Genomic DNA, 144179 nt, shown 5'->3' with positions numbered 1-144179 from the left:
CTTAACCTGCTTATGGACAAAAAAAGACTCTGTGCAAAGTTTCAGCTCAATATCTTCATTTTTAAAGACTGTAGCGTGATTTCAACAGACAGACGGACAGACAGACAGACAGACGTACAGACGGACAGACGGACATGTCTAGATCGTCTTAGATTTTTACGCTGATCAAGTATATATATACTTTATAGGGTCGGAAATGGATATTTCGATGTGTTGCAAACGGAATGACAAAATGAATATACCCCCATCCGTCGGTGGTGGGTATAATAATGCTTTCATGGGCTTCAGAACCTTTATCGGGAGATCGGTCTATATGGCCGCTATATGTAAATATAGTCCGATCCAAATCATATTTGGGGCGGATGTCGGGATACCTAAAACTACCCGCTGTTTCAAATTTCAGCAAAAATCGGGTAATAAATAGGGCTTTCAGGGGCTTCAGATCCTTTATCTGGAGATCGGTCTATATGGCAGCTATATCTAAATATAGTCCGATCTTATCCATACTTAGGTAAAATGACTGGAGGATTAAAATATCCCACCCGTTTCAGCGAAATCGGGTAATAAATAAAGTTTTTAACGGCTTCAGACCCTTTATCGGCAGATCGGTCTATATGACAGCTGTATCTAAATATAGTCCGATCAGGGCCATATTTAGATTCGAAGTTGAGAGGCCCGAAACTAGTCATTGTTTCAAGTTTTAAAGAAATCGGTTAAAAAATAAAGCTTTTATGGGCTTTAGACCCTTTATTGGCAGATTGGTCAATATGGCAGCTTTATCTAAATAAAGTCCGATGAACAATACTTAGGTCAGATGTCGGGAGGCTTATAATAACCCACTTTTTTCAAATTTCAGCGAAATCGGGTAATAAATAAAGCTTTTATGGGCTTCATACCCTTTATCAGGAGATTGGTCTACACTTTGCACAAATACTTCTTATTATCGAGGTCAGTTGGGATTGTAAATGGGCCATATCGGTCCATGTTTTGATATATCTGCCATATAAACCGATCTTGGGTCTTGATTTCTTAAGCCTCTAGAGGGCGCAATTTTTATACGGGGTAGAATGAAATTTTGCACTACGTGTTTCGCTATGACTTTGAACAACTGTGCAAAGTATGGTTCAAATCGGTTCATAACCTGATATAGCTGCCATATAAACCGATCTTGGGTCTTGACTTCTTGAGCCTCTAGAGGGCGCAAATCTAATCCGATTGGAATGAAATTTTGCACTACTTGTTTTGTTATGATATCCAACAACTGTGCCAAGTATGGATCAAATCGGATGATAACCTATATATAGCTGCCATATAAACCGATCTTGGGACTTGACTTCTTGTTTATACTAAAATCGGCACGGCCGAACTTAGCATGATTTTCCTTGTTCATACTTACCATTTCACTTCTTACAGCAACCATAGCGCAGAGGTTAGCATGTTCGCCTATGACGCTGCATGACTGGTTTCGAATCCAGGTGAGACCATCAGATAAAATTTTTAGCGGTGGTTTTCCCCTCCTAATGCTGGGAACGTTTGTGAGGTACTATGCCAAGTAAAAACTTCTCTCCAAAGAGGTGTCGCACGTCGTTGGACTCGGCTTTAAAAAGAAGGCCCCCTTATCATTGAGTTTAAAACTTGAATCGGACTGCACTCATTGATTGTGAGAAGTTGGCCCCCAACATTGCTTTGTGGAATGTTGGGGGCCAAATTTTTTTTTTTTTTTTTTACTTCTAACAACCCCAGCATGAATCGTGCAGCAGACATTTTCAACAACAACAGCAGACTTTTTAGCAGTTTGTCTGCTGTTCTGAAATTGCAGACATGCAGCTATAACAGCACAACAACTGCTGTAGTAGCAGCAAAACTAACAACTAACAGTCAGCAGACAGTACTTGTCGGTCAAGAAGTCAAGATCGGTCTATATGGCAGCTATATCAGATTATTGACCGATTTAAACTATACTTGGCACAATCGTTGGAAATCATTACAAAACACCTCATGCAAAATGGCTCTAATGGCTCAAGAAGTCAAGATCCCATATCGGCAGCTATATCAAAACATGGATCGATATGGCCCATTTACAATCCCAACCGACCTACACTAATAGGAAGTATTTGTGCAAAATTTCAAGCGGATAGCTTTACTCCTTCGAAAGTTAGCTTGCTTTCGACAGACAGACGGACGGACGGACGGACATGGCTAGATCGACTTAAAATGTCATGACGATCAAGAATATATATATACATTGTGGGGTCTTAGACGAGTATTGCGAGGAGTTACAAACGGTATGACAAAATGAGTTTACCCCCATCCTATGGTGGAGGGTATAGCAAGTAGAAGCGTGCTAAGTTCGGCCGGGCCGAATCATGGGAACCCACCATGGATGGATTCTGCTAAAATCTGGGAGCAGTTGTTGAGTCATAACAGAACACGATATGCAAAATTTCCGCCAAATCGGATAAAAATCGCTGGTTGTAAGGGCTCAAGAAGTCAGATCGGGAGATCGATTTATATGGGAGCTATATCATGTTCTTGACCGATTTGAACCGTACTTGGCACAGTTGTTGGAAGTCATAACTGAACGCCATGTACAAATGTTTCAGCCAAATCGGACAAAAATTGCAGCTTCCAGGGGCTCTGGAAGTCAAATGGGGAGATCGGTTTATATGGGAGCTTTATCAGGTTCTTTACCGATTGGGCCCGTACTTGGCACAATTTTTGGAAATCATAACAGAACACTATGTGCAACATGTTAGCCAAATCGGACAAAAAAAAAAAAATGTGGCTTCCATGGGCTCAATAAGTCAAATCGGGAGATCGGTTTATATGGGAGCTATATCCAAATCTGAGCCGATTGAGGCCCATTTGCAATCCCTACATCAATATAAATTATCTATGCAAAATGTAAAGCGGTGAGCTCTACGCGTTCGACCGCTATCGTGATTTCGACAGACGGACGGACGGATGGACATGGCTAGTTCGAATCAGAATTTCAAGACGATCAATAACATATATACCTTATGGGGTGCAAGTTCAATATTTCGAAGTATTACAAACGGAATGACTAGATACGTATACCCCCATCCTATGGTGGTGGGTAGAACAAGTTATCCCCTCAGTGATGTTGTACGCTTCATCTTCAATTGTGGCCTCTAGCATATTTAACAAGCATGATCCAAATTGGTAAATAACCTGATGTGGCTCCCATATAAACCGATCTCTCGATAAGTCTTCTACGCCCGTAGATGCTTTTCAAAGATTGCAACTGATCTAGTTGTTACGTGCACATTTCGAAAATCACAGTTCACTTACCCACAGTGAAACAGCAAATGTCCATAGTTTTGATGGCCTTGGGAAACTTTGGATGATTTATTAACCGCTTTAAGAAACTTTCCATATCATGGGGTGCAAATTTACAACAAATCAACGATAGCTGGTCATTCGCCTTTAACAAATCCAACCAAAAATCCAAGGCTTCATCCAACAAATCCAAAGGCAACTGCAGGCGTTTAATGTGAATAGCAAAGCCTTGCTGCGGTACTTCGAGTTTAGCCTTTTTCTCGCTGCTGGCACCTAAAGGAGTTTGTATTGTCAACTCGAGCAGGGACGAATGTTTAAGTAACTCCACAATATAAGGCCACTGAAGCAACGGAAAGGGATGCGGCATGAAGAGTTTTCTTAGGGCTTTCATTTCCCTTAAAATACGCAAGGCAATTTGGCCTTCCTTTACATTAAGTGTGTGTAAGTGCTGTTGCAAGGTTAGCGTTAAGGGACTCAGAATATCTCTATGATCTTTGAAATAGCTCTGACGATACCAGGTGAGTTCCCTTAAACTTCCATGCGGCTGTTCGGGCATTGAGAATTTTTCAGTAGCCACACCTTCAACATCAAGCGCTTCGAGCGAGTTTAAAATAGGTAGGCACTTTTCCATGGGACCTACATAGTCCGCATCATGACAGCTGAATTTTTTCAATTCTGTTTTGGAGTTTAAAATCATTTCGATTATGTTGAGAGTTAAACCACGACAATGCTTCAAATGTAATTCTCTCAACGAATGCGCCAAGGGAAATTGGCTAATATTCTCAAAAGACGAATGGTGAATATGGAATATCTCCAGCTGTTGGCAAGTCTCGGCGATTTTATTCAAAATCTCCTCAGTTATATTGTGGGGGGTTATTTTGATTTTCAGACTATGGAGGTTCCTTAGATTGCTGAGAAACCAAGGGAAATTCTGTGACCATTGACAGGCATCAAACGAAGCCGCTATATCCAACTCCTTGAGCTGCAAGGGCCTGGTGACCTTATTGTCCGCCTTTATGATGCTCCCATCGGGCTGTATGTAGGCCTTTAGCTGTAAACATTCCACATTCAATTTTGTAACCAATCTGCGAAAGTGGCGATATTTCAAAGGCACATAGTCCTCATGGTCTAGGCGTAACCTTTTCAACGGCCTCAACTGCAACACGCGCTTTATGCTCCAATTTTTGCCTATCTCTATGAATTCGCACTCCTCCTCGGTAAGACAACTCAAGTGGAGTTCCTCCAACTGGGGAAAGTACTGTTTGTCGATCTCCCTAAGTTGGGCATATGAAAGCCGCATATCCACCAAAGAAAGCTTCTTGAGATTGGTAAAATGCTTGAAGTGTGGGGACGACATGCGATTCACCATCAGATGTTTTACCCTCTTGCCATAAGCTTGCAGAAATTCCTGCAGCATTTCGAAACTCAGGCATACACGATTGACGCCACTGCCATTGGCAACTACGAAATCATTTGCGTCCGTATTACATTTAATTTGCAAAACTTCATAGTTTTCCCTCCATATTCGAGACTCAAAGATTGTTTGGAGTTTCGCGCTTACCCTAGACAGACGCAGTTGATCTTCGAAATTCAATAATTTAAAGACGTAAATCCATGTTTCTTCACTTTCCATGGCATTGACCAAGACCATCTTTTATGATGCCTAATGACAATGACGTCACCGCCTTTTATTATTGCCGGTAGTTGTTATGGTCGCGTGAACGTTCCCCACCGTCGAAATTGATGATGATGTTGTCGCGCTCATAAACACACGAACACTGAAACAATGTCGTAGTGAGAACCAAAGAGCGTAAGAAAGAATAAGAGCTGTTTGAATCAAAGAGTGTAAGATAAGACAAGAGAGGGTTTCTGCTTTTTCTTTGAATTGCTTACGACATTTCGTTTTTCCTATATTCCAGCCTTCGGTTGCAAAGAATCAAAGCAAAATATGAAAAAATGTTCGACCAAATGCCCGAATCAAAACAGAAAAACCCGAAAATGTTGCAACCCTCAATGTGATTCCAATTCGAATACATGGAAAATGTTGTGTGTCTTTAACATGAGTTATTTTACGGTACGGGGAAGACAAAGCAGAAACCCTCTCTTGTCTTATCTTACGCTCTTTGGTGAGAACTTGGGCTACAAGCCATAAACATGCCAAAGATTATTTGAATGAATAAGCAAGAGAGCAAGAGTGCGCAAGAGAACAATAGTTCCACATCAGGGCTGCCAGATTTGCCTTTTTCTTGCTTCAAAAATTTGCGGATGTTTACTCCAAAGAGGGTGAGATAAGACAAGAGAGGGTTTCTGCTTTGTCTTCCCCGTACCGTAAAATAACATGCGTTAAAGACAGAACATTTTCCATGTATTCCAATTGGAATCACATTGAGGGTTGCAACCAAAGAGGGTGAGATAATACAAGAGAGGGTTTCTGCTTTGTCTTCCCCGTACCGTAAAATAACATGCGTTAAAGACACAACATTTTCCATGAATTCCAATTGGAATCACATTGAGGGTTGCAACATTTTGGGGTTATTCTGTTTTGATTCGGGCATTCGTTCGAACATTTTTCGTATTTTGCTTTGTTTCTTTGCAACCGAAAGTTGGAATAAAAGGAAAAACGAATTATCGTAAGCAACTCAATCATGTTGTGTCTTTAACTTTTGTCACTGGCCATGCCGTATTTCGCTCTAATGCCAACTCTTTTCCTTTCTCACCCTCTTTGGTTTACTCAACATATAAAAATTTTCCAAATTGCGAAAATGAACAAATGGGTATGGCATTGGGATGCCTAACACTTAGAGATGGGCAAAGGGTGTATACCCCAAAAGGTATATGGGGTATTCAATGGGTAAATACCCGGGTATTTACCCGATTCGGCCGGGCTGTATCTTGGGAACAAAATAATATACAAAATAATTTTAATTGTAAGGGCTCAAGAAGTCAAATCGGACGATCGGTTTTATGGGTGCTGTATTCGGTTGCAGTCCGAACCGGACCACAGTTGTTGGCTGTTATAACGGAATGCCACATGCAAAATGTCAACCAAATCGGAGAAAAATTATGGCTTCCAGAGGCTCAAGAAGTCAAATATGGAGATCGGTTTGTATGGGAGACTAGCCGAACCGGGTCCGCCCCGCTGAACCTTCTTTAACTCCCTTATATCTTTAAAGGATGGGGACACTTTGCCCTACACTAGCCTATGTCCGCCTATGACGCTGAACGCCTGCGTTCGAATCCTGGCAAGAAGATAGGACAACATTTAAAGCGGTGTTTATCCCCTCTTAATACTGGCGAAATTTGCGATGTATGTCATTCTATGCATGGTCATTTACAAAATTCATCTCAAAAATGTGTGGCACTGTGGCACTCCCTTCGGATTTGGTCCCTTATCATTGAGTTTATACTTCAATCGGAAAGCACTCATTGGTGGTGTGAGAGTTTGCCCCTTCTCGGTTCCTGGGCATATTTTCACTCTATTCCCAAATACCTTTCTTTTGAGTCCTATAATACCGTATTGGTAAATATTTCCGGTTTAGGGGGTATTTCGGGGGTGATGCCCCATAATGGCATGATCGGAAAATAAGTTGTGTTTGAGGGTGGGGTGGACCCCAGAGTCTTTGTCCCGAAAATGAGTATCAATTTCACGAAAATCAATAAATTTCCACCCCCAAATAGCTTTTAAATAATTGGGAGGTATTATGGGATGGGGCGGCTCCACAAACACATGGCTCTTCAATTGGATATCAAATTCGTTTTTTTTTTACTCAGGCACCTTTTGTTCGAGCTCTATATTGTCGTGATTGGTATATACATATATCCATTTGGCGTGTTTTGGGTGACCCCCGAGGCACTCGACCCCAAATATAGAAACCAAGTCTTGTTTTTGGTGACTGTGAGAATGAAAAAAGATTTCGAACGAATCACATTATCAACCTGCGAGATCTGGTGTTTTGGAAAATTTGGTTAATGAAAAGTGTTTTTAGAGGACGGATGACACCTCAGACATTTTGGACTCAAGTATGAATATTAAATTCGTGCTCCACTCCAAAATCAATATAATTTCTGCCCCATATTGCCGTGGTCGGTAAATATGAACCGTTTGGAGGGTGTTTTGGGGCTGGGGCGGTCATCGGCACTTTCCCCTCAAAATAAATATCAAATTCGTTCTTTACTCCCAAACACCGTTGATTTGAGCTCCATATTGCTTAAAGGTGCTGTAGGGCGTACCCACATAGCCTTGTCTCCAAAATTGGATATCAAAGTCGTTTTCTACTCTCAAATACCTTTCATTTGAGTCACATATTGTCAAAATGGGTCAATTAAACTATTTGGCGTATTTTTAGCGGGAAAAGCGCCACCTAGACTTGAACGCAAATGTTAATGTCTTATTCGTAATCCACTCCCGAATACCTCTCGTTTGAGTCCCATATAGCCATGGTCGGCTAATATGCCAATTTGGGGGTATTTGGGGGTGGGGAAACCTCCCATTACTTGGTCCTAATTTTTATAACCTCCACCATAGGATGGGGGGTATACTAATTTCGTCATTCTGTTTGTAACTACTCGAAATATTCGTCTGAGACCCCATAAAGTATATATATTCTTGATCGTCGCGACATTTTATGCCGATCAAGCCATGTCCGTCCGTCTGTCCGTCAGTCCGTCCGTCTGTCTGTCGAAAGTACGCTAACTTCCGAAGGAGTAAAGCTAGCCGCTTGATATTTTGCACAAATTTGACACGACGTGTTTTGTTGTGATATCCAATAACTGTGACAAGTATGGTTCTAATCGGTCCATAACCTGATATAGCTGTCATATAAACCGATCTTGGGTCTTGACTTTTTGAGCCTCTAGAGTGCGCAATTCTTATCCGATTAGAATGAAATTTTGCACGATGTGTTCTGTTATGATATCCAACAACTGTGCCAAGTATGGTTAAAATCCGGCCATAACTCGATATAGCTGCCATATAATCCGATCTTGGGTCTTGATTTCTTGAGCCTCTAGAGGGCGCAATTCTTATTCGATTTGAATGAATTTTTGCACGATGTGTTCTGTTATGATATCCAACAACTGCGCCAAGTATGGTTCTAATCGGTGCATAACCCGATATAGCTGTCATATAAGCCGATCTTAAGTCTTGACTTCTTGAGCTTCTAGAGGGCGCAATTCCTATTCGCTTTGGCTGAAATTTTGCGTGACGTATTTGGGCGGCCCTCCTAGGCACCCCACCCCAGTTTTTGATACCAAATTTTTGGGTATTAGATTGCTCAAAATGTGCAAACAAAATCGCCCTCCATTGGATGTAGGGTGTACTCCATTCTTAAAATATTTTATTTCAGCCAGATATTCTCTTGATATCTGATTTAGGGGGATTTTCGGGGGGCAGATGGTCCCCCAGGCACTTGGCCCTGAAAAAATATCAGCATCGTGCACTTCTTTCAAAAACCATTTATTTAAATCCCATATTGCCATTGGTTTAGGGGAGTTTACACGATGCGGCGTCCCCCAAACACATGGCCCCAAAATAGGTTATCAAATTCGTTTTCTAATCTTAAATACCACATATTGGCATGGTCGAAAAATTCTTACCCTTTGAGACGTGTTTTGGGGAAGGGGTGATGCCCTAAATTTGGATATCAAATCGGTATTCTATTTCCAAATACCTTTATTTGAGCCCCATATTACGATGGTCACTAAAAAGTTGCTGCTTGTGGGTTATTTTGGGAAGGGGTATATTGGTTCCGAAAGTGGGTATCAATTCTTGCTCTACCCCCAATACCTTTCATTTAATCTCCACATTGACATGGTTGGTAAATATGGCTGATTTAGGGGTGTTTTGGGGATTGGGATGGTCCCCCGAACACTTAGCCCGGAAAACATATCAGCAACGTGCTCTATTCTCATAAATCTATATGCCATTTATTTGAACCCCATATTTTGGGAAAGGGGTTAACCCGCAGAAAGTTGGTCCCGAAAGTGGGTATCAATTCTTGCTCTACCCCCAAAAACCTTTAATTTAAGCTCCACCTTGACATGGTCGGTAAATATGGCCCGGAAAAATCAGCAACGTGCTGTATTCTCATTCATTTATTTGAACCCCATATTGCCATTGGCCTCAAAATTAGATATCAAATCAAATCTCATTTAAACTCCTTATTGCAAAAGTCAGCAAATACGTCCTACACTCAAATACCTTTTATTTAAGCCGCATATTCCCATGGTCAGTAGACCAGTCCTGTTTGGGGGGAGTTTTGGGGAAGGAGTGGATCCCCAGAAACTTGGTCCCACATTTGGATATCAGATTCGTATTCTATACGCAAATACCTTTCATTTGAGTCCCATATTGCCATGATCGGTAAACAAGTCCGATTTAGGGGTGTTTTGAGGGTTGTGTGGTGTTGTGGGGGTGGGTTGGCCCCATAGACACTTTTCCCAAATTTTGATATCAGATTCGTGCTCTACTCCCAAAAACCTTTCATTTGAGCCCCATATGGCTATGAGCGTAAATTTGTCCCCTTTGGGGGATGTTTTTGGTGAGAGGTGGCCCCCCAACACCTGGTCCTATATTTGGATATGAGTTTCTAATTCTACACTCAAATACCTTTTATTTAAGCCCCATATTCCCATGGTCAGTAAATAAGTCCTGTTTGGGGGGTGTTTTAGGGAAGGGGTGGACTCCCAGAAACGTGGTCCCACATTTCGAAATCAGATTCGTATTCTACTCGTAAATACTTTTCATTTCAGTCCCATATTGCCATAATCGGTAAATAAGTCCCATTTAGGGGTGTTTTGGGGGTTGGGTGGTGTTGTGGGGGTGGAGTGGGGGTGGAGTGACCTCACAGACACTCTTCCCGAATATTGATATCAGATTCGTGCTTTACTCCCAAAGACCTTTCATTTGAGCCCCATGTAGCTATGGTTGTAAATGTGTCGCTTTTGGGGGAGGTTTTTGGGGAGAGGCGGCCCCCCAAACACTTGGTCTCATATTTTGATATCAGATTCTAATTCTACACTCAAATACATCTTATTTAAGCCCCATGTTCCCATGGTCAGTAAACTAGTCCTGTTTGGGGAAGGGGTGGCTCCCCAGAAACGTGGTCCCACATTTGGATATCAGATTCGTATTCTACTCGCAAATACTTTTCATTTGAGTCCCATATTGCCAAGGTCGGTAAATATGTCCGATTTAGGGGTGGTTTGGCACTTGGTTCGACAATTGGGTATTATCAGATACGTTTTCTTATCCTAAATACCTTTGAGAGGCCCCCTAGGTACTTCATCCGAAATTTGGATACCAAATTTTTATTTTTAGGGTACTATATGAGAGCACACAAATCGCACCACCCATCTCCGAGATCTGGCGTTTCTGAAAATTAGGGTAAGGGGCAGGTGCGGGTGCGGCGATCTGCAAATACTTAGACATAATTTTTTATGTCATATTTGTAATCAACTCCCGCATGCATTTCATTTGAGTCCCATATTTATATGTACGATCAATATGTTTGTTTGGGGAACTTTTGGGGTTGGAGTGGCCTCTGGGTTCCTTGGACCCAAATTTTAACTACTCCCCAATACCTTTCATTTGATACCCATATTGTCCCCATCGGTCCACTTTTAATTCTAAGTGGTGTTTTTGGGGTAACGGGGGAGGGTCCGCCCCCTTCCAATATCAACAAACTAAAAAGCCTTTTCCTCCTTCCTGACCATATTCATAATCTACCCCCAAATACCTTTAATTCGAATCCCATATTGTCATTATCGTCCAAAAAACCTATTTAGGGGGTTTTATTATGAAATTCGTAGTCTACTCCTGAATACCATCATTTGAATCCCGTGTTGTTCCGATCGCTTTTCTTTTTGCGGCCATGTTTTTGTAGAAGTTTTAGACTATTGTGGAAACTTGTAAAAATATTAATAATACTGAAAACAGTCAAAGGTTAGTTGCTTTATTTTATTTATTCGAAGGAGAGACAACTTGTCAAAACAGTAGTGAGAAGCATATGATCAACTTTGAACGCACTCTCCGGTACCTCTATTGTTGTCTTTCTTTGTTTTATGTTTGCTTGACTATTCAAATAATTTCTATCTCCCAATAGATGGCGCTGAATTTGTTGTTGGTGATGCTTGCTGTTGATTCCCATCACATTGTGATCATTTTGTCTATTTTTGAATTCAATCCAATTTCCACTTATGTCGGCCTATCTAATGTCACCGTTGCTCATGGGTGAGCATCTTTGGCTCACCCATGCCAAAAATATCAGAAAAAATTTTGAGCACTGGATATTCCTTCAATAAGAGTTGCGACAATAATCATTAACCATTTAAGACTTCAGTCCAAAAACTTTCGGCCTAGACCACTAAAATTTGTTCTTTCTTTTTATACCCCCCCATAATAAACTAATTTCGTCATTTCGTTTGTAAAGCATCGATATATTCATCTGAGACCCAACAAAGTATATATGTGCATATTTTTGATCGTCTTGACATTCGATTTAGTCGATTTAACCATGTCGGTCCGTCCATCTGTCGAAAGTATGCTAAAGCTAGGCGCATGCAATTTTGCACAAATACTTCCTATAAGTGTAGGTCAGTTGGGATTTTAAATGGGTCATATTGGTCTATGTTTTGATATAGCTGCCATATAAACCGATTTTGGATCTTGACCTCTAGAGCCCCTAAACGCCTCAATTCTTATTCGATTTGTCTCAAATTTTGTATTAGAGTTTTTGTTATGACTTCCAACATCTGTGCTTAGTATGCTTCAAACCGGTTAAAACTTGATATAGCTCCCATATAAACCAATCTCCTAATTTGACTCTCTGAGTCTCTAGAGGGCGCAATTATTATGCTATTTGGCTAAACATTATTTTAACGACTTCTTCTATGACCTTCCACATACGTGCCAAATATGGTGTGAATGGGTCCATAACCTAATTTAACTCCCATTTAAACCGATCTCCCGATTTGAATTCTTAAGCCACTATAGGACTCAATTCTTATCCAATTTTGGCTGACATTTTGCACAATGACTCCAACAGCCAAACCAAGCATGTTCCCAATTGCTTGATAACCTGAAATAGCTCCAATGGCTTTGAAATTTTTATCCATTATCCTTTGTTTGCTTATAAAAAGATATTGGCCAAAAGAATGGCGAATGAGATCTATGGTATGGAGGGTATGTAAGATTCGGCCCGGCCAAACTTTCCACGCTTTTACTTGTTGTCACTCGATTCGTTGTCTAAGTCATAGAAAACAGCTACATTCCCTTTATAAAATCAGCTGTTTTCAATGACCTGGCGAACGAATCAAATGACAAAGCGAAAAAAAATTTGTGCTTATCGGCACGCCACTTGGGCTCGAATTTAAAAAGGAGGCATCTTATCGTTGAGCTTAATTTTCAATCAAACCCGATCCACTGAGCTTTCGCTTTCAAGACGTAAAAAAATTTCACCTCTGTAACGTAACCTACTCTCCAACAGCTCTCATTCTATGTACGTTCGTTGAGCCTTCCCCTCAAACAGTTTAACACAAACTTGGATATTCGCACTCTACAAAATAAATTTTTTATCTATGGCTAAGATAGCCACTTAAATTACCTAAAACACCTATCGTTAAGGCCCGTCTTAGGGTGGAAAATTATACAGCAAACAACCGCAACGAAATTCCTGTACTTTATTTTTCTTTTTTTTACGGACCGATAGGTTGCCATAACACAGATAAATGCTGCATGATCAATTTTTACCACTCTGCCCCCACTATGTTCGTGGTGGCGTCACCATTCAGTGGATTCATTTGCAAAGACAATAGATGGCGATTATTTAAATGTCAGTGCTGCCATCAATAAGGCATAACTATTGGAGGCGACTTTAGGAGGTATAGCACCACCTAGATCATTGGACACAAAGTTTAATATCATATTCGTAATCTGTTGCCAAATACCTTTTATTTGAGGCTCATCTGGCTAGGATCGAATTATATTCCCCTTTGAGGGTGGGGCGACCCCCAATTACTTGGACCTCATTTTGTATGTCATATTCGTAGTGTAGTCCCGAATACCTTTCATTTGAGTCCCATATTGATATTTACGTCCAAAATGTTCTCGCTACTTGATTTACAATTTTCATTCCATATTCGTATTCTACTCCTTTTCATTTGATACCCATATTGTCGTTATCGTCCAATAAACCTATTTTAGGGGGTTTTGGAGTCGGGGCGGTCCCCCAATTACTTGGATCCAATTTTGAATATGAAATTAGTAGTCAACTCCGGAATACCTTTCATTTGAATCCCATATTGTCCCGATCGGTTCACTTTTTTTGCGTCGTACGCGGGAGGGTCCGCCCCCTACCAATACCTCTTTGGAGAGAAGTTTTACATGGCATAGTACCTCGCAAATGTTGCCAGCATTAGGAGGGGAAAACCACCGCTGAAAATTTTTTCTGATGTTTTCGCCAGGATTCGAACCCAGGCGTTTAGCGTCATAGGCGGACATACTAACCTCTGCGCTACGATGGCCTCCATAATAGCCACATTTATTATCCGAGTTTTGCTGAAATTTGGGACAGGGAGTTGTGTTAGGCCCTTCGATTTCCTACGTCAATTTGGTTCAGTTCGGTTCAGATTTGGATATAGCTGCCATATAGACCGGTCCTCCGATTTAGGGCCTTGGGCCATTAAAGCCACATTTATTAAGCGATTTTGATGAAATTTGGAACAGTGAGTTGTCTTAGGCCCTTCAACATCCTCCGTCAATTTGGCTCAGATCGGTCCAGATTTGGATATAGCTGCTATATAGACCGATCCTCCGATTTAGGGTCTTGGGCCATTAAAGCCACATTTATTAACCGGTTTTGATGAAATTTGGGACTGTGAGTTGTCTTAGGCCCTTCGACAACTTTCTTCGATTTGGCGTTGATCGGTTCAGATTTGCATATAGCTGCCATATAGAACGATTTATCGATTTAAGGTTTTCACATAAAACGTCCGTCTTCAATTTGGCCCAGATCAGTCCAGATTAGAATATAGCTGCCATATAGATTGATCTCTGGATTTAAGGTTTTGGGCCCATAAACGGCGCATTTGTTGTCCGATTTCGCCGAAATTTGGGACAGTGCTTTGTGTTAGGTTTTTCGACATTTTTCTGCAGCTTGGCCTAAACCGGTTCAGATTTGGATATACCTGCCATGTAGACCGATATCTCGATTTAAAGTCTTGGCCTCATAAAAGGCGCATTTATAATCCGATTTCACTGAAATTTGGGACAGTGACTTATGTTAGGCTTTTCGACATCCGTGTCGTATATGGTTCAGATCGGTTTAGTTTTTAGATAAAGCTAATAAAATGATCACCATTTTGTTATGCACAATTGAACAATTGAATTGTACTTATTAGTATTTGGTCCAAATCGGAACATATTTCGGTCTAACTGCTATGGGACATCAGGTATGAAATTTTGACCGAATTTTGATGAAAGATGGTTTACATATATACCCGAGGTGGTGGGCCGGGCCGAACTTAACACTTTTTTACTTGTTTTTAAATTGTCATATTAAACAATTTACTGTGGTAAATAACTAATTTGCCAGTCTATATATTTGGTGCGGTGGCGATATTTCTTACCGTGTAGAAATCTTGAACAAAAAACTGTTGCCCAGCAACATGTCGTTTGGTCGCGTCTATCGGTGAGCTAAAAATGGTGGCAACCTTATCGTTAAGGTTTGCAACTCCTGCTTTTACGCTGAATGTTTTTTTATTTCGGGGCTATGGTGGCCTACACATTAATTAAATCACACAGTGTCCCGTTAGGTCATTATAATTGATCGACTGTTTTGGGGTGAGGTGGTCGGTCCACTAGATATATGAGCAGAATAATGATATCAGATTCGCAGTACACAACCTTATACCTTTAATTAAACCTTATATTGTCATGATTGGTGCAGGGCGTCTATATAAGCGGTTGTGCGCCACACCCCATCTGCCACTTGAGCACAAATTTGAATGACGTACTCAACTCAAAAATATCTGTCACTTGATTCCCCATTGCTTTGATAGGTCAAATAACCTATTGGAGGTGATTTTTGGAGGTAAAACAGCACCTAGGTTCTTGGACACAAGGTTTAATGTCAAATGCCTATCATTTGAGTTTCATCAAGCTATGATTGAGTAGTATTCCCATTTGGGGAGCTTATTGGGTTGATGGGATGGGTTGACTATCAATTACTTGGACCTCGTTTTTTAATGTCATATTCGTAGTCTACTCCCGAATACCTGTCATTTGAGTCCTGTATTGATATATACGTCTAATATGCCTATTTGGAGCAGTTTTCGGGCTTGGGCTACCCCTTGGATAATTGAACTCATGTGTTTATACCACATTCGTTTTCTACTCTCCAATATCTTTCATTTGATACCCATATTGTCCCTATGGGTCAACTTTTGATTTTGGATGGCGTTTTTGTGGTAACGGGGGAGGATTCGCCCCCTTCCAACAAATTACGTAGCCTATACCACCTTCCTGACCATATTCGTAATCTACTCCCGAATACCTTTCATTCGAGCCCCATTATGTCATTATCGTCCAATAAACCTATTTTGGGGGGTTTTTGGAGTCGGAGCGGTCCCCCAATTACTTGGGGACTCAATTTTTAATATGGAAATCGTACTCTACTCTTGAATATCTTTAATTTAAGTCTCATATTGTCCCAATCGGTCCACTTTTATTTTTGGCTGGTACTTTTGGGGTAAGGGGGAGGGTCCGCCCCCAATGCGATATCAAAAAGATATATAGCCTATTGCTCCTACCGGACCACTCCGCACTAACTGTGAAAATCTCAAAGAAATCGGTTTAGCCGTTTTTGAGTCAATACGGAACAAACAAATTTATAAACCCACAAACAAACAAACAAACATACAAACAAACAAACAAACGCAAATTCATTTTTATACCCTCCACCATAAGATGGGGGTATACTAATTTCGTCATTCTGATTGTAACTACTCGAAATATTCGTCTGAGACCCCATAAAGTATATATATTCTTGATCGTCGTGAAATTTTATGTCGATCCAGCCATGTCCGTCCGTCTGTCCGCCCGTCCGTCCGTCCGTCTGTCGAAAGCACGCTAACTTCCGAAGGAGTAAAGCTAGCCGCTTGAAATTTTGCACAAATACTTCTTATCAGTGTAGGTCGGTTGGTATTGTAAATGGGCCATATTGGTCCATGTTTTGATATAGCTGCCATATATACCGATCTTGGGTCTTGACTTCTTGAGCTTCTAGAGGGCGCAATTCTTATCCGATTGGAATGAAATTTTGCACGACGTGATTTGTTATGATATCCAATAAATGTGCCAAGTATTGTTCAAATCGGTCCATAAGCTTATATAGCTGTCATATAAACCGATCTGGGGTCTTGACTTCTTGAGCCTCTAGAGTGCGCAATTCTTATCCGATTGGAATGAAATTTTGCACGACGTGTTTTGTCATGATATCCAACAACTTTGCCAAGTATGGTTTAAATCGGTCCATAACCTGATATAGCTGTCATATAAACCGATCTTAGGTCTTGACTTCTTGAGCCTCTAGAGGGCGCAATTCTTATCCGATTGGAATGAAATTTTGCACGACGTGTTTTGTTATGATATCCCATAAATATGCCAAGTATGGTTCAAATCGGTCCATAACCTTATATAGCTGCCATATAAACCGATCTTGGGTTTTGACTTCTTGAGCCTCTAGAGGGCGCAATTCTTATCCGATTGGAATGAAATTTTGCACGACGTGTTTTGTTATGATATCCAATAAATGTGCCAAATATGTTTCAAATCGGTTTATAACCTGATATAGCTGTCATATAAACAGATGTGGGGACTTGACTTCTTGAGCTTCTAGAGGGCGCAATTCCTATCCGATTTGGCTGAAATTTCGCAAGACGTTTTTTATTGTTACTTTCAACAACTATGTCAAATAAAGTACAAGTCGGTTCATAACCTGATATAGCTGACATATAAACCGATCTTGGGTCTTGACTTCTTGAGCCTCTAGAGGTCGCAATTATTATCCGATTTGCCTGAAATTTTGTACGACGGATTCTCTCATGACCATTAACATACGTGTTTATTATGGTCTGAATCGGTATATAGCGCGATACAGCTCCTATATAAATCGATCTCTCTATTTTACTTCTTGAGCCCACAAAGGGCGCAATTCTTATTCGAATTGGCTGACATCTCCTGAGGTCTTCAACATATAATTTAATTGTGGTCCAAACCGGACCATATCTTGATATCGCTCTAATAACAGAGCAAATCTTTTCTTATATCCTTTTTTTTTGCCTAAGAAGAGATGCCGGGAGAAGAACTCGGCAAATGCGATCCATGGTGTATGTAAGATTCGGCCCGGCCGAACTTAGCACGCTTTTACTTGTTATATATATATATATAGATAGATAGAAAGATATATCAGATTATAGAACATATTGATCCGTTGGAAGTCATAACAGAACACTACATGCTCAATTTCAGCCAAATAGTAAAAAAATTGCGGCCATACCAGCTCAAGAAGTCAAATCTGGAGATCGGTTTATATGGGAGCTATATCAGATTATAGACCGTTCAGGTTATATGACTTCTTGGAAGTCATACTAGAGCACCATTTGCAAAATTTTAGCCAAATCGGACATGAATTTTGGCTTTTAAGGGCTCGAGAAGTCAAATTGGCAGATCGGTTTATATGGCAGCTATATCCAATTACGAACTGATATAACCTATTTGCAATCTCCAACCACCTATATCAATAATTAGAATCTGTGCAAAATTTCAAGCGGCTAGCTTTACGCGTTCGAGCGCTACCGTGATTTTGACAGACAGACAGACAAGGCTAGATAAACTCAGAATGTCGAGACGATCCAGAAATTATATACTTTAAAGGGTCTTAGATCAATATTTCGAGGAGTTACAAACGGAATGACTAGATTAGAATACCCCCAACCTATGGTGGTGGCTAGAACAAAAGTTATTGCCCATATACACAAAAGTTAATGTGGCGTTAATGAAGGCTTGTTTGACAGGTTTCCTATATACAATAGAACTGTCAAATAAACCTGCTATAGAGCTATATTAAGTTTTGTGAATTCCGGTGTATGTGCCCAAAAAGTAATTGCGGATTTTTCATATAGTATAGTTTTTTCACAGCTTGTGACTCTGTAATTGCATTCTTTCTTCTGTCAGTTATCAGCTGTTACTTTTAGCTTGCTTTACAAAAAAAAAGTGTAAAAAAAGTATTTATGATTAAAGTTCATTCTAAGTTTTATCGAAAATGCATTTACTTTCTTTTAAAAAATCCGCAATTACTTTTTGGGCAACCCAATACATTACACAAAACTAAATTTTCCATACAAATTCAAATGTCTCATTAAAATGTTTAGCTATGGCAACACTGTATGGATGGCGCTTGCATTGAGAGCTGTGTCTGCTCAGTATTCGTTTTGCCATCAGAGCGTAAACAAGCCTATCGGTTGTCGGCCAAAAACGAGTGATTCATCATTTGCCCAAAAACAAAAAAACAAAAAAAAAAAAAAACGACCCACTGTACAATGGAGGGTGTGCTAAATAATGTCGATGTTTTAATTCAAATCTACCGCAAGTTGGATTTGGATGATCAAATCAGGTTGTCGCAAGCCAGTGCGAATCTCAAAAACGTGTTTGAGTCATTCATTTTCTCTAGGGAGGACTACAGCACTTTGGCGGTTAGTGCTAGTCAAGGTTACTTTGTGGTGACCAATGGATGCAGTCATCGTCGTTTGTTGCTGCAACACCACGAGCTAATGGAGTTTATACGCTGCCATCAACTCATGGTGGAGACATTTTTCCAGAGAAATGGCACAATACTCGATGTGCGACCATTTCGAAACTTAACCTCGCTTAGCTACAGCAATTGCATTATAAGCCGTAAACATTTGAAACTTTTCGCCTCTCTGCCTTTGGAAAAGCTCGACATAGTTAGCTGTACAAACGAATTCGGTCGAGATATAATGCTTGGCAGCACCTGGAATGTTGAGTACCTGATTCCAATGAGGAAATTGCGTTTACTTAAGGTACATTCTGTATCGGACTATAGAAGAAAGTTGATTAGCTTCAGGGAGTTCGACAGAATGATTACCAGAACTACATTAGAGGGTGTTTGGTTAAGGTGTTCCATACTTTCGGAGAGACCATTTGGCAACGGCATGAACGCAAATTCGCCTGATACCACGGTTGCGCTTAAACATTTGGATATAGGCTTCAGGATTCGACAAAATAACAGTCTTCTGCCTTATATGAGGCATTTTGTAAATCTGGTAACTCTTACCATATCCGTTGAAGACCAGCCAATTACCGAGAAAATACTGCTCGAAATTGCCCGGATGTGTGTCAATTTAAAAGTACTACACTTTAGATCATCATCATTTGACAATATTCAGGATTTTGTTGTACCCTCCAAACTAACAGAGTTTTCGGTCACCTCCTGGTATGGCTTCAACGCCGATAACCTGAGACAAATATTGAATTTGGCACAGCTAAAGAAGTTTCACATGACGGAAACATTAACGGGAGATGTGGAAGATAATTTTGCCATCTCTTCCAGCATCGAGCATCTGTATGTCGATGGCGAATTCTGGGACTCTAATATCGAACTGGCCTTCGGTGGGGGCGAAAACTTGAAACACTTGTCATGGCTTGTCTCCGGGTTTGTGGATAATGCAACAGCAAATGGTGCTGCCTTGAAAAGGTGTACAAATTTGGAAGAGCTCAACTTGAAGTTGAGCAATTTGCCCACGAAACCTCTATTGGAGTTGAACTCCCTCCACAAGTTGACCATTACACTGGGCACGGCTTCGGTTCCTTGGTTACATATCGAAGAGATTCTTAAACATCCGAATCTCACAGAATTAACTCTGGATGGCCACTTTGATTACGATGATCCACCGATGGATATGCATGCTCCAACAGCAGGTTTCATCATTGGTGTTGGGCTTTTAAAAATTTCTTTTCAAATTTTTAAAGTTGCCCTCGATTTCTGGCTGGACTTGCTTAGCCAAAATATTCAGTTGCAGTTGATTGTAAGCGATGTCGAGCCAGATGAAGAAATCGTAGAGTTTGTGAGGATATTAATAAGCCACGAAAAATTTCCCAGTGATTTAAGAACACTAGTAATGTTTGATTCCCATATAAGTAAGTAAGGCTACAAAAAGTGCTTAAAGTTACATATTTATCTAAAAGTCATACAAATTACAAATTTGCCCATGAATATTGCTATAGGGAACGGGGATAAACTTCTCGCATACGGTTCACCTGGATAGAACCACTGAAATATTTGGGTGAGATTACTTGGATTTTATTTTATTTAATTTGAGAAAGAGATACCGCCCACTGCTACCACAAAAAAAAATTTGCTCTAAATTCTACATGGCGGCAGCTTTTGGTCCTTTTGGTCCCATACCTAAAATTTGGTATGGGCCTATTTTTCGGCCTAGAGACGAAGCCTCTTAAAATTGGAAAAAAATCGTTTCAGATTTGGATATAGCACCTATATATATGTTCGTCCGATTTGCAGTAATACTGCAATGAAATGGTCTTTTGTCCGTACCGATTCTCTCGAAAATTGGCAGGAAGGATTTTCTTATGACTCTCGAAATTAAATTCGTAAATTTCATAGAAATCGGTTCAGATTTAGATTTAGCTGCCATATATACGTTTCTCCGATTAGGACTAGTATTGCAATAATTTGGTCATTCCTTAACCGATTCTCACGAAAATTGACACAAAGGATTCCCTTATGACATCGGTTGAAATTTGGATACACATATTTAGATACAACTCAATAATTTAGAAATTTGTTGACCTGTATTCACAAAATTTGGCACGAAGGTTTCTTTTATATCTCTTCTGATGAACTTCATAGAAATTTGTTCAGTTTTAGATATACAGGGTGGCTGATGAAAGCCGCTACCAAAAAAAAAATGTAATAACTTTTTTCTATTTAATAATAATAATTTAATAATTAATTTAATTAATTAATTAATTAATTTAATTAATAATAATTTAATAATTAATTTAATAATTTAATTTAACATGCACAAAAGAAAAATGTATTCCATACACCGAAAAAAAAAAATTATTTGAGTTTCTTAATGTAGCAATATTCATCAGCCACCCTGTACCTCTCGTTTACATGCATCTGCCGATTTTCACTTGTAAGGGCTTTGCTAACCCATTTATCAATCGAACTTGTCAAAAATTAGCACAACGTTTTACTATATGGCTTCCACAATATGTACTGATTTTGTTCGAAATTGTACAGATCAAATTTAAGCAAATTTTAAATCCGACGACATATCCGATGTGGTGTAGAGTATCAAAAGGCGAATTTATCCCATTCTTACTTGTTATACCCTCCACCTTAGGATGGGGGGCATACTGATTTCGTCATTCTGTTTGTAACTACTCGAAATATTTGTCTGAGACCCCATAAAGTATATATATTCTTGATCGTCCCGACATTTTATGTCGATCTAGCCATGTCCGTCCGTCTGTCGAAAGCACGCTAACTTCCGAAGGAGTAAAGCTAGCCGCTTGAAGTTTTGCACAAATACTTCCTATTAGCGTAGGTCGGTTGGTATTGTAAATGGGCCATGTCGGTCCATGTTTTGATATAGCTGCCATATAAACCGATTTGGGGTCTTGACTTCTTGAGCCTCTTGAGTGCGCAATTTTTATCCCATTGGAATGAAATTTTGCACAACGTGTTTTGTTATGATATCCAACAAGTGTACCAAGTATGATCCAAATCGGTTTATAACCTGATATAGCTGCCATATAAACCGATCTTGGGTCTTGACTTCTTGAGCCTCTAAAGGACGCAATTCTTATCCGATTGAAATGCAACTTTGCACGACGTGTTCTGTTATGATATCCAACAATTGTGCCAAGTATGGTTCAAATCGGTCCATAACCTGATATAGCTGTCATATAAACCGATCTTTGGTCTTGACTTCTTGAGACTCTAGAGTGCGCAATTCTTATCCGATTGGAATGAAATTCTGCACGAGGTGTTCTTTTATGATATCCAACAACTGTGCCAAGTATAGTTCAAATCGGTCCATAACCCGATATAGCTGTCGTATAAGCCGATCTTGGGTCTTTACTTCTTGAGCCCCCAAAGGGAGCAATTCCTATCCGATTTGGCTGAAATTTTGCGTTACGTATTTTATTCTTACTCTCAACTACTGTGTCAAATAAGGTTCAAATCGGTTCATAACCTGATATAGCTGTCACATAGACCGATCTGGGATATTGACTTCTTGAGCCTCTAGAGGTCGCAATTATTATTCGATTTGGCTGAAATTTTGTACGACAGATCCTCTCATGACTATCAACATATGTGTTTATTATGATCTGAATCTGTCTATAGCCACATACAGCTCCCATATAAATCGATCTCTCAATTTTACTTCTTGAGCCCCCAAAGGGCGCAATTCTTATTCGAATTTGCTGACATTTTACACAGATCTCCAAACCGGACTATATCTTGTTATCGCTCTAATGGCAGAACAAATCTTTTCTTATATCCTTTTTTGCCTAATAAGAGATGCCGGGAAAAGAACTCGACAAATGCGATCCATGGTAGAGGGTATAGAAAATTCGGCCCGGCCGAACTTAGCACGCTTTTACTTATTTTTATCATATCTTTCCCCATCTTCTTCTTCTTATATATAAAATTCAATTTGTGTTTGTTTGTTTGTTCCGTGTAGACTCAAAAACGGCTAAACCGATTATCTTGAAATTTTCACATAGGCTATATAATTTTTTGATATCGGGAGAGGGGCGGTCCTCCCCCTACCCCAAAAATAAAATTGGACCGATCGGGACAATTTTATGGGAGGTATGAAAGGTATTCAAGAGCAGAGTACGGATTTCATAATAAAAGTTGGGTCCAAGTACCTGGGGGCCGCCCCAGCCCCAAAACCCCTTAAAATAGGTTTATTTGACGATCATGACTATATTGGATTCAATTAAAAGGTATTCGTGAGTAGATTACGAATATGGTCAGGAACGAGGAATAGGCAGTATAATTAATTGATGACGGAAGGGGGCGGACTCTCCACCGTTACCACAAAAACACCACCCAAAATCCAAAGTGGACCGATTAGGACAATATGGGTATGAAATGAAAAGAATGCGAATCTGGCATACAAATTCAAGTCGAAGAATAGGGGGTCACCCCACCCCCACAAAAATGCCCAAAATGGGCACATTAGCCAATCACGGATATATGGGACTCGGTTTGTTTGTTCCGTATAGACTGAAAAACGGCAGAACCGATTTTCTCGAAATTTTCGCATATTTTGTAGGTTGGTCAGGAAGAAACATGGGCTATATAGGCATCGGAAGCGGGACGGACACTCACCCTTACGCCAAGTACCCAGCGACCTCCCCCCCCCCCCACCAAACCCAAAACTCCACTAAACAGATATATTCGAAGTTCATGTCAATATGGGACTATAAATGAAATGTACTAGGCAGTAGATTACAAATATGGCATAAAACATTTAGTTCAAGTAATGGGAGGTCGCCCACCCCCACATAGGCATATTAGCCGACCCTATGTGACTATATGTGAATCAAATAAAAGGTATTTGGGAGTAGATTACGAATATGACATTAAAATTTGTGTTCATGTCTAGGTGGCGCTTTTCCTCCTAAAGGTACGACAGATGGGTTATTTGACCCATTATGACAATATTTGACACGTATGTTGAAGGTCACGGGAGAAGCAGTTGTAGAAAATTTCTGCCAAATTGGACAATAATTGCGCCCTCTAGAGGTTAGAGAAGTCAAGATTTAAGATCGGTTTGTATGGCAGCTATATAAAAGGTTATGGACCAATTTCGACCACATAAGCACTGCAGTTAAAAGTCTTAACAAAATACGCTGTGCAAAATTTCAGCCAAATCTGTTTATAAGTACGCCCTCTAGAGGCTCAAGAAATCACGACCCCGGATCGATTTATTAGCAGCTATATCAGGCTATGTACTGATTTTAACCATACTGAGCACTTACTTTACATGAATTGGCTATGACAGAACGATTATTCCATTAGCCGAATGTAGAATAGCGTTCCAAGCGCCTCGATCTTCTGCGCTCATTTTTAAATCTCTGACACCAAGTTTCGACGTGTCTCCCACCACTTGATCTTTCCATCGGGCTTTTGGTCTTCCCGGTTTGCCTTCAAAAGACTTCGTTGCTGGAGCTTCTTCATCCATTCTGACAACATGATCTAGCCAACGCAGCCGTTGTATTTTGATGCGTGTAACTATGCCATCGTCGTCATACAGCTCGTGGTTCATACGTCGCCTATAGTCTCCATCAACGCAAACTGGTCCATATATTTTACGAAGAATCTTGCTCTCAAATACTCCAAGCACTGCCTCATCTGCTTTCACCCATGCTTCAGAACCATATAACAGCACGGGTAGTGTCAGTGTCTTGTATAGTGTGATCTTCGTACGTCGAGAGGTGGCCTTGCTTCTAAACTGCTTACTTAGTCCAAAGTAGCATCTGTTGGCCAGTATTATTCTTCGCTTTATTTCAAAACTGGTGTCATTCGTTTCGGTTACGGCTGTGCCAAGGTAGATAAAATTACTGACTATCTCAAAGTTGTGGTTCCCAACTTTCTCCATTTTCTTTATCTGCTCGGTTGTACAAGGCGTTTTGGGAGTTGAAACTATCCATTTCTTCTTATTTCCAATTACTGCCAGACCCATTTTCACTGACTCTCCTTCGATTCTTTCAAAAGCAGCAGTTTCTACTTACGGTGACTGACCTATGATGTCGTCGACATAGGCGAGTAGCATGTGTTCTCTTGTGATTAGTGTGCCATATCTATTCACATCTGCATCTCGTATAATCTTCTCCAGCAGGATGTTAAAGAGAGATCACACGATAGGCTGTCTCCTTGTCTGAAACTTCGCTTGGTATTATATGGTTCGGAGAGATTCTTTCCTATTCTTACTGAGGAACGCATTTCAGCAAGTGTCATTCAGCAGATTCTTATTGACTTTGCAGGGATACCCAACTCAGGCATGGAGATGGTAGGTGTTGATTTGTTCTTCTCGGGTCTTTTATAGGATTTGGCGCAGTGTGAATATCTGGTCCAGGGTGGATTTACCAGGTCGAATTGTCGCATTGATAGGGCCCAATTATCTCATTGACTTTAGGTTTTAATCTTTCACATAGTACGCTCGAGAGTATCTGGTATGCGATGGGTCTGCTGTCTTGTGTACGGGACATAGTATGCTAAGTTTCCAATCATCGGGTATGCTTTCTTCTGGTCAGATTGCACAGATTGCTGATGCATACGCTTTATGTGGCCCCTCCGGTCTTAAATAATTCAGAGGGTAACCCGTCGGCTCTTGCTGCCTTGTTGTTTTTTAGTCGGGTCACTGCTATTTTGACCTCATTCTGACTAGGAGGTAAACATTCTATACCATCATCATTGATTGGTTCTGCGGTATCCTATTCGCCGCCAACGTCGGACACTAGGAGTTGGGTAAAATGTTCTCTCCATATCCTCAGCATGTTATTTGTGTCAGTTACCAGATTTTCTTCTTTGTCTCTGAAAGGGGATGTGCCTGCACCAAAGCCATCGGTGCCCATCCTCAATCCATTCACCCATCGCTTTAAGTCTCATAGCCGTCGTGACTGCCTCACACATAATCTGTATGTCAATGAGTCGGATATCTAGAATAGTCTCCATTGCCCTAGTGGGCGTGGTCCTCATCGCTCCGCCTATGCCAAGACAACATGTTCTCTGAACCTGTTGTATGGTCCTTATATTGCACTTTTTCTCCATAGCAGTGCACCAAACTACTGAGGCGTAAATAACTATTGGTCTAATCACGCTCCTGTAGAGCCAGTGGACTATCCTAGGATTCAGGTCCCATTTCGAGCCTACGGCCCGTCTACATAGTGCCCAACATCTGTGAGCCTTCTCAGTACGCTCCTGATGTGTGACACTTCCAATTCAGTTTCCTGTCCAAGATCACACCTAAGTATTTGAACTTGTCAGATATCGAAATCGTCTTATTGAGGAAACGTGGTGCGTTAAATTGGCCCACCTTCGTCTTCCTCGTGAACAGGCATATTTCAGTCTTCTCTGGTCTAACATTGAGACTTCTGAGTCTAGCCCTGTCATATGCCATATGCAAGACCCTTTCGGCCCTTCTGCATAGCTCGTTCGGATCCTTACCCCTTTGAAGTCTTATAACATCGTCTGTGTAGCAGATGGGTTCAAATCCCTCCTCAGTCAGCATCCGTAATAGGTCATTTATGTTGGTCATCCAAAGGAGTGGCGATAAAATGCCCCCCTGTGGCATGCCCTGTGCCACTTTCTCCCTTATATTTATGCCATGGGACACACCATTGATCAACTTGTTGCTTAGCATAAGGTCTCTAAGGACCGGGTTCAAATCCCTCCTCAGTCAGCGTCCGTAAGAGGTCATTTATGGTGGTCATCCAAAGGAGTGGCGATAAAATGACCCCATGCGGCGTGCCCTGTGCCACTTTCTCCCTTATATTTATGCCATGGGACACACCATTGATCAACTTGTTGCTTAGCATAAGGTCTCTAAGGACCGGGTTCAAATCCCTCCTCAGTCAGCGTCCGTAATAGGTCATTTATGGTGGTCATCCAAAGGAGTGGCGATAAAATGCCCCCCTGTGGCGTGCCCTGTGCCACTTTCTCCCTTATATTTATGCCATGGGACACCATTGATCAACCTGTTCTTTAGCATATGGTCTCTAAGGACCGGGTTCAAATCCCTCCTCAGTCAGCGTCCGTAATAGGTCATTTATGGTGGTCATCCAAAGGAGTGGCGATAAAATGCCCCCCTGTGGCATGCCCTGTGCCACTTTCTCCCTTATATTTATGCCATGGGACACACAATTGATCAACCTGTTCCTTTGCATATGGTATCAACCACTCTCTAAGGACCGGGTCCACCCCGGTACTGGTCTAAGGATTGGATCAGTGTGTCGCTCCGCACATTGTTAAAAGCTCCCTCGATGTCAATGCATACCGCCAGGGTGTTCATTGCCATGACATCGAAGGATTCTTCTAATTTATGCACAACCTCGTGCAGGGCAGTCTCCACCGACCTTACCTTGACATAGGCATGCTGTTTGTATTTGAGCAGTTAGCTGGATGTCATACTCTTTATCGTGGTGTCCACAATACGCTCCATGGTTTTGAGTAGAAAGGGCGTAAGGCTTATGGGCCTATAGGTCTTTGGTGTCGTATAACTTGCCTTGCCGGGCTTGGGTATAAACACCACCCTTGCCTCCTGCCAGGCTTTCGGAGTATATGCAAGTCCTAGGCACGCTGTGAACATTTCAGGCAGACGAGGCGCCAGATAGTCTGCCTCTTTCTGTAGTAGCGCCGGAAATATCCCATCAGGTCCGGGTGACTTAAATGGTTTAAAGCTTCTCAAGGACACCTTCACCATAAATTGCGTTATTATAAACCTTCGATCAACGTCATTATTCCAAGATTCCGGTGTCTCCGTGAGTCCCGTCGTATCCTGTGGAAAATGGGTTATCATCAAAGCCTTAACATGTCCTCCGTTGTCTCTGCTCTCACTCCCATATCGTCTACTAAAGTTTCAGTGTGGACATGGGTTTTCGATATATAGACTCCCAGACGCGAGGCAAATATTGCTCATTGCCCGCCTATAAAGCTGAATGCCTTGGTTGGAAACCCGGCGAGAACATCAGAAAAAAATTTTCAGCTATGGTTATGCCCTCCAAATGCTGGCGACATGGCATGAGGTACTATGCCATGTTTAAACTTCTCCCCTAAGAGGTGTCGCACTGCGGCACGCCGTTTGGACTCGGCTATAAAAAGCAGAAGCCCTATCATTGGGTTCAAACTTGAATCGGAGAGCATTCATTCAAGCTCTCCCCTATTGGCATAGTGGAATGTTCATGGGCAAATTTGCATTCACAATCCACTTTTTACCTGTTAATAAAACTCACCTCTTATTGTGAAATAAAATTCGATTTTTATATTCTCTTTGAATTGTTTTTTGTTTAATTTCAGAATGCCGCGACTTGAGACATCATTTGGAGTCTACCATGCAGCGCCTCAGAAGGGACGTTGATCATATCGAGTACTATCCAAATCAGGAATCCATATTTGTCATAAAGTTTGATAGAAATTTAGAACAAGTTAAATAAAACAAGGAAAAAATGTGTAATTGTATATTTGGACTACCACTACCCACTACCATCATCCTATTTAATTATAACTCCAGTACCATATCCATAGTTCAACTAAACAGGGGCTGATTTGGTATCTAAATAGGGCGTGATTCATTGGTATCATGATAGTTCCACCGTGAACCCACCGAGAGGGACCCTCCGAGATAGAGTGCTTACCAAGGACATCGCAGGAAGAACGTCTGGATCTACGCCTTCCAGATTTGTTCTTTATTTTCCTCCTAAACATAAGCAGCCTTAAGTCATCTGATACCAATAAAGTTTAAGTTTAAACCAGCCCTCTCGTCTTTCTCTCCTCCTGTCTCACTCATCAATGAATTTCTGCGACGAATCCTCGGCCCCGGCGAGGTTAGCCCAGCGCCAAGGGAAACCTGTCGTTACAATATAAGTGCGATGTCAGAAGGCTTACAACAATGCCTTGTTTTAAATTTCGGCGAAATCGGGTAATAAATGCTGCCTTGATGGACTTTAGACACTTATGCGGCTGATCTGAACCATATTTTGGTCCGATGGAGGGAGGTTCAAATCAACTCGCTATTTGAAATTTCAGCGAAATCGGGTAATGAATAAAGCTTTTAGGGGCTTTAGGCCCTTTATTGGCAGATCGGTCTATCGATCGATCAGAACCATTTTTGGGTCGGAAGTTGGAAGGTCTTAAACTATCCACTGTTTCAAATTTCAGTGAAATCGGGTAAAAAAAAGATCTTTTATTGGCTTCAGACAGCTTATTGGCAGATCGGTCTATATGGTAGCTATATCTAAATATAGACCGATCTGAACCATATTTTTGGGTCGGATGTCAGTAGGCTAAAATTAACTCACTGTTTCACTCATTTAAGCGAAATCGGTTAAAGAAATAGAGCTTTTATGGGCTTCAGACCCTTTATCGGCAGATCTTTTTCATTGAACTGTTCGCCAGTTCGCCAGTTCCCTCTATAAAATTAGCTGCGCCATAGCAGCTATGTCGAAATATGGTTCGATTTGGACCAAATTCGACACGGACATTTAGTGGTCAAAACTTATTCGACATATTCGTCAGTTCATAGTTCAATATTGTAGAACAAAATATTGGTATTTTTGGTAGCCATATCCAAATATAGACCGATCTGAAGCATATACGACACGAATGCCTTACATAAGTCTTGTGTTCAATTTCATCGAAATCGGGTTATAAAATGTGTTTTTTATGGACCCAAAAACTTAAATCGAGAGATCCTGTCCACATATGGCAGCTATATCCAAATCTAGACTGATCGGGGCCAAATTGAAGCAGAATATCGAAGGGCCTCACACAATTCACTTTCCCAAATTTTGGAAAAATCAGATAATAAATGGGCCTTTTATGGGTCCAATTCCTTAAATCGAGAGATCGGTCTATATGGCAGCTATATCCTTATCTGGACAGCTCGGAGCCAAATTAAAGCAGGATTTCGACTGGCCTAACACAATCTTGGGAATCGTGGGAATCCACCACCATCGATTCTGCTGAAAATGTATACAAAATAAATTTGGTTGAAGGGGCATAATTTTATTCTACATACCAAATTTCTGCTTAAGCAGCAAAAATTAAAGCCTCCAGGAACTGAACGATCGAGATGACGAGAGACAGCTTTACATGGGATCTATATCAGGTTATAGAATGATTTGGAGCGTATTTGGCACAGTTGTTGGAAGTAGTAACAGAACACCGCATGCAATATTTCACCCAACTCGGACAAAAATTATGGCTCCCAGGGGGCTTAAGAAGTAAAATGAGAGTTATATACCAATTTGGACCGTACTATGCAGAGTTGCTGGAAGTCGTAACAGAACACTACATGCAAAATTTCACCCAAATTGGCCAAAAATTGTGGCTCATGATTCAAATATGGGGTCTTACACGAATATTTCGAGAGGTAACAAACGGAATGAATAAATTAGTATACCATCGTCATATCTTATGGGGCTGGTCTCGATAATATTTTATTTAGGTCCTGAGAACTCATATACAAGTAACATTTTCGGACAATTAAGACCCTAAATTCGAAGTTCGATCTATATGACAGCAATATCTATATAGTCTGATCTGACTCATATTTGAGATGGTTATCGGGAGGGTTAATATTTCAACGAAATCGGGCATATCGGTCTTCATGTAAGCTATATCTAAATATATTTCGATCTGAACCATTTGTAGGTCAGAAGGCGGGTGGCATAAAACAACTCTCTGATTCATTTTTCAGAGAAATTAGGTACTAAATGCAGTTTTTATGGGTTCCTGACGGGACCGGTCCACATGACAGCTATATCCAAATATAGTCCCATCTGAACCATATATGGGTCTGATATTGGAAGGCCTAAAACTATTCACCGTTTCGAATTTCAGCGAAATCGGTTAATAAATAAAGCTTTTGTGGACTTTAGGCCCTTTATCGGGAGATCGGTCTTTATGGCAGCTATACCTAAATATACTCGGATCTAAACCATGTTTAGGTCAAATGTCGGGAGGCTTAAAATAACTCACTGTTTAACTCACTGTTTTAAATTTTAGATAATTTCGAAAACCGAAAAAAGGCATTTATGGGCATTAGACCCTTTATCGGCAGATTGGTCTATATAGGAGGTATATGCCAATAATGGTCCGATTTGGCTCGTTCAAGACTTATCCAGCATCAAAAAGACGTATCTGTGCCGGTGCCGAATTTCAGCTCAATATCTCAATTTTTGAAGGTTGCAGAGTGATTACAACAGACGGACGTACAGACGGACTGAACCCCAAACCCGCCAAACGGATTTATAGACCAATCCCTACAATGTGAGAATCAAATTATAGTTATTTTAGCATAGAAAATGAATCTAATATCCAATTGTGGGACTGAATGTTTTGTGGGACACCTTACTCCCCCAAAAAAAATAAGGACCTTAAATAAAAGGTCTTTGGGAGCTGAGCACAAAATTGACTCTCACTTTTGGGAGCAAGTCTCTGGGGGGACTTCTACCGACCATAGGCAGAAATTTTCAAACTTAGAGTACTCCTTTCCAACGTAGCATTATCGGACGCAGCAGAGCGGGTCGGGCTCAGCTTGTCTCCTATATAAAAATGTTTTTTTTTTTTTGCGCTTTGTTTGTTTGTCTGTTCCGTATGGACTCAAAAACGACTGAACCGATTTTCATGAAATTTTCACAGACGGCAGAGTTTGAGTCCCCGGTGAAAATCAGGTACTACATTTTTTGATATCCGAAAGGAGGCGGACCTTCCTCTTACCACCATTTACAACAACGCCAGATCTCGGAGATGGGTGCTCCGATTTAAGCGAAATTTTGTATGCCACCTTATGGTAAGCCAAAAGTATGATTGTCCCAATCGGACATGTTTACCGATTGGTACAATATGGCTATTGAAAATGAAAAGAGTCTCAGTGAGGAGTCAGGTGGCACTGGCCATTAACTAAATACTGAGTGCCAATGATACTCGAGATGACAAGGCGAGTTATTGGCGCCTTCAAATAACCAGTGGCCAACATCAGCGTCTGTTCCCAGGTTAGGGGCGGCTGGAGGCGAGCCTCGGGCAAGCGGCTCGCCACAACGAGGGATACATGTGCAATCCCACAAAACCCATGCGCTTGGGGCGCTGGGCCAGTAATAGATGTGATAGATGGAAGGCATTCTTCCGAATATTGAATATAGATTCGGATCATTACCATGTTGCAGCAAAGGTTCGCACACGTCTGACCAGGGCGAGAAAAGTACGATCTGGCACTGCACGGAAGCTGGACATTGAAAAGCTGCAAACATAGCAGATGGCAACGGCATACTCCACTCGACTGCCCCAACGGCTTGGTGAAAGCACTCCTTATTCCCATGATATAATGGCGCAGTGGCATACTATGGCCCACTCCATGGAAAATGCCGCGAAATCCGTACTCGGCTACCGGAAGCCTCCTCCAGGAGACCCATGGTACGAGATACAAGAGTGTCGAGATGCTGCTGAAGCCAAGTATGCGGCATAGGGAGCAACCCCTGCAATCAGTAGCAACGCTATTGAGGAGAGAGGAGAAACGTCTATTCCGCAGAAAGAAAAGGCAAATGGAAAGGCATGAGTGTGAGCGAATTCAGATGTACAGAAGTCCGAATAAAGTCCGGAAATTTAACCAAAGAAGTAAAAATCAAACCGATGGCTTTGATGCAGGCACATCCTCCTGCAGAGACAAAGATAGAAATCTGTTAACTGACACAAATAACATGCTGAGAATATGGAAAGAACATTTTACCCAACTCCTAGTGTCCGATGTTGGCGGCGAAGAGGATACCGCAGAACCATTCCCTGATGATGGTATAGAATGTTTACCTCCTAGTCAGAATGAGATCCAAGTAGCAGTAACCCGACTAAAGAACAACAAGGTAGCAGGAGCCGACGGGTTACCCGCTGAACTATTTAAGACCCGAGGCGACACGCTGATAAGGCGTATGCATCAGCTTATCTGCGCAATTTGGCTAGACGAACGCATACCCGATAATTGCAACCTCAGCATACTATGTCCCGTACACAAGAAAGGAGACAAGACGGAATGTGCCAACTACAGAGGAATAAGTCTCCTCCTCGACCGTACTGTGTGAAAGATTAAAACCAAAAGTCAATGAGATAATTGGGCCCTATCAATGCGACAATTCGACCTGGTAAATCCTGGACCTGGACCAGATATTCACACTGCGCCAAATCCTGGAAAAGACCCGAGAAGGACAAATCAACACCCACCATCTCTTTGTTGAGTACAAAGCCGCCTTCGATACTCCTATACGTTCAAAGGTATTTCAAGCCATGTCTGAGTTGGGTATCCCTGCAAGATCAATAAGACTCTGCTGAATGACACTTGCTGATACGCGTTCCTCAGTAAGAATAGGAAAGAATCTCTCCGAACCATATAATACCAAGCGAAGTTTCAGAGACAAGGAGACAGCCTATCGTGTGATCTCTCTTTAACATCCTGCTGGAGAAGATTATACGAGATGCAGATGTGAATAGATATGGCACACTAATCACAAGAGAACACATGCTACTCGCCTATGTCGACGACATCATAGGTCAGTCACCGGAAGTAGTAACTGCTGCCTTTGAAAGAATCGAAAGAGAGTCAGTGAAAAAGGGTCTGGCAGTAAATGGAGATAAGACGAAATGGATGGTTTCAACACCCAAAACGCCTTATACAACCGAGCAGATAAAGAAAATGGAGAAAGTTGGGAACCACAACTTTGAGATAGTCAGTAATTTTATCTACCTTGGCACAGCCGTAACCGAAACGAATGCCACCAGTTTTGAGATAAAGCGAAGAATAATACTGGCAAACAGATGCTACTTTGGACTAAGTAAGCAGTTTAGAAACAAGGCCACCTCTCGACAGACGAAGATCACACTATACAAGACACTGATACTACCCGTGCTGTTATATGGTTCTGAATCATGGGTGAAAGCAGATGAGGCAGTGCTTGGAGTATTTGAGAGAAAGATTCTTCGTAAAATATATGGACCAGTTTGCGATAATGGAGAATATAGGCGACGTATGAACCACGAGCTGTATGAGCTGTGTGACGACGATAGCGTAGTTACACGCATCAAAATACAACGGCTGCGTTGGCTAGATCATGTTGTCAGAATGGATGAAGAAGCTCCAGCAAAGAAGTCTTTTGAAGGCAAACACGGTGGTACACGCAAACCGGGAGGACCAAAAGCCCAATGGAAAGATCAAGTGGTGGGATACACCACGATACTTGGTGTCAGAGATTTTAGAATGAGCGCAGAAGATCGAGGCGATATTCTCTTGGGTTGCCCAAAAAGTAATTGCGGATTTTTCATATAGTCGGCGTTGACAAAATTTTTCAACGGCTTGTGACTCTGTAATTGCATTCTTTCTTCTTTCAGTTATCAGATGTTACTTTTAGCTTGCTTTAGGAAAAAAGTGTAAAAAGTATATTTGATTAAAGTTCATTCTAAGTTTTATCAAAAAATGCATTTACTTTCCTTTAGAAAATCCGCAATTACTTTTTGGGCAACCCAATATTTCAATATATATGAAAACCCCCTTTCATCACAATCCGGTGAAAATGGGATAAATTTCGCACCCAAATTCGACATGGATGTTGAGCGGTGTCATAAATATAAGTCACAGTTGACTTTTGTATTTCAAATTTCAAGAAAATCGGGTAATAAATAAAGCTTTTATAAGCTTCAGACCCTTAATCGGCACATCGGCCTACATGACAGCTATATCTAAATACAGTCCGATCTTAATCATATTTGGGTCAGATGGCGAGTGTCATAAAACTACTAACTGTTTCAAATTTGAGCGAAATCGTCTAATAAATAGAGCTTTTATGGGCTTCATGGCCCGGTCTATATGGCACCCATATCTAAATATTGTCGGATCTGAACCACATTTGGGTCTTATGTTAGGAGGGGTAAAACTACTCAATGTTTCAAATTTCAGCGAAATCGGTTAAGAACTGAAGCTTTTATGGGCTTTATACTCTTTCCCTGGAAATCGGTCGATATGGCAGCTATACCTTAATAAAGTCCGATTTGATCCATATTTGAGGCAGATGTAAGGAGACATAAAATAACCCTCTGTTTCGAATTTCAGCGAAATCGGTAATAAATAAAGCTTTTTATCGGCAGATCGGTCTATATGGCAGCTATACCTAAATATAGTCCGATTTGATCCATATTGGGGTGAGATATCAAGAGGCTTAAGATAACCCCCCATTTAAAATTTCAGTGAAATCGGTTAAAAGATAAAGTTTTTCTGGGCTTCAGGCCCTTATTCGGGAGATCAGTCTATATGGCAGCTATATCTAAATGAAGTCTGGTCTAAACCATATTTGGGTCCTATGTTAGGAGGTGTCAAACTACTCAATGTTTTAAATTTCAGCAAAATCGTTTAAAACGTATCACTTTTATGGGCTTTAGACCTTTTATCTGGAGATCGGTCTATATGGCAGCTATACCTAAATATAGTCCGATTTGATCCATATTTAGGTCAAATATTAGAAGGGTTAAGGTAAACCTCGTTTCAGATTTCAGCGTAATCGGATAATAAAGAAAGCATTTATGGGCTTCAGACCCTTTTTCGGCAGATCGGTAAATATGGCAGCTATATCTAAATATCTAAAACTACACACTTTTTCAAATATCAGCAAAATCGGATGAAAAATAAAGCATTTATGGGCATTAGACCCTTTATTGGAAAATCTGTCTATATAGCAGCTATATCCAAATATGGTCCGATTTGGCCAAGGATGGGGGTATATTAATTTTGTCATTCCGTTTACAACACATCGCAATACCCATTTCGACCCTATAAAGGTATACAAATTCTTGATCAGCGTAAAAATCTAAGACGTTCTAGACATGTCCGTCCGTCTGTCTGTTGAAATCACGCTACAGTCTTTAAAAAGTAGAGATTTTGAGCTGAAATTTTGCACCGATTCTTTTTTTGTCCATAAGCAGGTTAAGTTCGAAGATGTACTATATCGGACTATATCTTGATATAGCCCCCATATAGACCGATCCGACGATTTAGGGTCTTAGGCCCATAAAACCCACATTTATTATCCGATTTTGCTGAAATTTGGGGCAGTGAGTTGTGTTAGGCCCTTCGACATCCTTCGTTAATTTGGCTCAGATCGGTCCAGATTTGGATATAGCTGCCATATAGACCGATCCTCCGATTTATGGTGTTAGGCCCATAAAAGCCACATTTATTGTCCGATTTTGCTGAAATTTGGGACAGTGAGTTTGGTTAGGCTCTTCGACGTCCTTCTTTAATTTTGTCCAGATCGGTCAAGATTTGAACATAGCTGCCATATAGACCGATCTCTCGATTTAAGGTTTTGGGCCCATAAAAGAGGCATTTATTGTCCGATTTCGACGAAATTTGGGACAGTGCTTTGTGCCAAGCTCTTCGAAATTTTTATGCAACTTGGCCCAAATCGGTCCGGATTTGGATATAGCTGCCATGTAGACCGATATCTCAATTTAAAGTCTTGGCCTCATAAAAGGCGCATTTCTAATCCGATTTCACTGAAATTGGATACAGTGACTTATGTGAGGCTTTTCGACATCCGTGTCGTATATAGTTGAGATCGGTTTATTTTTAGATATAGCTAGTGTACTTATTAGTATTTGGTCCAAAACGGAACATATTTGGATATAACTGATATGGACACATAAGGTAAAAAATTTTCAGCGAATTTTGATGAAAGGTGGTTTACATATATACCCGAGGTGGTGGGTATCCAAAGTTCGGCCCGACCGAACTTAACGCCTTTTTACTTGTTGTCCATAAGAAGGTTAATTTCGCAGATAGGCCACATCGGACTATATCTTGATATAGCCCCCATATAAACCGATCCGCCGATTTAGGCCCATGAAAGCCACATTTCTTATCCGATTTTGCTGAACACAACTGTGAGTTGTGTTCGGCGCCTCGAAATTCTTCTTTAATTTTGCCCAGCCATATGGATCGATCTCTCGGTTTAAGGTTTTGGGCCCATAAAATGCGCATTTATTGTCCCATGTCGCCGAAATTTGGGACAGTGCGTTACGTTAAGCCCCTCGATATATTTCGGCATTTTGGCCTAGATCGATCAAGATTTGCATATGGCTGCTATATAGACTGATCTCTCGATGTAAGGTTTTGGGTCCATAAAAAACGCATTTATTGTCCAATGTCGCCGAAATTTAGGACTGTGAGTTGTGTAAGGCCCTCCAACATTATTCTTCAATTTGGCTCAAATCGGCCTAGATTTGGATATAGCTGCCATATACACCGATCTCTCGATTTATGGTTTTGGGGCCACAAAAGGCGCATTTATTGTCCGATTTCATTGAAATTCGGGACAGTGAGTTGTGTTAGGCTCTTCGACATTCGTGTCTTATACGGTTCAGAGCGGTTTGTTTTTAGATATAGCTACTAAAAAGATCAATATTTTGTTATACACAATTGAATAATGACTTGTACTGATGAGTATTTGGTCCAAATCGGAACATATTTCGATATAGGTGCTATAGTGCCTAAGCTAAGCATTTTTCACCGGATTTTGACGAAAGGTGGTTTACATATATAGCCGAGGTGGTGGGTATCTAAAGTTCGGCCCGCCCGAACTTAACGCCGTTATACTTGTTTGTTATTGTTCTACTTATTTGCCCATGACTGCATGGCCTTTTGTATCTAAGTTTAAAGAAAAAATATTATGGAAAGTAGACATGCAGTGGTTATTACAAACATCCACTGAGTCACACATTTACATAAATGTGCTCTTTTCTCTTCCAACACCCCCTTCATGATTAAGCAGCAGTCATCTTCAGCAAACAATAGACTTTTCAGCAGTAAGCCTGCTACTCTGCAATCGCAATACTGCTGCTGTAATAGCAGGACAACTGCAACAAAGCAGCAAAATTGGCAGACAGTGTTTGCTATTTTCAACAACTTTTTTTCTAACACTTTAAAATAGAATTGCAAAGTAAATATTTGTTTCTGGGTTAAGTTCGTATTTCACAGTGAAAATTTATGTTTTTCACGATTATTTTTTTTTTTTTAGGTTATAGGTTATAGAGCGATTCAGGCCGCATGCGGCACAGTTGTTGGAAGTCATAACGGAACACCACATGCAAAATTTCAATCAAACAAATATAGCGGCTTGTAAGGGCCACTTTAGCCAAATAGGGAGATGGGTTTATATGGGAGCTATATCAGGTTAAAAAACCGATTTGGACGATACTAGACACAGTTGTTGAACAACAACCAAATCGAAAAAAAATGCGCCTTGTAAGGACTCAAGAAGCCAAATCAGGAGTTCGGTTTATATGGGAGCTATATCTAAATCTAAACCGATTTCGACTTAACTTTACAGATATTGTGGAAGTCATTGAGGAAAGCGTTGTACAAAATTTTGGGAAGATTCAATAAATGCGTTTGCAGTGGCTCTAGCAGAGAAAATCGGGCTTATATGTATATGAGAGCTATAAACAAATCTTATCCGATTTCTATGAAATTCACCACTAATGCCGAGAGTCAAGAGAAATTCCTTCGTACCAAAAAATATTTGCATTATTACTGAAAGTAAAAAGGCATTAAGATCGGCCGGGCCGAACTTTGGATACCCACCACCTTGGGTATATATGTAAACCACAATCCGGTGAAAATTGGATTACTTATACTAAATATAAGTCACTGTTGAATAATGTAGAGCAAAATGTTGGTCTTTCTTGCAGTTATATCCAAATATAAACCGATCTGTACCATATAGGACACGTATGTGGGAAAGCCTACCATAAGTTACTGCGTCAAATTCCAACGAAATCGGATAATAAATGCGATTTTTATAGGGCCAAGACTTGAAATCGAGAGATCCTTCTAATGATCCCGTGGTGAAAATAGGGGGGGCGGACCCTCCCCCTTACCCTAATTTTCAGAAACGCCAGATCTCGGAGATGGATGGTGCGATTTAAATTTTAAATTTTGTGTGCTCTCATATGGTACCCTAAAAATAAAAATAAATGGTATCCAAATTTCGGATGGGGTACCTAGGGGGGCCGCCCCACCCTAAAACCTACCAAACATATATTAAGACCAATCATGACAATATGGGACTCAAATGAAAGATATTTAGAATGAGAAAACGTATCTGATACCCAATTGTCGAACCAAGTGCCAGGGGGACCACCCCAACCCCCAAAACACCCCTAAATCCGACATATTTACCGACCATGGCAATATGGGACTTAAATGAAAGGTATTTGCGAGTAGAATACGAATATGATATCCAAATGTGAGACCAAGTTTCTGGGGGTCCACCCCTTCCCCAAAACACCCCCCAAACAGGACTTATTTACTGACCATGGGAATATGGGGCTTTAATAAAAGGTATTTGAGTGTAGAATTAGAATCTGATATCCAAATATGGGACCAATTGTTTGGGGGGGGGGGGGGGGGGGCACCTCTCACCAAAAACATCCCCCAAAGGGGGAAAATTTGCAACCATAGCCATATGGGGCTCAAATGAAAGCTCTTTGGGAGTAGAGCACGAATCTGATATCAATATTAGGGAAAAGTGTCTATGGGGCCAACCCACCCCCACAACACCACCCAAATAGGAAGTATTTGCAGACTTTTGCCATATGAGGCTCAAAAAAGAGGGTTTTTAGAGTGGAACACGAATCCGATATGTATTTTCAAGGCCAACTCACTGAGTGGCCGCCCATTTCCCAAAACACCCCCAAGCCGGTCATGTTTGCCGACTATGGAAATATGGGGCTCAAATTAAAGGTATTTGGGAGTAGACCACGTATCTGATATCAACATTAGGGACCAACTTTCTAGGGGACGTACCACCACCATAACAACCCCCATATAGGCTGTATTTGCTCACCAAGACAATTTGGGTCGTATAGAGGGTGGAACTAAATATTTTTAGTTTTTAGGGCCAATACCCCAAACCGGACATATTTGCTGACTTTTGCAATAAGGAGCTTAAATGAGATTTGAAAACGAATGTGATATCCAATTTTGAGGCCAATGGCAATATCGGGTTCAAATAAATGAATGAGAAAAGAGCACGTTGCTGATTTTTCCGGGCCATATTTACCGACCATGTCAATGTGGAGCTTAAATTAAAGGTTTTTGGGGGTAGAGCAAAAATTGATACCCACTTTCGGGACCAATTTTCTGCGGGTCAACCCCTTTCCCAAAATATGGGGTTCAAATAAATGGTATATAGATTTATGAGAATAGAGCACGTTGCTGATATATTTTCCGGGCTAAGTGTTTGGGGGACCATCCCAATCCCCAAAACACCCCTAAATCGGCCATATTTACCGACCATGTCAATTGGAGCTTAAATTAAAGGTTTTTGGGGGTAGAGCAAGAATCGATACCCACGTTCGGAACCAATTTTGTGGGGGTCAACACCTTTCCCAAAATACCCCACAAGCAGCAACTTTTTAGTGACCATCGCAAAATGGGGCTCAAATGAAGGTATTTGGAAGTAGAATACGAATTTGATATCCAAATTTAGGGCATCACCCCTTCCCCAAAACACCTCTCAAAGGGTAAACATTTTTCGACCATGCCAATATGTGGTATTTAAGATTAGAAAACGAATTTGATAACCTATTTTGGGGCCATGGGTTTGGAGGACGCCTCATCGTGTAAATTCCCCTAAACCAATGGCAATATGGGGTGTAAATAAATGGTATTTGGAAGAAGTGCACGATGCTGATATTTTTTCAGGGCCAAGTGCCTGGGGGACCAACTCACCCCCGAAAACCCCCCTAAATCAGATATCATGAGGATATCGGACTGAAATAAAGTATTTTAAGAATGGAGTACACCTTACATCCAAACTAAAATTCCAAACTAAACCAATAGAGATCATATGGGATTCGGACAAAGGCATTTATATTGTTAAACAATTAGTCAAGCGATATACTACATTAGTAGCATGGTATTTCACTAAAAGCTCTTTAATTGTCGAAAATAAATATTCCAATGAAAATTTGTTCCATAAAAAGTTAAAGAAGGAGCAGCGGAGCGGGCCCGGGTCAGCTAGTATCTAAATAAAGTTCGATCTGAACCATATTTGGGGCAGATGTCGGGAGGCTTAAAATAACTCACTATTTTAAAATACAGCGATATCGGAAAATAAATAAAGCTTTTATGGGCTTCAGACCCCATATTGGCAGATCGGTGTATATGGCAGCTATATTTAAATAAAGTCCGATCTGAATCATATTTAGTTCAGATGTCGGGAGGCGCACAAAAACTCACTGTTTCAAATGTCAGCAAAATCGGATAAAATTTAAAGCATTTATGGGCATTAGACCCTTTACCGGCAGATCGGTCTATATAGCAGCTATATCCAAATATGGTCCAATTTGACCCGTGCAAGAACTTAACCTGCGTGCAGCAAAAAGGCGTACCTGTTCCAAATTTCAGCTCCATATTTCAATTTTTGAAGGGTGCAGGGTGACAACACACGGACGGACAGCCACACGGACATCGTTAAATAGTCTTAGAATTTTACCACGATCCGAAATACATATACTTTGCAGGGTCGGAAATTGATATTTCGGTCCCATAGGATAGGGGGTATATTCATGTAGTCATCCCATTTGCAACGCATCGAAATATCAATGTATTTCGGATCGTCGTTAAATTTTATGGTCTAATGCCCATAAAAACTTCATTTTTCCTCCGATTTTGCTGAAATTTTAAACAGTAGCCTGACCCAAATATGGTTCAGATTGGATTATATTTAGACATGGTTGCCATATAGACCGATCATCCGATAATGGGTCTGAAGCCCACAAAAGTTTTATTTATTACCCGATTTCGCTGCAATTCGAAACAGAGGGTTATTTTATGTCTCCTAATATCTGCCTCAAATACGAATCAAATCGGACTATATTTAGGTATGGCTGCCATATAGACCGATCTTCCCAATTAAGGGTCTGAAGTCCACAAAAGCTATATTTTTTAACCGATTTCGCTGAAAATTGAAACAGTGAGTAGTTTTAGGCCACCCGCCATCCGAGCCAAATATGGCAAAAACAAATAAAAAGGCGTTAAGTTCGGCCGGGCCGAACTTTAGATACCCACCACCTCGGGTATATATGTAAACCACCTTCCATCAAAATCCAGTGAAAATTCCATACCTTATGCCCAATAGCAGTTATATCGCAATATGTTCCGATTTGGACCAAATACTAATAAGTGCAAGTCATTGTTCCATTGTATATAACAAAATATTGGTCTTTTTTGTAGTTATATCTAAAAATAAACCGATCTGAACTATATACGACACGGATGTCGAAAAGCTAACATAAGTCAGTGTGTCAAATTTCAGTGCAATCGGATTAAAAATGCGCCTTTTATGCACCAAGACTTCAAATCGAGAGATCGGTCTATATGGCAGCTATATGCAAATCTTGATCGATCTAGACCAAATTGCAGAAATATGTGGAGGGGCTTAACTTAACTCTTTGTCCCAAGCTTCGGCAACATCGGACAAAAAATGCGCTTTTATGGCCCCAAAACCTAAAACCGAGAGATCGGTCTATATGGCAGCTATATTCAAATCTGGACCGATCTAAGCCAAATTGATGGAGAATGTCGAAGGGCCTAAGACAACTCACTGTCCCAAATTTCAGCAAAATCGGATAATAAATGTAGCGTTTATGGGCCTATCGCCCTAAATCGGAGGATCGGTCTATATGGCAGTTATATCCAAATCTGAACCGATCTGGGCCAAATTGGCGAAGAACGTTGAAGGGTCTAACACAACTCACTGTCCCAAATTTCAGCAAGATCGAATAATAAATGTGGCTTTTATGGCCTTAGACCCTAAATCGGAGGATCGGTCTATATGGCAGCTATATCCAAATCTGAACCGATCTGAGCCATATTAATGGAGGATATCGAAGGGCGTAAGACAACGCACTGTCGCAAATTTCATCAAAATCGGATAATAAATGTGGCTTTTATGGGCCCAAGACCCTAAATCGGCGGATCGGTCTATATGGGGGCTATATCAAGATATAGTCCGATATAGCCCATCTTCGAACTTAACCTGCTTTTGGACAAAAAAAGAATCTGTGCAAAGTTTCAGCTCAATATCTCTATTTTTGAAGACTGTAGCGTTATTTCAACAGACAGGCGGACAGTCGGACGGACATGTCTAGATCGTCTTAGATTTTTACGCTGATCAAGAATATATATATTTTATAGGGTCGGAAATGGATATTTCGATGTGTTGCAAACGGAATGACAAAATTAATATACCCCCATCCGTCGGTGGTGGGTATAAAACGGACTGTATTTAGATATAGCTGTCATATAGACCGATATGCCGGTTAAGGATCTGAAGCTCATAAAAGCTTTATTTATTACCAAATTTTGTTGAAATTTTAAATACAATATTCAACAGTGATATTTATAAGACCATCCAACGTCAGTGCCGAATTTGGGTGCATATGTTATCCAATTTTCATAGGATTGTGACGAAAGGGAGTTTACATACATACCCGAGGTGCTGGGTATCCAAAGTTCGGCGTGGCCGACCTTATTGCTTTATTGCCTTTTTACTTGGTTCTTGTTTATTTTACGCTCATTAGGGTGTGGAATATTCAATGGCGGTTTGGTTCTAACACTAATAACGGTGTGGTACTAAAACAAATCACAGATTGCTTGGTAAATGACTACCAGTGCGGTAATAAACTGATACCAAGCGGTACTAATCATTTTATATTTCATCCTTACCATGCAGTATTGCTTTGTTCCCATATGGTGCTGTTTATTTACAACATGTACAACAAGATTTGCATCCTTCAATTACAGTACAGGAATTTTATAAAATTAATTATCGTTTTTTAATGAATTTTTGAACATTCTACAATATTCCTTTAATCCTGTTGTAAAGCAATGTATTGATTTCATGGACGGTGCCCTCAAATTCTTCCTCCGGTATTTTTTGAAGCATTCTGTGAAAATTCTTGCAAACAATATCATATTTAGAGGGCTCAGGTTTTTCGTAGTTTTTGACACCTTTTTCATTTCTGTCCGCAATACGATTTTCAATGGCGTCCTTCATATCACTGGGATTAGATGCCGCATTGGAAGGTTTGGTCTGAAATAAAAAAAAAAAAAAAAATAAAAAATAAAATCGTGTAGTTTGGCCGGGGCGTATCTGATAAAAATTTATACAAAATAAATCTAGTTGAAGGGCATTATTTTATTGTGCATACCAAACATCTTTTTCTTCATACAAGGCTATAGATTGATTTGGACCGTATTTTACACAGTTGTTGCAAGTCGTACCAGAACACTACATGCAAAATTACAGCACAATAATTGCAGTTTGTAAGGGCCCAAGAAGTAAAATCGGGAAATCGGTTAATATGGGAGCTATGTCCAAATCTGAACCGATCGGGGCCAAATTGATGAATAATGTCGAGGGGCTTAACACAACTCACTGTCTCAAATTTCAGCAAAATCGAATAATAAATGTGGCTTTTATGGGCCTAAGACCCTAAATCGGAGGATCGGTCTATATATCGGCTATATCCAAATCTGGACCGATCTGAGCCAAATTGACGAAGGATGTTGCAGGGCCTAAAACAACTCACTGTCTCAAATTTCAGCAAAATCGGATAATAAATCGGCGGATCGGTCTATGTGGCAGCTATATCCAAATCTGGACCGATCTGGGCCAAAGTGAAAAAGAATGTCGAAGGGCTCAACACAAATCACGGTCTCAAATTTCAGCAAATTCGCATAATAAATGTGACTTTATGGGCCTTAGACCCAAAATCGGCCGAACGGTCTATATGGGGTCTATATCTAGATATAGTCCGGTATAGCCCATCTTCGAACTTAACCTGCTTATGGAGAAAAAAAAAATCTGTGCAAAGTCTCAGCTCATTATCTCCATTTTTGAAGACTGTAGCGTGATTTCAACAGACCTACGGACAGACGGACGGATATGTCTAAATCTTCTTAGATTTTTACACTGATCAAGTATATATATACTTTATAGGGTCGGAAATGGATATTTCCATGTGTTGCAAACGGAATGGCAAAATGAATATACCCCCATCCTTCGGTGGTGGGTATACAAATCCTTCCTGCCAAATTGCGAGAGAATCGATTAGTTGATAAATGACCAATACTGCTATAAGCAGTATTGCTGCAAATCGGACGAACATATATATGGGAGCTATATCCAAATCTGAACGGATTTTATCCAATTTCAAAAGCTTTCGCCTCTAGGCTGAAGAACGTGAACGTAAATTTGAAGACAATCGGATGAAAATTGCGACCTGTAGTTTGTACAAAAATTAACATGGACATGGACAGACAGACGGACATAGCTAAATCGAAACAAAAACTGATTCTGAGTCGATCGGCATACATGTCAATGGATCTGTCTCTCTTCCTTTCTAATTCACTAAGTTATAATACCCTGCACCACTGTAGTGGTGTAGGGTATAATAAAACATCTTCTTTTAATTTGCTAAGCCACAATGTCTTTGCAACAAGAACAAGTAATTGTTTAATATTTTATGACCATTTAGCGAAGAAAGGTGGATTTAATTATGTTGACATAAAATAGCACCTGCTGGCTTATCGTCATAAGTTTACTTTTCCCACAACCATAGGATGGGGATATACTTTTCTAGTCATTTCGTTTGTAACACCTCTAAATATTCGTCTAAGACCCCACAAGGTATTGGGTTGCCCAAAAAGTAATTGCGGATTTTTTAAAAGAAAGTAAATGCATTTTTAATAAAACTTAGAATGAACTTTAATCAAATCTACTTTTTTTACACTTTTTTACTAAAGCAAGCTAAAAGTAACAGCTGATAACTGACGGAAGAAAGAATGCGATTACAGAGTCACAAGCTGTGAAAAAATTTGTCAACGCCGACTATATGAAAAATCCGCAATTACTTTTTGGGCAACCCAACAGATAAATTATTGATTTTCTCGACGTTCTGAGTCGATCTAGCCGTCTGTCGAAATCACGATAGCGGTCGAACGCGTAAAGCTAGTCGCTTGATATTTTGCACAGATACTTAATATTGATTTAGCTCGATGGGGATTGCAAATGAACCCTCACTGAATGCTCAGATTAAGCTTGAGTATACCCCTCTAAACTGTTTAGTGATCATCGTTGTCACGAAAAGCTTAGTTGCGAGCTGCCTGGAGCGTCCCCAGATTGCGGATAGTGGAAGAAGTGAAGCACACGGAGTAGCTGCAACTACAGTCGCGGACAATCAGCGGCTCTTGCATAAACACTAAGTGCCAATGATGCTCGATATGACAAGTCGATTTTTTTTGCACCTTTAAATTACCATTGATCGTCTTGTTCCCGCGGCGATCCGGGAACGAGCTTGCTCATCTTTGGAGCCTGCCGAGGATCGCCACCTACACTTACAGACTACATCAGTAGCAATCTCGAGGCACAAAGAAAAATGTTTACCTTTCAAGCTCCTAAAAGCTCTAATTTGTATTCAAATTTGCAGAAATAAGCTAGAGAGAGATATCCGTAGATTGTTATAGACAATCTTTTTGGGCCCCCTATTATACCCTCCGCCATAAGATGGGGGGTATACTAATTTCGTCATTTCGTTTGTAACTACTCGAAATATTCGTCTGAGACCCCATAAAAAATATATATTCTTGATCGTCGCGACATTTTATGTCGATCTAACCATGTCCGTCCGTCTGTCCGTTCGTCTGTCTGTCCGTCCGTCTGTCTGTCCGTCCGTCCGTCCGTCCGTCGAAAGCACGCTAACTTCCGAAGGAGTAAAGCTAGCCGCTTGAAATTTTGCACAAATACTTCTTATTAGTGTAGGTCGGTTGGTATTGTAAATGGGCCATATCGGTCCATGTTTTGATATAGCTGCCATATAAACCGATCTTGGGCGTTGACTTCTTGAGCCTCTAGAGTGTGCAATTCTTATCCGATTTTAATGAAAATTTGCATGACGTCTTCTGTTATGATATCCAAAAACTGTGCCAAGTATGGTTAAAATCTGTCCATAACTCGATATAGCTGCCATATAATCCGATCTTGGGTCTTGACTTCTTGAGCCTCTAGAGGGCGCAATTCTTATCCGATTGGAATGAATTTTTGCATGAAGTATTTTGTTATGATATCCAACAACTGTGCCAAGTATGGTTAAAATCGGGCCATAACTCGATATAGCTGCCATATCAACCGATCTTGGGTCTTGATTTCTTGAGCCTCTAGAGGGCGCAATTCTTATCCAATTGGAATGAATTTTTGCACGAAGTATTTTGTTCTGATATCCAACAAGTGTGCCAAGTATGGTTAAAATCGGGCCATAGCTCTATATAGCTGCCATATAGTCCGATCTTGGGTCTTGACTTCTTGAGCCTCTAGAGGGCGCAATTCTTATCCGACTGGAATGAATTTTTGCACGAAGTATTTTGTTATGATATCCAACAACTGTGCCAAGTATGGTTAAAATCGGGCCATAGCTCTATATAGCTGCCATATAATCCGATCTTGGGTCTTGACTTCTTGAGCCTCTAGAGGGCGCAATTCTTATCCGATTGGAATGAATTTTTGCACGAAGTATTTTGTTATGATATCCAAAAACTGTGCCAAGTATGGATCAAATCGGTCCATAACCCGATATAGCTGTCATATAAGCCGAGGAGGAGGGCGCAATTCCTAACCGATTTGGCTGAAATTTGGCATTACGTATTTTATTCTTACTCTCAACTACTGTGTCAAATAAGGTTCAAATCGGTTCATAACCTGATATAGCTGTCATATAGACCGATCTGGGATATTGACTTCTTGAGCCTCTAGAGGTCGCAATTATTATCCGATACGCCTGAAATTTTGTACGACAGATCCTCTCATGACTATTAACATTCGTGTTTATTATGGTCTGAATCTGTCTATAGCCCGATACAGCTCCCATATAAATCGATCTCTCTATTTTACTTCTTGAGCCCCCAGAGGGCGCAATTCTTATTCGAATTGGCTGACATTTTACATAGGTCTCCAACATATAATATAATTGTGCTCCAAACTGGACTATATCTTGTTATCGCTCTAATAGCAGAGCAAATCTTTTCTTATATCCTTTTTTGCCTAATAAGAGATGCCGGGAAAAGAACTCGACAAATGCGATCCATGGTGGAGGGTATAAAAAATTCGGGCCGGCCGAACTTGGCACGCTGTTACTTGTTTTTTTTTTTTTTTTTTTAGTTTGGGGAATTCTGTCCTTTAAGGCCTTTCTTACAAATAATGCTTATGAAATGGGACCAACTGTAAAGTATTCTTCTCACTTGAAGCTTTCTTTTGATGGCGATTTTTCCAAAATCTGCCCGAAATTCCCTGAGATATATTAATTTTAAATTTCTGTTTCACAATTACCCATACGTGGTTCGTGGCTCGGCTAAAACAACCTTAACTTTACACTGTTCCAATAACATCCGATGAACACTGCAATCTTTATGTTGCGTTCGAATTTTTCACATTACTAAAACCGCTTAAGAAGATTTGCTGCAAATTTTCTCAAAAAAAAATGGATTTCCTTAAGTGAAACCCAGGGATTGAATTCTCAATGAATACTGAAATTGAATTTCATTACAATATTTTACGGTGTACTTACATATGAAACACTCGAGCATCCCGCTGACATGTTTTCATTTTTAGCCCTTGAGCTGTCATCGTTTAAGCCATGTTTAGACTTCCTTTGTTCCAAAGAGATGTAAAAGAAGTTAATATTGATGTTCTAAACAATGGCTGGAGACACAGAGTTTACCTTGGTATTTTACATGAAGTGGGCCAAAATGACATCGCATCCCTAAATTCCCAGTAGTTGGTATTGTCATCCTCAATCAACGGCTTATCGAGAACTTTGCCACCATCATCACCAGACTTGCGGTTTTTGTTTTTGTGATACCTCTTTGCATCTCGTAGTGACCTCCACGCAGATTTACATGCTGAAACTGGCATACAATTGTTGTACAAGTTTCACGAGATTCTTGACAATAACCACATACCAGGTTTTCCTAATTTTGCGCTTATTTCTTGCCAAGCCGCTTTCAGGGCATCGGTGTTGCAGTATTTTGGATGGGTCTCGTCCCAAATTAATTTGTTGCTCCGTATCTCACTTGCCAACAGATGTTTCTCGGCGGCACTAAAACGATTCGTTTCATATCGTCCTCTTGGGGTTTGAGTTGTTACTGGTTGTTCACTATGTACACTAGAAGGATTCTTTTTGTACGTTCCTTCTGGGGTTTGAGTTGTTACTGGTTGTTCATTATCCAATGCTTTTCGTGTTAGCTTTGGACAATCCAACTTGGAACTGGCTGTAAAACTAAAAGTAGAATTATTTAAGTAAAATCAAATGAGAGCGTGTTGAGACGGCCGGGGATACTTTGGAGTTTCTCCTGCCATGCATTTGATTTGTCAAGTAATTTCTCCGATTCTTTACATAATCCAAATTGGATGCAATATGCCACGGGTGTTGGAACTAGAGTGATTAATAAACCCACATTTCATAAAATCAGTTTTCGAACAATGCGAAAAATGGGATTCTTTAAAACAAAAAAAAAAAAAAAAAAAAACCGTTTGAACCGGTTATTTCTTATCAAAGTAAAACCATTTAAAATTGCACAAATTAACCTTAAGATGAAGCCATAAGTAGTTTAATGCAAAGGACTAAATTTTCTGAATATTCGAATCCTGAAATTTAGGATGGATGGTTCTCTAAAGCCTAGTACTGACTTCGACTTTTCGTCCGAACGACGGTCAAAACGCATTATAAAACAAGTAAAAAGGCGTTAAGTTCGGCCGGGCCGAACTTTGGATACCCACCACCTCGGAAATATACGTAAACCACCTTTCAAAAAAATTCGGTGAAAAATTCAAAACTTATGTTCCATATAAGTTATATTAACATAAGACTTTGTCAAATTTCAGTGAAATCGGATTATAAATGCGAACTTTATGGGGCCAAGACTTTAAATCGACATATCGGTCTACATGGCAGCTATATCCAAATCTGGACCGATTTGGCCCAAGTTGCATAAAAATGTCGAAGAGCCTAACATAAAGCACTGTCCCAAATTTCGGCGAAATCGGATAATAAATGCCTCTTTTATGGGCCCTAAACCTTAAATCGAGAGATCGGTCTATATTGCAGAAGGAAGTCGAAGGGCTTAACCTAACTCACTGTCCTGAATTTCGGCGACACCGGACAATAAATGCACCTTTTATGGGCCCAAAACCTGAAATAGAGAGATCGGTCTATATGGCAGCTATATCCAAAACTGAACCGATCTGTGGCATATTGAAGGATTATGTCGAGGGGCTTAACTTAACTTACTGTCCCAAATTTCGGCGACATCGAACAATAAATGAGCATTTAATGGACCCAAAAACTGAAATCGAGGGATCGGTCTATATGACAGCTATATCCAAAACTGGACCGATCTGGACCAATTTTACGAAGGATGTTGAGGGCCTTACACAATTCACTGTCCTGAATTTCATCAAAATTTGGATAATAAATGTGGCTTTTGTGGGCCTAAGACCCTAAATCGGAGGATCGGTCTATATGGCAGCTATATCCAAATCTGGACCGATCTGAGCCATATTGACGAAGGATATTGAAGGGCCTAACACAACTCGTTGTCCCAAATTTCAACAAAATCGGATAATAAATGTGGCTTTTATGGCCCTAAGACCCTAAATCGGCGAAACGGTTTATATGGGGGCTATATCAAGATATAGTCCGATATAGCCCATCTTCGAACTGAACCTGCTTATGGACAAAAAAAGAATCTGTGCAAAATTTCAGCTCAATATCTGTATTTTTAAAGACTGTAGCGTGATTTCAACAGACAGACGGACGGACATGTCTAGATCGTCTTAGATTTTTACGCTGATCAAGAATATAGGGGTCGGGAATGGATATTTCGATGTGTTGCAAACGGAATGACAAAATGAATATACCCCCATCCTTCGGTGGTGGGTACAAAAATTGGTGAAGAAGAAAATGCGACCATATTCCGTAGAAGTGGTACTGAGAGCAAAATAGTACACTCATAGAAAAAATTCTGCTAATAGTAGCAAACACAGTCTGCTGGTTGTTAGTAGTTAAGTTTACTGCTATTACAACATTAGGTCTGCTATTATAGCTAAACGTCCCAATAGCTATATATATCTTTCTTCCGATGTGGCCTTTTAAGTGTTTAGTATCCACATTTTAAGTCCGATCCCTGCAAAATCTAGCATAGGATGTTTCGTGTGACGTCATAATACGTGAGCAAAATTTCATCAAATTCGGTTTAGATTTAGATATAGCTCCTATTTATATATTTCATCCGATTTGACCTATATAAGCTGTAGAAGTCACAATCTTGGTGCGATCTTTACCAAATATGCCATGTAGTGCTTTTTGTGACGTCCAAAAATGTGTGCAAAATTCATCAAAATCGGATCAGATTTAGATATAGCTGCCATATACATCTTTTATCCGAGATGCCTTTTAAAGAGAAATTGTGGAGAAGCCACAATTTTGGTCTGATCTTTACCAAATCTGAAACAAAGTGCTTTTTTGAACGTCCTAATATATGTGCAATAGTTCTTCAGAATCGGATCAGACTTAGATATAGCTTCCATATATATCTTTCATTCGATATGGTCTTTTAAGGCTGTTGTAGCCACAATTTTGGTCCGATCCTTACAAAATTTAACACGAAAAGTTTTATTTTACGTCCCAATGCCTGTGCAAAATTTCATTAAAGTAGATAGTTCGGCCGGGCCGAATCTTATATACCCTCCACCATGGATCGCATTTGTCGAGTTCTTTTCCCGGCATCTCTTCTTAGGCAAAAAAGGGATATAAGAAGAGATTTGCTCTGCTATGAGAGCGATATCAAAATATGGTCCGGTTTGGACCACAATTAAATTATATGTTGGAGACCTGTGTTAAATGTCATCCAATTCGAATAAGAATTGCTCCCTTTGGGGGCTCAAGAAGTAAAATAGAGAGATCGATTTATATGGGAGCTGTATCGGGCTAAAGACCAATTCAGGCCATAATAAACACGTATGTTGATGGTCATGAGAGAATCCGTCGTACAAAATTTCAGGCAAATCGGATAATAATTGCGACCTCTAGAGGCTCAAGAAGTCAAGATCCCAGATCGGTTCATATGGCAGCTATATATGAGGTTATGAACCGATTTAAACCTTATCAAGAACCGACGATCAAGAATATATATACTTTATGGGGTCTCAGACGAATATTTCGAGTAGTTACAAACAGAATGACGAAATTAGTATACACCCCATCCAATGGTGAAGGGCATAAAAATCAATTTGTGTTTGTTTGTAGGTTTGTTTGTTTGTATGTTTGTGTGTTCCTTATAGACTCAGAAACGGCTGAACCGATTTTCTTCAAATTTTCACAGATGGTGCATAATGACTCCGTGGTGAAAATAGGGAACATCTTTTGATATCTGAAGGTGGGGCGGACCCTCCCCCTTACCCTAATCTTCAGAAACGCCAGATCTCGGAGATGGGTGGTGCGATTTAAGCGAAATGTTGTGTTCTCTCATATATAGTACCCTAGAAATAAAAATTTAGTATCCAAATTTCGGATGGGGTACCTAGGGGGGCTGCCCCACCCTAAAACTTACCAAACATATATTTCGACCAATCACGACAATATGGGACTCAAATGAAAGGTATTTAGGATAAGAAAACGTATCTGCTATCTAATTGTCGGACAAAGTGCTAGGGGGACCACCCCAACCCCCAAAACTCCCCTAAATCGGACATGTTTAGCGACCATGACAATATGGGACTCAAATGAAAGGTATTTGCGAATAGAATACGAATCTAATATCCATATGTGGGACCACGTTTCTGGGGGTCCACCCCTTTTCCAAAACACCCCCCAAACAGGACTTATTTACTGACCATGGGAATATGGGACTTAAATAAAAGGTATCTGAGAGTAGAATACGAATCTGATATCCAAATATGGGACCACGTGTTTGGGGGCCGTCTCTGCCCAAAAACATCCCCCAAAGGGGACAAATTTACGACCATAGCATTATGGGGCTCAAATGAAAGGTCTTTGGGAGTAAAGCACGCATTTGATATCAATATTCGGGAAAAGTGTCTATGAGGCCGAAACACCCCCAAAGGAAAAATTTTTTTCGACCATGCCAATATGTGGCTGAAAAGAAAGGTATTTGAGATTAGAACACGAATTTGATAGCCTGTGTTTGGGGGACGCCTCATCCTGTAAACTCTTCTTAAGCCAATGGCAAAATAGGGTTTAAATAAATGGCATTTGAGGGAAGAGCACCAAGCTGATATTTTTCTGGGCTATGTATCTAGGGGAACACCTCTCCCCCGAAAACACCACTAAATCAGCCATCATGAGAATGCCGGCCTGAAATGAAGTATTCTAAGAATGGAGTACACCTTACATCTCACTTAAATTCGTAGACCAATAACGTTCATGTGGGATTCAGATAAAGGCACTTATATTGTTAAACTGTTCGTCAAGTTGGCATGGTATTTCGCTAAAAGATCTTTAATTGTCCAAAATAAATATTCCAAGGAAACTTTTGTTCCATATAAAGCAAAAGAAGGCGCAGCGGAGCGAGCCTGAGTCAGCTAGTGGTCTAATAAATACAAGACACATTTTTGAAGTTTGTAGAGTGATAACAACAGACAGACGGACAGGGCAGACACACGGACATAGTTAAATCGTCTTAGAAATTTGCGACGATCCGAAATATATATACTTTGTAGGGTCGGAAATTGATAGTTCGATGTGGAACGGTCGGAGGGACATTGCTTAAACAACTTGGAATTTTACGACGATCGAGAATACTTTTAGTTTATACGATTGCAGGCCAATATTTCGAGGGGTTACCATATATCTTTTGCTGTAGCGAAAATTTTTGGCTCTTACAAATGTTTTAAATTTTCTAGTAAAAGGGCAACCCTTTACCACAGACGTAGTTGCTAAAGGTTAATTCCGTTTATGGCTAGGGTTGATAGTTATTGTATTTCAAAAAAAGTGGCAAATTCACGATTAACAACGAACACTGAAACGAAATTTAGCACAGTTAATATGTAATGAGGACTTCGATTTGTATATCGCAAAGACATTCCAAACTATCTATTTTTTTTTCCGCGTCTGATCGTTGGAATAAATATTGGGTTGCCCAAAAAGTAATTGCGGATTTTTCATATAGTCGGCGTTGACAAATTTTTTCAACGGCTTGTGACTCTGTAATTGCATTCTTTCTTCTTTCTTCTGTCAGTTGTCAGCTGTTACTTTTAGCTTGCTTTAGAAAAAAAGTGTAAAAAAAAGTATATTTGATTAAAGTTCATTCTAAGTTTTATTAAAAATGCATTTACTTTCTTTTAAAAAATCCGCAATTACTTTTTGGGCAACCCAATGCAATCCATGAAAGTCATTTAGATGAATATTGAAAAACATACCAGTCTGTATTTGCCATTGTCATCCCCTTCTTCCAAAGAATAATAGGAATTACGTGGAGATGTTCTTCCATACGTATATGAGACAACAATTCTTCAAAGCTTTTCTCTCTACAGTATTTCTTCAGGAATTTAAGATCTAAAAAGAATAAAGAGCAAAAGAGCAAACATGTAAAAAGGCGTTAAATTAGGCCTAACTTCGAACTTTGGATACCCACCACCTCGGGTATATATGCAAACCACGTTTCATCGAAATCCGGTGGAAAATGCATACCTGCATGCCCTATAGCAGCTATATCGATATATGTTCCGATTTGGACCAAATACTAATAAGTACAAATACAATCGGTAGCTACATCTAATAATGAACCGATCTCAACCATATACGACACGGATATCGAAAAGCCTAATATAAGTCACTGTGTCAAATTTCAGTGAAATCGGATTATAAATGCTCCTTTTATGGGGCCAGGACTTAAAATCGAGAAATCGGTCTATATGGCAGCTATATTCAAATCTGGACCGAATTCGGCCAAGTTGCAGAAACATGTCGAAGAGCCTAAAAAACCCCACTGTCTCAAAATTCGGCATCATCAGACAATCAATGAGCCTTCCATGGCCCCAAAACCTTAAACCGAGAGAACGGTCTATGTGGCAGCTATATCCAAAACTGGACCGAATTTCAGCAAAATCGGATAATAAATATGGCTTTTATGGGCCTAAGACCCTAAATCGGTGGATCGGTCTATATGGGGGCTATATCAAGATATAGTCCGATATAGGCCATCTTCGAACTTAAGCTGCTTATGGACAAAAAAAAGAATCTGTGCAAAGCTTCAACTCAATATCTTTATATATAAAGACTGTAGCGTGATTTCAACAGACAGACGAACGGGCATGACTAGATGGCCTTAAATTTTAACGCTGATCAAAAATATGTATACTTTATAGGGTCGGAAATGGGTATTTCGATGTGTTGCCCACGGAATGACAAAATGAATACCCACCCCCATCCTTCGGTGGTGGGTATAAAAATTGAGGTAACTTTACTAATTTCACCGTAACCGAAGAATTTTGGCCATTTTTCGATTTTAAAACAAGTACAAGCGTGCTAAGTTCGACCGGGCCGAATCTTGTATACCCTCCACCATGGATCGCATTTGTCGAGTTTATATATAAGGATATAAGAAAAGATTTGCTCTGCTATTAGAGCGATATCAAGATATGGGCCATTTTGGACCACAATTACATTATATGTTGGAGACCTGTGTAAAATTTCAGCCAATTCGAATAAGAATTGCGCTCTTTGTGAGCTCAAAAAGCAAAATAGAGAGATCGATTTATATGGGAGCTGTATCGGACTATGGACCGATTCAGATCATAATAAACACGTTTGTTGATGGTCATGAGAGAATCCGTCGTACAAAATTTCAGGCAAATCGGATAATAATTGCGACCTCTAGAGGCTCAAGTAGTCAAGTCCACAGATCTGTTTATATGACAGCTATATCAGGTTATAGACCGATTTGAACCGTACTTGGCACAGTTGTAGGATATCTTAACAAAATACTACGTGCCAAAATTCATTCAAATTGGATAAGAATTGCGACCTCTAGAGGCTGAAGAAGTCAAGTCCACAGATCTGTTTATATGACAGCTATATTAGGTTGTGGACCGATTTGAACCATACTTCGCACAGTTGTTGGGTATCATAACAAAACACGTCGTGCAAAATTTCATTCCAATCGGATAAGAATTGCGCGCTCTAGAGGCTCAAGAAGTCAAGACCCCAGATCGGTTTATATGGCAGCTATATTAGATTATAAACCGATTTGAACCATACTTCGCACAGTTATTGGATATCATAACAAAACACGTCGTGCAAACTTTCATTCCAATCCGATAAGAATTGCGCGCTCTAGAGGCTCAAGAAGTCAAGACCCCAGATCGGTTTATATGGCAGCTATGTAAGGTTATGGACCGATTTCAACCATACTTGGCACAGTTGTTGGATATCATAACAAAACACGTCGTGCAGAATTTCATTCCAATCGGATAAGAATTGCGCCCTCTAGAGGCTCAAGAAGTCAAGACCCAAGATCGGTTTATATGGCAGCTATATTAGGTTATAAACCGATTTGAACCATACTTCGCACAGTTATTGGATATCATAACAAAACACGTCGTGCAAAATTTTATTCCAATCGGATAAGAATTGCGCACTCTAGAGGCTCAAGAAGTCAAGACCCCAGATCGGTTTATATGGCAGCTATATAAGGTTATGGACCGATTTGAACCATACTTGGCACAGTTGTTGGATATCATAACAAAACACGTCGTGCAGAATTTCATTCCAATCGGATAAGAATTGCGCCCTCTAGAGGCTCAAGAAGTCAAGACCCAAGATCGGTTTATATGGCAGCTATATCAAAACATGGACCGATATGGCCCATTTACAATACCAACCGACCTACACTAAAAAGAAGTATTTGTGCAAAGTATTTGTCCCCATCCTATGGTGGAGGGTATAAAAAAAATGTATGGTGAACCCAACAAAATCAAAACCTGGCTACGTCCCTGGAGGGGCGCTATATCCAAATCTGAACCAATTTCTATTAAATTCACCAGTAATATCGATACTCATTGAAACATTGTGCCAAATTTCGTGACATTCGTTTCACAAATGACGATATTGTTGCCATATTTGTCGAAATATGACGAAAATTTGTATGGGAGATATATCCAAATCTAAACCGATGTCTTCCGGTTTCAATAGGTTTTCCTATCTGGGGCCTAAAATATGTGTGTGCCGAATATGAAGACGATGGGATGAAAATTGTGATCTGTACTTTGTACACAAATTAACATGGACAGAGGGACATTGCTATCGGGTCAGAAAGCGATTCTGAGTTGATCGGTGTAATTATCAATGGATCTATCTCTATTCCTTTGGGGTGTTACAAACGAAGTCACTACCATGTACCACAGTAGTGGTGTAGGGTATACAAATTGTTAATGAAAAATGTGTGAAATATCAACTTTTGTTGAAGTTTCTCACAACTAAACACAGAGTACCCTGCTAATGCTAAAGCTTGTTGAACATTTTTTTTTATTTTTTTTTTTATTGAAAAAGGCAGATAGTTTATACTCACCCATTTGAACGCCGGCCACATAAATTGATGTTAAAAATGCAGGAAACCTTGGATGTCCAATTATATGAGATATAATATCTTTATCATAGAAGAAGGTATGAAAAAGCATTTTAATTTTGGGATTTTGATTTAACAGTTCTAGCCAAACATTTAAATCTTTTTTATAATTGCCATTACAATAGGATAGTGTTAAAGTGGTGATATTGGTTCGAAGATTTGGACAACATGGGATACGGTCCCAACAGGAATGCAAAAATTCCATCTTGAGTTCTTTCAGCGAGGGAATTTTCAACAAGGTCTCAACTTTTTCCCATTTTTCGATGCTCTCGAGTCGAATTTCTAGCTTTTGAAGATACTTGAGGTTACAGAAAGCTGATATTTCAGAGCTTGATGGATGCATAATTAAAGTCTTCAGGTTAGGAATCAGGTCCAATACTAACTGTTCAGCGTCATTGAAGGTGAGATTATTTAAGTGTTCACTATGCCCATCCAGCTGGATCCAATTGTCTAATATGATTTCTTTCAAAACCAGAGTTTCTATAGCATGGGGTAGGGGAAATTTTCTAAGATATATATGAACTTCTCTAGAAGAATAGGGTAAATCTATCGTCAATTTCCTGAGGTTGTGCTTCCGAGATAGAATTTCTTTCATCTGATTAAAAGACAAAGTTGAACGAATAATATTAAATTCTTTCAGACTTCTAGGTAAAATGAAGCTGTTGTATTCCGAATAAGGGATGTAGCTTAGATTTAAGACTTCAAGTAGGGGAAATGAATTTCCTAACCTATATACATCGATTTCCTTATAATCGGTTGGGCCACCACGCAAGGTAAGCGACTTTACGCCCGACGCTTTGTCCAAAAAAGCTTCCAAGCAAGACAGCTGTACATCCAATACCTTCAATGATTCGCAACAGTTGGGTTGATAACTTTGTTCGGCATCCCAGTTGGTTATTAAAGAAGTATCTTCAAATTTGAATACCTCCAGCTTTAGCTCGCTTAACAGCTTAAAAATGAGTTGACATTCAATGTTTGAAATGTAACCTTCTTCAACTTCTTCAATCCACAACTTCAATTCTAATTCCCTTAAATTTTTCATCTTTGGTAAATTCTCCAATAATGTTGCAAAACCCTCTGGAGATCGATGTGTAACCTTTAATGTGGACAATTGCGGTTTCTGTGCAGCTATCTGCTTAATCACATCCAAACTAATATGCGCGCCATCAATACACAGAGCTTTCAGTTTTGTAAAGGGCCGATAGTCCATGAGTTCGTCAGCCGATAATTCTTCAACGCACGCTGCATAATATCCCAGAAATTCCTTTAATTCATTGGGTGAAAGCACCAATCGATTCATCTCACCCCCATTGTAAACTAAATTGTAAACTCGATGCGCTTTTATTTTCAAATGGCGATAATCAATGGGCAATATGTATTTGTCGAAAACATTTTGGGTTGCACTACACACTTGCGCCAATCTGAATTGGTCTTTCAAAGGTAAAAATTTAAATATTCTCTCTAGGATTTTCTCTAACGCAAAAACTTCCTTTGAGTTTTCAACAGACATTTTGACTAAAGTTCTTTATTTTTGGTTTTTTGCTATTCAATAGTCAAAATTGTTTTTCCACGAATTTTTATTGACCACTCATAGTTATGTTATCTGGTTGCTGCTATTTATTTATTTCTCCTGTGTTATCAGTTTTTATATTCAAAAATTTTCTTCCACTTCTATGGTGTTCTTCCACCAAAATTTCATTGAACACACTGGGGGTTATGTTATCTGGTGGCTGCTATTTATTTCTCCTGTGTTATCAGCTTTTATATTCTTCTATACCCCGGAATAGGAAAGATAGGTATACTCACTTTGTCATTTAATTTGTAATATCGCTATATATTGCACTGTACAAAAGCAAATCGGGAGCATGGAAAATTCCAAATGGTCAGTGGAGTTTGAATCAGGATCAGGCCAACCTTTTTTTTAGGGCCCCGTCTATATAACCTTCAATGGAGGTTACATTTTGGCTATATATTTGAGATATATTATTATTTGTACCGTTATAATGATTCAAACATACCAAAAAGGATCTTCAAATTTGGAATCAAGTACTTGGGGGGGAACGCCCCCCAAGCAATAAATACCCCACAAACCCACCGAAACAGATATATACAGCCATCGGTACAATATGGACTTGATTGAAGGGTATTTGGGAGTAGAAGAAGAAGTTTCAAGGTGACGATACACCCCAAAAATGACCCTCCAAATAATCCTCCTTTAAGAGCCTACATACCGATCGAAATAATATGGGGCTTAAACGATTGAAATTCATTTCGAAGTAGAGTATGAGCCAACCACCCAATGTTAAAAACCTTCCAAGATATAGAATTGTATATTCTCTAAAATATCCGATTTGAGGAAATTTTTAAAAGACTATTTTTTTTTTTTTTTTTTTTTCATAATCTACGCGGGTACCATCGATATCACTTTATCTCATCAGCTGTTTTATCTATATCTATCTATCTATCTATCTATCTATCTATCTATCTATCTATCTATCTATCTATCTATCTATCTATCTATCTATCTATCTATCTATCTATCTATCTATCTATCTATCTATCTATCTATCTATCTATCTATCTATCTATCTATCTATCTATCTATCTATCTATCTATCTATCTATCTATCTATCTATCTATCTATCTATCTATCTATCTATCTATCTATCTATCTATCTATCTATCTATCTATCTATCTATCTATCTATCTATCTATCTATCTATCTATCTATCTATCTATCTATCTATCTATCTATCTATCTATCTATCTATCTATCTATCTATCTATCTATCTATCTATCTATCTATCTATCTATCTATCTATCTATCTATCTATCTATCTATCTATCTATCTATCTATCTATCTATCTATCTATCTATCTATCTATCTATCTATCTATCTATCTATCTATCTATCTATCTATCTATCTATCTATCTATCTATCTATCTATCTATCTATCTATCTATCTATCTATCTATCTATCTATCTATCTATCTATCTATCTATCTATCTATCTATCTATCTATCTATCTATCTATCTATCTATCTATCTATCTATCTATCTATCTATCTATCTATCTATCTATCTATCTATCTATCTATCTATCTATCTATCTATCTATCTATCTATCTATCTATCTATCTATCTATCTATCTATCTATCTATCTATCTATCTATCTATCTATCTATCTATCTATCTATCTATCTATCTATCTATCTATCTATCTATCTATCTATCTATCTATCTATCTATCTATCTATCTATCTATCTATCTATCTATCTATCTATCTATCTATCTATCTATCTATCTATCTATCTATCTATCTATCTATCTATCTATCTATCTATCTATCTATCTATCTATCTATCTATCTATCTATCTATCTATCTATCTATCTATCTATCTATCTATCTATCTATCTATCTATCTATCTATCTATCTATCTATCTATCTATCTATCTATCTATCTATCTATCTATCTATCTATCTATCTATCTATCTATCTATCTATCTATCTATCTATCTATCTATCTATCTATCTATCTATCTATCTATCTATCTATCTATCTATCTATCTATCTATCTATCTATCTATCTATCTATCTATCTATCTATCTATCTATCTATCTATCTATCTATCTATCTATCTATCTATCTATCTATCTATCTATCTATCTTTCTCGCATCCATGGATCGCACCACGCACCTCCACCATGGATCGCATTTGTCGAGTTCTCCGGCATCTCTTCTTAGGCAAAAAAAGGATATAAGAAAAGATTTGCTCTGCTATTAGAGCGATATCATGATATGGTCCAGTTTGGACCACAATTACATTATATGTTTGAGACCTGTGTAAAATGTCAGCCAATTCGAATAAGAATTGCGCCCTTTGTGGGCTCAAGAAGTAAAATAGAGAGATCGATTTATATGGGAGCTGTATCGGGCTATAGACAGATTCAGACCACAATATACACGTATATTGATGGTCATGAGAGGATCTGTCGTACAAAATTTCAGGCAAATCGGATAATAATTGCGACCTCTAGAGGCTCAAGAAGTCAATATCCCAGATCGGCTTATATGGCAGTTATATCAGGTTATGAACCGACTTGTACTTTAGTTGACATAGTTGTTGAAAGTAACAATAAAAAACGTCTTGCAAAATTTCATTCCAATCGGATAAAAATTGCGCACTCTAGAGGCTAAAGAAGTCAAGACCCAAGATCGGTTTATATGGCAGCTATATCAGGTACTGGACCGATTTGAACAATACTTGCCACAGTTGTGGCATTTAATAACAAATTACGTCGTGCAAAATTTCATTCCAATCGGATAAGAATTGCGCACTCTAGAGGCTCAAGAAGTCAAGACCCAAGATCGGTTTATATGGCAGCTATATAAGGTTATGGACCGATTTGAACCATACTAGGCACAGTTGTGGGATATGATAACAAATTACGTCGTGCAAAATTTCATTCCATTCGGATAAAAATTGCGCACTCTAGAGGCTCAAGAAGGCAAGACCCAAGATCGGTTTATATGGCAGCTATATCAGGTAATGGACCGATTTGAACAATACTTGCCACAGTTGTGGGATATAATAACAAATTACGTCGTGCAAAATTTCATTCCAATCGGATAAGATTTGCGCACTCTAGAGGCTCAAGAAGTCAAGACCCCAGATCGGTTTATATGGCAGCTATATCAGGTAATGGACCGATTTGAACCATACTTGGCACAGTTGTTGAATATCGTAACAAATTACGTCGTGCAAAATTTCATACCAATCGGATAAGAATTGCGCACTCTAGAGGCTCAAGATGTCAAGACCCCAGATCGGTTTATATGACGGCTATATAAGGTTATGGACCGATTTGAACCATACTAGGCACAGTTGTGGGATATAATAACAAATTACGTCGTGCAAAATTTCATTCCAATCGGATAAGAATTGCGCACTCTAGAGGCTCAAGAAGTCAAGACCCAAGATCGGTTTATATGGCAGCTATATAAGGTTATGGACCGATTTGAACCATACTAGGCACAGTGGAGGGACATAATAACAAATTACGTCGTGCAAAATTTCATTCCAATCGGAAAAGAATTGCGCACTCTAGAGGATCAAGAAATCAAGACCCAAGATCGGTTTATATGGCAGCTATATAAGGTTATGGACCGATTTGAACCATAATAGGCACAGTTGAGGGATATAATAACAAATTACGGCGTGCAAAATTTCATTCCAATCGGATAAGAATTGCGCACTCTAGAGGCTCAAGAAGTCAAGACCCCAGATCGGTTTATATGGCAGCTATATCAGGTAATGGACCGATTTGAACAATACTTGCCACAGTTGTGGGATATAATAACAAATTACGTCGTGCAAAATTTCATTCCAATCGGATAAGAATTGCGCACTCTAGAGGCTCAAGAAGTCAAGACCCCAGATCGGTTTATATGGCAGCTATATAAGGTTATAAACCGATTTGAATCATACTTGGCACAGTTGTTGAATATCGTAACAAAACACTTCGTGCAAAATTTCATTCCAATCGGATAAGAATTGCGCACTCTAGAGGCTCAAGAAGTCTAGACCCCAGATCGGTTTATATGGCAGCTATATCAAAACATGGACCGATATGGCCCATTTACAATACCAACCGACCTACACTAATACGAAGTATTTGCGCAAAATTTCAAGCGGCTAGCTTTACTCCTTCGGAAGTTAGCGTGCTTTCGACAGACAGGCGGACGGACGGACGGATGGACAGACAGACGGACGGACATAAAATGTCGCGACGATCAAGAATATATATACTTTATGGGGTCTCAGACGAATATTTCGAGTAGTTACAATCAGAATGACGAAATTAGTATACCCCCCATCTTATGGTGGAGGGTATAAAAATTAATTTGTGTTTGTTTGTGGGTTTGTAAATTTGTTTGTTCCGTGTAGACTCAAAAACGGCTGAACCGATTTCTTTAAAATTTTCACAGATTGTGGGGAGTGGTCCGGAAAAAGCAATAGGCTGTATAATTTATTCATATTGGTAGGGGGCGGACCCTCCCCCTTGCAAAAAAGTACGACCCCAAAATAAAAGTGAAACGATCGGAGGAATATGGGATTCAAATGAAAGGTATTCAAGAGTAGACTACGAATTTCATATTAAAAATTAGATCCAAGTAACTGGAGGCCGCCCCGACATCAAAAAAACCCCTAAAATAGGTGTAATGAACGATAATGACAATATGGGACTCAAATGAAAGGTATTTGGGAGTAGATTACGAAAATGCTCAGGAAGGAGGAAGGGCTTTTTAGTTTTTTTTTGTGATATTGGAAGGGGGCGGACCCTCCCTCGTTACCCCAAAAACGCCATCCAAAATCAAAAGTTGACCGATAGGGACAATATGGGTATCAAATGAAAGGTATTGGAGAGTAGAATACGAATATGGTCAACCCCAAAAACTCCCGCAAACAAACATATTGGACGTTAATATCAATATGGGACTCAAATGAAAGGTATTCGGGACTAGACTACGAATATGACATAAAAAATGAGGTCCGAGTAATTGGGAGTCTCGCCACCCTCAAATGGGAATATAATTCGATTCTAGCTAGATGATCCTCAAATTAAAAGCATTTGGTAGCAGATTACGAATATGACATTAAACTTTGTGTCCAAGAATCTAGGTGGTGCTTTACCTCCCCATTAAAACAATGGGTGATCAAGTGATAGATATTTTTAAGTGGAGTGCGTCATTCAAATTTGTGCTCAGGTGGCAGATGGAGTGACGTGTCCCCCACCGCTGTGGGCAGCAATTATGACAATATGGGGTTAAATTTAAAGTTACAAAGTTGTGGACTGCGAATATGATATCTTTATTCTGCTCATATATCCCTCGAAACAGTTGATCAACTATAATGACCCACCAGGACACTGCCGCCGTACCCCCAAAGTTATGACGTTCAGTGCGATAGGAGCAGTTGCAAACCTTAAGTCAAGGTGGCCGCTAGATTCAGCTCATCGACAAGGAGGCTTCTTTTCCTAGACAAGTCCAAACAACTATTCAACGGATAGTCATATAGTCAGTTATGGACAACTAACACATGGCAATTACTTTTTGGGCAACCCAATATTATTAAGAGAATATTCAGTGCAGACATTTTTTTCTGATGTTTTTGGTTGGGTAAGCCAAAGATGCTTATGCGCAACGGTGACATTAGATAGGCAGAGAAAACTGGAAATTCGATTGAATTCAAAAATAAACAAAATGATGACAAAGTGATGGGAATCGACAGCGATCATCACCAACAACAAATTTAGCAAACCCGAACAAAGAAAAAACGCGCGAGAGGCACAGGAGAGTGTGTTCAAAGTTGATCATATTATTTCCACTACTGTTTTGACAAATGTCTGTCCTTCGAATCAATAAAAAACAAGTAAAAAGGCGTTAAGTTCGGCCGGGCCGAACTTAGGATACCCACCACCTCGGGTATATATGTAAACCACCTTTCATCAAAATTCGGTGAAAATTTCATACCTTATACTTATTTACCTCATACCGATCTGAACTATATACGACACGATGTCGAAAAGCCGAACATAAGTCACTGTGTCAAATTTCAGTGAAATCGGATTATAAATGCGCCTTTTATGGGGCCAAGACTTCGATATCGATACAGATATCGGTCTACATGGTAGCTAAATATATCCAAATCTGGACCGATTTGGGCCAAGTTGCATAAACATGTTGAAAAGCCTAACACAAAGCACTGTCCCAAATTTCAGCGAAATCGAACAATAAATGCCTCTTTTATGGGCCCTAAACCTCATATCGAGAGATCGGTCTATATGGCAGCTATATGCAAATCTGGACCGATCTGGGCAAAATTGAAGAAGGACGTCGAAGAGCCTAACCAAACTCACTGGGTCAAATTTTGGCGACATCGGACAATAAATGCGTCTTTTATAGCCCCAACACCTATAACCTAGATATCGGCCTATATGGCAGCTATATTAAAATCTGGACCGATCTATGCGATATTGCAGAAGTATGTCAAGGAGCTTAACTTAACTCGCTGTCCCAAATTTCGGCGACATCGGACAATAAATGAGCATTTTATGGGTCTAAATGGCAGCTATATCCAAATCTGAACCGATCTGGACCAAATTAAAGAAAGATGTCGAAGGGCCTAACACAACTCACTGTCTCGAATTTCATCAAACTCGAATAATAAATGTGGCTTTTGTGGGCCTAAGTCCGATCTGAACCATATATATTTTGGGTTGCCCAAAAAGTAATTGCGGATTTTTCATATAGTCGGCGTTGGCAAATTTTTTCAACGGCTTGTGACTCTGTAATTGCACTCTTTCTTCTATCAGTTATCAGCTGTTACTTTTAGCTTGCTTTAGAAAAAAAGTGTAAAAAAAGTATATTTGATTAAAGTTCATTCTAAGTTTTATTAAAAATGCACTTACTTTCTTTTAAAAAATCCGCAATTACTTTTTGGGCAACCCAATATTTTTGGCATTAAAGGTCGGCAAATAGTGTGGCGCAAGTCCGGGACTGAGTTGGAAAAACAAAATTCAGTTGGAACGGTGAAGCACGCTGGTGGTGGAGTTATGGTGTGGGGATGTATGGCTGCTAGTGGAGTGGGTCAATTAGAATTTAGTGAGTCAAAAATGGATAAATGGGGTTATCTCAATATTTTGAACAAAAATTTGACAAAATTTCCCAAAGTTATGAAATTTTGTGAAAATTTCCTATAGTTACGTAATTTTGACATCATTCCTTCGCCTTATTTCTATTTCTCTTTTCCTCGATTATTTATTCAATTTCAATGGGATTGCCAAAAGCAATTTTAACAGATCCCATGGCAACGCTGCTGACTAACCACATTTAATGAATGAGAAGCAGTCTTCGCTCTCAATTTAGCTTCACTGGGGCTCACTCTCAGTATGAGCTCAGTATTGTGAATGCTCTCAATCAGTTAACAGCTAAGGTGGGAGCTCTGTTGTTTGCCGAAAAATAAACAAACAATAATAACAACATACGCTAAATAATTAAGTAGCAACAACAAAACAAAACATTCCTCGTGTGTGTACCATCAAAGAGCTACCAACTGTCGCAGAACAATGCAAGCGGAGGGATTTGAGACGATCGCCGATAATTGTGACATTTTAATCCATCTGTATAGATATCTCGATTTCATTGATCAGTTGAGATTGTCACGTGTCAGTGAATATTTGCGCAATATATTCGAACATTTGGTATGGAAGGACAGATATCAAAAAATGGAGATAACCGAAAATTCATGTGGCGTTTTTGTCGTGACGGGTAGTGTGGGCACTAGTCCCTTGATTTTTTACGAATATGAAGAATTCGAGGAGTTTCTAAATGCCTATGCAGAGAATATAGTGGAATTGTCGGTGTACGATTTGAAATCGATAAATGTAGAGTATATAATTCGGGAGTTCCCCAAACTTACCAAACTCAGATACGAGGGATGGATGGAGATACCCGTTAATCATTACAGTTGTCTGGCCAATAGGTGTCCCAACTTACAAGAGCTACAGCTGTGCCATTGCATAATGCCAAATGTAAAATCGTTGACAAGACTTCAGAAGCTAAGACGGTTGTGCATTGATACCAATACTCAGTTTACCTACCAACAATTTCGACAATTTGGTGCTCGTCTTGGACTAGAAAGTCTTAAAATCACCGGATATATAATACCAGAAACCTTAAAACGGCGAAAGAGAACGCGTGGTCTACCTCTTAAGGAATTGAAAATTTCCACCGATTTGGATCCTCAGGCATGGTTTCCAAAAATATTCCCCTATTTCCTAAGGAATTTCGAGAATCTGCAAAGCTTGATAATACATTTCGCCGATGAAAGTGCTAACAATGCTGCATTCAATGCCCTTGGCCAAAGTTGTGGAAATCTGCAATATCTGAGAATAATAGAAACCGATTTCTATCTTTCGCCGGCCTTTACCTTGCCCCCAAATTTGAAAGAATTAGCTGTACATTGCGGCCGAAATTTGGCCTATGAAAATCTAAAGGAATTTCTTGCTCATTCGAAGCTCTTAAAGTTTACCTCAATAGAATCGCGCTATAAAGGGGAATGGGTGGACTTGGTAGTCTCTGCAAATATTAAATCCCTTCAAGTGCAATATGTACCCACCGCAAACCTGAATGTAGACCATGTTGAGGAACTGACCTGGTACGAGTATCCCAGTAATCCATTACAGCCACAACCCACGAGATTGGGCAGCAAACTGGAAATTTTAAAAATCGACTCTGGCGTACTATCCCTGCAGACATTGCTGGAGTTGAAATTTCTTCATACACTTACCATTCCGGAAACGATGACCTGCCTTGATTGGTCCTATGTCCGTGCTTTGCTATGCCACACACCTTTGAGGCACCTTACAATTTCCGGTCTACCATATTGTTCACCGTTATGTGAGCGTTTTGGACACGCTCCTTCTGAAGGGCTACCTATTCAACTTGTCAGCCTGAAGATATCTTTTGGCCTTTTGCAGGGGGCTTTAACATTTTGGCTAGACTTGTTCCGGCAAAACGAATGCTTGCAGTTGATTTGCAATAATTTTAAGACATTCGACGAATTTTTGGAAAAACTATTGGCGAATGAAAATTTCCCAATGAATTTAAGAAACTTGGAAATTTGGGGAATCACACTGAGTAAGTATACGAAATCATACTATTCTGTGGATGTTTAGAGCTGAAGCATAGCTATGCAAGCAAATTGCAAATGAACCACATTGACTCAGATTTGTATACTGCTCCCATGGCATTGGTCCACCCGATATAACTTTTTCTAAGCCAATATTTCAATATTTTTTTCCATTTGGGCACAGTATTACCATATTCCGATTGAATGCAATTTTAAATCAAATACTTGTTCCCGAATACGATCATTAGATTTAATCCGTACTCCAAATGTCCTTACATTCGTTCCCCATTATGTTTCAATCATTCTGCATGTCGGACTAAGGATTTGTAGGCAGTGTTTTCGAATTGTGATATCACATCCTTACCCTACTCCGAAAAACCTTCCAGATCAGTAGACATGTTCATTTGGGGCGGGTTTTTTCTTGGCTGGGCGCTCCCAAAATTTTCCTCAATTTTATCTGAAAAAAAAAAACTTTTTTTCATTAAACCCATATTGAAATATTTAATATCCAGAGACAACATTTCAAAATAGCTATGTTCTCTAAAGACAATATCAAACCTTCAAAGTCTTGTCCAATTTCCAATTAATTATTAATACCTTTCTTTTTAAAAACAATTGTACTATTCTTATAATACAATAAGTTGAACTCAAAGTCCATCTGTATTATTGATCATTTTATGGGTTGCCCAAAAAGTAATTGCGGATTTTTTAAAAGAAAGTAAATGCATTTTTAATAAAACTTAGAATGAACTTTTATCAAGCTAAAAGTAACAGCTGATAACTGACAGAAGAAAGAATGCAATTACAGAGTCACAAGCTGTGAAAAAATTTGTCAACGCCGACTATATGAAAAATCCGCAATTACTTTTTGGGCAATCCAATAAATGCTGAAAAAATCTTCAAAATGCAAAGGAATTTAGACCAAAAATCGTCCAGCGTCAATCGGGCCAGCAAATCGTTAAAATTACATTAAATCGTTACGCCTGACAGCCCGCCCCTAATACTTGGGGCCAATTTTTATATCAAGTTTGTACATTACTCTAAATAGGTTTCATTTGACACCTATTGTTTATTGTACAAATAGTGTAACATGTTAATTTGGGGTTTTATGTAGATAGGGGAATGCCCCGTACCCTAAATTGTATACCAGTATCGTTTGCAAACAAACATTTTGCAAAGCAAATAGTTATTTTGAATTTTTTTTTTTTTTTTTGAAAATCGGGATTAAAGTATTTGTGCAGTTTTTTTATACCCACCACCATTAAATGGGGGTTACCAATCTAGTACAATATTTTGCCCTTCAACTAAATTTATTTTGTATAAATTATTAGCAAAATCCAAGACTGGGCCGGCTTTAAAAAAAAAAAATAAAAAAAAAAAAATTCTACTTCCGCTTTTCAAAATGTCTCAAGGGTAATCTGATATATGCCTTGCTTTTATTAATCTCCTTGCTATAGGGCAACTCTGTTTTTGCATCATTTCAATCAAAGAGCGTTTACGCTTATGCTCTTTAGATGAGATCTTATGCTCTTTGATTTCAATGAGTAATTCCTCTCTCACCCCATTTAAAGGGTGATTTTTTTGAGGTTAGGATTTTCATGCATTAGTATTTGACAGATCATTTCAGACATGGTGTCAAAGAGAAAGATGCTCAGTATGCTTTGACATTTCATCATGAATAGACTTACTAACGAGCAACGCTTGCAAATCATTTTCAGTGAAATCATTTTCAGTGAATCGACAAATTTTGTTCAGCGATGAGGCTCATTTCTGGTTGAATGGCTACGTAAATAAGCAAAATTGCCGCATTTGGAGTGAAGAGCAACCAGAAGCCGTTCAAGAACTGCCCATGCATCCCGAAAAATGCACTGTTTGGTGTGGTTTGTACGCTGGTGGAATCATTGGACCGTATTTTTTCAAAGATGCTGTGGGACGCAACGTTACGGTGAATGAACACATTTCGAACCGAACACTGATTTTGGTAATAAAATTCAATGATTTGCAAGCGTTGCTCGTTAGTAAGTCTATTCATGATGAAATGTCAAAGCATACTGAGCATCTTTCTCTTTGACACCATGTCTGAAATCCCACGTGATCTGTCAAATACTAATGCATGAAAATCCTAACCTCAAAAAAATCACCCTTTATAATGGTTTGTCTTTGGTCTTGTACAGTCAAAGAGGATTGAAATAATAGAGAAATTTTTGTGCTCTCAAAATTTGATAGCAAATGTCAAGCTCAGTGTTTATACGGGAGCTGTATCGGGTTATAGACCGACTTGGGATCGTACTTGGCACAGTTGTTGGAAGTCATAAAAGAACACCACGTATATTGGGGAGCTATAACAGGTTATAGACTGATTGAGACCGTATTTGACACAGTCGTTGAACTTCGTAACGGAACTTTACATGCTAAATTGCAGCCAAATGGGACAAACTTTCGGCATGTAAGGGCTTCCAGAAATCAAATCGGGAGATCGCTATATGTTAGAAGTTTGGATGGCCACTACCTTGGGTATATATGTATGTAAACCACGTTTCGTTATAATCCGGTGAAGAAATGCTTAATTTATACCCCCCCCCCCCCCCCCCATAGCAGCTACATCGAAATATGGTCCGATATAGACCGAATTCGGCACAGACATTGAGTAGTCTGATAAGTACAAGTCATTGTTCAATTTTGTAAAATTAAATATTGGCCTTTTTTGCAGCTATATCCAAACATAAACCGATCTGAGCCATATAGCACAGGGATGCCGAAAAGCCTGTGTCAAATTTCAACGAAATCGGATAATAAATGCGCTTTTAATAGGGTTAAGACTTAAAATGGAGAGATCCTTCTATATGGCACCTATAAACAAATCTGGACCGATCTGGACCAAATTATAGAAGGATATAATAATCATCTTATTTTATTAAAACTCCATTACTATGTCCGTAGTTAATACTTAATGGGGGCTGGTCTCGATCATATTCTATTCAGGTCCCTATAACTCATATACAAGTAACATTTTCAAACAATAAATCTCATTTTAGGATTATGACCCTAAATTGGAAGATCGGTCTATATGACAGCTATATCTATATAGTCTAATCTGACTCATATTTGGGACTGATGTCGGGAGGCTTAAACTAACGCACTATTTCCAACTTCAACGAAGTCGGGTAATAAATAAAGCTTTTATGAGCTTCAGACCCTTCGTCGGCATATCGGTCTACATGACAGCTATATCTTAATACATTCCGATATTTGCTATATTTGGATCAGATGGCGGTTGGCTTAAAACAACTCACTGATTCAAATTTCAGCGAAATAAAGCTTTATGGGTCCCAGACCCTCAAACGGCAGATCGGTCTATATGGCAGTTATATCTAACTATAGTTCGATGTGAAACATATTTGGGGCGTATGTTGGGAGGCTTGAAAAAACGCACTCTTTTAAATTTCCGCGCGAAACCCGATAACAAATAAAGCTTTAATGGGCTTCCGAGCCATTATCGGCAGATCAGTCTATATGACAGCTATATCCAAATATTGTATATCTGATCTGAACCATATTAAGGTCGGATATCGGGAGGCTCAAAATAACTCACTGTTTTAAATTACGGCGAAATCAGGTAATAAATAAGGCTTTTATGGGCTTCTTCGATAAGGTGTCTATTATCGGCAGATCTTTCTATGTGGCAGCTATATCTTAATATAGTTCGATCTGAACTATATTTAGCACGGATGTCGGGAGGCCCAAAACTACACAATGTTTCAAATTTTAGCAAAATCGGATAAAAAAAATTAAGCATTTTTATACCCTTCACCATAGAATGGGGGGTATACTAATTTCGTCATTCTGTTTGTAACTTCTCGAAATATTTGTCTGAGACCCCATAAAGTATATATATTCTTGATCGACGCGAAATTTTATGTCGATCTAGCCATGTCCGTCCGTCTGTCCGTCCGCCTGTCTGTCGAAAGCACGCTAACTGCCGAAGAAGTAGAGCTAGCCGCTTGAAATTTTGCACAAATACTTCTTATTAGTGTAGGTCGGTTGGTATTGTAAATGGGCCATATCGGTTCATGTTTTGATATATGTAGCTGCCATATAAACTGATCTTGGGTCTTGACTTCTTAAACCTCTAGAAGGCTCAAATCTTATCCGATTGGAATGAAATTTTGCACGACGTATTTTGTTATGATATCCAACAATTGTGCCAAGTATGGTTCAAATCGGTCCATAACCTGATATAGCTGCCATATAAACCGATCTTGGGTCTTGACTTCTTGAACCTCTAGAAGGCTCAAATCTTATCCGATTGGAATGAAATTTTGCACGACGTGTTTTGTTATGATATCCAATAAATGTGCCAAGTATGGTTCAAATCGGCCCATAACCCGATATAGCTGCCATATAAACCGATCTTGGGTCTTGATTTCTTGAGCCTCTAGAGGGCGCAATTATCGTCCGATTTAACTGAAATTTTGCACGAAGTATTTTGTTATGATATCCAATAAATGTGCCAAGTATGGTTCAAATCGGCCCATAACCCGATATAGCTGCCATATAAACCGATCTGGGGTCTTGATTTCTTGAGCCTCTAGAGGGCGCAATTATCGTCCGATTTAACTGAAATTTTGCACGTAGTGTTTTAGCATTACTTTCAACAACTGTGCTAAGTATGATTTTAATTGGTTCATAATCTGGTATAGCTGCCATATAAACCGATCTTGGGTCTTGACTTCTTGAGCCAATTGAGGGCGCAATTCTCATCCAATTTGGCTGACATTTTGCATGAGGTGTTTTGTTATGACTTCCAATAACTGTGCTAAGTATGGCGTTAATCGATATAGAACCTCATATAGGTGCCATATAAACCGATCTTGGGTCTTGACTTCTTGAGCCTCTAGAGTGCGCAATTCTCATCCGATTTGGCTGAAATTTTGTACAAGGGCTTTTCTCATGACCTTCAATATACGTGTCTAGTAAATGCATTTTTTGATAAAACTTAGAATGAACTTTAATCAAATATACTTTTTTTACACTTTTTTTCTAAAGCAAGCCAAAAGTAACAGCTGATAACTGACTGAAGAAAGAATGCAATTACAGAGTCACAAGTCGTTGAAAAAATTTGTCAACGCCGACCATATGAAAAATCCGCAATTACTTTTTGGGCAACCCAATACTTTATTGGGTCTTACGCGTATATTTCGAGGTGTTAGAAACCGAGTGTCTAGACTAGTATGCCCCCATCTTACAGTGGTGGTTATAAAAATTATGCCCTTTAACAAAATTTGGTTTGTATAAATTTTTAGCCGAATTCGCCTTTGCTTGATTTTTCTTCAAATGTGCTGATTGTCTGCCAAATTAATCTGGCAGCCTTGGTTGTTTGGGAATAAAAAGTTCTCTCCCACCACACTGGTGCTCATGCTGTCAGTCTTGTCGCAGTCTCATCCGGTATCGTGCGTGTTCTCAATGGGTTGACAAGTAGTGGGGGAAAACTAGCATTTCGCCGATAAAAACCAAAACCAACTGCAAGAACAACAACAAGTGCATAGAAAACAAAAACTTAGTGAGGACGATTGAAAAAACACAGTGTTTAGAATAAAAATGAATCCTCAGGGATTTGAGAAAATCGACGGCAATTGTGATATATGGCTACACATCTATGATTATCTAAACTTTTTGGACCAATTGCGATTGTCGCGTGTGAATGAGAATCTACGCAATATATTCGAACAATTCATATGGGAGGACAAGTATCGAAGGATGCAAATCACGGAGCCATCTGGCGGTGTGTTCGTGGTAACCGGTAGTTTGGGCACCAGACCCTTGATTTTCAAATATAACGAATTACAAGAAATGCTAGAGGCCTATGCCACGGACATTGAGGATTTGTCCATCTGTGATTTGAAATCGAAAAATGTCGATCACATCATTAGAGAATTCCCAAATCTCAGGGCTCTCAAATATGACGGATGGAAGGATATACCCTTGACACATTACAGCAGGTTGGGTAATAAGTGCCCAAATTTGCAGAAGCTGAAATTGTGCGGAAACATCATGCCCAGCATTAAATCTTTGGGGAGGCTGCGAAAGTTAAGATACCTTTCCATAAACTATGGCATGGACTTCTCTTATCAGGCCTTTCGGCAACTTTGTGCACGCCTAAGTTTGGAGGGTCTTGAAATCACAGGATCAATGATAGCAGAAAATAGGAAAAGGCCAAAGAAAACGGATACCTTACCACTCAAGGAATTGAAAGTGGCCACCTCATTTGATCCCCATGTCTGGTCGCCCAAGGTTTTTCCCTTATTTTTGAAGAATTTCGGGAGTCTCCAAAAGCTGACCATACGTTTCACCGAAGATTGTGTGTCCGATGTTGCCCTAGCCGCCTTGGCTCAAGCATGTCCACAACTTCAATATTTGAAAATAGTAGCAAGCTATTTTGCCCTTAGCCCCTGCCAAACAATGCCTTTGCCTTTGGACTTAAGAGATATGTGTTTGGAATTTTGTTCCAATTTGACATGGGAAAACCTGAAAGCTCTTCTTAGCTTGACAAAGTTATCAGGCATAACCTCTAAGGCCACCCATTATGAAGGAGTATGGGAAGTTATAGAGATATCACCCCATATACAACTATTGGATATTGAGAATGTGAATAGCCGTATCTTTAGATCTCCCCATTTAAAGGAACTCACATGGTATGAAAATCCTAATGAGGTGCTGGAAGACTATCCCTGGCAATCTTGGAGTGCAATGGAAAGCCTAAACATTAAATCTGGCATGGTGCCTCTGCAAACATTGATGGATATGCAATATCTTCATACGCTCACATTGCCGGAATCAATGGCGTACCTTGATTGGTCCTACATCACAACTCTGTTGTCACATAGACCCTTAAGAGTTTTCACAATTGCCGGTCCTCAACAACGTTCAACTGGGTGTGAGCTTTCGGGAAGGGTTCCCACTGTACCTTTTCCCACCCTGCTAAATATCATGAAATTTCCATTTGCCGTATTCCACGAGGCATTACCGTTTTGGCTTGAAATGTTTCATCTGAATAAAGATTTGCAGTTGATTTGTTCGAATTTTAGAAATTTCGAACAACTAAACGAAATGTTGAATGACAAAAGGTTTCCAGTGTATTTAAGGACTATTGAAATATGGGGAATTACCTTAAGTGAGTATGCTGGAAAATCGAAAAGTAAAAGCCGAAGCGTTAAATTCGGCCGGGCCGGATCTTATGTAACCTCGACCAGGCTCGTAGCCAGGATTAAATTATATCTTAAAAGTTCCTTGGATGAAACTTTCAATAAAGCAAATTGGCTTGTAGAAAAAAAAAAAAAAAACATCATCCAAAAGCCATAACTGTACCATCGAAAAGCTCGGTGGCCACCGCAGCCAAGATGTTGATGTTGGCATGTCCGAATATGACGCTGAACTCAAATTTGCCCATGAACAACATTTCATTAATGAACAAGGTGAAACTTCTCACACATCAATGTGACAGCTGTCCGTTGCAAGTTTAGGCTCAATGATGAGGGGCTTTCTTTTCTGGGAGAAGTTTTTGCATGGCTACCATACCAAAGGATAGAGTACCTTAAAAAACTCGCACAATCGGAGAAAATAGACAAAAACAAGTAAAAGCGTGCTAAGTTCGGCCGGGCCGAATCTTATATACCCTACACCATGGATCGCATTTGTCGAGTTCTTTTCCCGGCACCTCTTCTTAGGCAAAACAGGATATATAAGAAAAGATTTGCTCTGCTATTACTGCGATATCAAGATATGGTCCGGTTTGGACCACAATTAAATTATATGTTGGAGACCTGTGTAAAATGCCAGCCAATTCGAATAAGAATTGCCCCCCTTGGGGGCTCAAGTAGTAAAATGGAGAGATCGATTCATATGCTGTATCGGGCTATAGACCGATTCAGGCCATATTAAACACGTATGTTGATGGTCATGAGAGGATCCGTCGTACATAATTTCAGGCAAATCGGATAATAATTGCGACCTCTAGAGGCTCAAGGAGTCAAGATCCCAGATCGGTTAAAATGGCAGCTATATCAGGTTATGAACCGTTTTAAACCTTATTTGACACAGTTGTTGAAAGTAAGAATAAAATACGTCATGCAAAATTTCAGCCAAATCGGATAGGAATTGCGCCCTCTAGAAGCTCAAGAAGTCAAATCCCCAGATCTGTTTAAATGACAGCTATATCAGGTTATGAACCGATTTGATCCATACTGGGCACAGTTGTTGGATATCATAACAAAACACGTCGTGCAAAATTTCATTCCAATCGGATAAGAATTGCGCACTCTAGAGGCTCAAGAAGTCAAGACCCAAAATCGGTTTATATGGCAGCTATATCAGGTTATGGACCGATTTGAACCATACTTGGCACAGTTGTTGGATATCATAACAAAACACGTCGTGCAAAATTTCATTCCAATCGGATAAGAATTGCGCACTCTAGAGGCTCAAGAAGTCAATACCCAAGATCGGTTTATATGGCAGCTACATCGAAACATGGACCGATATGGTCCATTTACAAGACCAAGCGACCTACACTAAAAAGAAGTATTTGTGCAAAATTGCCAGCGGCTAGCTTTACTCCTTCGGAAGTTAGCGTGCTTTCGACAGACAGACGGACGGACACGGCTAGATCGACATAAAATGTCGCAACGATCAAGAATATATATACTTTATGGGGTCTCAGACGAATATTTCGAGTAGTTACAAACAGAATGACGAAATTAGTATACCCCCATCTAATGGTGGAGGGTATAAAAATCAATTTGTGTTTGTTTGTAGGTTTGTTGTTTGTTTGTTATACCCAACACCGAAGGATGGGGGTATATTCATTTTGTCATTCCGTTTGCAACACATCGAAACATCCATTTCCGACCCTATAAAGTATATATATTCTTGATCAGCGTAAAAATCTAAGACGATCTTGACATGTCTGTTCGTCTGGCAGTCTGTCTGTTTAAATCACGCTACAGTCTTCAAAAATACAGATATTGAGCTGAAACTTGGCACAGAATCTTTTTTTGTCCATAAGCTGGTTAAGTTCGAAGATGGGCTATATCGGACTATATCTTGATATAGCCCACATATAGACCGATCCGCCGATTTAGGGTCTTGGGCCAATAAAAGCCACATTTATTATCCGATTTTGCTGAAATTTGGGACAGTGAGTTGTCTTAGGCCCTTCGACATCCTTCGCTTATTTGGCTCATATCGGTCCAGATTTGGTTATAGCTGCCATATAGACCGATCGGCTGATTTAGGGTCTTGGGCCCATAAAAGCCACATTTATTATCCGATTTGGCGGAATTTTGGGACAGTGAGTTGTCTTAGGCAAATTTATTGTCCGATGTCAACGAAATTTGGGACAGTGAGTAAAGTTAAGCCCCTTGATATACTTCTGCATTATCGCACAGATCGGTCCAGATTTGGATATAGCTGCCACATAGACCGATCTCTCGGTTTAAGGTCTTGTGGGCCATAAAAAGCCACATTTATTGTCCGATGTTGCCGAAATTTGGGACAAAGAGTTAAATTAGGCCCATCCACGGACAAAACCACCTCCCATATCCGAAAGTGGTCAAATAAAAGCTGTTGGAGACCAGAAAACGAATATGGTATTAAAATTTAGGTGCAAGTACCCAGCGGGAAACTCTCAGGCATCAATGAGTACTTTCCGATTGCGAAGTTTAAACTCAATGATAAGGGACCTTTTTTATACCCGAGTCCGAACGGCGTCCTCCTCTTTGGGGAAAATTTTTTAAACGACCATGTATGGCATTGTACCTCGCAAATGTCGCCAACATTAAGGGGGGATAGAGAGCGCTTTGTCCGATGTTATCGCCAGGATTCGAACGCGTTCAGCGTCATAGGCTACAATGGCACGAATTCGATGTCCGCATTTGGGTCGAAGTGTTTTAGAAAGAAAGATATTAGAGAGTAAAAGAAGGCGCAGCGAAGCGGGCCCGGTTCGGCTAGTGTTGTTTAGTTTAGTTATCAGGGGATCTAAAAATTCTTAACTCCCAGCCTTCTTAAGGCTTTATTCGTAATTAGAAAAAATTTTTCCTAAAATCTTACCGTTGGTCCAACAGGATTCCCAAATTATGAATAGAATCCACATACTCCACTATACAATCATTCACTTAATCACTTGTATCTATTGGGTTGCCCAAAAAGTAATTGCGGATTTTGCATATAGTCGGCGTTGACAAATTTCTTCAACGACTTGTGACTCTGTAATTGCATTCTTTCTTCTGTCAGTTATCAGCTGTTACTTTTAGCTTGCTTTAGAAAAAAAGTGTAAAAAAACTATATTTGATTAAAGTTCATTCTAAGTTTTATAAAAAATGCATTTACTTTCTTTTAAAAAATCCGCAATTACTTTTTGGGCAACCAAATATCTACTTGAGCCGAAAGAAAGACAAGTTTGCCCCTGTTCCTTAAATGAGCTTTCATGGAACAAAATTGTTTTTGCATCAAGGAGTCTAAACATGAACCGTTTTGATTGTCACTTCCAACATCGTGGGTCAATATTGTCCAAATCGGGCTATCTCCCTATTTTGCCTCTTGAGACTCTAAAGGACTCAATTCTTATTCCAATTGGATGAAATTTTACACAATGACTTCTACAATGATCTCCAACATTCAATCCGATTATGGTCCGAATCGGTCCGCATTATTTTCTTTTATCCTTTGTTGGCCTAAAAAGATCTACCGGCAAAAAAAGAACTCGAGAAATGCGATCTATGGTGGACGGGGTATGTAAGATTGGGCACGGTCGCACTTATCTCGCTTTTACTTGTTACTTGTGTTTAAGTAAATTTGATCGAAATTTTGTTTTAACAGCAAAATGCATTGAAATGTTGTCTTTAAAGAAAATCTCATTAAAATATTTCGTCTATAATCGCCACTAGTGTCACAGAAACACAACAAATGTTTTGAGAACACCTTCGCTCCAGTTTCACTTAAAACACAGGGCACAGCGGATTCATCGACTAACCCAGCAGTGAAAGCGTTTTTGAACATTATCTAGTTTCGCTTTATTTTGTTATTTATAATAAACTTTAATTAAAATATTCTTTCATAAATTGTTTGTTTCTTTTTACAGATTGCAACAGATTGCGGCGGAACTTTAATGCTATGATGAATAAATTCATCTCGGATGTGGTGTATCAAAGAAAACAATACGAAAGTGATGGAGATTTATATAATTTAGTTCTCTGTAGAAAATAAGAAAAAAAGACTAGCAAAAACAAGTAAAAAGGCGTTAAGTTCGGCCGGGCCGAACTTTGGATACCCACCACCTTGGATGTATATGTGAACCACCTTTCCTCAAAATCCGGTGCAAAATTCATATATATGGCAGCTATATGCAAATCTTCGATCGATCTAGACGAACTTGCAGAAATATGTGGAGGGGCTTTATTTAACTCTCTGTCCCAAATTTCGGCAACATCGGACAATAAATGCGCTTTTTATGGCCCCAAAACCTAAAACCGAGAGATCGGTCTATATGGCAGCTATATCCAAATCTGAACCGATCGGGGCCAAATTGACAAAGGATGTCGAAGGGCCGAACGCAACTCACTGTCCCAAATTTCAGCAAAATCGGATAATATATGTGGCTTTTATGGGTCTAAGACCCTAAATCGGAGGATCGGTCTATATGGCAGCTATATCGAAATCTGAACCGATCTGGGCCAAATTGACGAAGAACGTTGAAGGGTCTAACACAACTCACTGTCCCAAATTTCAGCAAGATCGGATAATAAAAGTGGCTTTTATGGCCTTAGACCCTAAATCGGAGGATCGGTCTATATGGCAGCTATATCCAAATCTGGACCGATCTGAGCCATATTAACAGAAGATGTCGAAGGCTCTAACACAACTTACTGTCCCAAATTTCAGCAAAATCGGATAATAAATGTGGCTTTTATGGGCCTAAGACCCTAAATCGGCGGATCGGTCTATATGGGGGCTATATCAAGATATAGTCCGATATAGCCCATCTTCGAACTTAACCTGCTTATGGACAAAAAAAGAATCTGTGCAAAGTTTCAGCTCAATATCTCTGTTTTTGAAGACTGTAGCGTGATTTCGACAGACAGACGGACAGTCGGACGGACATGTCTAGATCGTCTTAGATTTTTATGCTGATCATATAGGCCGATATGCCGGTTAAGGATCTGAAGCTCATAAAAGCTTTATTTATTACCAAATTTTGTTGAAATTTTAAATACAATATTCAACCATGACTAATTGCCCAATTTTGTTGAAATTTGAAAAAACAAAATTCAACATTGATATTTATAAGACCACTCAATGTCAGTGCCGAATTTGGGTGCATAAGTTATCCAATTTTCATTGGATTGTGACGAAAGGGAGTTTACATACATACCCGAGGTGGTGGGTATCCAAAGTTCGGCGTGGCCGACCTTATTGCTTTATTGCCTTTTTACTTGGTTCTTGTTTATTTTACGCTCATTAGGGTGTGGAATATTCAATGGCGGTTTGGTTCTAACACTAATAACGGTGTGGTACTAAAACAAATCACAGATTGCTTGGTAAATGACTACCAGTGCGGTAATAAACTGATACCAAGCGGTACTAATCATTTTATATTTCATCCTTACCATGCAGTATTGCTTTGTTCCCATATGGTGCTGTTTATTTACAACATGTACAACAAGATTATAACCTTCAATTACAGTACAGGAATTTTATAAAATTAATTATCGTTTTCAATGAATTTTTGAACATTCTACAATATTCCTTTAATCCTTTTGTAAAGCAATGTATTGATTTCATGGACGGTGCCCTCAAATTCTTCCTCTGGTATTTTTTGAAGCATTCTGTCAAAATTCTTGCAAACAATATCATATTTGAAGGGCCCAGCTATTTCGTAGTTTTTGACACCTTTTTCATTTCTGTCCGCAATACGATTTTCAATGGCGTCCTTCATATCACTGGGATTAGATGCCGCATTGGAAGGTTTGGTCTGAAATTAAAAAAAAAAAAAAAAAAAAAAAAACAAATAAAATCGTGTAGTTTGGCCGGGGGCGTATCTGATAAAAATTTATACAAAATAAATCTAATTGAAGGGCATTATTTTATTCTACATACCAAACTTCTTTTTCTTCTATACAAGGCTATAGACTGATTTGGACCGTATTTTACACAGTTGTTGCAAGTCGTACCAGAACACCACATGCAAAATTACAGCCAAATCGCACAATAATTGCAGTTTGTAGGGGGACAAGAAGTAAAATCGGGAAATCGGTTTATATGGGAGCTATGTCCAAATCTGAACCGATTTGGGCCAAATTGACGAATAATGTCGAGGGGCTTAACACAACTCACTGTCTCAAATTTCAGCAACATCGGATAATAAATGTGGCTTTTATGGGCCTAAGACCCTAAATCGGAGGATCGGTCTATATATCGCCTATATCCAAATCTGGACCGATCTGAGCCAAATTGACGAAGGATGTCGCAGGGCCTAAAACAACTCACTGTCTCAAATTTCAGCAAAATCGGATAATAAATCGGCGGATCGGTCTATGTGGCAGCTATATCCAAATCTGGACCGATCTGGGCCAAAGTGAAGAAGAATGTCGAAGGGCTCAACACGAATCACGGTCTCAAATTTCAGCAAATTCGCATAATAAATGTGACTTTGTGGGCCTTAGACCCTAAATCGGCCGATTGGTCTATATGGGGGCTATATCTAGATATAGTCCGGTATAGCCCATCTTCGAACTTAACCTGCTTATGGAGAAAAAAAAAATCTGTGCAAAGTCTCAGCTCATTATCTCCATTTTTGAAGACTGTAGCGTGATTTCAACAGACCTACGGACAGACGGACGGATATGTCTAAATCGTCTTAGATTTTTACACTGATCAAGTATAAATATACTTTATAGGGTCGGAAATGGATATTTCCATGTGTTGCAAACGGAATGGCAAAATGAATATACCCCCATCCTTCGGTGGTGGGTATACAAATCCTTCCTGCCAAATTGCGAGAGAATCGATTAGTTGATAAATGACCAATACTGCTATAAGCAGTATTGCTGCAAATCGGACGAACATATATATGGGAGCTATATCCAAATCTGAACGGATTTTATCCAATTTCAAAAGCTTTCGCCTCTAGGCTGAAGAACGTGAACGTAAATTTGAAGACAATCGGATGAAAATTGCGACCTGTAGTTTGTACAAAAATTAACATGGACATGGACAGACAGACGGACATAGCTAAATCGAAACAAAAACTGATTCTGAGTCGATCGGCATACATGTCAATGGATCTATCTCTCTTCCGTTCTAATTCACTAAGTTATAATACCCTGCACCACTGTAGTGGTGTAGGGTATAATAAAACATCTTCTTTTAATTTGCTAAGCCACAATGTCTTTGCAACAAGAACAAGTAATTGTTTAATATTTTATGACCATTTAGCGAAGAAAGGTGGATTTAATTATGTTGACATAAAATAGCACCTGCTGGCTTATCGTCATAAGTTTACTTTTCCCACAACCATAGGATGGGGATATACTTTTCTAGTCATTTCGTTTGTAACACCTCTAAATATTCGTCTAAGACCCCACAAGGTATTGGGTTGCCCAAAAAGTAATTGCGGATTTTTTAAAAGAAAGTAAATGCATTTTTAATAAAACTTAGAATGAACTTTAATCAAATCTACTTTTTTTACACTTTTTTACTAAAGCAAGCTAAAAGTAACAGCTGATAACTGACAGAAGAAAGAATGCGATTACATAGTCACAAGCTGTGAAAAAAATTGTCAACGCCGATTATATGAAAAATCCGCAATTACTTTTTGGGCAACCCAACAGATAAATTATTGATTTTCTCGACTTACTTCCTACACTTACAGACATGAGGCTACATCAGTAGCAATCTCGAGGCACAAAGAAAAATGTTTACCTTTCAAGCTCCTAAAAGCTCTAATTTGTATTCAAATTTGCAGAAATAAGCTAGAGAGAGATATCCGTAGATTGTTATAGACAATCTTTTTGGGCCCCCTATTATACCCTCCGCCATAAGATGGGGGGTATACTAATTTCGTCATTTCGTTTGTAACTACTCGAAATATTCGTCTGAGACCCCATAAAGTATACTTATTCTTGATCGTCGCGACATTTTATGTCGATCTAACCATGTCCGTCCGTCTGTCCGTCCGTCCGTCCGTCGAAAGCACGCTAACTTCCGAAGGAGTAAAGCTAGCCGCTTGAAATTTTGCACAAATACTTCTTATTAGTGTAGGTCGGTTGGTATTGTAAATGGGCCATATCGGTCCATGTTTTGATATAGCTGCCATATAAACCGATCTTGGGTCTTGACTTCTTGAGCCTCTAGAGGGCGCAATTCTTATCCAATTGGAATGAATTTTTGCACGAAGTATTTTGTTCTGATATCCAACAAGTGTGCCAAGTATGGTTAAAATCGGGCCATAGCTCTATATAGCTGCCATATAATCCGATCTTGGATCTTGACTTCTTGAGCCTCTAGAGGGCGCAATTCTTATCCGATTGGAATGAAATTTTGCACGAAGTATTTTGTTATGATATCCAAAAACTGTGCCAAGTATGGATCAAATCGGTCCATAACCCGATATAGCTGTCATATAAGCCGATCTTGGGTCTTGACTTCTTGAGCTTCTAGAGGGCGCAATTCCTAACCGATTTGGCTGAAATTTGGCATTACGTATTTTATTCTTACTCTCAACTACTGTGTCAGATAAGGTTCAAATCGGTTCATAACCTGATATAGCTGTCATATAGACCGATCTGGGATATTGACTTCTTGAGCGTCTAGAGGTCGCAATTATTATCCGATATGCCTGAAATTTTGTACGACAGATCCTCTCATGACTATTAACATTCGTGTTGATTATGGTCTGAATCTGTCTATAGCCCGATACAGCTCCCATATAAATCGATCTCTCTATTTTACTTCTTGTGCCCCCAAAGTGCGCATTTCTTATTCGAATTGTCTGACATTTTACACAGGTCTCCAACGTATAATATAATTGTGCTCCAAACTGGACTATATCTTGTTATCGCTCTAATAGCAGAGCAAATCTTTTCTTATATCCTTTTTTGCCTAATAAGAGATGCCGGGAAAAGAACTCGACAAATGCGATCCATGGTGGAGGGTATAAAAAATTCGGGCCGGCCGAACTTGGCACGCTGTTACTTGTTTTTTTTTTTTTAGTTTGGGGAATTCTGTCCTTTAAGGCCTTTCTTACAAATAATGCTTATGAAATGGGACCAACTGTAAAGTATTCTTCTCACTTGAAGCTTTCTTTTGATGGCGATTTTTCCAAAATCTGCCCGAAATTCCCTGAGATATATTAATTTTAAATTTCTGTTTCACAATTACCCATACGTGGTTCGTGGCTCGGCTAAAACAACCTTAACTTTACACTGTTCCAATAACATCCGATAAACACTGCAATCTTTATGTTGCGTTCGAATTTTTCACATTACTAAAACCGCTTAAGAAGATTTGCTGCAAATTTTCTCAAAAAAAATGGATTTCCTCACACTGAAATTGTAATATTTCATCATCTGGGCTGGCAACCTCCTATAAGTGAACACTGTCTGTTTCGTACCAAATAGTGCCATGCAATGAAATTTGTAGGAAAATCACATCTATCCAGGACAACGAAGTTCTGGATAAATTACCAGTGCAGTCTTATGTAGAACATCTGTCGTCAGGATTGCCATGATATGTTTTCCACAAATTAGTGTGGCCACCAGCAGAAATGGCAAAATGAATGGTAAAATAAAATTAGAAGCAAGTAAAAGCGTGATAAGTTCGGCCGGGCCGAATCTTATATACCCTTCACCATGGATCTATTTGACTTCTATGAATTTTACAAATATTTGCACTTTTCTCCTCGTTTTGTTGTGACAGATTGGCAAATGGCGTTACAACCACAAACAAACAGACTTGCAATGGCAATTATTTTGCGTTTCATGTTTGCCCCTCGCGCCTTATCTATCCAGTACTAAAATAAAACACAGCAATAATTAAGTGAAACCCAGGGATTGAATTCTCAATGAATACTGAAATTGAATTTCATTACAATATTTTACGGTGTACTTACATATGAAACACTCGAGCATCCCGCTGACATGTTTTCATTTTTAGCCCTTGAGCTGTCATCATTTAAGCCATGTTTAGATATCCTTTGTTCCAAAGAGATGTAAAAGAAGTTAATATTGATGTTCTAAACAATGGCTGGAGACACAGAGTTTACCTTGGTATTTTACATGAAGTGGGCCAAAATGACATCGCATCCCTAAATTCCCAGTAGTTGGTATTGTCATCCTCAATCAACGGCTTATCGAGAACTTTGCCACCATCATCACCAGACTTGCGGTTTTTGTTTTTGTGATACCTCTTTGCATCTTGTAGTGACCTCCACTCAGATTTACATGCTGAAACTGGCATACAACTGTTGTACAAGTTTCACGAGATTCTTGACAATAACCACATACCAGGTTTTCCTAATGTTGCGCTTATTTCTTGCCAAGCCGCTTTCAGGGCATCGGTGTTGCAGTATTTTGGATGGGTCTCGTCCCAAATTAATTTGTTGCTCCGTATCTCACTTTCCAACAGATGTTTCTCGGCGGCACTAAAACGATTCGTTTCCAATGCTTTTCGTGTTAGCTTTGGACAATCCAACTTGGAACTGGCTGTAAAACTAAAAGTAGAATTATTTAAGTAAAATCAAATGAGAGCGTGTTGAGACGGCCGGGGATACTTTGGAGTTTCTCCTGCCATGCATTTGATTTGTCAAGTAATTTCTCCGATTCTTTACATAATCCAAATTGGATGCAATATGCCACGGGTGTTGGAACTAGAGTGATTAATAAACCCACATTTCATAAAATCAGTTTTCGAACAATGCGAAAAATGGGATTCTTTAAAACAAAAAACAAAAAAAAAAAACCGTTTGAACCGGTTATTTCTTATCAAAGTAAAACCATTTAAAATTGCACAAATTAACCTTAAGATGAAGCCATAAGTAGTTTAATGCAAAGGACTAAATTTTCTGAATATTCGAAGCCTGAAATTTAGGATGGATGGTTCTCTAAAGCCTAGTACTGACTTCGACTTTTCGTCCGAACGACGGTCATTATAAAACGCATTATAAAACAAGTAAAAAGGCGTTAAGTTCGGCCGGGCCGAACTTTGGATACCCACCACCTCGGAAATATACGTAAACCACCTTTCATAAAAATTCGGTGAAAAATTCAAAACTTATGTTCCATATAAGTTATATTAAAATATATTCCGATTTGGACCAAATACTAATAAGTACAGTAGATATATCTAAAAATAAACCGATCTGAACCATATACGACACGGATGTCGAAAAGCCTAACATAAGACTTTGTCAAATTTCAGTGAAATCGGATTATAAATGCGAACTTTATGGGGCCAAGACTTTAAATCGACATATCGGTCTACATGGCAGCTATATCCAAATCTGGACCGATTTTGGGCCAAGTTGCATAAAAATGTCGAAGAGCCTAACATAAAGCACTGTCCCAAATTTCGGCGAAATCGGATAATAAATGCCTCTTTTATGGGCCCTAAACCTTAAATCGAGAGATCGGTCTATATGGCAGCTATATGCAAATCTGGACCGATCTGGGCCATATTGCAGAAGGAAGTCGAAGGGCTTAACCTAACTCACTGTCCTGAATTTCGGCGACACCGGACAATAAATGCCTCTTTTATGGGCCCTAAACCTTAAATCGAGAGATCGGTCTATATGGCAGCTATATGCAAATCTGGACCGATCTGGGCCATATTGCAGAAGGAAGTCGAAGGGCTTAACCTAACTTACTGTCCCAAATTTCGGCGACATCGAACAATAAATGAGCATTTAATGGACCCAAAAACTGAAATCGAGGGATCGGTCTATATGACAGCTATATCCAAAACTGGACCGATCTGGACCAATTTAACGAAGGATGTTGAGGGCCTTACACAATTCACTGTCCTGAATTTCATCAAAATTTGGATAATAAATGTGGCTTTTGTGGGCCTTAGACCCTAAATCGGAGGATCGGTATATATGGCAGCTATATCCAAATCTGGACCGATCTGAGCCATATTGCAGGATTATGTCGAGGGGCTTAACTTAACTCACTGTCTCGAATTTCATCAAAATCGGATAATAAATATGGCTTTTGTGGGCCTTAGACCCGAAATCGGAGGATCGGTCTATATGGCAGCTATATCCAAATCTGGACCGATCTGAGCCATATTGCAGGACTATGTCGAGGGGCTTAACTTAACTCACTGTCTCGAATTTCATCAAAATCGGATAATAAATATGGCTTTTGTGGGCCTTAGACCCGAAATCGGAGGATCGGTCTATATGGCAGCTATATCCAAATCTGAACAGATCTGAGCGAAATTGACAAATGATGTTGAAGGGCCTAACACAACTCACTTTCCTAAATTTCAGCGAAATCGGATTATAAATGTGGCTTTTATGAGCCTAAGACCCTAAATCGGAAGATCGGTCTATATGGCAGCTATATCCAAATCTGAACCGATCTAAACCAAATTGACGAAGGATATTGAAGGGCCTAACACAACTCGTTGTCCCAAATTTCAACAAAATCGGATAATAAATGTGGCTTTTATGGCCCTAAGACCCTAAATCGGCGAAACGGTTTATATGGGGGCTATATCAAGATATAGTCCGATATAGCCCATCTTCGAACTTAACCTGCTTATGGACAAAAAAAGAATCTGTGCAAAATTTCAGCTCAATATCTCTATTTTTAAAGACTGTAGCGTGATTTCAACAGACAGACGGACGGACATGTCTAGATCGTCTTAGATTTTTACGCTGATCAAGAATATAGGGGTCGGGAATGGATATTTCGATGTGTTGCAAACGGAATGACAAAATGAATATACCCCCATCCTTCGGTGGTGGGTACAAAAATTGGTGAAGAAGAAAATGCGACCATATTCCGTAGAAGTGGTACTGAGAGCAAAATAGTACACTCATAGAAAAAATTCTGCTAATAGTAGCAAACACAGTCTGCTGGTTGTTAGTAGTTAAGTTTACTGCTATTACAACATTAGGTCTGCTATTATAGCTAAACGTCCCAATAGCTATATATATCTTTCTTCCGATGTGGCCTTTTAAGTGTTTAGTATCCACATTTTAAGTCCGATCCCTGCAAAATCTAGCATAGGATGTTTCGTGTGACGTCATAATACGTGAGCAAAATTTCATCAAATTCGGTTTAGATTTAGATATAGCTCCTATTTATATATTTCATCCGATTTGACCTATATAAGCTGTAGAAGTCACAATCTTGGTGCGATCTTTACCAAATATGCCATGTAGTGCTTTTTGTGACGTCCAAAAATGTGTGCAAAATTCATCAAAATCGGATCAGATTTAGATATAGCTGCCATATACATCTTTTATCCGAGATGCCTTTTAAAGAGAAATTGTGGAGAAGCCACAATTTTGGTCTGATCTTTACCAAATCTGAAACAAAGTGCTTTTTTGAACGTCCTAATATATGTGCAATAGTTCTTCAGAATCGGATCAGACTTAGGTATAGCTCCCATATATATATATATATATTTCATTCGATATGGTCTTTTAAGGCTGTTGTAGCCACAATTTTGGTCCGATCCTTACAAAATTTAACACGAAAAGTTTTATTTTACGTCCCAATGCCTGTGCAAAATTTCATTAAAGTAGATAGTTCGGCCGGGCCGAATCTTATATACCCTCCACCATGGATCGCATTTGTCGAGTTCTTTTCCCGGCATCTCTTCTTAGGCAAAAAAGGGATATAAGAAAAGATTTGCTCTGCTATGAGAGCGATATCAAAATATGGTCCGGTTTGGACCACAATTAAATTATATGTTGGAGACCTGTGTTAAATGTCATCCAATTCGAATAAGAATTGCTCCCTTTGGGGGCTCAAGAAGTAAAATAGAGAGATCGATTTATATGGGAGCTGTATCGGGCTAAAGACCAATTCAGGCCATAATAAACACGTATGTTGATGGTCATGAGAGAATCCGTCGTACAAAATTTCAGGCAAATCGGATAATAATTGCGACCTCTAGAGGCTCAAGAAGTCAAGATCCCAGATCGGTTCATATGGCAGCTATATATGAGGTTATGAACCGATTTAAACCTTATCAAGAACCGACGATCAAGAATATATATACTTTATGGGGTCTCAGACGAATATTTCGAGTAGTTACAAACAGAATGACGAAATTAGTATACACCCCATCCAATGGTGAAGGGCATAAAAATCAATTTGTGTTTGTTTGTAGGTTTGTTTGTTTGTATGTTTGTGTGTTCCTTATAGACTCAGAAACGGCTGAACCGATTTTCTTCAAATTTTCACAGATGGTGCATAATGACTCCGTGGTGAAAATAGGGAACATCTTTTGATATCTGAAGGTGGGGCGGACCCTCCCCCTTACCCTAATCTTCAGAAACGCCAGATCTCGGAGATGGGTGGTGCGATTTAAGCGAAATGTTGTGTTCTCTCATATATAGTACCCTAGAAATAAAAATTTAGTATCCAAATTTCGGATCGGGTACCTAGGGGGGCTGCCCCACCCTAAAACTTACCAAACATATATTTCGACCAATCACGACAATATGGGACTCAAATGAAAGGTATTTAGGATAAGAAAACGTATCTGCTATCTAATTGTCGGACAAAGTGCTAGGGGGACCACCCCAACCCCCAAAACTCCCCTAAATCGGACATGTTTAGCGACCATGACAATATGGGACTCAAATGAAAGGTATTTGCGAATAGAATACGAATCTAATATCCATATGTGGGACCACGTTTCTGGGGGTCCACCCCTTTTCCAAAACACCCCCCAAACAGGACTTATTTACTGACCATGGGAATATGGGACTTAAATAAAAGGTATCTGAGAGTAGAATACGAATCTGATATCCAAATATGGGACCACGTGTTTGGGGGCCGTCTCTGCCCAAAAACATCCCCCAAAGGGGACAAATTTACGACCATAGCATTATGGGGCTCAAATGAAAGGTCTTTGGGAGTAAAGCACGCATTTGATATCAATATTCGGGAAAAGTGTCTATGAGGCCACAATCTCACCCCCCCCCCCCCCCCCCTTCCCACCACACCACCCAAATAGTATGTATTTTCTGACTATTGCAATATGAGGCTCAAATAAAAGGGTTTTTAAAGTGGAACACGAATCCAATATATAATTTCAAGGCAAACTCACTGAGTGGCCGCCCATGCCCCAAAACACTCCCCGGTCATGTTTGCCGACTATGAAAAACTGGGGCTCAAATTAAAGTTATGTGGGAGTAGACCACGTATTTGATATCAACATTAGGGACCAACTGTCTAGCGGACGTCCCACCACCATACCAACGCCCAAATAGGATGTATTTGCTCACCAAGAAGATTTATGTCTTAAAGAGAGTGGAACTAAATATTTATAGTTTTTAGGGCCAATACCCCAAACCGGACATATTTGCTGACTTTTGCAATAAGGTGTTTAAATGAGATTAGAAAACGAATTTGATTTGATATCCAATTTTGAGGCCAATGGCAATATGGGGTTCAAACAAATGATATATAGTTATATGAGAATAGAGTACGTTGTTAATATATTTTCCGGGCTTAGTGTTTGGGTGACACTCCCCCCCACAAAACACCCCTAAATCGGCCATATTTACCGACCATATCAATGTGGAGCTTAAATGAAAAGGGTAGAGCAAGAATTGATACCCATTTTCGGGACCAATTTTCTAGGGGTCTACCCCTTTCCCAAAATACCCCACAAACAGCAATTTTTTAGTGACCATCACAATGTGGGGCTCAAATAATGTTATTTGGGAGTAGAATACGAGATTGATATCCAAATATGGGACCATGTATTTAGGGCTTCCCCCCTTTCCCGAAACACCCCCAAAGGAAAAAATTTTTTCGACCATGCCAATATGTGGCTGAAAAGAAAGGTATTTGAGATTAGAACACGAATTTGATAGCCTGTGTTTGGGGGACGCCTCATCCTGTAAACTCTTCTTAAGCCAATGGCAAAATAGGGTTTAAATAAATGGCATTTGAGGGAAGAGCACCAAGCTGATATTTTTCTGGGCTATGTATCTAGGGGAACACCTCTCCCCCGAAAACACCACTAAATCAGCCATCATGAGAATGCCGGCCTGAAATGAAGTATTCTAAGAATGGAGTACACCTTACATCTCACTTAAATTCGTAGACCAATAACGTTCATGTGGGATTCAGATAAAGGCACTTGTAGGGAATGGATGAAGGGTCCAACCCTAGGATATATTAAGGGCAGGATGAAGGGTCCAACCCTAGCAGTTTTGAGGGCAAGATTAAGGGTCCAACCCTAGTGGTTTTATATTTCATTAAATTATGAATTTTATGAACAAATCCTAACCAGACGAAACGTCCTAGCTGGATAATGTTCAGTTTAATTTTATATTTATTTTACGGGCCAAGTCAGACTTAAAAGTCCTAACTTGTCCTCCTATGAGTTTCTTCCGCTTTAAATAATGAGACAACTGTCTTCGTTGAATGCTATTAGAAGAAGGATTTTATTTTTAACAAAGTTTAAGACTAAGCCTACAAGTGTTTGACAAACTTAATCTGTTATACACTCAAAACAAAAGAAAACATGTTATACAAACGAGAGTGAGAGTACTCACTATAGATCATATGACAAAACGTATAATAAAGAAAGAGACAAATGCTATTAGGTGAGTGATAATGATTCGAGTGTAAAATTGCAAATGAGAGAATAAATCCATGGTATATAAATCAATGGTATAAGTTAATGTTACAAATGGTAAAAATATCAATGGTATAAATCAAAACTCAAAAGAGTGTTTTAATATTTAACGTTAAAGAGAAATTGGTTACACTCAAGCAAAAATCTAAGTTCAAATAAAATTAAAGTGCATTACGTATAATATCAAAAATATAATTATCTTCAATGTGATTTATATAAAAGCTGCTTCTACATGCTCCCCCTCTGCCTCAGAAATCGTCCCGATGATGTGGCAGGACATTCCCGTATCTGTGTGGCTGTCGTCGGTTGCGGTAGGACCTTCTGTTCATTGTAGTATTACCTTCTGTGGCATTTGTTGAAGGTGGTATATTTTCGATGGGTTGTTGCATTATGTGTGTTGTGTCATTGGGTGTAACGTTTTTAGGCTTGAGTATCGGCTTTGTAGTAGTTGCATTCTTGTTCGTCGCAGTTGCATTTTCAAATTGCTCTGTGTTGTCTGTTGAAGAGGCTTTCCTAGGCCGACCTCTACGTTTGAGTTTATAAAGAGGTTTATCAGTATTTCCTTCATATAAGGTTAGGTCTGATGAGTGATAAGTTGCTATTGGAACACTGGGTTGATCCATTGAAGCTACAGTGTAACACGAGGTTCCCTTTTTGTTCAATATTATATATGGTCCATCACGCCGAGGTACCAGTTTTGAAGTGAGATTATTATCTTTCTTACTAAGAATGTGCGTTGAAATAAGCACTCTGTCACCAATTTCAAAGTTTTGCTGCGGTCTGCGTTTCAAATCTGCATATAGTTTGTTTCTGTCTTGCATCTTTTCTTGGCACTCCATTGCAAGGGAAAGGCTATCAGCAAGTCGAAGAAGGTGAGGTGTTATTTGAGGTACGAAATTTTCTGCTTTTACTATAGCTTTTAGATCTGTTTGAACTTGCATCGGTGTCCTCAATTCACGCCCAAATGTCAAATATGCGGCAGTATATCCAGTGGATGCACATTTCGCAGTATTCATGGCAAATCTTATGGATGGCAAATTAACATCCCAGGTGGTATGATCTTGACCAACGTAGATTGACAGCTGCACTTTTAAGTCACGGTTCTTCCGTTCCACCGGGTTGGCTTCCGGATGATACACCGGTGTAAATGACTGCACAATGCCTAAGCAGTAAGTGAGTTTTTGCATTACGCTCGAAATAAATTGTGTGCCATTATCTGAATGGACTCTTCTTGGAATTCCATATCGCAAAAAAACTTCGTTTAATAAAATTAATGCACAGTTCTCAGCTGAAGCAGTTTTTAAAGGAAATAACTCAGTCCAACGGCTACATAAATCCTCTACAATCAATATCCACTGGTGGCCTTGTGGGGTGCGTGGCAGTGGTCCAAACAAATCAATTGCTATTATTTCGAATCTCTGATTGCTGCTAACAGTTTTCAGAAGACCAGCAGGTTTTAAGTTTGAGGGCTTATAGCGTTGACACTCAATGCAGCATCTGACATAGTTTGTGATCTGTTTTCTCATACCTGGCCAATAATAATGTGGCGATATTCGACTGATTGTTCTATCGATTCCATAGTGACCAGCGGTAGAGACGTCATGAAAGTTATAAAGAATCATGCTACGCATTGACTCAGGAACTACCAATTGTCCATTTTCTGATTCTTCCTCAGAGCAAAATCTATATAGAACACCATCTAACATGATATAACCTCTGCCTGTGTATTTAGACACATTTTCGTCATCATTTTCGAATGAATCAATTATGGCTTTCAATGCTGGGTCTTTTATTTGTGCCTCTCTGAAGTCTTCAGCTCCTTTGTGTGGAAAATCGATTTCAATGGCCATACATTCGCACTTTAGCTCATTGTGGCTCTCCAGCAAGCAAGGTGGTCTTGAAAGGGTGTCTGCCACAATATTTTGGCGACCAGGGGTATATTCAAATCGAATGTTAAATGTCTGGAGTTGTAGAGCCCATCTTGCTAGACGACCTGTTGGGCTTTTTAGGCTAAATAGCCATTTTAAGGGCTGATGATCAGTGAGCACCAAAACTTCAGAACCTTCGATATAACCCCTAAATTTTTGAACTGCCCATACTACCGCCAAGGCTTCTCTTTCTGTCGTAGAGTAGTTTTTCTCGGCTACCAATAATAATCGACTCGCATATTCGATTATATGCTCTTCCTCCTTCTCCCCCTGGACTAAAACAGCCCCCAAAGCATAGTTGCTTGCATCAGTTTTCAATATGAATGGCAAATTTTCGTCAACTTGTTTTAAAATCGGTGGAGAGGACAGAAGGTTTTTCATGGTATCAAAAGCTGACTGCTCTCTTTCTGACCATCGCCAAATAGCGTTTTTCTTGATTAAATCTGATAAAGGTTTAGAAACGTTGGCAAAAGAAGGAATGAAACGCCTGTACCATGAGCACGTTTGTAAAAATGACAAAACTTCTTTTGGATTTCTTGGTTTAGGCCTTTCCATTATAGCTTTTGTCTTTTCTGGATCGGGTTTGAGTCCTTTGGTAGTAAGAATATGCCCAAGGTATTTGATGACTGGCTTGCAAAAGAAACATTTTTCTCGGTTGAGATGAAATCCGAACATTTTAAGTCGTTCAAATATTTGTTTTAAATCGGATATATGTGAACCCAAATCTTTTGAACAAATAATGATGTCATCCAAATACGCCAGGATTAATATATTCGGTAGGCCATTGCGAAACTTATCAATAAGACGTTGGAACGTAGCTGGGGCATTTTTTAAGCCAAAAGGCATTCTATTAAACACATATATACCAAACGGTGTTGTGAAGGCAGTCTTCTTTCTATCCTTTTCCGCAACTTTTATCTGCCAGTAACCGGAACGCAAGTCTAAGGTCGACATGAATGGCGTGGTTTTCGCTGAGTGTAAAAGATCATCGATCCTTGGTAAAGGATATGTATCTGCAGTAGTTATCGCATTTAGGCGACGATAGTCAACGCATAGTCTAATTGAACCATCTTTTTTAGGAATCAGAACAACTGGGAATGCCCATGGAGATTCTTCTTCTTGTATGATGCCTTTTTCCAACATTTTATCTAGCTCAGCTTTTAAAACAGTTTTCATTTTTGGCGAAATCCTGTATGGGGCGTTAGCTATGGGTTCATGTGATCCTGTTTTTATATAGTGTTCTACATGAGGTGCTGGAATATCAATGTCCTCAAATATTTCCTTTTCAGCTACCAGTAATTCTTCAAGTGATTTTCTTTCTTTTTCGGTCAAATGTGGACCTTCACTTCGACGGAGCTTTATATCAATTGAATTTAATTCAATTGGTGTGAATATTTCATCGCAATACTCATCGTATTTTACTTTCTTTGGAGGTGGAAAAAGACTTGAAACAGATTGGATTTCGGTATTTTCTGAAACTGAGTCTTTAAAGATTTTGTTTATACTTTTTGGCGAGTAATCATTATTGCCATTCTCGAACCAGGACAAAAAGTCTTTTACAACGTCTGGTGTCTCATTCACCTTTTTAATCGAAGAAATACTATTTAGTATACCCGGTTGATGAAGTTTGAAGCTAAAATTTGTTGACGGATCATCTTTAAAATGCCATATACGTTGGGCTAGGTCCAGAACAATATTATTTTCTTCAAGGAAATCTATTCCTAGTAGGGTTCTGTTTCCTATAGCCTTGGGCAAACAAATGAAACGTATTTTCTTAAAGCGTTTTCCAATTATAATATCCACTACTGTAGAGTATACGGTCTCATTTCTAGCAATACCATCTGCCAGTATAATCTCAGCGCATACTTTTTGGAATGGTACCTCTTTTTGAATTAGCTTTTGATAAAGCTGGTAACCAGCAACGCTAGTTCGAGCTGCGGTGTCAAAATATGCCTCTCCCTGTAAACCATTTACATTTATGTCCACCACTGGGACGTTACGTCCCACTACTGTAGAATGCATGGAATTAAAATCAAGGTGACCATCTCTTGGATCAGTATTCGAATTTGTTTTATTACAGAATGGGCAATTTGAGCGGTAGTATCCTGCTGCTCCACATCCGTAACAGTTCAAATTTGTTTCTGGCCTTTCCTTAGCATTTTTGTGCTTTTCTGCTTCAATTTTCTTGAAACAATTTTCTGCCAAATGGTTTCGTTTTCTGCAGAAAGTGCATCTTAGGACAGATTTTCCCTGATTTTCGGCTGGCTTTGACTTTTCTTCCACCTTATCTTGCCTATTCTCAGCAACAAGCATTTCAATTTCCCTTGCCTTACATAGGAGATCATGAAAAGATGTTACGCTTTCTCTTTGAATTCTTTCTCGGATTTTCAAACTAAGCTGGCTAAATATCATGTTAAGCATAGTATTTTCTGAAAGTTTTTCTGATAGTTGTGCGAAAAGTCGTCGCTTTCTACAAATGAAACTGTCTGTAGTCTCAAACAACTTTTGTTTTTCTTGCGCAATCTCACTGAATATTCGCCAATCTGGTTTTGGAGGTGCAAAGGCTCCTCGTAAAAGATCTACAGCATCATTGAATGTCTTTGCTTCATCCTTGACTCCTTGCCACCAACTGGAAGCGTAGCCTTCTAATAATAGGGGAAGACTAGTGAGTGCCAGAAAGTCTGAAATATTTTCGGCTTCTTTATAGACTAAAATTGTAGCTAAAAAATCTTCTACGTTTGTCGAATTTCGGTTGCCATGAAAACGAGCTGTGCAGTTACTAAATGTCGATTTGACTTCTTGTCTGACGCTTAAACCACTTATGAGTGTTCTGAATTGGGCATCGCTTAAGACCATATTTCGTGAAGCCTCGCTTGTGGTTCCAGAAGAACCTTTTGTACTAGCGCTTGTACTTGCACTTGTACTAGAACTAGTATTTGAATTTGCCTTGGCAACATTCTGAGTGCGGTCCAACTCCATTGCTAATCCACTGTTTAGGGTATCAGTTAAAGATGACGTTGAACGTGGGCTTCGCCTTACAGCCATATATGGTAAAATATATTTTCAAAATAGGGGAACCCTGTTTAAGAGAATCTTCTTCAACCTCGCTGCCTATAGCAATATCACCTCTCTTTATATGGAATATCACTCAAATTCAAAGCAACAACGCAAGCCTTCTTTGCAACGACAACAACGAATGGTCAAACCGATGACTGAGATGATGAATTGCAATAACAACAGAAGCAAATGAAATAATGGTTATGCTGAAGATATGCAACAACAACTACAGAAGCAACAGAAATGATGATCGTGGTGATGATTTGCAACAACACTGGTGGGATTTGACGACTAATGCAATTGAGTATCAGCAAGAACGCAATAATGCACTGAAACCAAACCAATGCTGGACAACAACAACAATACTCCAAGAATAATCAGAGCAGTATGGTCGGACAAATGTTTGATGACGTCAGCACCACGTTGAAACCACAGAAATAGTAAAAATCTTATTAATTTTCAGGAAACTTAAGTTCTTGTTGGGCGCCAATTGTAGGGAATGGATGAAGGGTCCAACCCTAGGATATATTAAGGGCAGGATGAAGGGTCCAACCCTAGCAGTTTTGAGGGCAAGATTAAGGGTCCAACCCTAGTGGTTTTATATTTCATTAAATTATGAATTTTATGAACAAATCCTAACCAGACGAAACGTCCTAGCTGGATAATGTTCAGTTTAATTTTATATTTATTTTACGGGCCAAGTCAGACTTAAAAGTCCTAACTTGTCCTCCTATGAGTTTCTTCCGCTTTAAATAATGAGACAACTGTCTTCGTTGAATGCTATTAGAAGAAGGATTTTATTTTTAACAAAGTTTAAGACTAAGCCTACAAGTGTTTGACAAACTTAATCTGTTATACACTCAAAACAAAAGAAAACATGTTATACAAACGAGAGTGAGAGTACTCACTATAGATCATATGATAAAACGTATAATAAAGAAAGAGACAAATGCTATTAGGTGAGTGATAATGATTCGAGTGTAAAATTGCAAATGAGAGAATAAATCCATGGTATATAAATCAATGGTATAAGTTAATGTTACAAATGGTAAAAATATCAATGGTATAAATCAAAACTCAAAAGAGTGTTTTAATATTTAACGTTAAAGAGAAATTGGTTACACTCAAGCAAAAATCTAAGTTCAAATAAAATTAAAGTGCATTACGTATAATATCAAAAATATAATTATCTTCAATGTGATTTATATAAAAGCTGCTTCTACACACTTATATTGTTAAACTGTTCGTCAAGTTGGCATGGTATTTCGCTAAAAGATCTTTAATTGTCCAAAATAAATATTCCAAGGAAACTTTTGTTCCATATAAAGCAAAAGAAGGCGCAGCGGAGCGAGCCTGGGTCAGCTAGTGGTCTAATAAATACAAGACACATTTTTGAAGTTTGTAGAGTGATAACAACAGACAGACGGACAGGACAGACACACGGACATAGTTAAATCGTCTTAGAAATTTGCGACGATCCGAAATATATATACTTTGTAGGGTCGGAAATTGATAGTTCGATGTGGAACGGTCGGAGGGACATTGCTTAAACAACTTGGAATTTTACGACGATCGAGAATACTTTTAGTTTATACGATTGCAGGCCAATATTTCGAGGGGTTACCATATATCTTTTGCTGTAGCGAAAATTTTTGGCTCTTACAAATGTTTTGAATTTTCTAGTAAAAGGGCAACCCTTTTCCACAGACGTAGTTGCTAAAGGTTAATTCCGTTTATGGCTAGGGTTGATAGTTACTGTATTTCAAAAAAAGTGGCAAATTCACGATTAACAACGAACACTGAAACGAAATTTAGCACAGTTAATATGTAATGAGGACTTCGATTTGTATATCGCAAAGACATTCCAAACTATCTATTTTTTTTCCGCGTCTGATCGTTGGAATAAATATTGGGTTGCCCAAAAAGTAATTGCGGATTTTTCATATAGTCGGCGTTGACAAATTTTTTCAACGGCTTGTGACTCTGTAATTGCATTCTTTCTTCTGGCAGTTGTCAGCTGTTACTTTTAGCTTGCTTTAGAAAAAAAGTGTAAAAAAAAGTATATTTGATTAAAGTTCATTCTAAGTTTTATTAAAAATGCATTTACTTTCTTTTAAAAAATCCGCAATTACTTTTTGGGCAACCCAATGCAATCCATGAAAGTCATTTAGATGAATATTGAAAAACATACCAGTCTGTATTTGCCATTGTCATCCCCTTCTTCCAAAGAATAATAGGAATTTCGTGGTGATGTTCTTCCATACATATATGAGACAACAATTCTTCAAAGCTTTTCTCTCTACAGTATTTCTTCAGGAATTTAAGATCTAAAAAGAATAAAGAGCAAAAGAGCAAACATGTAAAAAGGCGTTAAATTAGGCCGAACTTCGAACTTTGGATACCCACCACCTCGGGTATATATGCAAACCACGTTTCATCGAAATCCGGTGAAAAATGCATACCTGCATGCCCTATAGCAGCTATATCGATATATGTTCCGATTTGGACCAAATACTAATAAGTACAAATACAATCGGTAGCTACATCTAATAATGAACCGATCTCAACCATATACGACACGGATATCGATGGTCACTGTGTCAAATTTCAGTGAAATCGGATTATAAATGCTCCTTTTATGGGGCCAGGACTTAAAATCGAGAAATCGGTCTATATGGCAGCTATATTCAAATCTGGACCGAATTCGGCCAAGTTGCAGAAACATGTCGAAGAGCCTAAAAAACCCCACTGTCTCAAAATTCGGCATCATCAGACAATCAATGAGCCTTCCATGGCCCCAAAACCTTAAACCGAGAGAACGGTCTATGTGGCAGCTATATCCAAAACTGGACCGAATTTCAGCAAAATCGGATAATAAATATGGCTTTTATGGGCCTAAGACCCTAAATCGGTGGATCGGTCTATATGGGGGCTATATCAAGATATAGTCCGATATAGGCCATCTTCGAACTTAAGCTGCTTATGGACAAAAAAAAAGAATCTGTGCAAAGCTTCAACTCAATATCTTTATATATAAAGACTGTAGCGTGATTTCAACAGACAGACGAACGGGCATGACTAGATGGCCTTAAATTTTAACGCTGATCAAAAATATGTATACTTTATAGGGTCGGAAATGGGTATTTCGATGTGTTGACAAAATGAATACCCACCCCCATCCTTCGGTGGTGGGTATAAAAATTGAGGTAACTTTACTAATTTCACCGTAACCGAAGAATTTTGGCCATTTTTCGATTTTAAAACAAGTACATGCGTGCTAAGTTCGACCGGGCCGAATCTTGTATACCCTCCACCATGGATCGCATTTGTCGAGTTTATATATAAGGATATAAGAAAAGATTTGCTCTTCTATTAGAGCGATATCAAGATATGGTCCAGTTTGGACCACAATTACATTATATGTTGGAGACCTGTGTAAAATTTCAGCCAATTCGAATAAGAATTGCGCCCTTTGTGGGCTCAAGAAGTAAAATAGAGGGATCGATTTATATGGGAGCTGTATCGGGCTATAGACCGATTCAGACCATAATAAATACGTTTGTTGATGGTCATGAGAGAATCCGTCGTACAAAATTTCAGGCAAATCGGATAATAATTGCGACCTCTAGAGGCTCAAGAAGTCAAGTCCACAGATCTGTTTATATGACAGCTATATCAGGTTATAGACCGATTTCAACCATACTTGGCACAGTTGTAGGATATCTTATAAGAATTGCGACCTCTAGAGGCTCAAGAAGTCAAGACCCCAGATCGGTTTATATGACAGCTATATTAGATTATAAACCGATTTGAACCATACTTGGCACAGTTGTTGGATATCATAACAAAACACGTCGTGCAGAATTTCATTCCAATCGGATAAGAATTGCGCCCTCTAGAGGCTCAAGAAGTCAAGACCCAAGATCGGTTTATATGGCAGCTATATTAGGTTATAAACCGATTTGAACCATACTTCGCACAGTTATTGGATATCATAACAAAACACGTCGTGCAAACTTTCATTCCAATCCGATAAGAATTGCGCACTCTAGAGGCTCAAGAAGTCAAGACCCCAGATCGGTTTATATGGCAGCTATGTAAGGTTATGGACCGATTTCAACCATACTTGGCATATTTATTGGATATCATAACAAAACACGTCGTACAGAATTTCATTCCAATCGGATAAGAATTGCGCCCTCTAGTGGCTCAAGAAGTCAAGACCCAAGATCGGTTTATATGGCAGCTATATCAAGTTGTGAACCGATTTGAACCATACTTGGCACAGTTGTTGGATATCATAACAAAACACGTCGTGCAGAATTTCATTCCAATCGGATAAGAATTGCGCGCTCTAGAGGCTCAAGAAGTCAAGACCCCAGATCGGTTTATATGGCAGCTATATCAAAACATGGACCGATATGGCCCATTTACAATACCAACCGACCTACACTAAAAAGAAGTATTTGTGCAAAGTATTTGTCCCCATCCTATGGTGGAGGGTATAAAAAAAATGTATGGTGAACCCAACAAAATCAAAACCTGGCTACGTCCCTGGAGGGGCGCTATATCCAAATCTGAACCAATTTCTATTAAATTCACCAGTAATATCGATACTCATTGAAACATTGTGCCAAATTTCGTGACATTCGTTTCACAAATGACGATATTGTTGCCATATTTGTCGAAATATGACGAAAATTTGTATGGGAGATATATCCAAATCTAAACCGATGTCTTCCGGTTTCAATAGGTTTTCCTATCTGGGGCCTAAAATATGTGTGTGCCGAATATGAAGACGATGGGATGAAAATTGTGATCTGTACTTTGTACACAAATTAACATGGACAGAGGGACATTGCTATCGGGTCAGAAAGCGATTCTGAGTTGATCGGTGTAATTATCAATGGATCTATCTCTATTCCTTTGGGGTGTTACAAACGAAGTCACTACCATGTACCACAGTAGTGGTGTAGGGTATACAAATTGTAAATGAAAAATGTGTGAAATATCAACTTTTGTTGAAGTTTCTCACAACTAAACACAGAGTACCCTGCTAATGCTAAAGCTTGTTGAACATTTTTTTTTTATTTTTTTTTTATTGAAAAAGGCAGATAGTTTATACTCACCCATTTGAACGCCGGCCACATAAATTGATGTTAAAAATGCAGGAAACCTTGGATGTCCAATTATATGAGATATAATATGCCTCTCATAGAAGAAGGTCTGAAAAACCATTTTAATTTTGGGATTTTGATTTAACAGTTCTAGCCAAACATTTAAATCTTCTTCATAATTGCCTTTACAATAGCATAGTGTTAAAGTGGTGATATTGGTTCGAAGATTTGGACAACATGGGATACGGTCCCAACAGGAATGCAAAAATTTCATCTTGAGTTCTTTCAGCGAGGGAATTTTCAACAAGGTCTCAACTTTTTCCCATTTTTCGATGCTATCGAGTCGAATTTCTAGCTTTTGAAGATACTTGAGGTTACAGAAAGCTGATATTTCAGAGTCTGATGGATCCATAATTAAAGTCTTCAGGTTAGGAATCAGGTCCAATACTAACTGTTCAGCGTCATTGAAGGTGAGATTATTTAAGTGTTCACTATGCCCATCCAGCTGGATCCAATTGCGTGATATGTTTTCTTCCAAAACCAGAGTTTCTATAGCATGGGGTAGGGGAAATTTTCTAAGATATATACGAACTTCTTTAGAAGAATAGGGTAAATCTATCGTCAATTTCCTTAGGTTGTGCTTCAGAGATAGAATTTCTTTCATGTGATTAAAAGTCAAAGTTGAACGAATAAAATTCAATTCTTTCAGACTTCTATGTAAAATGAAGCTGTTGTAATTCGAATAAGGGATGCAGCTTAGATTTAAGACTTCGAGTTGGGGAAATGAATATCCTAACCTATATACACTGATTTCCTTATCACAGGTTTGGCAACCACGCAAGGTAAGCGACTTTACGCCCGACGCTTTGTCCAAAAAAGCTTCCAAGCAAGACAGCTGTACATCCAATACCTTCAATGATTTCCAACAGTTGGGTTGATAAACTTGCTCGGCATCCCAGTTGGTTCTTAAAGAAGTATCTCCAAATTTGAATACCTCCAGCTTTAGCTCGCTTAACAGCTTAAAAATGAGTTGACATTCATTGTTTGAAATGTAACCTTTCCACAACTTCAATTCTAATTCCCTTAAATTTTTCATCTTTGGTAAATTCTCCAATAATGTTGCAAAACCCTCTGGAGATCGATGTGTAACCTTTAATGTGGACAATTGCGGTTTCTGTGCAGCTATCTGCTTAATCACATCCAAACTAATATGCGCGCCATCAATACACAGAGCTTTCAGTTTTGTAAAGGGCCGATAGTCCATGAGTTCGTCAGCCGATAATTCTTCAACGCACGCTGCATAATATCCCAGAAATTCCTTTAATTCATTGGGTGAAAGCACCAATCGATTCATCTCACCCCCATTGTAAACTAAATTGTAAACTCGATGCGCTTTTATTTTCAAATGGCGATAATCAATGGGCAATATGTATTTGTCGAAAACATTTTGGGTTGCACTACACACTTGCGCCAATCTGAATTGGTCTTTCAAAGGTAAATATTTAAATATTCTCTCTAGGATATTCTCTAACGCAAAAACTTTCTTTGAGTTTTCAACAGACATTTTGACTAAAGTTCTTTATTTTTGGTTTTTTGCTATTCAATAGTCAAAATTGTTTTTCCACGAATTTTTATTGACCACTCATAGTTATGTTATCTGGTTGCTGCTATTTATTTATTTCTCCTGTGTTATCAGTTTTTATGTTCAAAAATTTTCTTCCACTTCAATGGTGTTCTTCCACCAAAATTTCATTGAACACTGGGGGTTATGTTATCTGGTGGCTGCTATTTATTTCTCCTGTGTTATCAGCTCATGTGTGTTTGTATATTGCTGTACTTAATATTCTCATTTACATATATAGCAATACCTCCTCCTCTTCCCTCTCTATTCGCAAATATTGAGCTAAATCCAGCAATTCCGTATAAAGCATTTTCATCACTTGTTATGTTAGTTTCCGATAGTATTATTAGATCTGTTTTATTAATAATATTTTTTATGTATGTTAATAACGCATTAAAATTTTTTCTAAGCGATCTTATATTAATGTGTAAGATAGATAAAGGAAAATTCATAACTTCATTTTTGATTTCACTAAAATTGTTTATAGTTTCATATATGTAATTCATTACTGCGGGATTTATATCCAAATTTTAGTTTTCTTTTTTCTGTTTCGTTTTGCTTTTGTATCGTTTGGGAAAAAAATTGTTTATCTTTTGCAAAAAATATTTTATATATCTTTGGTTTGGCTTTTTTTTTAAGCATTAGATTCTAATTATTTATAGATTCGAGATCCGTTGAATTTTGTAAAATAATAAAAGACGAGTTTTCATTTTTCCTAGCATGTATACATCCATTACGCACCCACACATATTTCCACCCACTTTCCTTTGCTTTTAATTTTGCTGCCCATAAAAGGCGCTTATTGTACAGAGTTAACTCATCATTTATGTATACGTATCCATCGTTTTCAATTTCTGCTTCTCCTCTCACCACACTTGATTTAATTCGATGGCCTCGCAAACTGCTCATAATCTCTTTCTTCTTATTAAGAGATGTAAACTCTACAACTATTTTCTTTTTTCGTTTTATTTTAAAGGCTCTGCTTATATGATCTTTACTCATTTCTACTCCCAAAGCATCCGCTATTCTCTTTACAACCACTTCAGATTCAATATCCATATCTTCCACGTTGCTAATTTCAATGTTTCTCTCAATATATTGTTGTTCAAGTCTTTGTACCCGTTTGTTAAGCTCTTCGATTTGCTCTGCTTTTTCCTTGTCCTTCCTCTGCAGTTCACTCACTTGTGCTGCTATGGTCGCTACATTTTTGTTCATCTCTGCTAATGCTGAATCCATATGCGATTTGAGATCATTGCTTAGAGATGATATACTTGTTGCTATAAGCTGTAAGCTGCTCTTGAGGTCGACCATTCCGGATTTGAGTTCGGCAATGTCTTCACGTGTATTCACTGGCTCGTTGCTGCTGCTGTTGTTTGTGTTGATAGATGTGACTCCTGTGTCTTTGAAACGTTTGGTGTTGTTGTTGTTAGATTCATCGTCTTCTCTTTGCTGCTTGTTTTGTTTGCCGCTGTGTGGCTGTTGTTCGCCTGCATTTGTTTTTGGCGATTCGTTGCTCTGGCTTGTGTTGTTTGTGTCGCCGAAGACAAATGTCTTGTATGCATTGTTGGGGGATTTTCTTGGTTTGCATATATGACATTTCCAATCGTTTTTTTTAGTTTGACTCATGCTTACATGAGAACTTTCAGAAAGGGAACAACAAGGGCTATGATGAAAACTGCGATTACAATGATAGCACCGCACAAATTGTATTGTTGTTATAGGTAAAGAACATTGAGCACACTTGTTGCATGGAACTTGTAATAGTGACATGTTAAAAAATATCAAAAACGCTATGTACCACGATAGGGAAAATAAAAAGTTGGTAATTTAGTCGACTGTTTTTTGCTTTAAGAGAGCATAAAATATTCGGTGATGCGCGGTTTAAAATACACGTCTGTTCGCTTTGGTTGCTACAGCTCGATTTGAAATTTGACACATGAATTGTAGTCCGCTTTGTTTTTATACCCACCACCATAGTCATTCCGTTTGTAGCACCTCGACATATCGATTTGCAACCCTATCTATCTATCTATCTATCTATCTATCTATCTATCTATCTATCTATCTATCTATCTATCTATCTATCTATCTATCTATCTATCTATCTATCTATCTATCTATCTATCTATCTATCTATCTATCTATCTATCTATCTATCTATCTATCTATCTATCTATCTATCTATCTATCTATCTATCTATCTATCTATCTATCTATCTATCTATCTATCTATCTATCTATCTATCTATCTATCTATCTATCTATCTATCTATCTATCTATCTATCTATCTATCTATCTATCTATCTATCTATCTATCTATCTATCTATCTATCTATCTATCTATCTATCTATCTATCTATCTATCTATCTATCTATCTATCTATCTTTCTCGCATCCATGGATCGCATCCATGGATCGCACCACGCACCTCCACCATGGATCGCATTTGTCGAGTTCTCCGGCATTTCTTCTTAGGCAAAAAAAAGGATATAAGAAAAGATTTGCTCTGCTATTAGAGCGATATCAAGATATGGTCCAGTTTGGACCACAATTACATTATATGTTGGAGACCTGTGTAAAATTTCAGCCAATTCGAATAAGAATTGCGCCCTTTGTGGGCTCAAGAAATAAAATAGAGAGATCGATTTATATGGGCGCTGTATCGGACTATGGACCGATTCAGATCATAATAAACACGTATGTTGATGGTCATGAGAGGATTTGTCGTACAAAATTTCAGGCAAATCGGATAATAATTGCGACCTCTAGAGGCTCAAGAAGTCAAGACCCAAGATCGGTTTTAGTGGCAGCTATATCAGGTAATGGACCGATTTGAACAATACTTGCCACAGTTGTGGGATATAATAACAAATTACGTCGTGCAAAATTTCATTCCAATCGGATAAGAATTGCGCACTCTAGAGGCTCAACAAGTCAAGACCCAAGATCGGTTTATATGACAGCTATATAAGGTTATAGACCGATTTGAACCATACTTGGCACAGTTGTTGAATATCGTAACAAAACACTTCGTGCAAAATTTCATTCCAATCGGATAAGAATTGCGCACTCTAGAGGCTCAAGAAGTCAAGACCCCAGATCGGTTTATATGGCAGCTATATCAAAACATGGACCGATATGGCCCATTTACAATACCAACCGACCTACACTAATAAGAAGTATTTGTGCAAAATTTCAAGCGGCTAGCTTTACTCCCTCGGAAGATAGCGTGCTTTCGACAGACAGGCGGACGGACGGACGTGGCTAGATCGACATAAAATGTCGCGACGATCATGACGAAATTAGTATACCCCCATCTTAAGGTGGAGGGTATAAAAATTAATTTGTGTTTGTTTGTGGGTTTGTAAATTTGTTTGTTCCGTGTAGACTCAAAAAAAGGCTGAACCGATTTCTTTAAAATTTTCACAGACTGTGGGGAGTGGTCCGGAAAAAGCAATAGGCTGTATAATTTATTCATATTGGTAGGGGGCGGACTCTCCCCCTTGCCAAAAAAGTACGACCCCAAAATAAAAGTGAAACGATCGGAAGAATATGGGATTCAAATGAAAGGTATTCGGGACTAGACTACGAATATGACATAAAAAATGAGGTCCGAGTAATTGGGAGTCTCGCCACCCTCAAATGGGAATATAATTCGATTCTAGCTAGATGAGCCTCAAATTAAAAGCATTTGGTAGCAGATTACGAATATGACATTAAACTTTGTGTCCAAGAATCTAGGTGGTGCTTTAGCTCCCCATTAAAACAATGGGTGATCAAGTGATAGATATTTTTAAGTGGAGTGCGTCATTCAAATTTGTGCTCAAGTGGCAGATGGGGTGACGTGTCCCCCACCGCTGTGGGCAGCAATTATGACAATATGGGGTTAAATTTAAAGTTACAAAGTTGTGGACTGCGAATATGATATCTTTATTCTGCTCATATATCCCTCGAAACAGTTGATCAACCATAATGACCTACCAGGACACTGCCGCCGTACCCCCAAAGTTATGACGTTCAGTGCGATAGGAGCAGTTGCAAACCTTAAGTCAAGGTGGCCGCTAGTTTCAGCTCATCGACAAGGAGGCTTCTTTTCCTAGACAAGTCCAAACAACTATTCAACAGATAGTCATATAGTCAGTTATGGACAACTAACACATGGCAATTACTTTTTGGGCAACCCAATATTATTAAGAGAATATTCAGTGCAGACATTTTTTTCTGATGTCTTTGGTTGGGTTAGCCAAAGATGCTTATGCGCAACGGTGACATTAGATGGGCAGAGAAAACTGGAAATTCGATTGAATTCAAAAATAAACAAAATGATGACAAAGTGATGGGAATCGACAGCGATCATCACCAACAACAAATTTAGCAAACCCGAACAAAGAAAAAAAGGCGCGAGAGGCACAGGAGAGTGTGTTCAAAGTTGATCATATTATTTCCACTACTGTTTTGACAAATGTCTGTCCTTCGAATAAATAAAAAACAAGTAAAAAGGCGTTAAGTTCGGCCGGGCCGAACTTAGGATACCCATCACTTCGGGTATATATGTAAACCACCTTTCATCAAAATTCGGTGAAAATTTCATACCTTATACTCATATACCTCATACCGATCTGAACTATATACGACACGATGTCGAAAAGCCGAACATAAGTCACTGTGTCAAATTTCAGTGAAATCGGATTATAAATGCGCCTTTTATGGGGCCAAGACTTCGATATCGATACAGATATCGGTCTACATGGTAGCTATATATCCAAATCTGGACCGATTTGGGCCAAGTTGCATAAACATGTTGAAAAGCCTAACACAAAGCACTGTCCCAAATTTCAGCGAAATCGAACAATAAATGCCTCTTTTATGGGCCCTAAACCTCATATCGAGAGATCGGTCTATATGGCAGCTATATGCAAATCTGGACCGATCTGGGCAAAATTGAAGAAGGACGTCGAAGAGCCTAACCAAACTCACTGGGTCAAATTTCAGCGACATCGGACAATAAATGCGTCTTTTATAGCCCCAACACCTATAACCTAGATATCGGCCTATATGGCAGCTATATTAAAATCTGGACCGATCTATGCGATATTGCAGAAGTATGTCAAGGAGCTTAACTTAACTCGCTGTCCCAAATTTCGGCGACATCGGACAATAAATGAGCATTTTATGCGTCTATATGGCAGCTATATCCAAATCTGAACCGATCTGGACCAAATTAAAGAAAGATGTCGAAGGGCCTAACACAACTCACTGTTTCGAATTTCATCAAACTCGAATAATAAATGTGGCTTTTGTGGGCCTAAGACCCTAAATCGGCCGATCGGTCTGTATGGCAGCTATATCTAAATATAGTCCGATCTGAACCATATATATTTTGGGTTGCCCAAAAAGTAATTGCGGATTTTTCATATAGTCGGCGTTGGCAAATTTTTTCAACGGCTTGTGACTCTGTAATTGCACTCTTTCTTCTATCAGTTATCAGCTGTTACTTTTAGCTTGCTTTAGAAAAAAAGTGTAAAAAAAGTATATGTATTTGATTAAAGTTCATTCTAAGTTTTATTAAAAATGCACTTACTTTCTTTTAAAAAATCCGCAATTACTTTTTGGGCAACCCAATATTTTTGGCATTAACGGTCGGCAAATAGTGTGGCGCAAGTCCGGGACAGAGCTGGAAAAACAAAATTCAGTTGGAACGGTGAAGCACGGTGGTGGTGGAGTTATGGTGTGGGGGTGTATGGCTGCTAGTGGAGTGGGTCAATTAGAATTTATTGAGTCAAAAATGGATAAATGGGGTTATCTCAATATTTTGAACAAAAATTTGACAAAATTTCCCAAAGTTATGAAATTTTGTGAAAATTTCCTATAGTTACGTAATTTTGACATCATTCCTTCGCCTTATTTCTATTTCTCTTTTCCTCGATTATTTATTCAATTTCAATGGGATTGCCAAAAGCAATTTTAACAGATCCCATGGCAACGCTGCTGACTAACCACATTTAATGAATGAAAAGCAGTCTTCGCTCTCAATTTAGCCTCACTGGTGCTCACTCTCAGTATGAGCTCAGTATTGTGAATGCTCTCACTCAGTTAACAGCTAAGGTGGGAGCTCTGTTGTTTGCCGAAAAATAAACAAACAATAATAACAACATACGCTAAATAATTAAGTAGCAACAACAAAACAAAACATTCTTCGTGTGTGTACCATCAAAGAGCTACCAACTGTCGCAGAACAATGCAAGCGGAGGGATTTGAGACGATCGCCGATAATTGTGACATTTTAATCCATCTGTATAGATATCTCGATTTCATTGATCAGTTGAGATTGTCACGTGTCAGTGAATATTTGCGCAATATATTCGAACATTTGGTATGGAAGGACAGATATCAAAAAATGGAGATAACCGAAAATTCATGTGGCGTTTTTGTCGTGACGGGTAGTGTGGGCACTAGTCCCTTGATTTTTTACGAATATGAAGAATTCGAGGAGTTTCTAAATGCCTATGCAGAGAATATAGTGGAATTGTCGGTGTACGATTTGAAATCGATAAATGTAGAGTATATAATTCGGGAGTTCCCCAAACTTACCAAACTCAGATACGAGGGATGGATGGAGATACCCGTTAATCATTACAGTTGTCTGGCCAATAGGTGTCCCAACTTACAAGAGCTACAGCTGTGCCATTGCATAATGCCAAATGTAAAATCGTTGACAAGACTTCAGAAGCTAAGACGGTTGTGCATTGATACCAATACTCAGTTTACCTACCAACAATTTCGACAATTTGGTGCTCGTCTTGGACTAGAAAGTCTTAAAATCACCGGATATATAATACCAGAAACCTTAAAACGGCGAAAGAGAACGCGTGGTCTACCTCTTAAGGAATTGAAAATTTCCACCGATTTGGATCCTCAGGCATGGTTTCCAAAAATATTCCCCTATTTCCTAAGGAATTTCGAGAATCTGCAAAGCTTGATAATACATTTCGCCGATGAAAGTGCTAACAATGCTGCATTCAATGCCCTTGGCCAAAGTTGTGGAAATCTGCAATATCTGAGAATAATAGAAACCGATTTCTATCTTTCGCCGGCCTTTACCTTGCCCCCAAATTTGAAAGAATTAGCTGTACATTGCGGCCGAAATTTGGCCTATGAAAATCTAAAGGAATTTCTTGCTCATTCGAAGCTCTTAAAGTTTACCTCAATAGAATCGCGCTATAAAGGGGAATGGGTGGACTTGGTAGTCTCTGCAAATATTAAATCCCTTCAAGTGCAATATGTACCCACCGCAAACCTGAATGTAGACCATGTTGAGGAACTGACCTGGTACGAGTATCCCAGTAATCCATTACAGCCACAACCCACGAGATTGGGCAGCAAACTGGAAATTTTAAAAATCGACTCTGGCGTACTATCCCTGCAGACATTGCTGGAGTTGAAATTTCTTCATACACTTACCATTCCGGAAACGATGACCTGCCTTGATTGGTCCTATGTCCGTGCTTTGCTATGCCACACACCTTTGAGGCACCTTACAATTTCCGGTCTACCATATTGTTCACCGTTATGTGAGCGTTTTGGACACGCTCCTTCTGAAGGGCTACCTATTCAACTTGTCAGCCTGAAGATATCTTTTGGCCTTTTGCAGGGGGCTTTAACATTTTGGCTAGACTTGTTCCGGCAAAACGAATGCTTGCAGTTGATTTGCAATAATTTTAAGACATTCGACGAATTTTTGGAAAAACTATTGGCGAATGAAAATTTCCCAATGAATTTAAGAAACTTGGAAATTTGGGGAATCACACTGAGTAAGTATACGAAATCATACTATTCTGTGGATGTTTAGAGCTGAAGCATAGCTATGCAAGCAAATTGCAAATGAACCACATTGACTCAGATTTGTATACTGCTCCCATGGCATTGGTCCACCCGATATAACTTTTTCTAAGCCAATATTTCAATATTTTTTTCCATTTGGGCACAGTATTACCATATTCCGATTGAATGCAATTTTAAATCAAATACTTGTTCCCGAATACGATCATTAGATTTAATCCGTACTCCAAATGTCCTTACATTCGTTCCCCATTATGTTTCAATCATTCTGCATGTCGGACTAAGGATTTGTAGGCAGTGTTTTCGAATTGTGATATCACATCCTTACCCTACTCCGAAAAACCTTCCAGATCAGTAGACATGTTCATTTGGGGCGGGTTTTTTCTTGGCTGGGCGCTCCCAAAATTTTCCTCAATTTTATCTGAAAAAAAAAACTTTTTTTCATTAAACCCATATTGAAATATTTAATATCCAGAGACAACATTTCAAAATAGCTATGTTCTCTAAAGACAATATCAAACCTTCAAAGTCTTGTCCAATTTCCAATTAATTATTAATACCTTTCTTTTTAAAAACAATTGTACTATTCTTATAATACAATAAGTTGAACTCAAAGTCCATCTGTATTATTGATCATTTTATGGGTTGCCCAAAAAGTAATTGCGGATTTTTTAAAAGAAAGTAAATGCATTTTTAATAAAACTTAGAATGAACTTTTATCAAGCTAAAAGTAACAGCTGATAACTGACAGAAGAAAGAATGCAATTACAGAGTCACAAGCTGTGAAAAAATTTGTCAACGCCGACTAAATGAAAAATCCGCAATTACTTTTTGGGCAATCCAATAAATGCTGAAAAAATCTTCAAAATGCAAAGGAATTTAGAGCAAAAATCGTCCAGCGTCAATCGGGCCAGCAAATCGTTAAAATTACATTAAATCGTTACGCCTGACAGCCCGCCCCTAATACTTGGGGCCAATTTTTATATCAAGTTTGTACATTACTCTAAATAGGTTTCATTTGACACCTATTGTTTATTGTACAAATAGTGTAACATGTTAATTTGGGGTTTTATGTAGATAGGGGAATGCCCCGTACCCTAAATTGTATACCAGTATCGTTTGCAAACAAACATTTTGCAAAGCAAATAGTTATTTTGAATTTTTTTTTTTTTTTTTTTGAAAATCGGGATTAAAGTATTTGTGCAGTTTTTTTATACCCACCACCATTAAATGGGGGTTACCAATCTAGTACAATATTTTGCCCTTCAACTAAATTTATTTTGTATAAATTATTAGCAAAATCCGTGGTAGTGGATTCCCAAGACTGGGCCGGCTTTAAAAAAAAAAATAAAAAAAAAAAAAAATCCACTTCCGCTTTTCAAAATGTCTCAAGGGTAATCTGATATATGCCTTGCTTTTATTAATCTCCTTGCTATAGGGCAACTCTATTTTTGCATCATTTCAATCAAAGAGCGTTTACGCTTATGCTCTTTAGATTAGATCTTATGCTCTTTGATTTCAATGAGTAATTCCTCTCTCACCCCCCTTGTACAGTCAAAGAGGATTGAAATAATAGAGAAATTTTTGTGCTCTCAAAATTTGATAGCAAATGTCAAGCTCAGGGTTTATACGGTCGGATATCGGGAGGCTCAAAATAACTCACTGTTTTAAATTACGGCGAAATCAGGTAATAAATAAGGCTTTTATGGGCTTCGATAAGGTGTCTATTATCGGCAGATCTTTCTATGTGGCAGCTATATCTTAATATAGTTCGATCTGAACTATATTTAGCACGGATGTCGGGAGGCCCAAAACTACACAATGTTTCAAATTTTAGCAAAATCGGATAAAAAAATTAAGCATTTTTATACCCTCCACCATAGGATGGGGGGTATACTAATTTCGTCATTCTGTTTGTAACTTCTCAAAATATTTGTCTGAGACCCCATAAAGTATATATATTCTTGATCGACGCGAAATTTTATGTCGATCTAGCCATGTCCGTCCGCCTGTCTGTCGAAAGCACGCTAACTGCCGAAGAAGTAGAGCTAGCCGCATGAAATTTTGCACAAATACTTCTTATTAGTGTAGGTCGGTTGGTATTGTAAATGGGCCATATCGGTTCATGTTTTGATATATGTAGCTGCCATATAAACTGATCTTGGGTCTTGACTTCTTGAACCTCTAGAAGGCTCAAATCTTATCCGATTGGAATGAAATTTTGCACGACGTATTTTGTTATGATATCCAACAATTGTGCCAAGTATGGTTCAAATCGGTCCATAACCTGATATAGCTGCCATATCAACCGATCTTGGGTATTGACTTCTTGAGCCTCTAGAGTGTGCAATTCCTAACCGATTGGAATGAAATTTTGCACGAAGTATTTTGTTATGATATCCAATAAATGTGCCAAGTATGGTTCAAATCGGCCCATAACCCGATATAGCTGCCATATAAACCGATCTTGGGTCTTGATTTCTTGAGCCTCTAGAGGGCGCAATTATCGTCCGATTCAACTGAAATTCTGCACGAAGTATTTTGTTATGATATCCAATAAATGTGCCAAGTATGGTTCAAATCGGCCCATAACCCGATATAGCTGCCATATAAACCGATCTGGGGTCTTGATTTCTTGAGCCTCTAGAGGGCGCAATTATCGTCCGATTTAACTGAAATTTTGCACGTAGTGTTTTAGCATTACTTTCAACAACTGTGCTAAGTATGATTTCAATTGGTTCATAATCTGGTATAGCTGTCATATAAACCGATCTTGGATCTTGACTTCTTGAGCCAATTGAGGGCGCAATTCTCATCCGATTTGGCTGACATTTTGCATGAGGTGTTTTGTTATGACTTCCAATAACTGTGCTAAGTATGGCGTTAATCGATATAGAACCTCATATAGGTGCCATATAAACCGATCTTGGGTCTTGACTTCTTGAGCCTCTAGAGTGCGCAATTCTCATCCGATTTGGCTGAAATTTTGTACAAGGGCTTTTCTCATGACCTTCAATATACGTGTCTAGTAAATGCATTTTTTGATAAAACTTAGAATGAACTTTAATCAAATATACTTTTTTTACACTTTTTTTCTAAAGCAAGCCAAAAGTAACAGCTGATAACTGACAGAAGAAAGAATGCAATTACAGAGTCACAAGTCGTTGAAAAAATTTGTCAACGCCGACCATATGAAAAATCCGCAATTACTTTTTGGGCAACCCAATACTTTATTGGGTCTTACGCGTATATTTCGAGGTGTTAGAAACCGAGTGTCTAGACTAGTATGCCCCCATCTTACAGTGGTGGTTATAAAAATTATGCCCTTTAACAAAATTTAGTTTGTATAAATTTTTAGCCGAATCCGCTTTTGCTTGATTTTTCTTCAAATGTGCTGATTGTCTGCCAAATTAATCTGGCAGCCTTGGTTGTTTGGGAATAAAAAGTTCTCTCCCACCACACTGCACACTGGTGCTCATGCTATCAGTCTTGTCGCAGTCTCATCCGGTATCGTGCGTGTTCTCAATGGGTCAACAAGTAGTGGGGGGGGAAAACTAGCATTTCGCCGATAAAAACCAAAACAAACAAAACCAACTGCAAGAACAACAACAAGTGCATAGAAAACAAAAACTTAGTGAGGACGATTGAAAAAACACAGTGTTTAGAATAAAAATGAATCCTCAGGGTTTTGAGAAAATCGACGGCAATTGTGATATATGGCTACACATCTATGATTATCTAAACTTTTTGGACCAATTGCGATTGTCGCGTGTGAAGGAGAATCTACGCAATATATTCGAACAATTCATATGGGAGGACAAGTATCGGAGGATGCAAATCACGGAGCCATCTTGCGGTGTGTTCGTGGTAACCGGTAGTGTGGGCACCAGACCCTTGATTTTCAAATATAACGAATTACAAGAAATGCTAGAGGCCTATGCCACGGACATTGAGGATTTGTCCATCTGTGATTTGAAATCGAAAAATGTCGATCACATCATTAGAGAATTCCCAAATCTCAGGGCTCTCAAATATGACGGATGGAAGGATATACCCTTGACACATTACAGCAGGTTGGGTAATAAGTGCCCAAATTTGCAGAAGCTGAAATTGTGCGGAAACATCATGCCCAGCATTAAATCTTTGGGGAGGCTGCGAAAGTTAAGATACCTTTCCATAAACTATGGCATGGACTTCTCTTATCAGGCCTTTCGGCAACTTTGTGCACGCCTAAGTTTGGAGGGTCTTGAAATCACAGGATCAATGATAGCAGAAAATAGGAAAAGGCCAAAGAAAACGGATACCTTACCACTCAAGGAATTGAAAGTGGCCACCTCATTTGATCCCCATGTCTGGTCGCCCAAGGTTTTTCCCTTATTTTTGAAGAATTTCGGGAGTCTCCAAAAGCTGACCATACGTTTCACCGAAGATTGTGTGTCCGATGTTGCCCTAGCCGCCTTGGCTCAAGCATGTCCACAACTTCAATATTTGAAAATAGTAGCAAGCTATTTTGCCCTTAGCCCCTGCCAAACAATGCCTTTGCCTTTGGACTTAAGAGATATGTGTTTGGAATTTTGTTCCAATTTGACATGGGAAAACCTGAAAGCTCTTCTTAGCTTGACAAAGTTATCAGACATAACCTCTAAGGCCACCCATTATGAAGGAGTATGGGAAGTTATAGAGATATCACCCCATATACAACTATTGGATATTGAGAATGTGAATAGCCGTATCTTTAGATCTCCCCATTTAAAGGAACTCACATGGTATGAAAATCCTAATGAGGTGCTGGAAGACTATCCCTGGTAATCTTGGAGTGCAATGGAAAGCCTAAACATTAAATCTGGCATGGTGCCTCTGCAAACATTGATGGATATGCAATATCTTCATACGCTCACATTGCCGGAATCAATGGCGTACCTTGATTGGTCCTACATCACAACTCTGTTGTCACATAGACCCTTAAGAGTTTTCACAATTGCCGGTCCTCAACAACGTTCAACTGGGTGTGAGCTTTCGGGAAGGGTTCCCACTGTACCTTTTCCCACCCTGCTAAATATCATGAAATTTCCATTTGCCGTATTCCACGAGGCATTACCGTTTTGGCTTGAAATGTTTCATCTGAATAAAGATTTGCAGTTGATTTGTTCGAATTTTAGAAATTTCGAACAACTAAACGAAATGTTGAATGACAAAAGGTTTCCAGTGTATTTAAGGACTATTGAAATATGGGGAATTACCTTAAGTGAGTATGCTGGAAAATCGAAAAGTAAAAGCCGAAGCGTTAAATTCGGCCGGGCCGGATCTTATGTAACCTCGACCAGGCTCGTAGCCAGGATTAAATTATATCTTAAAAGTTCCTTGGATGAAACTTTCAATAAAGCAAATTGGCTTGTAGAAAAAAAAAAAAAAAACATCATCCAAAAGCCATAACTGTACCATCGAAAAGCTCGGTGGCCACCGCAGCCAAGATGTTGATGTTGGCATGTCCGAATATGACGCTGAACTCAAATTTGCCCATGAACAACATTTCATTAATGAACAAGGTGAAACTTCTCACACATCAATGTGACAGCTGTCCGTTGCAAGTTTAGGCTCAATGATGAGGGGCTTTCTTTTCTGGGAGAAGTTTTTGCATGGCTACCATACCAAAGGATAGAGTACCTTAAAAAACTCGCACAATCGGAGAAAATAGACAAAAACAAGTAAAAGCGTGCTAAGTTCGGCCGGGCCGAATCTTATATACCCTACACCATGGATCGCATTTGTCGAGTTCTTTTCCCGGCACCTCTTCTTAGGCAAAACAGGATATATAAGAAAAGATTTGCTCTGCTATTACTGCGATATCAAGATATGGTCCGGTTTGGACCACAATTAAATTATATGTTGGAGACCTGTGTAAAATGCCAGCCAATTCGAATAAGAATTGCCCCCCTTGGGGGCTCAAGTAGTAAAATGGAGAGATCGATTCATATGCTGTATCGGGCTATAGACCGATTCAGGCCATATTAAACACGTATGTTGATGGTCATGAGAGGATCCGTCGTACATAATTTCAGGCAAATCGGATAATAATTGCGACCTCTAGAGGCTCAAGGAGTCAAGATCCCAGATCGGTTAAAATGGCAGCTATATCAGGTTATGAACCGTTTTAAACCTTATTTGACACAGTTGTTGAAAGTAAGAATAAAATACGTCATGCAAAATTTCAGCCAAATCGGATAGGAATTGCGCCCTCTAGAAGCTCAAGAAGTCAAATCCCCAGATCTGTTTAAATGACAGCTATATCAGGTTATGAACCGATTTGATCCATACTGGGCACAGTTGTTGGATATCATAACAAAACACGTCGTGCAAAATTTCATTCCAATCGGATAAGAATTGCGCACTCTAGAGGCTCAAGAAGTCAAGACCCAAAATCGGTTTATATGGCAGCTATATCAGGTTATGGACCGATTTGAACCATACTTGGCACAGTTGTTGGATATCATAACAAAACACGTCGTGCAAAATTTCATTCCAATCGGATAAGAATTGCGCACTCTAGAGGCTCAAGAAGTCAAGACCCAAGATCAGTTTATATGGCAGCTATATCAAAACATGGACCGATATGGTCCATTTACAAGACCAACCGACCTACACTAAAAAGAAGTATTTGTGAAAAATTTCCAGCGGGTAGCTTTACTCCTTCGGAAGTTAGCGTGCTTTCGACAGACAGACGGACGGACACGGCTAGATCGACATAAAATGTCTCAACGATCAAGAATATATATACTTTATGGGGTCTCAGACGAATATTTCGAGTAGTTACCATCAGAATGACGAAATTAGTATACCCCCATCTAATGGTGGAGGGTATAAAAATCAATTTGTGTTTGTTTGTAGGTGTGTTGTTTGTTTGTTATACCCAACACCGAAGGATGGGGGTATATTCATTTTGTCATTCCGTTTGCAACACATCGAAATATCCATTTCCGACCCTATAAAGTATATATATTCTTGATCAGCGTAAAAATCTAAGACGATCTAGACATGTCTGTTCGTCTGTCAGTCTGTCTGTTTAAAGCACGCTACAGTCTTCAAAAATACAGATATTGAGCTGAAACTTGGCACAGAATCTTTTTTTTGTCCATAAGCAGGTTAAGTTCGAAGATGGGCTATATCGGACTATATCTTGATATAGCCCACATATAGACCGATCCGCCGATTTAGGGTCTTGGGCCAATAAAAGCCACATTTATTATCCGATTTTGCTGAAATTTGGGACAGTGAGTTGTCTTAGGCCCTTCGACATTCTTCGCCAATCTGGCTCATATCGGTCCAGATTTGGTTATAGCTGCCATATAGACCGATCGGCCGATTTAGGGTCTTAGGCCCATAAAAGCCACATTTAGTATCCGATTTTGCTGAAATTTGGGACAGTGAGTTGTGTTAGGCCCTTCGACATCCTTCGTCAATATGGCTCAGATCGGTTCAGATTTGGATATAGCTGCCATGTAGACCGGTCCTCCGATTTAGGGTCTTAGGCCCATAAAAGGCAAATTTATTGTCCGATGTCAACGAAATTTGCGATCTATGGTGGAAATGCGATCTATGGTGGACGGGGTATGTAAGATTGGGCACGGTCGAACTTATCTCGCTTTTACTTGTTACTTGGGTTTAAGTAAATTTGATCGAAATTTTGTTTTAACATTTTGCTGTTAAATATTCAATATTCTTGATCAGCGTAAAAATCTAAGACGATCTAGACATGTCTGTTCGTCTGTCTGTTGAAATCACGCTACAGTCTTCAAAAATTGATATATTGAGTTGAAATTTAGGGTCTTAGACCCATAAAAGCCACATTTATTATCCGATTTTGCTGAAATTTGGGACAGTGAGTTGTGTTAGGGTCTTCGGCATCCTTCGTCAATTTTATTCAGATCGGTCCAGATTTGGATATAGCTGCCATATATACCGATCGTCCGATTTAGGGCCTTAGGCCCATAAAATCCATATTTATTTTCCGATTTTGCTGAAATTTGGGACAGTGAGTTGTCTGAAGCCGTTCGACATTTTTCTTCAATTTGAGCCTGATCGGTTCAGATTTGGATATAGCTGCTATATAGACCGCTATCTCGATTTAAAGTCTTGGGCCCATAAGAGGCACATTTATAATCCGATTTCACTGAAATTTGACACAGTGACTTATGTTAGGCTTTTCGACCACTGTGTCGTATATGGTTCAGATCGGTTTATTTTTAGATAAAGCTACTGAACAGACCAATATTTTGTTATACATAATTAAACAATGCCTTGTACTTATTAGTATTTGGTCCAAATACTAACATATTTTGATATAACTGCTGTGGGGCATAAGGTATGCAATTTTTACCAGATTTTGATGGTTTACATATATACCCGAGGTGGTGGGTATCCAAAGTTCGGCCCGGCCGAACTTAACGCCTTTTTACTTGTTTGTTTTCTGTTTCTGTTTTTAAATAAGAATATTAAGTTGGGATATAATCCCAGACCTTTTCTATTCTATTAATAAATATTTTAAACTTGTTGTTGCACAATTAGCTGTATTAAAATTGATTCAAACCCGGTTAAATAGTAAACAACCAAAAATAAGCAAAATATGTGTCAATTAAATATTTATTTTTCCGATTTTGTGTTTAGGTAACACCAGCCAGGAAAGGCAAAAGTCGGGCGGTGCCGACCTTATAATACCCTACACCTAACCTATATGTACAAAGCGGGAGCTTTATATAATTCCGAACCAATGTTGATGGACCTCGGCGGATGTTTTGCAGATGGGTTATTGAACACGGTTGCAATAACTACGGTTGAGGTTGACAAATGACAGCATTATTGGAAATTAGCCAAAATCTGACGAACATACATATGGGAGCTAAATCTGAATCGAATTTGACCAAACTTCTTAGGTATTGTGGTAGGGATCGAGGAAAGCGTTGTGCACACGTTGTGGCAGTGGCTCCAAAAGAGAAAATCCGGCGATATATTGGGTTGCCCAACAAGTAATTGCGGATTTTTCACACAGTCGGCGTAGACAAATTTTTTCACAGCTTGTGACTCTGTAATTGCATTCTTTCTTCTGTCAGTTATCAGCTGTTACTTTTAGCTTGCTTTAGAAAAAAAGTGTAAAAAAGTATATTTGATTAAAGTTCACTCTATGTTTTATGAAAAATGCATTTACTTTCTTTTAAAAAATCCGCAATTACTTTTTGGGCAACACATTTTTTACACTTTTTTTCTAAAGCAAGCTAAAGGTAACAGCTGATAACTGACAGAAGAAAAAACGCAATTACCAACCCTAAAAATCAATTTGTGTTTGTTTGTATGTATGTTTGTGTGTTTCTTATAGACTCAGAAACGGCTGAACCGATTTTCGTGAAATTTCCACGTATGGCGTACAATGACCCCGTGGTGAAAATAGGCTACTACATTTTTTGATATCTGAAGGGGGGGCGGACCCTCCCCCTTACCCTAATTTTCAGAAACGCCAGATCTCGGAGATGGATGGTGCGATTTAAATTTTAAATTTTGTGTGCTCTCATATGGTACCCTAAAAATAAAAATAAATGGTATCCAAATTTCGGATGGTGTACCTAGGGGGCTGCCCCACCCTAAAACCTACCAAACATATATTAAGACCAATCATGACAATATGGGACTCAAATGAAAGGTATTTAGAATGACTAAACGTATCTGATATCCAATTTTCGGACCAAGAGCTAGGGGGACCACCCCAAGCACCAAGACACCCCTAAATCGGACATATTTACCGACCATGGCAATATGGGACTCAAATGAAAGGTGTTTGCGAGTAGAATACGAATCTGATATCCAAATGTAGGACCACGTTTCTGGGGGTCCACCCCTTCCCCAAAACACCCCCCAAACAGGACTTATTTATTGACCATAGGAATATGGGGCTTCAATGAGAGGTAATAGAATGTAGAATACGAATCTGATATCCAAATATGGGACCAATTGTTTGGGGGGGGGGGGGGCCACCTCTCACCAAAAACATCCCCCAAAGGGGGAAAATTTGCGACCATAGCCATATGGGGCTCAAATGAAAGGTCTTTGGGAGTAGAGCACGAATCTGATATCAATATTCGGGAAAAGTGTCTATGAGGCCACCCCACCCCCACAACACCACCCAAATGGTAAGTATTTGCTGACTTTTGCCATATGAGGCTCAAATAAGAGGGTTTTTAGAGTGGAACACGAATCCGATATGTATTTTCAAGGCCAACTCACTCAGTGGCCGCCCATTTCCCAATACACCCCCAAGCCGGTCATGTTTGCCGACTATGAAAATATGGGGCTCAAATTAAAGGTATTTGGGAGTAGACCACGTATCTGATATCAACATTAGGTACCAACTGTCTAGGGGACGTCCCACCACCATTACAACCCCCAAATAGGCCGTATTTGCTCACCAAGACAATTTGGGTCGTATAGAGGGTGGAACTAAATATTTTTAGTTTTTAGGGCCAATACCCCAAACCGGACATATTTGCTGACTTTTGCAATAAGGAGTTTAAATGAGATTTGAAAACGAATGTGATATCCAATTTTGAGGCCAATGGCAATATGGGGTTCAAATAAATGATATATGGATATATGAGAATAGAGCACATTGCTGATTTTTCCGGGCCATATTTACCGAGCATGTCAATGTGGAGCTTAAATTAAAGGTTTTTGGGGGTAGAGCAAGAATTGATACCCACTTTCGGGACCAATTTTCTGCGGGTCAACCCCTTTCCCAAAATATGGGGTTCAAATAAATGGTATATAGATTTATGAGACTAGAGCACGTTGCTGATATATTTTCCGGGCTAAGTGTTTGGGGGACCATCCCAATCCCCAAAACACCCCTAAATCGGCCATATTTACCGACCATGTCAATGTGGAGCTTAAATTAAAGGATTTTGGGGGTAGAGCAAGAATTGATACCCACTTTCGGAACCAATTTCCTGGGGGTCAACCCCTTTCCCAAAATACTTCACAAGCAGCAACTTTTTAGTGACCATCGCAAAATGGGGCTCAAATAAAGGTATTTGGAAGTAGAATACGAATTTGATATCCATATTTAGGGCATCACCCCATTCCCCAAAACACCTCTCAAAGGGTAAGCATTTTTCGACCATGCCAATATGTGGTATTTAAGATTAGAAAACGAATTTGATAACCTATTTTGGGGCCATGTGTTTGGAGGACGCCTCATCGGGTAAACTCCCCTAAACCAATAGCAATATGGGGTTTAAATAAATGGTTTTTGAAAGAAGTGCACCTCACCCTCGAAAACATCCCTAAATCGGATATCAAGAGAATATCTGGCTGAAATAAAGTATTTTAAGAATGGAGTACACCCTACATCCAAACTAAAATTCGTATACCAATAAAGATCATATGGGATTCGGTCAAAGGCATTTATATTGTTAAACAATTAGTCAAGCGATATACTACATTAGTAGCATGGTATTTCACTAAAAGCTCTTTAATTGTCGAAAATAGATATTCCAATGAAACTTTGTTCTAGCTAGTCAGCTCAGTTCGTTCAGCTAGTTGAACTACAATATATATGATACTAGCCGAACCAGGCGCGCTCACCTCGAATCGGAGAGCACTCATTGATATGTGATATGTTTGCCCTTGCTCGGTTCCTGGGCAAATTTCTAATTTTCTCCCAAATGTCTTCTTTTGAGTCCTATTACCGCATTGGTAAATATTTCCGGTTTAGGGGGTATTTCGGGGGTGGTCACTTTGCCATTAAAGTAAATATACGATTCGTGCTCTACTCTCAAAACATTTCATATGAGCCCGTTAATGGCATGATCGTTAAATATGTTCTATTTGAGGGTGGGGTGGACGCCAGGTTCTTTGTCCCGAACATTATATCAAGTTCACGAAAATCAATCAATAATTTTTATCTAATAGGGCAGGTATTTTGGGGTGGGGCGGCTCCCCAAACACAAGGCTCTATTGACGGGTTTTTGGCGGCCCCCGACTCCAACAATAGAAACCATGTTTCGTCTTTGGTGACTGTGAGAGTGCAAAAAGATTTCGAACGAATCACATTAGCAACCTCCGAGATCGGGGGTGCCTTTGAAAATAAGGGTGATGAGAAGTTCTTTATAGGTGAGTTATCTCGACTCAAATGTGTATATCAAATTCGTAGTTTGGTCGGTAATTATGAACCATTTGGAGAATGTTTTGAGGCTGGGCGGCCATCGGCACTTTGCCTTGAAAATAGAGATTTAAAATTCGACTTGAGCTCCATATTGCTATAGTCGGAAATGAAGTTCAGTTTAGGAGGTGCTTTAGGGCGGACCTTGAAAAAACTTGATTCCACAATTGAATATCAAATTCGTTTTCTACTTTCAAATAGCTTTTATTTGAGTCCCATATTGCCTATTCGAAGTATTTGTAGGAGGAAAAGCGTCACCTAGACTTACACACAATTATTTATGTTATATTCGTAATCTGCTCCCAAAGATCTTTCATTCGAATCCCATATAGCCGTGGTCTGCTAATATGGGCATTTGGTGTCGCTTGAGTCTCATATTGATAGGAACGTCCAAAATATCTGTTTAGAAGAGTTTTGGGGTTTGGGGCGGCCAGCTGGGTACTTGGACCCATTATTTAATACCATATTCGTTTTCTCCAGTCTCCAGTACCTATCATTTGATACCCATATTGTGCCTAACCATATAAAAGCTTTATTTAAATACAGTAAGATCTTTATCGGTCTACTCATGCGCTCGGAGGCTTAAATTGGTTGATTTAATTTTGGATGTTAGATGTACTCCATTCATAAAAGACTTTAATTGGTATTCCCCGATATTCCTATGGAGATTTTGGGAGTGGGAAGGCCCCCGGTGTGTTGGTAGGTGGGTTTAGGAGGTAGTGTGGACCTCCAGAAACCTGATCCTCCAGAAAGTGGGTATCAATTCAACCCAGTACTTGAATCTGATATATTGGGTTGCCCAAAAAGTAATTGCGGATTTTTCATATAGTCGGCGTTGGCAAATTTTTTCAACGGCTTGTGACTCTGTATTGGCATTCTTTCTTCTGTCAGTTATCAGCTGTTACTTTTAGCATGCTTTAGAAGAAAAGTGTAAAAAAAAGTATATTTGATTAAAGTTCATTCTAAGTTTTTTTAAAAAATGCATTTAATTTCTATTAAAAAATCCGCAATTACTTTTTGGGCAACCCAATATATCAGATTCATGTTCTACTCTAAAATACCTTTTATTTGAGCCCCATACTGCAATACCCAGCAAATATGTCCACCAATGGGTGGTGTCGTGGGGCTGGGGTGCCCCTATAAACACGTTTTTTCCCAATATTGATATCGGATTCATTCTCTACTCTAAAATACCTTTTCCTTTGAGCCCCATATTGTAAATATGGCCGGTAAATATCTATGTCGGATTTAGGGGTGTTTTTTGGGAGATAGGTTGGTTACCCAGACATATATAGCCCTGAAAAAATATCAGCCAAGTTCGATAACGTTTTCTAATCTCAAATACCTTTCATTGGAGCCCTTTATTGCAAAAGTCAGCAAATATGAGCCACCTTCCACGTCCTAAAAACTATCAATATCGAGCTCTACTCTCTTCGCGTCCCAACTTATCATTTGAGGGGGTGTCTTGCGGAAGGGGTGGACTCCCAGAAAATTGGTCCCGAAATTGGGTATCAATTTCGTGCTCAACTACCTTAAATACCTTTTATTTGTGCCTTTTTAACCATGGTCGGTAAATATGTTCGATTTAGGGATGTTTTGGGGAGTGGGGTGGTCACCCAAACACTTAGCCCTGAAGAAATATCGGCATCGTGCTCTATTCCCAAATATCTTTTAGTTGAACCCACCTCCACCGTCCGGTTCGGAGGTGGAGGTGTTTTGGGGGATGGGGCGGCCACTGAGTGACTTGGCCCTGAAAATTAGCTTCGTGTTCTACTCTGCAATGTTTAGCCCCATATTGCAATGTTTAGGAAATGTTTTTATACCCTCCACCATACGATGGGGGGTATACTAATTTCGTCATTCTGTTTGTAACTACCCGAAATATTCGTCTGAGACCCCATAAAGTATATATATTCTTGATCGTCGCGACATTTTATGTCGATCTAGCCATGTCCGTCCGTCCGTCCGTCCGTCTGTCTGTCGAAAGCACTCTAACTTCCGAAGGAGTAAAGCTAGCCGCTTGAAATTTTGCACAAATACTTCTTATTAGTGTAGGTCGGTTGGTATTGTAAATGGGCCATATCGGTCAATGGTTTGATATAGCTGCCATATCAACCGATCTTGGGTCTTGACTTCTTGAGCCCTTGGAGGGCGCAATTCTTATCCGATTGGAATGAAATTTTGCACGACGTGTTTTGTTATGATACCTAGCAACTGTGTCAAGTATGGTTCAAATCTGTCCATAACCTCATATAGCTGCCATATCAACCGATCTTGGGTCTTGACTTCTTGAGCCTCTAGAGTGCGCAATTCTTATCCGATTTGCCTGAAATTATGTACTACGGATCCTCTTATGACCATCAACATACGTGTGTATTATGATCTGAATCGGTCTATAGCCCGATACAGCTCCCATATAAATCGATCTCTCTATTTTACTTCTTGAGCCCCCAAGGGGAGCAATTCTTATTCGAATTGGCTGACATTTTACACAGGTCTCCAATAGCAGATCAAATCTTTTCTTATATCCTTTTTTGCCTAAGAAGAGATGCCGGGAGAAGAACTCGACAAATGCGATCCATGGTGAAGGGTATGTAAGATTCGGCCCGGCCGAACTTGACACGCTTTTACTTGTTTACACTTTTTTTTCTAAAGCAAGCTAAAAGTCTAAAAATAACAGCTGATATCTGACAGAAGAAAGAATGCAATTACAGAGTCACAAGCCGTTGAAAAAATTTGTCAACGCCGACTATATGAAAAATCCGCAATTACTTTTTGGGCAACCCAATTATTATGACTCTCAACAATTGCGCCAAGTACGGTCCAATTGGTGCAATGCAAATGCATTGAAAGCCGTTCGTTGCTACTCAGTACCATTGCTACTCTCGAAATGTAAACCACGTCATCGGTCGTTAGCCAAGCCAAGTGATTCATAATTGCCAACTGAAAGGAAAACGAAAACAAAACTACAAATAATGCAGGGCGTCTTGAAAAACGTAGACATTTTGTTAAAAATTTACCGAATATTGGATTTGGATGATCAAATACGGTTGTCGCAGGTCAACGAGAATCTCAAAAACGTCTTTGAGATGTTCATTTTTCGGAAGGAAGACTACAGTTCAGTACATGTATATGCCAGTCCACCACACTTTGTGGTAACAAATGGAGGCAGACGCAATCGCCTATTGATGAAACATCATGAACTGATGGCATTTTTATGCTATCACCGTCTGGTGGTGCAGACATCTGTTCATATACGGGGCACTATTCTCGATGTGAGACCATTTAAAAATCTAACCTCCCTTAGCTACAGCTATTCGGAAGTCAGTCGAGAACATGCGAGACTTTTAGCCACCATTCCATTGGAAAAGCTTGAGGTGAATTTTTGTACAAATGAATTGGGTCAAGCCATAATGATTGGCCCCACCTGGAGCATTGAATACCTAGTGGCAATGACCAATTTGCGCTTTCTAAAAGTGACATCGATATCTCTGGAAACAGCCGCACTAAGCTTTGGCGAATTTATGAGTATAATCACCAAATCTAAACTGCAGCATATAGAGCTGAATTGCATAATTGTTTGTGAAAGCCACTTGGAGGACGATGCATACAAAGATTCCAACGCTAATGTAGTTCAACTGCAACACCTGAATATATGCGTTGACTTTAAGCTAAACAAAAGTATTATGCCTTTTATGAAGCTCTTTGTAAACCTGGTCACTCTTAGCATCAACGTGGAGGACGAACCCCTAACCAATGAAATACTCCTCGAATTTTCCAGAGTGTGTGCCAACTTGGAAAAGCTTCGTTTCGAACGGACGGCCTTCGAGAATATTCGCAACTATGTTGTGCCTGCCCAACTAAACGAGTTAACGCTAATTTCTTGTTATGGCCTTAGTTCCGATAATTTCAGGCAAATACTGAACATATCACATCTGAAGAGGTTTAAAACGTTCAATACATACCCGGAACATGCCTCAGAAAATCTTACGACTTGCGACCCAAGCAAAGATCATCTGCATTTTGATGGTGATGCAAAGGATTTAAATCTCGAAGTGATCTCTTCAGGAAACTCAAACCTAGTCTCATGGATTGGTATGGAGTTTCATAATAGAGATGCCGCCAACAGTCATGACAACAATTCGGAAGTGCTGGACTTTGAAGGCAACAATTTGACCCTGAAAACACTATACGGGCTGCACTCATTGCACAGTTTGCATTTTTCCATGCATGTGCCATCCATTCCATGGCTGCATGTTGCGAACATTTTCAGGCACTCGCATCTCAAAGAATTTGCTCTTTACTTTCTGCACCCAAATCCAGAAGCAATGGATGTGCATGCACCCACCGAAGGTTTTACAATCGGCCTTAGGCAGTTAAAAATGTCTTGGGACATCTTTAAGATTGCCTTGGATTTCTGGTTGGACTTATTCGATAAGAATAATCAGTTGCAGTTGCGTGTGAGAGAGTATACGACCGATGAGCACTCTTATAAATCACGAGAAGTTTCCCAACGAACTGAAAACAGTGGATATTTGTGGTTTTCCCATAAGTAAGTACCATATACAATACAAAATAGTATAGTCACATCGGTCACCTCCCCAACAACATAGCCCGAAGCACATGTGCATATACACAAAAAGAAAAAAAAAAAAAAAAAAACAAGTAAAAAGGCGTTAAGTTCGGCCGGGCCGAACTTTGGATACCCACCACCTCGAGTATATATGTATATGACCTTTCATCAAAATTCGGTGAAAATTTCATACCTTATACTCATATACCTCATACCGATCTGAACTATAAACGACACGGATGTCGAAAAGCCGAACATAAGTCACTGTATCAAATTTCAGTGAAATCGGATTATAAATGCGCCTTTTATGGGGCCAAGACTTTAAATCGAGATATCGGTCTACATGGCAGCTATATACAAATCTGGACCGATCTGAGCCAAATTGACGGAGGATGTTGAAGGGCCTAATACAACTCACTGTCCCAAATTTTCGCAAAATCGCATAATAAATGTGGCTTTTATGGGCCTAAGACCCTGGCTTTTATGGTCTATATGGCAGCTATATCCAAATCTGAAACGATCTGAGCCATATTGACGGAAGATGTCGAAAAGCCTAAGACAACTCACTGTCCCGAATTACAGCAATATCGGATAATAAATGTGACTTTTATGGGCCTAAGACCCTAAATCGGAGGATCGGTCTATATGGCAGCTATATCTAAATCTGAACCGATCTGAGCCATATTAACGGAGGATATCGAAGGGCTTAAGAAAACTCACTGTACCAAATTTCAACAAAATCTGATAATAAATGTGGCTTTTATGGGCCTAAGACTCTAAATCGGAGGATCGGTCTATATGGCAGCTATATCTAAATCAGAACCTATCTGAGCCATATTAACGGAGGATATCGAAGGGCTTAAGACAACTTAATGTTCCAAATTTCTGCAAAATCTGACAATAAATGTGGCTTTTATGGGCCTATCACCCTAAATCGGAGAATCGGTCTATATGGCAGCTATATCCAAATCTAAACCGATCTGAGCCAAATTGACGAAGGATGTTGAAGGGCCTAACACAACCAACTGTCCCGAATTTCAGCAATATCGGATAATAAATGTGGCTTTTATGGGCCTAAGACCCTAAAGCGGAGGATCGGTATATATGGCAGCTATATCTAAATCTGAACCGATCTGAGCCATATTAACGGAGGATATCGAAGGGCTTAAGACAACTCACTGTTCCCAATTTCATCAAATTTGGATAATAAATGTGGCTTTTATGGGCCTAAGACCCTAAAGCGGAGGATCGGTATATATGGCAGCTATATCCAAATATGGACCAATCTGCGCCAAATTGACGAAGGATGTCGAAGGGCCTTACACAACTCACTGTCCCAAATTTGAGCAAAATTGGATAATAAATGTGGCTTTTATGGGCCTAAGACCCTAAATCGGAGGATCGGTCTATATGGCAGCTATATCTAAATCAGAACCTATCTGAGCCATATTAACGGAGGATATCGAAGGGCTTAAGACAACTTAATGTTCCAAATTTCTGCAAAATCTGACAATAAATGTGGCTTTTATGGGCCTATCACCCTAAATCGGAGGATCGGTCTATATGGCAGCTATATCCAAATCTGAACCGATCTGAGCCATATTGATAGAGAATGTCGAAGGGCTTAATACAACTCACTGTTCCAAATTTCATCAAATTTGGATAATAAATATGGATTTTATGGGCCTAAGACCCTAAATCGGAGGATCGGTCTATATGGCAGCTATATCCAAATCTGAACCGATCTGAGCCATATTAACGGAAGCTGTCGAAGGGCCTAACACAACTCACTGTCCCAAATTTCAGCAAAATCAGATAATAAATGTGGCTTTTATTCGCTTAAGACCCTAAATCAGCGGATCGGTCTATATGGGGGCTATATCAAGATATAGTCCATAGTAGCCCATCTTCGAACTTAACCTGCATATGGACAAAAAAAAAATCTGTGCAAAATTTCAGCTCAATATCTGTATTTTTAAAGACTGTAGCGTGATTTCAACAGACAGACGGACAGACAGACGGACGGACAGACGGACGGACATGTCTAGATCGTCTTAGATTTTTACGCTGATCAAGAATATATATACTTTATAGGGTCGGAAATGGATATTTCGATGTGTTGCAAACGGAATGACAAAATGAATATACCCCCATCCGTCGGTGGTGGGTATAAAAAAAGTAAAAGCATGCTAAGTTCGGCCGGGTCGAATCTTATATACCCTCCACCTTGGATCGCATTTGTCGAGTTCTTTTCCCGGTATCTCTTTTAAGGCAAAGGCAAGAATTGCTATGATATTGGAGCTATAGTATCAAGTTATCGTCCGATCGGCCGACCACCTGAACTGAATATTGGAGACCATCGTCAATTCGCATAAAATTGCGCCCTAAGGGTTGGTATGCTATTCTGCTTTTGGAATAGCCGCTGAAATTTGTATTTGGTTAGCGAGCGAAATTTGACAGCACATCAAATGTTTTTGTTTCCATACCAAAACACGTTTCTTCATCTGCACTTATTGTTTTCTCTAATTAATACAATATATTTTTTCTCAAATAAATGAAGAGATACGAACCATGGAAATCAATGAAACAAACTAAAACAAGTAAAAAGGCATTAAGTTCGGCCGGGCCCTAACATTGCATACCCACCACCTCAAGTACAATATATATGTAAATCCCATTTCGTTACAATCCGGTGAAAATTGGATAACTTATGCACCCAAATTCGGCAGGGACATTGAGTGGTCGTGGTTTGGGTTGCCCAAAAAGTAATTGCGGATTTTTCATATAGTCGGCGTTGACAAATTTTTTCACAGCTTGTGACTCTGTAATTGCATTCTTTCTTCTGTCAGCTATCAGCTGTTACTTTTAGCTTGCTTTAGACAAAAAAGTGTAAAAAAGTATATTTGATTAAAGTTCATTCTAAGTTTTATTAAAAATGCATTTACTTTCTTTTAAAAAATCCGCAATTACTTTTTGGGCAACTCAATAGCTGCCATAAAGACCGATGTCTTGTTTTCTTGAATTCAAAAAAGCTCATTTATTATCCGATTTCGCTGAAGTTTGACACAGTAACAGTAATATTAGGCTTTTCGACATCCGTCTCCTATATGTATCAGATTGGTATATATTTAGTTATAGCTGCCAAAAAGACCAATATTTTCTTCAACAAAATTGAACAGCGGCTTTAGTACTTATCAGGCCACTCAATGTGCGAGCCGTATTTGGTCTAAATCGGGCCATATTTCGATAAAGCTGCTATGGGTGCATAAATTATGCATTTTTCACCGGATTATGATGATTGATGGTTAACATATATACCCGGGGCGGTGAGTAGCCAAACTTTGGCCCGACCGAACTTAATATCTTTTTACTTGTTTCTTTTCACCCTTTAACATTTCTGCACCAGGTGTCAAATTTAGTCAAGTTTTAAAATTATAACTCTGTCCATCCAGCCTGTACAAAGTTTACCCATTTTGAAACTTTTTGGTACTTTTTTTGTACCTAAATGTACAAATATCCAAACACTATTTTAGCACACAGTTAAGGTTGCCATAGCTTACCTAAGTTCCAAAATTCAGAGCTCTATTCTTCAATTTGCCAAGAAAGTGCCAAGTATTACCAATTTGGATAGGATATTCCAAAATTTTGTTTACCAAACCTCATTTTTTTGAGCCGCTCTTTAATTTGAGCCCAAGAACGTAATGCTAGCCCTTTCCGGTACTTTTTGGCACTTCCGGTACTTTTTGGTACTTTTTAGTACCTAAACGTACGAATCCAGCCCTATCCCGTACCTTTGACACCACAGCAACATTCGTGAAAAATTTCATGATTCTAGCTTGAGCCGTTTGAGCTACGCAATGATTAGTCAGTCGGTCAGTTCAGTCAGTCCGCAATTAGTCAGACACGCTACTCTTTTATGCATATAGATATTGGGTCTTAAGCTTCTGGAGGGAGCAATTCTTATACGATTTGGATGAAATTTTGCACATAACGTTAAGGAATGACTTCAAACAACCAAGTGCCAAGTATGGCCTAAATCAGTCCATAACCTGATATCCAAATTTTGCCCATGAACATTCCGCTAAGCAACAGTGCCAAACTTCTCACATATCAATGAGTGCAGTCCGATTCAAGTTTAAGCTCAATAAAAAGGGGCCTACTTTTTACAGCCGAGTCCAAACAGCGTGCCGCAGTGCGACACCTCTTTGGAGAGAAGTTTTGTACATGGCATAGTACCTCACAAATGTTGCCAGCATTGGGAGGGGAAAACCACCGCTGAAATTTTTTATACCCTCCACCATAAGATGGGGGGTATACTAATTTCATCATTCTGTTTGTAACTACTTGAAATATTCGTCTGAGACCCCATAAACTATATATATTCTTGATCGTTGTGACATTTTATGTCGATCTAGCCATGTCCGTCCGTCCGTCTGTCTGCCGAAAGCACGCTAACTTCCGAAGGAGTAAAGCTAGCCGCTTGAAATGAATGCACAAGTACTTCTTATTAGTGTAGGTCGGTTGGTATTGTAAATGGGCCATATCGGTCCATGTTTTGATATAGCTGTCATATAAACCGATCTTGGGTCTTGACTTCTAGAGCCTCTAGAGTGCGCATTTCTTATCCGATTGCAATGAAATTTCGCACGACGTGTTTTGTTGTGATATCCAACAACTGTGCCAAGAATAGTTCAAATCGGTCCATAACCTGATATAGCTGTCATATAAACCGATCTTGGGTCTTGACTTCTTGAGCATCTAGAGGGCGCAATTCTTATCCGATTGCAATGAAATTTCGCACGACGTGTTTTGTTATGATATCCAACAACTGTGCCAAGTATGGTTCAAATCAGTTCATAACCTAATATAGCTGCCATATAAACCGATCTTGGGTCTTGACTTCTTGAGCCTCTAGAGTGCGCAATTCTTATCCGATTGGAATGAAATTTTGCACGACGTATTTTGTCATGATATCCAACAACTGTGCCAAGAATGGTTCAAATCGGTCTATAACCTGATATAGCTGTCATATAACCCGATCTTGGGTCTTGACTTCTTGAGCATCTAGAGGGCGCAATTCTTATCCGATTTGAATGAATTTTGGCACGACGTGTTTTGTTATGATATCCAACAAATGTGTCAAGAATGGTTCAAATCGGTCTATAACCTGATATAGCTGCCATATAAACCGATCTTGGGTCTTGACTTCTAGAGCCTCCAGAATGTGCTATTCTTGTCGGATTGGAATGAAATTCTGCACGACGTGTTTTGTTATGATATCCAACAACTGTGTTAAGTATGGTTCAAATCGGTTCATAACCTGATATAGCTGTCATATAAACCGATCTTGGGTCTTGACTTCTTGAGCCTGTAGAGTTCGCAATTATTATCCGTTTGAAATGAAATTTTGCCCGACGTGATTTGTTACGATATCCAACAACTGTGCCAAGTATGGTTCAAATTGCTCCATAACCTTATATAGCTGTCATATAAACCGATCTTGGGTCTTGACTTCTTGAGCCTCTAGAGGTCGCAATTATTATCCGATTTGCCTGAAATTTTGTACGATGGATTCTCTCATGACCATTAACATACGTGTTTATTATGGTCTGAATCGGTCTATAGCCCGATACAGCTCCCATATAAATCGATCTCTCTATTTTACTTCTTGAGCCCCCAAAGAGCGCAATTCTTATTCGAATTGGGTGACATTTTGCACAGGTCTCCAACATATAATTTAATTGTGGTCCAAACCGGACCATATCTTGGTATCGCTCTAATAGCAGAGGAAATCTTTCCTTATATCTTTTTTTTTGCCTAAGAAGAGATGCCGGAAAAAGAACTCAACAAATACGATCCATGGTGGAGGATATATAAGATTCAGCCCGGCCGAACTTTGCACGCTTTTATTTGTTTTAATTTTTTCTTTTCTTTGTTTTTTTTTTTAGAATGTCGCGATTTAAAACAAAATCTGGAGGCTAGCCTTGAAAAGATAAAGAGAAACATGGATTATTTGAGATATGACGATTTTGATAGCTACAGCATGATTTTTGATCGAAATTTAAACCAAAGCTAACTGAAGTCATTTGCTACTTAAAATTATTTTTGCGCTTGTGCTAGGTTACAATTGAAATAAGTATTGGGTTGCCCAAAAAGTAATTGCGGATTTTTCATATAGTCGGCGTTGACAAATTTTTTCAACGGCTTGTGACTCTGTAATTGCATTCTTCCATCTGTCAGTTATCAGCTGTTGCTTTCAGCTTGCTTTAGAAAAAAAGTGTAAAAAAGTATATTTGATTAAAGTTCATTCTTAGTTTTATTAAAAATGCATTTACTTTCTTTTAAAAAATCCGCAATTACTTATTGGGCAACCCATAATAAAATGGGGAAATTTACATTTATATGCGTAACTTATACATATATGACGACAGTGGTGACTACCGCATTGGCACACTGAGATCTAGACTGGCAATCCATGGACCAAAAGACCATACCTGGGTCTTTAAGAATAAATTTTGATTTAGATTACTACGCAAACTTAAGCCAAAATCCTCCGTGTAACGCAAGTTTTAAGAGTTACAAGCATTTTAAGTTTTATCTGGTATTTTTGCATGTTTATACCCTTAACCACCATAAGGGCTATAACATAGCATGAATGGGCGCATTGAGCTTTGCTTTTGAGCGTCGCATTGCAAAAATGCAACTCTGCAAACAAATACCACAAAAGCGATACGGAAATTTAAACCATTTTTCAACTTTGACGCTCGTCAAACATAAAAATGATTTTTGCGAATTGATTTTTAGGCTTTCGGACCCTCCCCCTTACCCTAATTTACAGAAACGCCAGATCTCGTAGATGGGTGGTGCGATTTAAGCGAAATTTTGTGTGCTCTCACATAGTACCCTCAAAATAAAAATTTGGTATCCAATTTTCGGATAGGGTACCTAGGAGGGCCGCATGTATTATCCGATTTTGCTGAAATTTGGGACAGTGAGTTGTGTTAGGCCCTTCGACATCCTTCGTCAATTTGGCCTAGATCGGTCCAAATTTGGATGTAGCTGCCATATAGACCGATCCTCCGATTTAGGGTCTTAGGCCCATAAAAGCCACATTTATTATCCGATCTTGCTGAAATTTGGGACAGTGAGTTGCCTTAAGCCCCTCAACATCTTTCGTCATTTTAGCCCAGATCGGTCCAGATTTGGATATAGCTGCCTATATACCGATCCACCGATTTAGGGTCTTAGGCCCATAAAAGCCACATTTATTATCAAAATTTGCTGAAATTTGGGACAGTGAGTTGTGTTAGGCCCTTCGACACCCTTTGTCAATTTGGGCTAGATTGGGCCAAATTTGGATATAGCTGCCATATAGACCGATCCTCAGATTTAATGTCTTAGGCCCATAAAAGCCACATTTATTATTCGATTTTGCTGAAATTTGGGTCAGTGAGTTGTGTTAGGCCCTTCGACATCCTTTGTCAATTTGGCCTAGATCGGGCCAAATTTGGATATAGCTGCCATATAGACCGATCCTCCGATTAGGGTCTTAGGCCCATAAAAGCCACATTTATTATTCGATTTTGCTGAATTTTAGGACAGTGAGTTGTGTTGAGCCCTTGGACATCTTTCGTCATTTTAGCCCAGATCGGTCCAGATTTGGATATAGCTGCCATATACACCGATCCACCGATGTAGGGTCTTGGGCCCATAAAAGTCACATTTATTATCTGATTTTGCTGAAATTTGAAATTGGATGATATATCTATATAGCTGCTATGGGGCATAAGGTATGCATTTTTCACTGGATTTTGACGAAAGGTTGTTCACATATATACCCGAGGTGGTGGGTATCCAAAGTTCGGCCCGGCCGAACTTAACGCCTTTTTACTTGTTTTCCGATCATTGCATAGTTTTGCATGAAGTTTCCTTTCCGAAGTCTCAATATGTGGGCAATATCAAGAGTTTGCTCCAAAATTTGTATCATCCATTTGATATGCTCTTTGCGCGCTCCCTTTTCCACATGGACTTATAATGGACAATAAACTTAAAAGCATTTGAGATTCCATTGCAGGATTGTCTTCAACATTCAAATTGGGTTTCCCCATGGACTAGCCATTCAATTAACTTAATTAAAATGTAATAATAAGCACCTCTATAGGAGCACACACAACACACAAGTTTTGAAAACTTCTATTGGGTTGCCCAAAAAGTAATTGCGGATTTTTCATATAGTCGGCGTTGACAAATTTTTTTACAGCTTGTGACTCTGTAATTGCATTCTTCCATCTGTCAGTTATCAGCTGTTACTTTTAGCTTGCTTTAGGAAAAAAGTGTAAAAAAATTATATTTGATTAAAGTTCATTCTAAGCTTTATAAACTTTCATTTAAAAAATCCGCATTTACTTTTTGGGCAACCCAATAGCATTGAGGCTAGTGAATCCTTGCGTGCGTGATAGACGAATAAACTTGCAAACACGATTGCTTGTTTTTTTTTTTTTTTTTTTTTTTTATTTGCATTAATTGTCGTTGTTTTGTCCATGTGACATTTATGTCAGGTCCTTGCTTTTTTTGGAAGTATTTAAATAACCAATTCACCCACCCTTTTCATGTTTGTTCTGCCATTAAGCTAAGAAAGCTTTCCCAAGTGCTATGCTAACAAAACCTTAATTGGATGCAATAAAAAAAAGGGAGGCCAAATGAGTTTCATATATTTACATTGATGAACAAATTGCCACGCGGCATTAGAAGAGTGGGGGTAGACTTATGACTGATGGTGTGGGTACACTCAGAAAAATGGTGCGCATAAACAAATACACAAAACTTAGTCCACAAAAGTTAGCCAATTTTAATCTGATTTGATAAAATTTTTATTAACACAAGGAAAAATTGCACGATTTTAGTAAGTTTTACTCGAAAAGTTCATAAGCTTGAGTTTGGGAAGTCATTTCACTTAACCAAGTTTCTTCTCAATTAGTTAAACATTCCTATTGCACACAACGTTTTTCTTTACCCAAGATAAACGTAACGTTAGGCTGAAAAGAGGGTGGACATACGCCTTAGCCAGTAATCGGCTTGTTGTGCGCTCTCAAAACTGTTAAATAATCTCTAAAAAGTAAAAAGGCATTAAGTTCGGCCGGGCCGGAATACCCACCCATATATGTAGACCCCATTTCGTCACAATCCGGTGAAAATTGGATAACTTAAGCATCCAAATTCGTAGTATATATATATATATATTGGGTTGCCCAAAAAGTAATTGCGGATTTTTTAAAAGAATGTAAATGCATTTTTAATAAAACTTTCTAAAGCAAGCTAAAAGTAGCAGCTGATAACTGACAGAAGAAAGAATGCAATTACAGAGTCACAAGCTGTGAAAAAATTTTTCAACGCCGACTATACGGTACCTAGGGGGGCCGCCCCACCCTAAAACTTACCAAACAAATATTAGGACCAATCACGACAATATGGGACTCAAATGAAAGGTATTTCGGATAAGAAAACGTGTCTGATATCCAATTGTAACACAACTCACTGTCCCGAATTTCATCAAAATCGGATAATAAATGTGGCTTTTATGGGCCTAAGACCCTAAATCGGAGGATCGGTCTATATGGCAGCTATATCCAAATCTGAACCGATCTGGGCCAAATTGACGGAGGATGTCGAAGGGCTTAACACAACTCACTGTACCAAATTTCAGCAAAATCGGATAATAAATGTGGCTTTTATGGGCCTAAGACCCTAAATCGACGGATCGGTCTATATGGGGGCTATATGAAGATATAGTCCGATTTAGCCCATCTTCGAACTTAACCTGCTTATGGACAAAAAAAGAACCTGTGCAAAATTTCAGCTCAATATCTCTATTTTTAAAGACTGTAGCGTCATTTCAACAGACAGACGGACAGACGGACGGACATGTCTAGATCGTCTTAGATTTTTACGCTGATCAAGAATATATATACTTTATAGGGTCGGAAATGGATATTTCGATGTGTTGCAAACGGAATGACAAAATGAATATACCCCCATCCTTCGGTGGTGGGTATAATAAATAAATGTCGGAAAGCCTAACATAAGTCTGTGTGTCAAATTTCAGTGAAATCGGATTATAAATGCGCCTTTTATATGGCCAAGACCTTAAATCTATATCAGCTATATCCATATCCCATAACCCATTTAGGCCAAGTTGCAGACAAATTCCGAAGAGCCTAACACAACTCACTGTCCCAAATTTCGGCTACATCGGAAAATAATGCGCCTTTTTCAGGGCCCAAAACTTTAAATCGGGAGAGATCCAAAACTGGACCGATCTGAAGAAGAATGTTGAAAGGCCTAACGCAATTCAGTATCCCGAATTTCGGCAAAATCTCATAATAAATGTGGCTTTTTTGGGCCTAAGACCCCAAATCGGCCGATCGGTCTATATGGGGGCTATATCAAGATATAGTCCATCTTCGAACTTAACCTGATTATGGACAAAAAAAAAAGAATCTGTGCAAAGTTTCAGCTCAGTATCTCTATTTTTAAAGACTGTAGCGTGTCAACAGACAGGCGGACAGACATCGCAAGATTGTTTAAGATTTTTACGATGATCAAGAATCTATATACTATATTGGGTCGGAAATGGATATTTCGATATGTTGCAAATGGAATGACAAAATGAATATAAACTTATCCTTCGGTGGTGGGTATAAAAATTATATAGCCTATGTTTCCTTGCAGAAAAACATACACAATCTATGAACATTTTAAGGAAATCGGTTTAGCCAAGTATCTCATAGTCATAATGGGTCTAATGGCGTTTTTGAAGGATGGCGTGACCCCATATACAATACTCGATCTGATTTTGTATACTAGATTCGAAATCTACTCTCGAATACCTTCCATTTCAGCCCCATATTGAAATGAACATCCGAAGGGTACTTAGACTCAAATTTTAATACCATATTCGTATTCCACTCTCCAATACCTTTCATTAGAAACCTATATAATCCCGATCGGTCCACTTTTGATTTTGGGTAGTGTTTTTGGCATAAGTGGGAGGGTCCGTCCCCTTTTAGATACGAAAAAATTTTATATAGCTTATATTTCCTTCCAACCCACACAATATGCGAAAATTTCGAGAAAATTGGTTCTGCCGTTTTTAAGTCTATACGGAACAAACAAACCGAGTCCCATATATCCGTGTTTGGCTAATGTACCCATTTTGGGCATTTGTAGGGGTCGGCATGAACTTGTATGCCAGATTCGTTATCTACCCTCGCATACTTTGCATTTGATACCCATGTTGTCCTTATCGGTCCACTTTTGATTTTGGGTGGTGTTTTTTGGGTCACGGTGGAGAGTCCGCCCCCTTCCGTTATCAATAAATTATAAAGCCTGACCATATTCGTAATCTACTCCCGAATACCTTTCATTTAAGTCTCATATTGTAATGATCGCCCAATAAACATATTTTAAGGAGTTTTGGAGCTGGGGCTGCCCCCAACTAACTTTTATTATGAAATTCGTACTCTACTCGTGAGTATCTTTCATTTAAATCCCAAATTGTCCCAATCGGTCCACTTTTATTTTTGCGTAGTACTTTTGGGGTAAGGGGGAGGGTCCGCCCCCCTTCCAATTTCAACTAAAAAGCCTTTTCCACCTTCCTGACCGTTTTCGTAATCTCCTCCCGAATATCTTTCATTCGAGTACCATATTCTCATTATCGTTCAATATACCTATTTTAGGGGTTTTGGGGTCGGGGCGGCCGCCCAGTTACTTGGATCCAATTTTTAATATCAAATTCGTAGTCTACTCCTGAAGACTTTTTATTTTGGGGCCTACCCATATCAATAAATTATTTATATAGACTTTTGCTCCTTCCGGACCACTTCCCACAATCTATGAAAATTTGAAAGAAATCAGTTCAGCCGTCTTTGAGTGTATAAGGAACAAAGAAATTTACAAATCCACAAATAAACCCACAAACAAACAATACGTGGTCTACTCCCACATACCATTAATGTGAGACCCATATTTCCATAGTCGGCAAACATGACCGGCTTGGGCGGTGTTTTGTTGGAGGGGCGGCCACTCAGTGAGTTGGCCTAGAAAATATGTATGTATCGGATTCGTGTTCCACTTTAAAAACCCTCTTATTTGAGCCTTATATTGCAATAGTCAGAAAATATTTACCATTTGGGTGGTGTTGTGGGGGTGGGGTGGCCTCATAGACACTTTTCCCAAATATTGATATCAGATTCGTGTTTTACTCCCAAAGACCTTTAATTTGAGCCTCATATTGCTATGATCGTAAATTTGTCCCCTTTGGGGGATGTTTTTGGTGAGAGGCGGCCCCCTAAACACTTGGTCCCATATTTGAATAACAGATTCGAATTCTACACTAAAATACCTTTTATTTAAGCCCCATATTCCCATGGTCAGTAAATAAGTCCTTTTTGGGGGGTGTTTTGGGGAAGGGGAGGACCCCAGAAACGTGGTCCCACATTTGGATATTAGATTCGTATTCTACTCGCAAATACCTTTCATTTGAGTCCCATATTGCCAAGGTGGGTAAATATGTCAGATTTAGGGGTGTTTTTGAGGTTGGGGGGGGTCCCCCTAACACTTGGTCCGACAATTGGATATCAGATACGTTTTCTTATCTTAATTACCTTTCATTTGAGTCCCATATTATGGTGATTGATCTAAGTATATGTTTGGTAGGTTTTAAGGTGGGGCGGCCCCCCTAGGTACCCCATCCGAAATTCGGATACCAAATTTTTATTTTTAGGGTACTATATGCACACAAATTCGCTTGAATTGCACCACGCATCTCCGTGATCTGATGTTTCTGAAAATTAAGATAAGGACGAGGGTCCCCCCCCCCCCCCCCCCCCCCTCAGATAACAAAAAATTTAGTACACAACTTTCACCACGGGATCATTATGCACCATTTGTGAAAATTTCAAGCAAATCGGTTCAGCCGTTTCTGAGTCTATAAGGAACACACAAACATACAAACAAACAAACAAATTTATTGATTTTTATACCCACCACCGAAGGATGGGGGTATATTCATTTTGTCATTCCGTTTGCAACACATCGAAATATCCATTTCCGACCCTATAAAGTATATATATTCTTGATCAGCGTAAAAATCTAAGACGATCTAGACATGTCCGTCCGTCTGTCCGTCTGTCCGTCTGTCTGTTGAAATCACGCTACAGTCTTCAAAAATTGAGATATTGAGCTGAAACTTTACACAGATTCTTTTTTTGTCCATAAGCAGGGTAAGTTCGAAGATGGGCCAAATCGGACTATATCTAGATATAGCCCCCATATAGACCGATCCTCCGATTTAGAGTCTTAGACCGATAAAAGCCACATTTATCATTCGATTTTGCTGAAATTTGGGACAGTGAGTTGTCTTAGGCCCTTCGACATCCTTCGCCAATTTGGCCAAGATCGGTCAAGTTTTGGATATAGCTGCCATATAGACCGATCCTCCGATTTAGGGTCTTAGACCCATAAAAGCCACATTTATTATCCGATTTCGCTGAAATTTGGGACAGTGAGTTGTCTTAGGCCCCTCGACATCCTTCGCGAATTTGGCCCAGATCGGTGCAGTTTTGGATATAGCTGCCATATAGACCGATCCTCCGATTAAGGGTCTTAGACCCATAAAAGCCACATTTATTATCCGATTTTGCTGAAATTTGAGAGAGTGAGTTGTCTTAGGCCCTTCAACATCCTTTGTCAATTTGGCTCAGATCGGTCCAGTTTTGGATATAGCTGCCATATAGACCGATCTCTCGATTTAAGGTTTTGAGCCAATAAAAGGCGCATTTTTTGTCCGATGTCGCCGAAATTTGGAACAGTGAGTTGTGATAAAACTTTCGATATTATTTTTCAATTTGGCTCAGATAGGTCAAGATTTGGATATAGCTGCAATATAGACCGATCACTTGTTTTATGGTTTTGGGGCCATAAAAGGCGCATTTATTGTCCGATTTCGCCGAAATTTGGGACAGTGAGTTGTGTTAGGCTCTTCGACATGTATCTGCAACTTGGTCGAAATCGGTGCAGATTTGGATATAGCTGCCATATAGACCCATATCTCGATGAAAAGCCTTGGCCCAATAAAAGGCGCTTTTATAATCCGATTTCACTGAAATTTGACACAGTGTCGTATGCTAGGCTTTTCGACGTCCGTGTCGTTTATGGTTCAGAGCGGTTTATTTTTAGATATAGCTACTAAAAAGAGCAAAATTTTGTTTTACACAGTTGAACAATGGCTTGTACTTATTAGTATTTGGACCAAATCGGAACATATTTCTATATAGCTGATAGGGGTCATAAGGTATGCATTTTTCCCCGGATTTGACGAAAGATGGTTTATATATATACCCGAGGTGGTGGGCATTCAAAGTTCGTCCCGGCCGAACTTAACGCCTTTTTACTTGTTATATATAAGATTCTTGATCGTCTCTACATTCTGTATGAATCAGGCCATGTTCGTCCGGCGGTTCGTACGTTCGTGGAAATCACGATATTGGTTGGTTGTACATCTTATTGATGTACATCGTTGCAAATAGGCCATATCTGGTCAGATTTGGACATAGCCTCGTTATAAACCGATCCATCGATATAACTTCTTGATTCTTGCCGGGCGCAGTTTTTATCCTATTCGGCTCGAATTTTGCATAATGACTTTTCTAATACGAGCCAAGTATGGTCTGATAACCTGCTACAGCCCCCATATAAACCAATCTCTCCATCAAGGCAGATGAATAGTTTGAATCGGTCCATAACCTGATATAAATAGCCCCCGTACAAACCGATTTAGCGATTGTGATTTTTGAGCCTTTAGCCTTGGCTTCTATTATGACTTGCAATATCCATGTCATATATGGTCTAAACCGGACCATAACCAGAAATGGATGCTATTTAAAGCGACAAAGCTGCCATGTAAAACAATCCCTCGATTTGAGTTTGTGAGCACCTGCATGCAGCACGAGATGGCTATGCTGCTCATAGGCACAGGCCGGAACATAGAGGTCCGATCTTTTTGGTGTTCATTGCTGTCATGAAGAGCTTAACGGCGAGCTACCGGGCGCGTCCACAGCTCGCGGATAGTAGAATGCTCCATACGGAGTAGCTGCAAAGGCAGTCGCGGACAATCGGCGGCATCGAGCCGAGATTCTCAGTGAGAGGCCGGGCTCTTGCACAAATACTGAATGCTTATGATGCTCAATATGACAAAGCGACCACTGGCCAACCACTACCCGCGGCGATCGGTCCTTTGGACCGGAACCAGCTTGCTCACCCTTGCAAAGGCTTGACCGACCTACGACAGCAACAATACTTATCCTTTGTTTGCT

The 144179-nt window shown here is 39.3% G+C and overlaps 6 protein-coding genes across 9 annotated transcripts in view; 3 read left to right on the top strand and 3 right to left on the bottom strand.

The window, feature by feature from the left end:
- The window catches only part of LOC131998549 (uncharacterized), a 7534-nt gene extending 2306 nt beyond the window's left edge, over positions 1–5228 (bottom strand). Inside the window, exon 1 of the mRNA XM_059370969.1 lies at positions 3313–5228. Coding sequence (XP_059226952.1) covers positions 3313–4951 — 1639 coding nt within the window. The 5' untranslated portion in view covers positions 4952–5228. The remainder of the gene's footprint in view (positions 1–3312) is intronic.
- A 13569-nt stretch (positions 5229–18797) lies between these two features.
- On the top strand, positions 18798–28894 carry LOC106095062 (uncharacterized). The gene is made up of 2 exons (XM_013262304.2): positions 18798–20515; positions 28440–28894. Exons 1-2 carry the CDS (start codon positions 18898–18900, stop codon positions 28574–28576), a joined length of 1755 nt encoding a protein of 584 aa, XP_013117758.2. The 5' UTR covers positions 18798–18897; the 3' UTR covers positions 28577–28894.
- A 15023-nt stretch (positions 28895–43917) lies between these two features.
- LOC131998188 (uncharacterized) lies at positions 43918–104547 on the bottom strand. 2 transcript variants are annotated; one of them, XM_059370631.1, is made up of 7 exons: positions 102585–104547; positions 99647–99782; positions 86296–86348; positions 49198–49395; positions 48957–49143; positions 48804–48885; positions 43918–44275 (listed from the first exon to the last, which is right to left on the bottom strand). In XM_059370631.1, exons 1-7 carry the CDS (start codon positions 104134–104136, stop codon positions 44039–44041), a joined length of 2445 nt encoding a protein of 814 aa, XP_059226614.1. In that variant the 5' UTR covers positions 104137–104547; the 3' UTR covers positions 43918–44038. The 2 variants fall into 2 exon arrangements, with proteins under 2 accessions (XP_059226614.1, XP_059226619.1); XM_059370636.1 differs by lacking the exons at positions 43918–44275; positions 48804–48885; positions 48957–49143; positions 49198–49395 and adding exons at positions 81313–81611; positions 85749–85830; positions 85902–86088 and having other exon boundaries at positions 86143–86348; positions 102585–104533.
- On the bottom strand, positions 53705–59579 carry LOC131998386 (uncharacterized). The gene is made up of 3 exons (XM_059370695.1): positions 57823–59579; positions 54674–54809; positions 53705–54273 (listed from the first exon to the last, which is right to left on the bottom strand). The coding sequence occupies exons 1-3, from the start codon at positions 59387–59389 to the stop codon at positions 54261–54263; spliced, it is 1716 nt and encodes a 571-aa protein (XP_059226678.1). The 5' UTR covers positions 59390–59579; the 3' UTR covers positions 53705–54260.
- Positions 66879–80524, top strand: LOC131998447 (uncharacterized). 2 transcript variants are annotated; one of them, XM_059370740.1, is made up of 2 exons: positions 66879–68595; positions 79722–80524. In XM_059370740.1, the coding sequence occupies exons 1-2, from the start codon at positions 67023–67025 to the stop codon at positions 79844–79846; spliced, it is 1698 nt and encodes a 565-aa protein (XP_059226723.1). In that variant the 5' UTR covers positions 66879–67022; the 3' UTR covers positions 79847–80524. The 2 variants fall into 2 exon arrangements, with proteins under 2 accessions (XP_059226723.1, XP_059226729.1); XM_059370746.1 differs by lacking the exon at positions 66879–68595 and adding an exon at positions 73658–75758.
- Positions 104548–110104: 5557 nt separating the features above from the next.
- On the top strand, positions 110105–135350 carry LOC131994122 (uncharacterized). Of its 2 annotated transcripts, none has more exons than XM_059360443.1 (2): positions 110105–112005; positions 134757–135350. In XM_059360443.1, the coding sequence occupies exons 1-2, from the start codon at positions 110433–110435 to the stop codon at positions 134882–134884; spliced, it is 1701 nt and encodes a 566-aa protein (XP_059216426.1). In that variant the 5' UTR covers positions 110105–110432; the 3' UTR covers positions 134885–135350. The 2 variants fall into 2 exon arrangements, with proteins under 2 accessions (XP_059216426.1, XP_059216428.1); XM_059360445.1 differs by lacking the exon at positions 110105–112005 and adding an exon at positions 127129–128787 and having other exon boundaries at positions 134757–134874.
- Positions 135351–144179: the final 8829 nt, after the last annotated feature.

Source organism: Stomoxys calcitrans, chromosome 1, assembly GCF_963082655.1.
Source record: "Stomoxys calcitrans chromosome 1, idStoCalc2.1, whole genome shotgun sequence".
In the NCBI taxonomy this organism is placed as follows: domain Eukaryota; kingdom Metazoa; phylum Arthropoda; class Insecta; order Diptera; family Muscidae; genus Stomoxys; species Stomoxys calcitrans.
Note: the sequence above shows the minus strand (reverse complement) of the source record. Positions and strands in the feature narration are given on the sequence as shown.

Excerpts from the sequence above, each read along its gene's own strand:
- LOC106095062 (XM_013262304.2), top strand. The coding sequence starts at position 18,898 with ATGGAGGGTGTGCTAAATAATGTCGATGTTTTAATTCAAATCTACCGC. Across the intron at positions 20,516-28,439 it reads AATGTTTGATTCCCATATAA|AATGCCGCGACTTGAGACAT; the intron begins GTAAGTAAGGCT and ends GTTTAATTTCAG.
- LOC131998386 (XM_059370695.1), bottom strand. The coding sequence starts at position 59,389 with ATGTCTGTTGAAAACTCAAAGGAAGTTTTTGCGTTAGAGAAAATCCTA. Across the intron at positions 54,810-57,822 it reads TGTGGCCGGCGTTCAAATGG|ATCTTAAATTCCTGAAGAAA; the intron begins GTGAGTATAAAC and ends TATTCTTTTTAG.
- LOC131998447 (XM_059370740.1), top strand. The coding sequence starts at position 67,023 with ATGCAAGCGGAGGGATTTGAGACGATCGCCGATAATTGTGACATTTTA. Across the intron at positions 68,596-79,721 it reads AATTTGGGGAATCACACTGA|ATTGCAACAGATTGCGGCGG; the intron begins GTAAGTATACGA and ends TTCTTTTTACAG.
- LOC131998188 (XM_059370631.1), bottom strand. The coding sequence starts at position 104,136 with ATGTCTGTTGAAAACTCAAAGAAAGTTTTTGCGTTAGAGAATATCCTA. Across the intron at positions 86,349-99,646 it reads ACAATGGCAAATACAGACTG|TTTTACAGCCAGTTCCAAGT; the intron begins GTATGTTTTTCA and ends TTCTACTTTTAG. Across the intron at positions 49,396-86,295 it reads GCTAACACGAAAAGCATTGG|ATAGTGAACAACCAGTAACA; the intron begins AAACGAATCGTT and ends CTTCTAGTGTAC.
- LOC131994122 (XM_059360443.1), top strand. The coding sequence starts at position 110,433 with ATGCAAGCGGAGGGATTTGAGACGATCGCCGATAATTGTGACATTTTA. Across the intron at positions 112,006-134,756 it reads AATTTGGGGAATCACACTGA|AATGTCGCGATTTAAAACAA; the intron begins GTAAGTATACGA and ends TTTTTTTTTTAG.